General features: G+C 45.5%; 1 protein-coding gene across 5 annotated transcripts; it reads left to right on the top strand.

The window, feature by feature from the left end:
* Positions 1–18060: 18060 nt before the first annotated feature.
* On the top strand, positions 18061–108276 carry LOC132395827 (phosphorylase b kinase gamma catalytic chain, skeletal muscle/heart isoform-like). Of its 5 annotated transcripts, XM_059972921.1 has the most exons (11): positions 18065–18191; positions 19476–19533; positions 25004–25146; positions 26783–26958; positions 46903–46957; positions 65130–65195; positions 74110–74273; positions 75213–75303; positions 82655–82808; positions 94180–94305; positions 97169–108276. In XM_059972921.1, the coding sequence occupies exons 3-11, from the start codon at positions 25064–25066 to the stop codon at positions 97412–97414; spliced, it is 1161 nt and encodes a 386-aa protein (XP_059828904.1). In that variant the 5' UTR covers positions 18065–18191; positions 19476–19533; positions 25004–25063; the 3' UTR covers positions 97415–108276. The 5 variants fall into 5 exon arrangements, with proteins under 5 accessions (XP_059828905.1, XP_059828904.1, XP_059828907.1 ...); XM_059972922.1 differs by lacking the exon at positions 19476–19533 and having other exon boundaries at positions 18061–18191; XM_059972924.1 differs by lacking the exon at positions 19476–19533 and having other exon boundaries at positions 18191–18254.
* The last annotated feature ends 6800 nt before the right edge of the window (positions 108277–115076 follow it).

The following is a 115076-nucleotide window of genomic DNA, read 5'->3' as shown; positions in this document are numbered from 1 at the left end:
AACAAAGCTGGTTGTGGATTACAGGAGGAATGAAGATGGGCTAACCCCTATTGATATTAAGGATCTAGAGGGTAAACAGCTTTAAGCTGCTGGGCATGCACATTACCAAGAATCTCACGTGGTCTGTGCACACTAGCTGTGTGGTGAAAAAGGTACAACAGTGCCTCTTTCACCTCAGGCGGTTGAGAAAGTTTGGTATGGGGCCCAAATCCTAAGAATTTTCTAAAGGGGCACAATTGAGAGCATCCTAATTGGCTGTATCACTTCCTCGTATGGGAACTGTACCTCCCTCAATCGCAGGTCTCTGCAGAGAGTGGTGCAGACAGCCCAGCGCATCTGTAGTTGTGAACTTCCCATGATTCAGGGTATTTACACAGGTGTGTAAAAAAGAGCCCAAAGGATCATTGGGGACCCCAAGTCACCCCAGTCACAATCTATTCCAGCTGCTACCATCCAGGAAATGGTACCACAGCATAAAAGCCAGGACCGACAGGCTCCAGGACAGCTTCTTCCACCAGGCCATTAGACGGATTAACTCATGCTGATTTTAGTGTTTTTCTAGGTTACATTGACTGTTCTATTTATTATAAGTTACTATGATTGCACATTACACACTTAGACGGAGACATAACGTAAAGAGTTTTACTCATGTATGTGAAGGATGTAAGAAATAATTCAATTCAATTCAGGCTTTTAGTAGGGAGCACACGTCTGCCTTCACCAGGGGTTCTGGCTGAGCTGTGAGATGATCAGTCTTGAGGTACCAACCAACATCATCTACACGCTTACTGACATGGCCAGTGACAGATTAGGCATATTCCTTGAGATCTGTGTCTTCAGTTTGTGGCAGCCTCCTTGAACATCCGCCAATTAGTCCGTTCAAAATAGTCCTGGAGCATAGAAAATGCCTCATTAGGCCATACAATGATGGTCCTTTTGACTGGTTTCTCCATTTTCAGCAGCGGTCAGTAAACTGGGATTAACATTATGGAGGTGTGGTCAGAGACAAAGAAGAGGGTGTGGAGTGGATTTGGAAATACTGTCTATATAAACATATTTGTGCACCTGTTGGCCATTGTATTGTGTCAGTGGAATATGGGTAAAAGGTCCTGCGGTATAACACAATTGAATTCTCCTGCAATTATGAAGAGACCGGCTGGATGCTTCTTTCAGATTAGTCAATCAGCATTTAGATATTTTGGAAGTTACGTTTAGTCTTCTTGAACCCTGTAGCTCTTTGTAAGCTAGCATTTTGGGAACATTAGTAGGTCAGCAGGTAATGTGTTAGTCAGTGGAAGTTTTAATTGCATGAAAATACTGACTACCTGACAATAGTGGTCAAGTTACCCTGACTGAAAATAATTTGAAACAGTATTTAATTTAAAAGTTTAGTGTAACATGACTGAAAGCAGCTGATATTCCTCCTTTTAATCTGAAAGACGAGGCTAAATTTCCTCTGAGAAGTTAGTAAATGTGCCTTCATTCTAGTTAGCTCAGTAGGAGAAGGGAGGGCCTGGTATTTAAATAGGAAGGTTATGAAATTAGAGGTTAACTAAGCCAGAGCAACACACACAAAGCACTGGAGGAACTCAGCAGGCCAAGCAGCATCTATGGAAAAGAGTAAACAGTTGACGCTTTGGGCCGAGACCCTTCATCAGGACTGGAAAAGAAGGGGGAAGAAGCCAGAGTAAGAAAGTGGGGGAGGGGAGGAAGAAGTATAAGGTGGCGGGTGAAAGATGAAACCAGGACAATTGGAGGGAGGTGAAGTTAAGAGCTGTGAAATTGATTGGTGAAATGGATAAAGGGCTGGAGAAGGGGGAATCTGATAGGAGAGAACAGAAGACCATGCCCTGGCATATTCTAGTCCTCTCAAAATGAATGCTAACCTTGCATTTGCCTTCTTCACTACTGACTCAACTTACAAATTATTCTTTGTACCTCAGATTTTTGAATTTTCTCTCCATTTGGAAAATAGTCTGTTTTTATTCCTCCTATCAAAATGCATGACCAAACACTTCCTGACACTGTATTCCATTTGTCACATTCTCCTAATCTGTCTTTCTGTAGCCTCTCTGCTTCCTTAACACTACCTGTCTATCTTTGTATTGTCCACAAAGTCATCAATTCTTTCATGCAAGTCGTTGATGTACAATGCAGAAAGAAGCAGTCATAACACAAACCCCTGCAGAACACCAGTAGTCACTGGCAACCAATTAGGAAGGGCTCCCTTTATTCCCACTATTTGCCTCCTGCTTATCAGCCTATGCTCTATCTTTGCTAGTATCTTTCCTGTAATATGATGGGTTTTTATCAAGTAGCCTCATGTGCAGTACCTTGTCAAAGGCCTTTTGATTGTACAAGTAGACCAATTCTCTTTTATCCATCCTGCTTGTTATTTCCTCAACAAATTCTGACAGATTTGTCAGGCAAGATTTTCCCTTGCGGAAACCATGCTGACTTCCGCCTATTTTATCATGTTCCTCCAAGTATCCCGAAATCTCAATTGACTACAACATCTCAGAATGGCGGTGCAGGCTTGAAGGGCCGAATGGTCTACTTCTGCACCTATTGTCTATTGTCTTCCCAACCACTGAGACCAGGTTAACTGGCCTATAACTTTCTTTCTTCTGCCTCCCTCCCTTCTCGAAGAGTGGCATGACATTTGCAATTTTCCAGTCCTCCGGAGCCATTCTGGAATCTAGTGATTCTTGAAATATAATTATTAATGCCTCCGCAATCTCTTCACCAACCTTTCAGAACTCTGGGGTGTAGTCCATCTAATCCAGGTGACTTATCTACTTTTATACCTTTCAGTTTCCCAAGCACTCATTTCTGCCCCCGACACCCTCGAATTTCTGGCATAGAGCTAGTGTCTTCCACGGAAAAGATTGATACAAAATACTTAACAGTTTGTCTACCATTTCCTTGTCCCCCATTACTAGTGTCATTTTCTCATGGTCCAATATCTACTCTCGCCCCTCTTTTTCTTTTTATAATTCTGCAAAAAGTTCAATATCCTCTTTGATATCTTTAGCTAGCTTACCTTCCCCACTTTTCCCCACTTATGGCTTTTTAGTTGCCTTCTGTTGTTTTTTTTTAAAAAAGTTTCCCAGTCCTCCAACTCACCACTAATTTTTGCTCTCATATGCCCTCTCTTTGGCTTTTATGTTGGCTTTGACTTCCCTGGTCAGCCATGGTTACATCATCCTGCCTTTAGAATACTACTATCTATCTATCCTGTGCCTTCTGAATTGCTCCCAGAAACTCCAGTCATTGTTGCTCTGCTGTCATCCCTGCTAGTGTCCCCTTCCAATCAACTCTGGCCAGCTCCTCTCTCATTCTTTTGCAATTCCCTTTACTCCACTGTAGTATTAATACATCTACTTAACTTCTCCCTCTCAAATTGCAGGATAAGTTCTTTCACAATACGATCACTGCCTTCTAAGGGTTTACCTTAATCTCCCTAATCAAATCTAGTTCATTACAGAACGCCCATTCCAGAATAGCTGATCCCCTAGTGGGCTTAATCACAAACTGCTCTAAAAAGCCATCTTGTGGGCATTTTAAATTTTCTTTTGGGATCCAGCATCAGCCTACTTTTTAAAATCTACTTGCATACTGAAATCCCCCATGACAATCCTAACAGTGTCCATTTGACATGCCTTTTTATCTCACTCAAAAACTTACATAGTTGTACCGTGGAGAGCATTCTGACATTCTGCATCACTGTCTGGTATGTAGGGGCTACTGCACAGGACCGAAAGAAGCTGCAGAAGATTGTAAATCTAGTCAGCTCCATCTTGGGCACTAGCCTACAAAGTACCCAGGACATCTTTAGGGACAGGTGTCTGAAAAAGGCAGCGTCCATTATTAAGGATCTCCAGCACCAAGGCAGGCCATTTTCTCTCTGTTATCATTAGGTAGGAGATACAGAAGCCTGAAGGCACACACTCAGCGATTCAGGAACAGCTTCTTCCCCTCTGCCATCCAATTCCTAAATGGACATTGAAGCTTTGAACACTACCTCACTTCTTTTTAATATACAGTACTTCTGTTTTTGCACATTCTTTTAAATCTATTCAATATATGTAATTGATTTACTTGTTTATTTATTATTATGTTTTATTTAGTTTTTTTTCTCTCTCTGCTAGATTATGTATTGCATTGAACTGCTGCTGCTAAGTTAACAAATTTCATGTCACATGCCGGTGATAATAAACCTTATTCTAATTCTGATTCTGGTCATTTGTAGCCCACATCCTGACTACTGTTTGGAGGTCAGCATATAACTCCCGTCAGGGTCTTTTTACCTTTGCAGTTCCCTAACTCTACCCACAATGATTCGACATCTTCCAATCTTATGTCACCTCTATTCTAAGGATTTAATTTCTAGTTTTTTAACCAACAGAGCCATGCATTCCCCTCTGCCTATCTGTCTGTACTTTCGATACAATATGCATCCTCGGATGTTAAGCTCTCAATTATAAACATCTTTCAGCTGTAACTCAGTGATACCTGCAATCTCCAACTTCACTATAGGGTTATCTAATTTATTCTGTTTCCTGCATGCATTCAAATATAACACCCTCAGTTCTCTATCCACCACCCTTTGTGATTCTGTCGCTCTTTTGCACTGCAACTCATTCCACTGACTGCAATTTTGCCCTGTCATTTGCCTGTCTTTCCTGACAGTCTTACTACAAATTGCCTCTGCTTGTAAATCAACAGCTCTATCACTCTGGTGCCAATACCTTACCAAATTAGTTGAAACCCACTTCAACAGCTCTCGCAAACCTGCCTGCAAGGATATCGGTCCCCCTCGGGTTCAGGTGTAACCTGTCCCTTTTGTATAATCATTTAACAATTACAGCACAGAAACAGGCCATCTCGGCCCTTCTAGTCCATGTCGAATGCTTACTCTCACCTAGTCCCACTGACCTGCACTCAGCCCATAACCCTCCATTCCTTTCCTGTCCATATACCTATCCAATTTTACTTTAAATGACAATACCGAACCTGCCTCTACCACTTCTACTGGAAGCTCGTTCCACACAGCTCTCTGAGTAAAGAAATTCCCCCTTGTGTTACCCTTAAATTTTTGCCCCCTATCTTTCAACTCATATTCTCTTGTTTGAATCTCCCCTACTCTCAATGGAAAAGGCCTATCCATGTCAACTCTATCTATCCCCCTCATAATTTTAAATACCTCTATCAAGTCGTCCCTCAACCTTCTATGCTCCAAAGAATAAAGACCTAACTTTTTCAATCTTTCCCCGTACTTAGGTGCTGAAACCCAGGTAACATCCTAGTAAATCTTCTCTGTACTCTCTCTACTTTGTTGACACCTTTCCTATAATTCGGTGATCAGAACTGTACACGATACTCCAAGTTCGGCCTTACCAATGCCTTGTACAATTTTAACATTACATCCCAACTCCTATACTCAATGCTCTGATTTATAAAGGCCAACATACCAAAAGGTTTCTTCACCATCCTATCCACATGAGATTCCACCTTCAGGGAACTATGCACCATTATTCCTCGATCACTCTGTTCTACTGCATTCTTCAATGCCCTACCATTTACCATGTATTATTCCTACCAAAATGTAGCACCTCACACATTAAACTCCATCTGCCATCATTCAGCCCATTCTTCTAACTGGCCTAAATCTCTCTGCAAACTTTGAAAACCTACTTCATTATCCACAACGTCACCTACCTTAGTATCATCTGCATACTTACTAATCCAATTTATCACCCCACCATCCAGATCATTAATGTATATGACAAACAACAATGGACCCAGTACAGATCCCTGAGACACACCACTAGTCACCAGCCTCCAACCTGACAAACAGTTACCCACCACTACTCCCTGGCATCTCCCATCCAGCCACTGTTGAACCAATTTTACTACTTCAATATTAATACCTAATGATTGAACCTTCCTAACTAACCTTCTGTGTGGAACCTTGTCAAAGGCCTTACTAAAGTCCATATAGACAACATCCACTGCTTTACCCTTGTCAACTTTCCTCGTAACCTCTTCAAAAAATTCAATAAGATTTGTCAAACATGACCTTCCACACACAAATCCATGTTGACTGTTCCGAATCAGAACCTGTCTATCCAGAAAATTATATATACCATCTCTAAGAATACTTTCCATTAATTTACCCACCACTGACGTCAAACTGATAGGCCTATAATTGCTAGGTTTACTCTTAGAACCCTTTTTAAACAATGGAACCACATGAGCAATATGCCAATCCTCCGGCACCATCCCCGTTTCTAATGACGTTTGAAATATTTCTGTCAGAGCCCCTGCTATTTCTACACTAACCTCCCTCAAGGTCCTAGGGAATATCCTGTCAGGAACTGGAGATTTATGCACTTTTATATTCCTTAAAAGTGCCAGTACTTCCTCCTCTTCAATCATCATAGTTTCCATAACTTCCCTACTTGTTTCCCTTACCTTACACAATTCAATATCCTTCTCCTCAGTGAATACTGAAGAAAAGAAATTGTTCAAAATCTCCCCCATCTCTTTCCGCTCCACACATAACTGTCCACTCTGATTTTCTAAGAGGCCAATTTTATCCCTCACTATCCTTTTGCTATTAATATAACTCTAGAAACTCTTTGGATTTATTTTCACCTTACTTGCCAAAGTAACCTCGTATCTTCTTTTAGCTTTTCTAATTTCTATCTTAAGATTCTTTTTACATTCTTTATATTCCTCGAGCACCTCATTTACTCCATGCTGCCTATATTTATTGTAGATATCTCTCTTTTTCCTAACCAAGTTTCCAATATCCCTTGAAAACCATGGCTCTCTCAAACTTTTAACCTTTCCTTTCAACCTAACTGGAACAAAAAGATTCTGTACCCTCAAAATTTCACCTTTAAATGATCTCTATTACATCCTTCCCATAAAGTAAATTGTCCCAATCCACTCCTTCTAAATCCTTTCGCATCTCCTCAAAGTTAGCCTTTCTCCAATCAAAAATCTCAACCCTGGGTCCAGTCCTATCCTTCTCCAGAATTATATTGAAATTAATGGTATTGTGATCACTGGACCCAAAGTGCTCCCCAACACATACCTCTGTCACCTGACCTATTTCATTCCCTAACAGAAGATCCAACACTGCCCCTTCTCTAGTCGGTACCTCTATGTATTGCTGCAAAAAACTGTCCTGCACATATTTTACAAACTCCAAACCATCCATCCCTTTTACAGTATGGGCTTCCCAGTCTATGTGTGGAAAATTAAAATTTCCCACAATCACAACCCTGTGCTTACTACAAATATCTGCTATCTCCTTACAAATTTGCTCCTCCAATTCTCGCTCCCCATTAGGTGGTCTATAATACACCCCTATAAGTGTTACTACACCTTTCCCATTCCTCAATCCCACCCAAATAGACTCCCTAGACGAGCCCTCTAATCTATCCTGCCAGAGCACCACTGTAATATTTTCTCTGACAAGCAATGCAATACCTCCCCCTCTTGTCCCTCTGATTCCATCACACCTGAAGCAATGAAATCCCGGAATATTTAGTTGCCAATTACACCCCTCCTGCAACCATGTTTCACTAATAGCTACAACATCATATTTCCAGGTATCAGTCCATGCTCTAAGCTTTCTTACCTTTTTTACAATGCTCCTAGCATTAAAATAAATGCATTTAAGAAATTCTCCACCTCATCCTGTTTATCTCTAACAGTAAAAGAACTTTACTGTCTTCTTTTTCTTCCTTCTCCCATACATCTGTTCCTACACTCTGGTTTCCCCCCCCCCCCCCCCCGTATCTAGTTTAAATCCACTGGAGCCTCTCTAGCAAACCTACCTGCAAGAGTATTTGTCCCTCTCCAGTTCAGACCATCCTGTCGTAAACCGTCCCGTCGGAACAGGTCCCACCTTCCCTGGAAAACTGCCCAATTATCGACAAATCTGAAGCCCTCCCTCCTGCACCATGTCTTCAGCCACGTGTTGATCTGCACTATCTTACTATTTCTAAACCCACCTGCGCGTGGCACTGGTAGCAATCCTGAGATTGCTATCCTGGAGGTCCTGTCCTTTAACTTGGCACCTAGCTCCCTAAACTCACCTTTCAGGACCTCCTCACTCTTCCTACCCACGTCATTGGTCCCTACATGGACAACGACATCTGGCTGCTCAACCTCCTTGAGAATACTGAGAACTCGGTCCGAGATATCGTGGACCCTGGCACCAGGGAGGCAACAGACCATCCGGGATTCTCGATCTCTTCCACAGAACCTCCTATCTGACCCCTAGCTATTGAATCCCCTATCACTACTGCTCTCCTCTTTTCCCTCCTTCCCTTCTGAGCTGAGGCTTGAGTCTCGGTGCCAGAGACCCAACCACTGCAACTTGTCCCTGGTAGGTCGTCCCCACCAACAGTATCCAGAACGGTATACTTATTGTTGATGGGAACAGCCACAGGGGTGCTCTGCCCTTCCTGTCTATTCCCCTTCCCTCTCCTGACAGTCCCCAACCTACCTGTCTCCTGACTCCTAGGGGTGACTATCTCTCTGAAACTCCTGTCTATTTCTGCCTCTGCCTCCCGAATGATCTGAAGTTTATCCAGCTCGAGTTCCAGTTCCCTAACATGGTTTGTCAGGAGCTGCAGCTGGATGCACCTTTTGCGGGTGTAGTCATCAGGGACAACTGTGCTTGCCCTGACTTCCCACATACTGCATACAGAGCACTCAACTGCCCTAACTGCTGCCTCCATTACCTACTCCTAATCTAATTAGATTAATTAAAGGAGCTTACCTCACCTGGAGTGAAGCTCATACTCAGCCTCTGCTTGCTATTTAAATTCTCCCGCTGCCTCACGGGCCGATTTTCACGTGCTTGCGCAGTTGAGACCCATTCAAACCTCGCCTCCACCTGTTCTCGCCAAATCCTGATTGAGCCAGAGCCGACCCACTCTGCCTCAGTCCACTCTGATGATGGCCGCTGTATATGGCGGACTTTCTTTTTTAAACCTTTGGCGCGCTACGTCACGCGCCTGCGCAGTCTTGCCTCTTTGCCACGATCAGATAAAAAACACAGCTTCTCTCCAAGCTTCTTTTACCTCTTCCCTCTATGCCTCTTGCTTCGATTTACTGATAACTTTTCCAGAAGAGATCCTAATAATCCAAAAATCTGAAACTCTGCTCCTTTGTACCAGCTTTTCAGCCACACATTCATCTGTCAAATCATCCTATTCCTACCCTCACTGACTCAGTCCAAAAGGAAGTGATCTTGTGACTGCTCCTCTACTATAGGCTGCTATAGGCTTTACAATTTGCAATGAATTACTCATCATGTAAGGTTACCACTATAACATGGCTAATTTTGCATGAGGGGCTTGCCTGCCATCATCAGTGTATCCAAGTCATTGGTGGGCTTCTTGAATTGGTGCTTCCCACTTGTTTCTTATCTTTTTTAAGGGTGCCATACCTAACCTTACTTTCATCATTAGCTTCTTATTTGAACCATATTGAAAATCCTTTGGAATTGGATTCAGTAGTGTCAAAGAGAATTTTTAAAATATCACTCTGGTTATTTTTTATTTGTTGCTTTAACCTCTGGCCTCCCTTACTATGGGAAGGTCCATCATGACAACTTGTTTTACTTGTTTATTTCCTAACTTAAAAGGCCTGCAGTATGTTCTGGGATGTGTAACACTTGCACTAAAAGTCTGGTCAATAATAATTCATAAATGTTCTTCCACATGGACAAACATGAGAACAGTTTACCTCCATGTGTTCTCCATCTGGTAGCTGACCATATGGAAAGATCTCTACCATGGCAGTGCCTTGACATCCCTAGAAGTCTGTGAAAATTTGGCCTGACACCTAAAACTTTGACAAACTTCTATAGATCTGTGGTGACGAGTATCTTGACTGGCTGTATCACAGCCTAGTATGGAAACACCAAAGCCCTTGAATGAAAAATCTAACAAAAAGTAGTAGATACAGCCCAGTCCATCACAGGTAAAGCCCTCCTTACCAATGAAATGCTGTCACAGGAAGCAATACCCATCATCAGGGGCCCCGACCACCAGCTGCCAGACGTTCCTCCCACACTAACCCTTTCATTCCTGGAATCATTCTCGTGAATCTTCTCCAAATGCTCTCCAATGTTAGTATATCCTTTCTAAAATAAGGAGCCCAAAACTGCACACAATACTCTGTGTGGTCTCATGAGTGCCTTATAGAGCTTCAACATCACGTCCCTGCTCTTGTATTCTATGCCTCTAGAAATGAATGCTAACATTGCATTTGCCCTCTTCACCACCGGCTCAACTTGGAGGTTAACCTTTTGGGTATCCTGCACAAGGACTTCCAAGCCCCTTTGCATCTCTGCGTTTTGAATTCTCTCTCCATCTAAATAATAGTTTATTTCTTCCACCAAAGTAAATGACCATACAATTTCCAACATCATATTCATTTACCACTTTTTTGTCCATTCCCCTACACTATCAAAATCTCTCTGCAGGCTCTCTGTTTCCTCAATACTACCCACTCCTCCACCTATCTTTGTATCATCAGCAAATTTAACCACAGGTCACTGACATACATTGTCAAAAGCAGCAGTCCCATCACTGACCCCTGTGAAACTCCACTGGTAACCGGCAGCCAGCCAGAATAGGATCCCTTTAATCCCACTCTCTGCTTTCTGTTGATCAACCAATCAGCCACCCGTGCTTGTAACTCCCTTGTAATTCCACAGGCATTTATCTTGCTAAGCAGCTTGTCAAAGGCCTTCTGAAAATCTAAGTACACCACATCCACTGCATCTCCTTTGTCTAACCAGCTTATAATTTCCTAAAAAATTGCAGTAATTTAGTCAGGCAGGATTTTCCTTTTTAGGAAACCATGGCCTATCTTGTCATGTACCTCCAGGTACTCTGTAATTTCATCCTAACTATCGATTCCAACAATTTCCCAACCACTGATGTCAGAATAACAGGTCTACAGTTTCCTTTCTGCTGCCTCTCACCCTTCTTAAATAGCAGAGTAACATTTGCAATTTTCCAGTTATCCGGTACAATGTCAGAATCTATCGATTCTTGAAAGATCATTGTTAATGCCTCCGCAATCTCTCCAGCTACTTCCTTCAGAACCCAAGGGTGCATTCCATCAGGTCCAGGAGATTTATCCACCCTCAGACCATTAAGCTTCCTGAGCACCTTCTCAGTCGTAATTTTCACTGCACAAACTTCACTTCCCTGACACTCTTGAATGTCCAGTATACTGCAGATGTCTTCCACTGTGAAGACAGATGGAAAATATGCATTCAGTTCCTCTGCCATCTCTGCGTCCCTCATTATAATATCTCCAGCGTCATTTTCTATTGGTCCTGTATCTACCCTTCAACTCTCTTTTACCCTTTATATACTTAAAAAGCTTTTATTATCTTCTTTGATATTAGTCACCAGCTTCCGTTCACAATCCATCTTTTCCTTCCTAATGACTTTCTTAGTTTTCTTCTGCAAGTTTTTAATAGCTCCCCAATCCTCTATCTTGCCACTAGCTTTGTCTTCCTTGTATGCCATCTCTTTTGCTTTTACTTTGGCTCTGACTTCACTTGTCAGCCACAGTAGTGTCCTTCTTCCATTCAAAAATTTCTTCTTATTTGGAATATATCTGTCTTGCACTTCCCTCATTTTCTGCAGAAACTCCAGCCATTGCTGCTCTGCTATCCTTCCTGCTAGTGTCCATTTCCAGTCAACCTTGGCCAGTTCCTTTCTCATGTCATTGTAATTTCCTTTATTCCTCTGAAATACCGACACTTTGGAATTTAGTTTCTCCTTCTCAAATTTCAAAGTGAACTCAAATCATATTGTGATCACTGTTCCTTAACCTTAAGCTCGCTTATCACCTCCAGATCATCGCACAATATCCAATCCAGCATTGCCGATCCCCTAGTGGGATCAACAACAAGCTGTTCTAAAAAGTCATCCCTTAGACATTCTACAAATTCTCTCTGTTGAGGTCAGACTGGCCTGGTTTTCCCAATCCACTTTCATGTTAAAAACCCCAACGATTATAATGACATTGCCCTTCTGACACGCCTTTCTATCTCCTGCTGTAATTTATAATCCAGATCCCGGTTGCTGTTTGGAAGCCTGTATACAACTGCCATTAGGGTCCTTTTACCCTTGCCATTTCTTAATGCAACCCATAGAGACTCTACACTTTCCAATCCTATGTCATTCTTTTCTGATGATTTATTTCTTACACACAGAGCCACACCACCCCCTCTGTCTACCAACCTATCCTTCTGATACACTGTAGATCCTTGGCCGTTCAGTTCCAACGGCAGCCATCCTTTAGCCAAATTTCAGAGATGGCCACAATGTCATACTTGCCAATTTGTAGCTGAATTTCAAGATTGTCCATTTTATTTCCAATGCTGCATGCATTCAAATGTAACACTTTCAGTTCAACATTTGTTGCTTTCTGTTTTAACTGCACCATGCCTCTATTGGTCTGTAACTCATCCCACTGGCTGTGGTCCTACCTGTCCTTTCTATTATCTCTGTTGCATACTATCTGTGATTTATTTCTGTTCTCCCCTTCCTCAGCCCTATCACTCTGGTTCCCAACCCCCTGCCAAATTAGTTTAAACCCTCCCTAGCAGCTCTATTAAACCCACCTGCTAGGATTCTGGACCCCTTTGGGTTGAGATGCAACCGTCCTTTTTGTACAGGTCGTACCTCCCCCAGAAGAGGTCCCAATGATCCAGAACCCGCAGCCCTGCCCCCTTCACCAGTCTCTCAGCCACATATTAATATGCCTGATCATGCTGTTCTTGGGCTCGTTAGCACGTGGCACAGGCAGCAATCCTGAGATTACTACCCTGGAGGTCCTGCTTTTCAGCTTCCTACCCAACTCCCTGAATTCTCTCTTCAGGACCTCCTCCATTTCTCTACCTATGTTATTGGTACCAATGTGTACCAAAACTTCTGGCCTTTCACCCTCTCAGAACACTGTGCACCCGATCCAAGACATCCTGTACCCTGGTACCTGAGAGGTAACACACCATGCAGGTATTTCTATCAGGCTGACAGAACCTCCATTCTGTTCCCTCACTATGGAATCCCCTATGACTGCTGCATTCCTCATCTTCTTCTCTCCCTTCTGCACCATGGAACCAGGCTCAGTGCCAGAGACCTGATTGCCGTGGTCGTCCTTTGTCAGGTCACCCCCCCCTCAACCGCATCCAAAATGATTTAATGATTACCGAGGGAGATGGCCACAGGGCTGCTCTCTACTACCTGAGCTCTTCCCTTCCCTTCTGAGTCACCAATTTATATAACTCCTGCAGCCTTGGGTGACTAAATCCCTGTAGCTCCTCTCTGTCTCCTGCTCACTTTCCCTAATAAGCTGTGGATTATCCAGATCTCTAACCCGGTCTCTCAGGAGCTGCATCTCGGTGCATCTGGCGCAGATGTGGCCATCTGGACTGGAAAAATCCCAGGATTCCCACATCTGACACCCAGCGCAAAGTACTAATCCTACAGACATGCTCTCTATTCCGCCGAAAAAAAATTGCAAGGGGGAGAAAAAAACAAAATCCACCTACCCACCTACCTCACCGAAGCCTGAGTGAGCCAAAGCCCGACCACTTCATCGATGAGCGCTCTGCTAGGCAGTGAACCTTCTCTGTTCTCCAACTCACGATTGTTGCTCCGGTTATAGCACAGGTTATTTCATAATGAGTTAGTCACCATGACTTGGTATGTCACCAAAATCACTCGCAAATTTCTACAGATTTACTGTGGAGAACATTCTAGCAGGTTGCATCACCATCTGGTATGGAGGAGCCACTGCACAGAATCGGAAAAAGCTGCAGGAAGTTACAAACTCAGTCTGCTCTATTATGGGCACTGACCTCTCCAGCAAGCAGGAAGCCTTCAAGTGTGATACTCAAAAATGTCATCATTAAGGACCCCCATCACCCAGGACATTCCCACTTCTCTTTCTGCCATCGAGAAGGAAGTACAGGAGACTGAAGACACACAATCAACAATTCAGGAACAGCTTCTTCCTCTTTGCCATCAGATTTCTGAATGGACAATGAACCCTAAACAATTCCTCAGTATTTTCCCTCTCTTTTGCACTACTTATTTAATGTTTTTATACTTAAAGCAATTTATAAGTTTTATTACTATGTATTGCATTATACTGCTTCTACTAAACAACAAATTTCATTACATATGTTGGTGACATATATGGCGTCCATCATTAAGGATTCCAAGGACATGCTCTTTTCTCACTGTTACCATCAGGTAGGAGGTACAGAAGCCTGAAGGCACACACTCAGCAATTCAGGAACAGCTTCTTCCCCTCTCTATCCGATTTCTGAATGGAGAACGAATCCATGAACACTATCTCAATATAATTTTCCTCTCTTTTTGCATGACTTATTTAATTTAATTTATGTACTGTACATTTATTGTGATTGATTTTTTAATATTAATATGTATTGCAATGTCCAGCTACAACAAAACATTAAATTTCACAGCATCTGCCAGTGATGTTAAACCTGACTCAGATCCCATATTTCTGATATTTTATTAACACATTCACAATATCAACCAATGGACTGCTGGGAAAAAGGATGTTGACTATTTTATAGTACTAGGTGGAGGGCCATAGCTCTCTAAGTTAGACTACTGTTAAAAAATAATTCTTTCTAAATAATACTTTTGGTATAATGTAATCACGTTGGATGTCAATATGATGGTACTGGGGTTACTTGGTCATTGATATAATAAATGTTATCTATCTGGTCTGTTGACGTTTCGGGCCTGACGAAGGGTCTCGGCCCAAAACGTCGACAGTGCTTCTCCTTATAGATGCTGCCTGGCCTGCTGTGTTCCACCAGCATTTTGTGTGTGTTGTTTGAATTTCCAGCATCTGCAGATTTCCTCGTGTTTGATCTATCTGGTCTGTAAGCTTCCTTGAACTAAGCAAATTAGCAACTAAGCCCCAGTTCTTACGTCAATGCTGTTCATTGACTTTAGTTCAGCATTCAATACTGTGACCCCCTCCAAGCTGATTGCCAAACTTCGCCAGCTTGGTATCAGCTCATCCCTCTGCAATTGGATCTTGGACTTTCTGACTAACAGACCCCAATCTGTTAAGTTAGACTTCTCCTCCTCCACTCTCACCCTGAACACCGGCTTGCCTCAAGGCTGTGTACTGAGCCCTCTTCTGTACTCCCTTTTCACCTATGACTGCGTTCCTGTACATGGTTTTAACTCCATAATCAAGTTCGCAGATGACACCACGGTAATTGGGCTGATCAGAAGGGATGACGTGACAGCCTACAGGGACGAGGTCCAGCACCTGGCCACGTGTTGTGCCAACAACAACCTGGCCCTTCACAACCAAGATCATTGTGGACTTCAGGCATGCTAGGAGCCACACTCACGTCCCCATCTACATCAAAGGAGCTGTAGTGGAGCGTGTATCAAACTTCAAATTCCTTGGTATCCATATTTCTGAGGATCTCACCTGGTCCCTGAACTCCTCCATCCTGATCAAAACTTTATTTCCCGTGGAGCATCAAGAAAGCTCACCTGTGTCCCAGGATACTGACAGACTTTTACCACTGTACCATTGAGAGCATACTCACCAACTGCATCTCAGTGTTTTATGGCAATTGTCCTGTATTGGACCGCAAAGCATTCCAACACGTGGTGAAAACTGCCCAACAGATTATCGGCACCCAATTGCCCACCATTGAGAACACCTACCATTAATGCTGCCTGGTCAGGGCAAAAAGCATTATCAAGAATGCATCTCACCCTAACCATGGACTTTTTCCCATCCAGTCGGCGCTACAGGAACCTCCGCTCCCCCACCAGCAGGCACAGGAAGAGCTTCTTCCCTGAGGCTGTAACCCTGTTGAACCTCACATCAAAGCGCCAAGCAGTATTGCACCCATATTGTACTGTCTCAGTACTTTTATATTTGTGTGCTGTAATACTTACTTTTTATTCAGTTATTTTGTGAACACTATTCTTTGCATTTCTGGTTTGATGCTAACTGCATTTCATTGGCTTTGTATCTGTACTCAGCACAATGATAATAAAATTGAATCTAATCTAATCTTAAGTCAGCTTGCCTGTTTTGAAACAAGCCAAATTAAACAACCCATTGTCTTAGAACCATAGAACACTACAGCACAGTACAGGCCCTTCAGTCCTCCATGTTGTGCCAACCCATATAATCCATAAAAAAAAGTACTAAACCCACACTACCCCATAACCCTCCATTTTTCTTTCATCCATGTGCCTGTCCAAGAGGCTCTTAAATACCCTAATGTTTTAGCCTCCACCACCATCCCTGGCAAGTCATTCCAGGCACTCACAAACCTCTGTGTAAAAAACTTACCCCTGATGTCTCCCCCAAACTTCCCTCCCTTAATTTTGTACATGTGCCTTCTGGTGTCCACTATTGGTGCCCTGGGAAACAGGTACTGACTATCCACCCTATCTATGTCTCTCATAATCTTGTAGACCTCTATCAAATCCCCTCTCATTCTTCTACGCTCCAAAGAGAAAAGTCCCAGTTCTGCTTCATATGGCTTGTTATCCAATGAAGGCAACATCCTGGTAAATCTCTTCTGCACCCTCTCCATAGCTTCCACATCCTTCCTATGATGAGGTGACCAGAATTGAACACAATACTCTAAGTGTGGTCTCACCAGTGATTTGTAGAGTTGCAACATGACCTCTCTACTCTTGAACTCAATCCCCTTGTTAATGAAGCCTAGCATCCCATAGGCCTTCTTAACTACCCTATCAACCTGTGCAGCGACCTTGAGGGATGTATGGATTTGAACCCCAAGGTCCCTTTGTTCATCCACCCACACTCTTAAGTAATTGACCATTAATCCTGTACTCAGTCTTCTGGTTTGTCCTTCCAACATGCATCACCTCACACTTGTCTGGATTGAACTCCACCTGCCATTTTTCTGCCCAACTCTGCAGCCTGTCTATATCCTCTTGTAACCTTTGACCACCTACAGCTCCATCTTATACTGCATCTCTTTCAGCAGTTAAGGACTAACATTCAGTGGCTCCTTACAAAGCTTGATTGCAAAGCTGTGTTTTTAACTTCAAGCTTTCCATTTACTTGAGAACTGAAGACCTGGTTCCCATTTATAACCAAAAGTGAAACAGAGGTGTTAGTTAAAAGTTTACTTATATCTGATTGTGATCTTAGAGATGGCAGCTGCTGAATTTACAAAGCCAAGATTGGCAAACATGAGCAAGGGGCCCACTGGCCGAGAAGGGGGTATCCATCACAACACACCTCTGTCAAGTCCAAGTCACCTCTCATTCTCCTTTGCTCCAAAATATGAAAGTCCTAGCTTGCTCAATCTACCCTGATAAGACATACTCTCTAACCCAGGCAGCAACTTGGTAAATCCCTTCACCTTCTACAAAGTCTGTACATCCAAAGCTTCTCTTGATTTCAATCCTTGGATAAATGATGGCCAAATGCCTGATGCATTTGCTCTTTATCCAACCTGATTCAACACCATCCACAGATCCGCAGTGATTTCTCTTACTGATACCCACTATAACTTGGTGTTGCTGGATATTATTTGTTCCTTCCCCCCTCACAAACTTCACTGGAAAACATGTTGATGTTTTGATAGCCAACACGAGGAAATCTGCAGATGCTGGAAATTCAAACAACACACACAAAATGCTGGTGGGACACAGCAGGCCAGGCAGCATCTGTAGGGAGAAGCGCTGTCGACGTTTCGGGCAGAGATCCTTCAAAATGATGTTTTGATGGTCACCTCCTCCCTCCCCCATATCGCCCAAATCTACTTCAGCTCCAGCTCTCCATTGGGGAAGAGATGAACATTCAGTTCCCCAGAACGAACAAATAGAGGGCAATTCAGCCCCTCGGCTTCCTAGTGCCCCTGCAAGTTCACCGCCGACTTTTGAATGGGTGTCCAGGGGCCTCGGGGAGGCGATACCAGAAAGTTCCGGGCTGGGGGGCCGGCGCGCTGCAGGGATCGACGAGCCAGAGCCGGAGGAACGGCGGGCGGGGTCGAGCCTGCTGAGCTGGCGAATGAAACCCGGCACCGACTGGTGGCGGTCGCGCCTCCCTCGGGCTCCAGTCGGAGTGCGACAACGGTGAGTGCGAGGCAGCAGCAGGCCCAGCGGCGCGGACTCGGGCCTCGTCGGGAGGGCGGCCAGGTCTGGTTCGGAGTGGCGCGGGAGGAGAGTTCGTGGGGACGGGACGTCGATCGAGAGAAGGGGCAGGGGTGAGGTCGGGCGAGGGGGTAGCGGGAGAATACCACGTCCCAGGAACCGACGGCCGAGTGTAAGGTCACTGTCGAGTGTTTGCCCCGAGTGTGAATCCGGTGGTGTGGCTCTTGTCCCCGCTGCTTTGTCTCCTGCTACCCCGGAGAGATGCTTTCCCTCTCCCCTTGTGCTGACGTCCCTGGAACTGGCTCCTGCAGCCTCTGAGTCCGGGAGGGAGGTGACCACAGCTGGTCCCAGTACAGGCTCCACACAGTTTTGTTCCTCATGCTGTAGAGTCATATAAAAGTACAGCGCAGAAACAGGCCTTTCGGCCCATCTAATCCATGCCGAGCCTTTTAAACTGCCTACTCCCATCGACCTGCACCCGGACCACGGCCCTCCATGCCCCTATCATCTATGTACCAATCCAAACTTAGACATTGAAATCGAGCTCGCTTGCACCACTTGTGTTGGCAGCTTGTTCCCACACTCTCATGACCCTCTGAGAGACAAAGTTTCCCTCATGTTCCCTTTAAACTTTTCACCCTTCACCTTCCTCTAGTTGTAGTCCCATTCAACTTCAGTGGAAAATGTCTGCTTCCATTTACTCTATCTATGATCCTCGTAATTTTGTATACCTCTATCAAATCTTCCCTCAATCTTCTACATTCTCAAGAAGTAAATCCTAACATATTCAATCTTCCCTTATAAATCAGGTCCTCCAGACCCAGCATATCCTTGTAAATTTTTCCTGCAATCTCTCAGCCTTATTTGCAAATTTCCAGTATGTAGGTGACCAAAACTGCACACAGTACTCTGAATTAGATTCACCAACATCTCATACAACTTCAACATAACATCCCATCTCCTGTACTCAATACATTACTTTATGTAGGCAATTGTGCCAAAAGTTTCATTGCGACTCTTATCAACCTGTGACACCAATTTCAATGAATTAGGGACATGCTGGTAGAAGTTTTTTTTCCTTCCCCATAGTTTATTGTTTCTCTTTTTAAATATTTGCTCAGTTAGAATAATAGAGATGCCGGGAAGGATAGTTTGGTGGGATGTGGAGATGTGGATGTGGGATGTGGATGTGAAATGTCGACCGTACTTTGTTCCATAGATGTTTGGGGCCACAGATATTACAGTCTACTGTACTTTTTCCCACAGATACTGCTTGGCCTGCTGAGTTCCTCCAACATTTTGTGTGTGTAGCACATATAGAGAGGTAATTACACTTGAGGTGTGGAACACAGGAGACTGGGTGACAGTCAGGAAGGGGAAAAGTGTTAAACAGCTAGTGCAGAGGACCTCTTTAGCCATCCCCCTCAACAACAGGTATATCAATTTGAATACTGTCGTGGGGGTGATCTAGCAGAGGGAAGTCATAGCGGTCAGGTCTCTGGCACTAGGTTTGGCTCAGTGATCCAGAAGGGAAGTGGGGGGGAAGAGAAGAGGCAAGGTGTGGTGATAAGGGATTCCTTAGTTAGAGGAACAGAAAAAGAAGTTCTGTGGATGAGAACGAGATTCTGCATGATACGTTGCCTCCTGGGTGCCAGGGTCCAGGACATCTCAGTTCAAGTCCTCAGCAAACTTAAATGGGAGGGTAAGCAGCCCATGTAGGTACTAATGACATAGGATGAGTGACAACATTCTGCAAATTGACTTCAGGGAGTTAAGTGTAGTTTGTGATCTCAGGATTGCTACCTGTGCCATGTGCTTGTGAGGCCAGAAATAGGAAGATTATACAGTGTTAGTATGTGGCTAAGGAGTTGGTGTAGGAGGGAGTGCATAAGATTTTTGGATTATTGAGTGCTCTTCCAGGGAAGATGGGATATAGTGTGGATATAGAAGAGATGGTTTGCACCTAAACTGGAAGGGGTCCAATATCCTAGTGAGAAGGTTTGCCAGTACTGCATGGAGGGGGAGTTTAAACTCAAGTTGCAGAAGATGGGAACCAGAGTGCCAGAACAGTTAGTGGAGAGGTTGTGGAGACCGATATTGATAAGGCCTCAGACAAAAGTCAGGAATCAAAAGATTGAGCATGGTGCGACTAGTGTCCTGAGCTGTGTATAGTACAATGCAAGAAGTATCGTAGGAAAGGCAGATGGGCTCAGCGCATGAATCAACAATTGGAATATGATACTGTAGTCATTCATGGGACTTGGTTGCAGGAGGGTCAGGACTAACAGCTCAATATTCTGGGGTTCCATTGTTTTAGATGAGACAGAGCAGGAAGGATTAAGGGAGGAGGGGTGGCATTACTAGTCAGGGAAAGTGTCATGGCTGTGCTCAGGGACAGACTGTAGAACCATTCTAGTGTGGTGTTATAGGTGGAACTGAGTGCAGTAATAAGAAAGGTATGGCCACATTACAGACCACCCAACAGTCCCAGGGATTTAGAGGAAAGAATTAGATTTAGAGGAGAGAAATTGCAGACTGTTTCAAGAAACATAAGGTTGTTATAGTAGATGATTTTAACATTCCACATATTGAATGGGAATCCCATATTAAAGGACTAGATGGATAGAGTTTGTTAAATGTGTTCTGGAAAGTTTCCTTAAACAGTACTTAGAAGTCCTAATGGGAGAGTGTCTGATACTTCATCAGTATCAGTACCTGTCTTAGGAAATGAGACAGGGCAGGTGACAGATGTCTGTGTAGGGGAACACTTTGCATCTGGTGATCACAATCACATTAGTTTCAAAGTAAGTATGCAAAAAGATAGATTTGGTCCACAGGATGAGATACTAAGTTGGGGAAGACCAATTTTGATGGTATCAGAAAAGATCTGGCAAGTATGGATTGGGACAGGCTATTTTCTGACAAAGAAGTACTTGGTAAGTGGGGAGGCTTTCAAAAGAGAAATTTTGAGAGTGCAAAGCTTCTATGTGCCTGTCAGAATAAAAGATAAAGATAATAAATGGAGGGCACTTTGGTTTTCAAGAGATATTGAGGCCCTGATTAAGAGAAGAGAGGCACATTGCAGATATAGGCAGGTAGGAATAAATTAGTTGTTAATGGAGTATAAGAAATGCAAGAGTACACTAAAAAGAAGGCATGAAGTTACCTTAGCAGACAAGATGAAGGAGAATCTACAGTTATGTTAAAAGCAAAAGGATTGCTAGGGACAAAATTGTTCCACTGGAAGATCAGAATGGTAATCCATGTGATGGGGGAGATTTTAAGTTAATTTTTTACATCTGTATTTACTCAGGAGACAGACACAATGTGTATAGAACTGAGGCAAAACGGCATCAACCATGAACTTTCTACAGATTACAGAGGAAGATGTGTTTACTGTCTTAAGGCAAATTAGAGTAGATAAATCCCAGAGCCTGACAAGGTTTTCCCTTGGACACTATGGGAGGCAAGTGCAGAAATTATTGGGGCCCTGGCAGAGATATTTTCATCATCCTTATCAACAGGTGAGGTACCAGAGAACTGGAGGACAGTGAATGTCATTCCACTGTTTAAGAAAGGCTGTAAAAGTAAACCAGGGAATTACAGGCCTGTGAGCCTGACATCAGTTGTGGGAAAGTTATTGGAAGGTATTCTGAAGGACCAAATATATGAGTATTTGGATAGACATGGACTGATTATGAATAGTAAGCATGGCTAGTAGTCGTGGCTAAGCAATCTAATAGAGTTTTTCGGGGAAGTTACCAAGAAAGTTCATGAAAGCAAGACATTGAATGTTCTTTATGGATTTTAGCAAGGCATTTGAGAAGGTCCTGCATGGGAGGTTGGTCAAGAAGGTTCAGTTGCTTGGCATTCAAGATGAGGTAGTAAATTGGTTTAGACGTTGGCTTTATGGAAGAAGCCAGGGAGTGGTAGCAGATGGTTGCCTCTCTGACTGGAGGCCTGTGACTAGTGGTGAGCCTCAAGGATCGATGCTGGGTCCGTTGTTGTTTGTCATCTATAATAATGTGGTTAACTGGATCAGCAAATTTGCTATTAACACCAAGAATGGGGTTGTAATGTATAGTGTAGAAGGTTACCAAAGCTTGTAGTGGGATCTGAACCAGCTGGAAAAATGGCAGATGAAATTTAATGCAAACAAGTGTGAGGTGTTGCACTTTGGGAGGACCAACCAGGGTAGGTTTTGGTGACCAGTAGGTCATCAAGGAGTGCGGTGGAACAAAGCAGTGTGGGAATACAAGTCCACAATTCATTGAACATGGCGTCACACGTAGACAGGGTCATACATTGACTTTCATAAGTCAAATTATTGAGTACAGTATATGGGATGTTGAAGTTATATGAGAAATTGGTGAGGCCTAACTTGGAGCATTGTGTGCAGTTTTGGTCACCTACTACAGGAAAGATGTAACTAAGGTTGAAAAAGTACAGAGGAGGTTGCTGGGTCTGGCATCCCCTAGGCCTGTGCTGTACTCTTCTATGATTCTTTGACTCTATGCCCCTTCCTTTGAATCTCACAATCCCCCCCCCCCCACATTTTATGCACTAGTCTCTACATTCCTTTAAAACATTTATCTTCATACATACCTTTAGAAGTAGTCCCATTTAGCCTGTATTCTCATTCTTTCCATCAAACCTATCACTCTATACTTGGTAAACATATTATCACTACCCGTTTTGCTGATGTGTAGCTGCTTCAATAAATCTTAGAATACAATTGCAGGGAAAGCATGACAGCGTATCTGCTCCCTCAGGAGTCTGTGGAGGCTGGGCATGTCAATGACAACCTTGGCAAGCTTCAATAGTTGTGTGGTGGACAGTGTGCTGACTGGCTGCATTACGGCCTGGTATGGGAACACCAATGCCTTTGAGCGGAAAATCCGACAAAAGGTGGTGGATTCAGCTGAGTACATCACGGGCAAAGCGTCCCAACCACTGGACACATCTACATGAAATGTTGCCATAGAAAAGCAGCATCTATCATCAAAGGTCCTCACCACCCAGGCCGTGCTCTTTTCTCACTGCTGCAGAAGGTACAGGTACCTCAGACTTACAGTACCAGGTTCACAGTTACTACCCCTCAACCATCAGGCTCTTGAACAAAAGGGGATAAATACACTCATTTAAGTACTCTGTTAGATTGTTATTTAATGCTCGTTGTTTATTGCTACTTACTCATATCTGCATTTGCACAGTTTGTTTACAGTTACTGTTGTATAGATTTGCTAAATATGCCAGCAGAATAAGAATCTCAGGGCAGAATGTGGTGACATGTATGCACTCTGATAATAAATTTTACTTTGAATTTTTGAACTTTGAAATGACCCAAACCAAACTAGGGAATCAGGTTGTGGCTGAGCTCGCTATTGAAACAGTTTCAGAATTTCAATGTTGCATAGCTGAATGTGAACTGTAAGCACTTTGGCAGGGCACATAGGCAGAGTCGATGCTGAGTGCTCTGGGCAAATGGTATGGTAGCTTGACACTAAGAATACTGTGCTCAGTTCTGGTCACCTCACTACAGGAAGGACGTGGAAACCATAGAAAGGGTGCAGAGGAGATTTACAAGGATGTTGACTGGATTGGGGAGCATGTCTTATGAGAATAGGTTGAGTGAACTTGACTTTTTCTCCTTAGAGTGGCGGAGGATGAGAGGTGACCTGATAGAGGTGATGAGAGGCGTTGATCGTGTGGATAGTCAGAGGCTTTTTCCCAGGGCTGATGTGGCTAACATGAAAGGGCATAGGTTTAAGGTGCTTGGAAGTAGGTACAGAGGGGATGTTGGGTAAGTTTTTTTACGCAGAGAGTGGTGAGTACGTGGAATGGGCTGCTGGTGACTGTGGAGAGGTGGAAACGATAGGGTCTTTTAAGAGACTCCTGGATGGCTACATGGAGCTTAGAAAAGTAGAGAGTTATGGGTAAAGCCTAGGTAATTTCTGAAGTAGGTACATGTTTAGCACAGCATTGTGGGCCAAAGGGCTGTAGGTTTTCTATGTTTCTGTGTTTCTAAGATGCTGAGCATGATGAACATGGGCCATTATGGGGATCTGGCAATGGTTGCTTCATGTCCAGATGGACCTCCCAAATCATCCGGTCTCTCTGATCTCCCCTGATTGGAGATTTCTCCATGGTACCAAGCACAGCTGTGTCTTCAGACACATCCCTGTGTCATTTGTTGGATCCTCCTCTGCATTACCAACACTCCTTCAATGGAGGTAAGGTGGGCTGAGAGGACCTGCTTTTGATTGCGCCCCCCCCCCCCCACCATTCACCCCTCTCCATCAACTCCAGCTTGGTGTTCTCCACAAATTTACAAGTACTGATCTGAATTCCAGACTTTAAGTATGGAGACAGGGATGATAAAACCATGGAGGGTAGGGTTTAAAAACTTTAAACATTTTCAGATGGAGCATGTGCTCTGTTTTATCTGTTCCACTAGGACTTTAGTTCCTGTTCAGGTATGTTCTCAGGAAATGCAGACACAGCAGATGCTGGAATCCAGAGCAACAGCCAATCTGCTGGAGGAGCTCAGTGATCGAGCTGCCTCGATGGGGGAAAATGAATTTTCGAGTTTTGGGTTGAGAACCCTCATTAGGCTCCATCTCTGCCCCATTCCTCAGATTTCCTTGGCCCACCTATCACCTGCTGCCCCAGTCTCACCCTTCCTCCTCCTCCTCACTTCCCTTCCCTCTGCACTTTGCTCCTTGGTAAACTTGTGATAGATGCATGTTTTTACCTGTGTAGCTGGAGCCCTGTACTGTATTTTATTTTCCTAGTTAACTGGTGCTACAGTAACTCACATCACTGGAGGGTAGCTCAGCCACACACAGCCCATCATGACTCGTGAAGAAGAGATGCCAGACTGGGAAGGAGCCCAGGAGTTTTACAGCAAATACGATCCAAAGGAGGTCCTTGGCCGGTAAAGTTATAATTCAGATTTTTAGAACCTTGCAGTATATAAAAAGTATTTTATTCAAAGTACTCATGGCAAAAACCAGCTCCATGGTTCTTTCTGTTCTTTGTGTGCACCCACTCTGTGCTGAACTGTGATTAAACAGTTTATCTAAAAAAGCTACTCAAAATGGTAGACAAATAAAGCCAAAAATTAAACCTTTTACCAATAAATGAAATAGTAATTTAAATGCGACTTTGTATAAAGCTTTTCATCGTTTTGTTTAATCTGTTCAGTCGTGCTCTGGTGACATTTCTTATGGCCCAGAGATTACTGGAGGTAGTTCTTTCCCAGAACTTGGACTGATTACTCGGAAAGTCCATCCCATGCGAGGTGACTCTTGGCTTCCTTCTCCAGTATTGGAGTTTGATGTTATTGACAAGTCTCATGACAGGTCAGTCTCCTGAACTACCACATTTTATTCCAGTTTCCAACATATTAACAGAAGAGAATAAAACATGGGATTAAAAGAGATAGAGCAGTACAGCACATGAATAGGGCTTTGGGGTAGTATGAACCTAAGGGACAGAAAATAACAGGTATTGAGAAATGCCCCACATTCCCACCCCATCCACAAATTCACCATATTGGAAAATGCCTCACATTCCCACCAACTCCAACCCATCCACAAACTCATTGCATTGTAAAATATCCCACATTCCCACCCCATCCACAAACTCCACCACTCAGACAGTAGGGGCAAATTACAATGATCATTGACCTGCACACCTGGGGGAAACCCAGTGTGTTGCAGGAAGAGCCTGGAAACCCCACATAAGGAGTTGGGATCAAACCTGAGTCCCCAGAACAGCACTGTTGACTGCCATTTGATTTGTTGTATAAGTTTGGCCCAGTGACATGTGTGGATTGGCCTTGGAAAGCTCCTTTGGCAAATCAATTTCCCGTGTTAATGCCTGAGGTCAGTCTGGTTATTTTATTACTATACTTTCCTAGAACAGGTTAATGCAACCAAGTAGTTTGACAGGCAGATTCAAAAATGGTTAAGTGTCAGCTAACCATTTTTGAACGGTTTTCTGTTGGAATTGGGTTGCAGAAAGACCAGGCTGGTAGAAGAGATGACCACCCCAACAATTGCGATCCTGTTAGCTTAAGTAATACTTAATTCATCAGCAATTGAAATTTCCTTTCTGCTGGGGTAGGATTTGAACTTATTTCCCTGGATCATTGGCATCTACCATTAAGGACCCTTACCATTTTGGACATGCCCTCTTCTTGTTACTACCAACAAGCAGGAGGTAAAGACCCTCACTCAATCATTTAGGAGCAGCCTCTTCCTGTCCATCAACAGATTTCTGAACCCAGAAACACTGCCTCACTATTCCTCTTTTGCAGTGTTCATTTTTTTTTGTAGTATCTTTATGTTTTGCCCGGCACTGCTGCAACAAAGCCACAAATTTCATGAAAATGTCTGATAATAAACCTGATTCTGATTCTGGTATCCCGATTACCAGAATAGGGGACACTGATCTTGTTTTAGTCTGACTTCACTTGCAGATGTGGACAATTACTTGGAAAACCAATCTGCAGAGTTTAAAAACATTGTTTGAATGTATTTATGGACTGTTTCCTCCTGTTCTCCTAGGGGAGTCAGTAGTGTTGTCAGGCGCTGCATAGAGAGGAAGACAGATATACAGTACGCTGTCAAGATTATTGACATCACATCCGAGCACCTGACCCCAGAGGAACTGGAGGAGATTTGCACATCAACTACCCAAGAAATCAATATTCTCAAACAAGTGTCAGGACACCCGAATATAAGTAAGTAAAGATTGTCTGATTTGAATTAAGAAAGACAAATGAGTTCAGATAAATGAGTATGACCTGGATAAACAGTTGTCTCCTCACTACCAACAGCAAAATGGCTGACAGCTTCTCTAATCTCTGACTGAGCCCTGTCAGTTGATAGGGCAAACAGACCATGATAAGGTAACATTAGCCATGGGGAGGGGGGTAGGTGTTTAAAATATTCTGTAAAGTGAAGATGCTTTCAAAAATAATGAAGTGAAGAGTTTCAAAATATCAAAAGAGTTACTATAAAGAGCAGTAAACAGCAAAATGTAAATCAAATCAATACTTGGTGTGACCACCATTTGCCTTTCACTGTGGTGTAGTTTTATAAGAAAGTCGGCTGGTAGGTTGTTCCAAGCATCTTGCAGAATGTGCCTCATTTGTTCTGCAGACTTTGCCTGTCTCTCTTTCTCCAGGTAATCCTTGATAGTCTCAATATCCTTGAGATCAGGGCAATATGGAGGCCATACAATCTGAAACCGTATAAAAAAAATCTAGGATGCCTAAGACTTCTGCGCAGTACTGCATATGATCAGATTATACCTGAGCAAGAGTGATCTGCTTATTACTACTGACTGTATTCTCCTGTGATGAATTAGTATTGAACCTGAATTGGTAGAAGCATTACATGTTGCGTGAGGATCATTGGTATCGTGGGTGGGAACGTCAGTGGCCAGCAGCAGGAGCGGCTCTGTAGTAACACGTTAACTGAGATGGGCAAGTACCAATGGTTATGTTTGAGGAAGCTGCTGACAAAGCGTATGTGACTTTGACTCACCCAATCTACCTGTTGCAGATGTGTGTCAGTGTTGGCCAGAGTGAGGACCACACGTTGTGTTGGAAACCATGTTCCAGCTTCAGTTTGAGGACACTGTTGTGTGGCAGTATCACCTTGTTGAATGGGACAGATTCCGAATGAAGTGTCCATCGATGAGCTGCTGTCACACTGTGTTTGGCTACTGTCTGTAACCTTGTGCCTAGGATTGCCACCAACCCTGGTTCATCAGGAGTGCAGTGTCTGTAATAACTACAGTAATTCATGAAGATATTATCCCTATTTTCTTAAGGACAATAATTCCTGATCTTTGTGGCAGCACCTGTGTCTCAGGAATTGACTGAGAAACTCGTGTAGTGTTTTAATGGTAACCAGTCATATCGACTGAGCCCGGTCACCCACAGATGGCAGGTCAGATTAAAGCTCTCTGGCCTGATTTGAATGGTCACAGACGAATAAGGAGGAGGTGCTAGGGGTTAACATAAGCAGCTACATTTGGCCAGAGAGTGATGATTCCTGTCACTTTTCCTGAGTTCTCCACTGTCACAGAAACCTGTCTTAACTAGTTCACATGCCATGGAGTGCGCTGACAGAGGACTGAATCTGGGTGCAGAGGGACGACAAACTCCCATGTAGAGAAAGAAACAACAGTTTATTCATAGGAATTATAACAGAATATCGGTAGCTTCACTGAGCGATGCTGCAAAACGAATCATTCTCAAAACTCAAAGACCCTGTGATAAGTGATAATCAAAAGTCCACTTTAAATAATCATAGTATGCAGAAAACTTACGCCAGTCAAAATAAACTTGACAAGATTAAAGAGAAAGCACGAGCTTAACAACTCTAGATAAGACAATAATTAATCAGGTGCAGAGGCTGGCAGGGACCATGACATCATATTGTACTGTGGTTCAAAGTCCAGCCTTGAACAATGGGTATATTTGAGGGCCCCAGACCAGACGGTGCTGGAGATCTGGGTACCAAGTAAAGGACATTTCCCAGGTGCAGACTTCTTGCAAAAGGAAAAAATGCAGTTGTGGCTGCACCTGCCCTACCAGCAACACTTCCGCCATGAGAATCGTCAGCACCAGTGTCCCATGAAGCTGCATTCTTGCCTTGCTCCCTAAACAAGGCCAGATTCTGCTCTGGCTGGCATGGTAGTGTAGAGGTTAGTGCAATGCTTTATGGCAGCCAAGAGTAAGGTGGGGGTTTGATTCCTACCACTGTCTAAAAAGATTTTATATGTTCTCTTCATGACAGCTTGAGTTTCCTCCCACATTCCAAAGACGAGCAGTTAGGGTTACTGAGTTGTGGGCATGCTATATTGGTGCTGGAAGCACATCAGAACTTGTGGGCTGCCCAACACAAACTTTACTGATTTAATATGAATCAAAATAACACATTTCACTTTATGTTTTGATGTACGTATGACAAATAAAGCTAAAGCTTAATCTCTCTCTTCTTATAACTCCATCTATGTTTGCAGATGATACCACCATAGTGGGCTGCTTCTCAAACAGTGATGAGTCAGAGTGCAGCAAAAGAATAGAGAGCATAGTGGCATGGTGTTGTGATGACAACCTTTCCCTCAAAGTCAGCAAAACAAAAGAACTGGTAACAGACTTCAGGAAGGAGGCAGTGCATGTGCTCTGTTTTCCTCAACAGAGGGTTGAGAGGATTCCTAGGAGTGAACATCAGCAGTAGCTTGTCTTAGTCTAACCACAATGTCACAGCTATGGAAGCTCACCAATGCCTCTGCTTCCTCAGAGGCTAAACAAACATGGTGTGCCCCTTTCTCTTTAGCAATTATTTAGATGTTGCATAGGAAGCACACTATTTGACTGGATGCTTTACGTGGTACTTTAGAAACACTTAAACAAGTAGACGTGTTTCTGAGACTACACTTTAGAAGAATATGGACCAAGAGCTGGGAATTGGGATTAGCCTTGGGCCAAAGGACCTTTTTCTTTGTTGTATGACTCTTTCATTCTATAACAGAACTAGGAGAGCCAGAAGGATTCATGGAAAGTACTTAGTAAGTAGAATTTAAAGAGAGGTCAAAGGCATTCTATACATACTGTTAATGGTGATCAACCCAATGTAATGAAGCAAGTACCAGAGTTGATTCTTTTCCACCTTTATTAGTACCAAACTACGAGACAGAACCCTCCTTCTGCACTCACAGAGAATCAGACACGGAAGCCTCTCTCTCGCAGCACAGATACAGAGTTTGTTATACTATCTTTGTCACAAAAGTCTAGCTACAGTAATAGTCCGAGACAAAGGCAACTTAATCACCTAAAACAGAGGTAAACATGCTTGACAAAGAATACTTAATCACATCAGGCAGAGGTAAACATTTTGAGAACAGAATTTAATTAATTCTCACATCCTGCAAGTCCTTGTCTGGACACTCAGGCTATGTCCACACTACACCGGAAAAATCCGTTACCGAAGCTTTTTCTCTTCGTTTTTACCCTCCGTCTACACTGAAACGGCATTCTTGTCCCCCAAAACTGGAGATATTCAGAAACGCTTTCCAGGCTGTGTAATTTTGAAAACGCCACTTGGCCGGACCAGTGTGGGCAGGGTAACCAGAGATATCTAAAAATGCTGTCATGACGTGCCGGAACAGATTGTGGCGGCAGCATGGAATTTCATTGTTTTCTTGAACGCAACCTAACAATTTCAGAACAGACGGCAACGAGACTGAAGCCAGAAGAGTTAGAAATATACTCACCAAATACTTTGACCCAAAACTTACTGAATAAATAAGTATACTCACTTTGCCCTATTCTCTGTCCTTGCTCGTATGAAGGTGGCTTACCTATTTATGCAAGTATTTCTCTGACAAGACAGACAGACGTATGTTATTGATCCCGAGGGAAATTGGGTTTCGTTACAGCCGCAACAACCAAGAATAGTGAAGAAATATAGCAATATAAAACCCATAAATAATTAAATAATAAATTAATCATGCCAAGTAGAAATAAGTCCAGGACCAGCCTATTGGCTCAGGGTGTCTAACACTCTGAGGGAGGAGTTGTAAAGTTTGATGGCCACAGGTAGGAATGACTTCCTATGACGCTCAGTGTTACATCTCGGTGGAATGAGTCTCTGGCTGAATGTACTCCTGTGCCTAACCAGTACATTATGGAGTGGATGGGAGACATTGTCCAAGATGGCAGCAACTTGGACAGCATCCTCTTTTCAGATACCACCGTCAGAGAGTCCAGTTCCACCCCCACAACATCACTGGCCTTACGAATGAGTTTGTTGATTCTGTTGGTGTCTGCTACCCTCAGCCTGCTGCCCCAGCACACAACAGCAAACATGATAGCACTGGCCACCACAGACTCGTAGAACATCCTCAGCATCGTCCGGCAGATGTTAAAGGACCTCAGTCTCCTCAGGAAATAGAGACGACTCTGACCCTTCTTGTAGACAGCCTCAGTGTTCTTTGACCAGTCCAGTTTATTGTCCATTCATATCCCCAGGTATTTGTAATCCTCCACCATGTCCACACTGACCCCTTGGATGGAAACAGAGGTCACCGGTGCCTTAGCCCTCCTCAGATCCACCACCAGCTCCTTAGTCTTTTTCACATTAAGCTGCAGATGATTCTGCTCACACCATGTGACAAAGTTTCCCACCCTGTACTCAGCCCCAAAGTAGCCCTGTACTCAGCCTCATCTCCCTCACTGATGCATCCAACTATGGCAGTGTCATCAGAAAACTTCTGAAGATGGCAAGACTCTGTGCAGTAGTTAAAGTCCGAGGTGTAGATGGTGAAGAGAAAGGGAGACAGGACAGTCCCCTGTGGAGCCCCAGTGCTGCTGACCACTCTGTCTGACTCACAGTGTTGCAAACACACGAACTGTTGTCTACCAGTCAGGTAATCAATAATCCATGACACCAGGGAAGCATCCACCTGCATCACTGTCAGCTTCTCACCCAGCAGAGCAGGGCGGATGGTGTTGAACGCAATGGAGAAGTCAAAAAACATGACCCTCACAGTGCTCACCGGCTTGTCCAGGTGGGCGTAGACACAGTTCAGCAGGTAGACGATGGCATCCTCAACTCCTAGTCGAGGCTGACAGGTGAACTGGAGGGGGTCTAAGTGTGGCCTAACCATAGGACAAGTCTCTCCAGGGTCTTCATGATGTGGGAGGTCAATGCCACCGGTCTGTAGTCATTGGAGCCACTGGGGCGTGGCGTCTTCAGTACAGGGACAAGGCAGGACCGTCTTCCACATCACAGGAACCCTCTGGAGACTCAGGCTCAGGTTGAAGACATGATGAAATACTCCACATAGCTGGGGGCACAGGCTATGAGCACCCTGGGGCTGACACCATCTGGGCCTGCAGCCTTGCTTGGGTGGAGACGTTTCAGCTGTCTTCTCACCTGTTCAGCTGTGGTTTCAGGTGTGGGAGGGGTGTAGTCACGAGAGCAGGGTGGAGGGCTGTGAGGAGGGATAAGAGAAGAGAGTGGAGTATATGTTGATTGGGGGCCGACAACAGATGAATCATGTGGGGGATGTGTAACAGCCTAATGTAACATTGTATGGAAATACAAGATAACACAGATGTAAACAACAGCACACACAAAATGCTGGTGGAACACAGCAGGCCAGGTAGCATCTATAGGGAGAAGTGCTGTCGACGTTTCAGGCCGAGACCCTTTGTCAGGACTAACTGAAAGGAAAGTTAGTAAGAGATTTGAAAGTAGCAGGGGAGGGGAAGATGCAAAATGATAGGAGAAAACTGGAGGGGGTGGGGTGGAGCTGAGAGCCTCCTGGCGAAGGGTCTCAGCCCGAAACGTCGACAGCGCTTCTCCCTATAGATGCTGCCTGGCCAGCTGTGTTCCACCAACATTTTGTGTGTGTTGTTAGAATTTCCAGCATCTGCAGATTTCCTCGTGTTAACACTGATGTAGACATGTTTTATACATTTAACAAGGAAGGGGCTTTATTAATGCAACAGAGTTAGTCAGTTTTTCAATGTTCGTCATCAGCCGGGTCATACTGTCCGTGAACTCCCTGTCGGTTGCCTCCATACGCTCCAGTATTTGTGTTTTTTTACTTTTAAGTCTGCCTGCGTGAGAGCCAATAGCTGTCCGTCTTTTAAGTTTTTCTAGTCTGTAACTGAACAAACGCGTACTTTCACGGCAAGATTACTATCACTGGCTTATATACAGCCGGTATATAAGGTGTTGTACCGGCTGGGTAGCCTCCGTCCTGATGGCATGAACATTGATTTCTCTAACTTCTGTTAATGCCCCTCCTCCCCTTTTTACCCCATCCCTGATATATTTAGTTTTTTTTCTCTCTGCCTGTTCTCCATCTCCCTCTGGCGCTTCCCTCCCCCTTTCTTTCTCCCTAGGCCTCCCGTCCCATGATCCTTTCCCTTCTCCAGCTCTGCATCCATTTTTCCTATCATCTTTCCGGTTCTCAGTTTCACCCCACCCCCTCCGGGCTTCTCCTATCGTTTTGCATTTTCCCCTCCCCTGCTACTTTCAAATCTTTTACTATCTTTCCTTTCAGTTAGTCCTGACGAAGGGTCTCGGCCCGAAACATCGACAGTGCTTGTTATAGATGCTGCCTGGCCTGCTGTTTTCAAAATTATCTGGTCTAGAGTGGACGTAGCCTCAGCAATTACATGTTAGTAGGACAGATTGATCCTTTAACATTTCAGTACAAAAGAACAATCAGATCAAGGGATATTCCAGCTGCTCAAATAGAGCAGAATTTAATAATTTAGATAAGAGATGCTACTGAAATTAGGAAAGGAATGTAAGGAATGCTGTGCCTTCTCTCCAGCTTTTGTGGAAACCAAAAAGGTGTGAAAAGTCAGGAGACATCCTGGGTCTGTGTGAGCTCTTAGTCCTTCCTTATCTCAGGCTACATCCACACTAGACTGGATAATTTTGAAAACGCCGGTTTCACATAAAAATGATAGGCGCCCACACTATGTGATTTTAAAAATATCTGTGTCCACAATGAAACGGAGATTTCGGCGAATCTCCTCCTCCTGCGCATGCGCAGGACACATCTACCGAAAACAAACGACTTGTTTGGTGTTGAATCTCGCTGTGAAAGACGGTGCATGTTTGTTCAGTTACAGAATAGAAAAACTTAAAAGACGGACAGCTGTTGGCTCTCACACAGGAGGACCTAAAAGTAAAAAAAAACACAAATACTGGAGCGTATGGAGGCAACCGACAGGGAGTTCACGGACAGTACGACCCGGCTGATGACGAACATTGAAAAACTGACTAACTCTGTTACATTAATAAAGCACTGTGGCGGCTCATTTCCTAGCGTATGCGAACCGACTCACAATTAGATAGCCTACGGGGGTTTGCGAGCACAGAGCTTTGGAGCCTCTTCGCCATGGGGGGCCGGTTGACAGAGGCTTAAAAGTGAGGCTGAAGTTTTCGAATAAAGTTTTTCCTTCGACTGCAGTTACCGACTCCGTGTCGTAATTTTAGCGCTGTTTGTAGCACACCGCTACAATTGGTGACCCCGACGGTCCAAACGATTTTTGGACCAGAAATGACCGACGCCGCCTCTGTTCATGCGGTTTCGTTGACACTGCCGGGTTTCTGGACACAGCGCCCGGACCTATGGTTCCAGCAAGCCGAAGCCCAATTCCACGTTCGCCGGATCACCTCAGAAGACACCCGCTACTACTACGTGGTGGGCTCCCTCGACCAGGACACAGCTGCCCAGGTCGCGGAGTTCGTACAGTCGCCCCCGGCAGACGGCAAGTACACGGAATTCAAAGCCCTGCTCCTCAGGATTTTCGGACTCTCACGGCGCGAGCGGGCTGCCCGTTTACTGCACCTGGATGGCTTGGGCGACAGACCTCCATCGGCTTTAATGAATGAGATGTTGTCTCTGGCCGACGGGCACACCGGCCTCATGTTTGAGCAGGCATTCCTGGAGCAGCTGCCCGAGGACATACGCCTGCTGCTGTCCGACGCGGATTTCAGTGACCCCCGGAAGGTGGCAGCCCGGGCGGACTTGCTGTGGAATGCCAAAAAGGTGAGCGGGGCGTCCATCGCACAGATCTCCCAGCCACGCTCCCGGCAGCAAACCAGTCCAGGCCCGGCCGCAGAGCCCACTAACCCCCGGCCCAATGACCACTGGTGCTTCTACCACCAGCGGTGGGGCGCAGAAGCCCGCCGTTGCCGCCCGCCCTGCAAGTTCCCGGGAAACGCCAGGGCCAGCCGCCGCTGATGGCTACGGCGGCTGGCCATCGGGATAGCCTCCTGTATGTGTGGGATAGCAGGTCGGGACGCCGCTTTTTGGTCGATACTGGGGCTGAGGTCAGCGTTTTACCTCCGACAAGTTACGACACTCGCAGCAGGGCACCGGGTCCCCCCCTGAGGGCCGTGAATGGCAGCACAGTAAGGACCTATGGCACCCGTCAGGTGCAGCTACAGTTCGGCCCCAGCCAGTTCACGTGGGACTTCACACTGGCCGCCGTAGCCCAACCGCTTCTGGGTGCGGATTTTTTGCGAGCTCACAGCCTGCTGGTTGACCTGCCCAGGAAGAGACTGGTACACGCCGAGACCTTTCAGACGTTCTCCCTGGGCGCGGCCCAGTTGCCAGCCCCTCACCTCGGCTCCATCATGCTGTCCGACAACGACTTCACCAGGGTCCTGGCGGAGTTCCCATCGGTTCTGGCACCGCAGTTCACAGCAGCCATGCCCAGGCACGGCGTACAGCACCACATCCCGACACAGGGACCACCCCTCCATGCCCGTGCTCGGCGGCTTCCCCCGGACAAGCTCCGACTGGCGAAGGAGGAGTTCCAGAGAATGGAGGAATTGGGGATCATCCGGCGGTCCGACAGCCCCTGGGCTTCCCCCCTGCACATGGTGCCCAAAGCGACGGGGGGCTGGAGACCGTGCGGCGACTACCGCAGGCTGAACGAGGCTACCACACCGGACCGCTACCCTGTGCCGCACATTCAGGACTTTGCGGCAAACCTGCACGGCGCCCGGATCTTCTCCAAGGTCGACCTTGTCCGAGGGTACCATCAAATCCCGATGCATCCTGACGACGTCCCCAAGACGGCTCTCATCACCCCGTTTGGCCTCTTCGAGTTCCTCCGCATGCCGTTCGGCCTGAAGAATGCCGCACAGACGTTCCAGCGGTTAATGGACGCGGTGGGACGGGACCTGGACTTCGCGTTCATCTATTTGGATGACATCCTCATAGCCAGCGGCAGTCGTCAGGAGCATCTGTCCCACCTCCGTCAACTCTGCGCCCGACTGAGTGAGTATGGTCTTACAATCAACCCTGCCAAATGCCAGTTCGGACTTGATACCATTGACTTCCTGGGCCACAGGATTACTAAAGACGGGGCAACCCCTCTGCCCGCTAAGGTAGATGCGGTCCGCCACTTCCCCCGACCCACCACGGTCAAAGGCCTTCAGGAATTCGTAGGTATGGTCAATTTCTACCGCCGCTTCCTCCCTTCAGCTGCCCGGATCATGCGCCCCCTGTTCGCCCTGATGTCGGGTCCGAGCAAGGACATTACCTGGGACGAGGAGTCCGCCGCCGCTTTCGTTCAAACGAAGGAAGCTTTGGCTGACGCCGCAATGCTAGTACATCCCAGAATGGACACCCCTACCGCCCTCACAGTGGACGCATCAAACACGGCAGTCGGTGGGGTGCTGGAGCAGCTCATCGCAGGTCGCTGGCAACCCCTGGCGTTTTTCAGCAAACACCTGCGGCCACCCGAGCTCAAGTACAGTGCTTTTGACCGGGAACTGTTGGCGCTCTACCTGGCAATCCGGCATTTCAGGTACTTCCTAGAAGGTCGGCCCTTCACCGCGTTCACGGACCACAAACCGCTTACCTTTGCGTTTACGAAAGCATCCGACCCCTGGTCATCCCGCCAGCAACGCCACCTGTCCTACATCTCTGAATACACAACGGATGTCCGGCACGTCTCGGGTAAGGACAATGTCGTGGCGGATGCGCTCTCTCGCCCTACCGTTCATGCCCTTTCCCAAGGGGTAGACTTTGAGGCACTGGCAGAGGCACAGCAGGTAGATGAGGAGATTCCGAGTTACAGGACTGCAGTCTCTGGTTTGCAGCTCCAGGACCTCCCCGTGGGCCCAGGTGAGAGGACCCTACTCTGTGACGTCGCCACCAACCAGCCCCGTCCGGTCGTCCCCGCAGCCTGGCGGCGACGTGTTTTCGACTCCATTCATAACTTGGCGCATCCCTCCATCCGGACAACTGTCCGGATGGTTTCCAGCAGGTTCGTTTGGCACGGACTCCGCAAACAGGTCAGTGAATGGGCCAGGACGTGCATGCACTGCCAGACGGCCAAGGTTCAGCGGCACACCAAAGCCCCACCGCAGCAGTTCCATCCCACCCACCGGCGTTTCGACCACATTCATGTGGATATCGTGGGCCCCCTGCCAGTGTCGCGCGGAGCGCGTTACCTCCTGACTATCGTGGACCGGTTCACAAGATGGCCAGAGGCGGTCCCGCTCACTGACACCACCTCCGAATCTTGCGCCCGAGCCCTGATCGCCACCTGGATATCCCGCTTTGGTGTACCAGCCCACATTACCTCCGACAGAGGCGCCCAGTTCACCTCCAGCCTGTGGTCAGCTATGGCCAGCCTTTTGGGGACTCAGCTGCACCACACCACTGCCTACCACCCACAGTCGAACGGGCTAGTTGAGCGTTTCCACCGTCACCTGAAGTCGGCCCTCATGGCCCGCCTGCGAGGAGCCAACTGGGCGGACGAGCTTCCCTGGGTCCTTCTCGGCATCCGCACAGCGCCCAAGGACGACCTGCACGCCTCGTCGGCCGTGTTGGTATACGGCGCGCCCCTGGCCGTCCCCGGGGAGTTCCTACCAGCCCCGAGGGGGCAAGAGGAAGAACCCGCTGCAGTCCTGGGCAGACTTCGCGAGAAGCTCGGTAACCTGGCCCCCATACCCACTTCACAGCATGGGCGGCACCCGACCTGCGTACCCAAAGACCTACGGAACTGTAAGTTTGTGTTTGTACGAAGGGGCGGGCATCGGCCACCGCTGCAGCGGCCATACGAGGGGCCGTTTACGGTGCTCCGGAACAACGGGTCCACGTTCGTGCTGGACGTTGGGGGGAAGGAGGAGGTTTTCACGGTGGACCGCCTCAAGCCGGCCCATGTGGACCTGGCGCAACCGGCCGAGTTTCCGGCGCCTCGGCGCAGAGGCCGACCTCCCAAGCAGGTTCTGGCCCAGGCTGTGGACATTGGGGGGTGTATCGCCGGTTCTGGGGGGGGGTTATGTGGCGGCTCATTTCCTAGCGTATGCGAACCGACTCACAATTAGATAGCCTACGGGGGTTTGCGAGCACAGAGCTTTGGAGCCTCTTCGCCATGGGGGGCCGGTTGACAGAGGCTTAAAAGTGAGGCTGAAGTTTTCGAATAAAGTTTTTCCTTCGACTGCAGTTACCGACTCCGTGTCGTAATTTTAGCGCTGTTTGTAGCACACCGCTACAGCACCTTGTTAAATGTATAAAACATGTCTGCATCAGTGTTATCTTGTATTTCCATACAATGTTACATTAGGCTGTTACACATCTATCGTCAGAGAAGTACTTGCGTAAGTAGGTAAACCACCTTCATACAAGCAAGGACAGTAAACAGGGCAAAGTGAGTATACTTATTTATTCAGTAAGTTATGGGTCAAAGATTTTGTTGAGTACATCTCTAACTCTTCTGGCTTCAGTCTCATTGCCGTCTGTTTTGAAATCGTTAGTTTGCATTCAAGAAAACAATGAAATGGCGCACTGCCGTCACCATCTGTTACGGCATGTAATGACAAAGTTTTTAGATTTCTCTGGTTACCCCGTCCACACTACTCCGGCCAATCCGGCGTTTTCAAAATTACACACTCTGGAAAGCGTTTCTGAAAAGCTCCGGTTTCAGTGGACGAAAATGTCGTTTCAGTGTGGACGGAGGGTAAAAGTGAAGAGAAAAAGCTTCGGTTACAGCTTTATCTGATGTAGTGCGGACGTGGCCTCACTCAAAAGAAGCAGCTCCTCAGGCCAGAATACACAGGCACAGTTGGTATTCAACCTTAACCCATTATTTACAGGAATCTGAGAATCCCCCAATTCCCTTAAAATTTTATCAATACCATTGCACCATTGAAAACATTCTATCTGGACACATCATGGCTTGATATGAGTCATGATTCACTGAAGCCATCACTGAATTGTGGCTGAAGGATGGTTGTACTGGGAGCTGAATGTCCAAGGTTACATGTTGTATTGGAGGGATAGGAAGGTAGACGGAGGGTGTGTTGTGGCTCTACTGGTAAAGAATGGCATCAAATCGGTAGAAAGATGTGACATAGGATTGGATGATGTTGAATCCTTGTGGGTTGAGTTAAGAAACTGCAAGGGTAAAAGGACGTTGATGGCAGTTATATACAGGCCTCCCAACAGTGGCTGGGATGTGGACCACAGGTTACAACAGGAAATAGAAAAGGCGAGTCAAAAGGGCAATGTTATGGTAGTAATGGGAGATTTTAACATGCAGGTTGATTGGGAAAATCAGGTTGGTAATGGATCTCAAGAGAGTGAGTGTGTTGAATGCCTAAGGGATGACTTTTTAGTGCAGTTTGTTGTTGAGCCTACTAGGGGATCGGCTATACTGGATTGGGTGTATGTAATGAACCAGAGGCAATTAGGAAGCTTAAGGTAAAAGAACCCTTAAGAACCAGTGATCACAATATGCTTGAGTCTAACGTGAAATTTGATAGGAAGAAGGTGAAGTCTGATGTAACAGTTTTCAGTGGAGTACAAGAAATTAGAGTGGTATGAGAGAGGAGATGGCCAAAGTAAACTGGAAGTTGCTGCTGGCAGGGATGTCAGCAGAACAGCAATGGTATGCGTTTCTGGGAAAAATGAGGAAGGTGCAGGACATGTGTATTCCAAAAAAGAAGAAATATTCAAATGGTAAAATAGTACAACCGTGTCTGACAAGGGGAGTCAAAACTATTGTAAAAGCAAAGGAAAGAGCATACAACAAAGCAAGAAATAGTGGGAGGAAAGAGGATTGGGAGGTTTGTAAAAACCTGCAGAGAACAACTAAAAATAATTATAGGAGAAAAGATAATATCAAAGTGGATAGTAAAAGATTTTTCAAGTATGTTAAAAATAAAAGAGAACTGAGAGTGGATATAGGTCTGCTAGAAAATGAGGCAGGAGAAATAATAATGGGAGGGCTAAATTTGCTGAACTAAATGAGTATTTTGCATCAGTCTTCACTGTGAAAGACACTAGCAGTATGCCCAATGTTGTAGTGTGTGAAGAAAGAGAAGTGAGTGCAGTTACTGGTGCCAAAGGACTGGAAATTTGCAAATGTTACTCCACTCTTTAAGAAAGGAGGAAGGCAGCAGAAAGGAAATTATAGACCAGTTAGCCTGACCTCAGTGACTGGGAATATGTTAGAGTCAATTGTTAAGGATGAGGTAATGGAGTACTTGGTGACACACAGGACAAAATAGTATAAGGTCAGCATGGTTTCCTTAAGGAAAAATCCTGCCTGACAAACCTGTTGGAATTCTTTGAAGAGATTACAAGTAGGATGGATAAAGGGGATGCGGTGGATATTGTATATTTAGACTTTCAGAAGACCTTTGACAAGGTGCCACACATGAGGCTATTTACCAAGTTAAGAGCCTATGGAATTACAGGGAAGTTACTAACATGGTTAGAGCATTGGCTGATTGGTAGGAGGCAGCGAGTAGGAATAAAAGGATCATTTTCTGGTTGGCTGTCTGTGACTAGTGGTGTTCCACAGGGTTTGGTGGTTGGTATTGGGACTGCTTCTTTTTATGCTGTATATAAATGATTTAAATGATGACTAGATGACTTTGTTGCCAAGTTTGCAGATGATACGAAGATTGGTGGAGAGGCAGGTAGTGCTGAAGAAACAGATAGGATGCAGAAGGACTTAGATAGATTAGGAGAATGGGCAAGAAAGTGGCAAATGAAGTACAATGTTGGAAAATGCATGGTCATGAATTTTTGTAGTATAAATAGATCTTCAGACTATTTTCTAAACGGGGAGAAAATCCAGGAATCTGAGATGCAGAGGGACTTGGGAGACCTTGTGCAGAACATGCTGAAGGTTAATTTTCAGGTTGAGTCAGTGGTGAAGAAGGCAAATGGCATGTTAGCATTCATTTCAAGAGATCTAGAATATAAGAGCAAAGATTTGATGCTGAGGCTTTATAAGGCACTGGTGAGGCCTCACCTTGAGTATTGTGAACAGTTTTGGTTCCCTCAGCTTAGAAAAGATGTGCTGGCATTGGAGAGGGTCCAGAGGAGGTTCACAAGGATGATTCCAGGAATGTAAGGGTTATCATACAAGGAACATTTGATTGCTCTGAGTTACTTGCTGGAATTCAGAAGGATAAGGGGGAATCTCATTGAAATGTTTTGAATGTTGAAAGGCCCAGACAGAGTAGATGTGGAAAGGATGTTTCTCATGGTGGGAGAGTCTACAACAAGAGGGCACAGCCTCAAGATTAAAGGGCATCAAGATAGGTTCTTGATTGGACATGGCATTAAAGGTTACAGGGAGGAGGCCAGGAACTGGGGTTAAGGAGGAGATAGAAAAAAGGATCAGCCATGATTGAATGGCAGAGCAGACTCGATGGGCCAGATGGCCTAATTCTGCTTCTATGTATTATAGTCTTATGATATGGCAACTGCTCTGCACATAATTACAAGAAATGTTAAAGAATTGTAGACAGAAGTCAGTACTTCATGGAAACAAGCTCCCCCTTCATGGGGCTTGTTACTGCCTCAGTAAAGCAGTCAATGTAATCAAAGGTCTCATCCTTGCTGAAAGTTCTCTAAAACATACACACACACACACACACACACACACACTCACTCACACTCACACTCACACTCACACTCACACTCACACTCACACTCTCACACACACTCACACTCACACTCACACTCACACACGCACACGCGCGCGCACACACACATACACACACACCCCTTCCCCCCCCCCCCCCTTCATGTATACCTTCATATTTCATATATGGATCTTTCATAGGAACTGCCTTGGACCATCTACTTAATTTTTCCAGGTAATCGCCTGATGTAGGATATACTGACAGAGAGAAAGAGAAGCACCTATTAATAAAACTAAAGCTAGGTTAGCTCTGATTTGATATTTTTGTCATGCAGTTTCTTGTTCCTGATTTCCTGTTTAATTTTGCCTCTGGTGTTCAATAGTACTGAATTCTCTGTAACTGTCATAAGCTTTTTTAATTTATCACTTTTATTTTGTTCTTTGGCTTCCAGGAAATCTGACATGACACTCCCTTCTCACTATTGGGAATCTATTTGCTCTGAATTTTCCCCTTTCTCCTTTTGCAATGGCTCTGCTGCTCTGACACATAGGAAGCGGGTTTCAGTCCCATGTAATAGCTCTGCAAGGAGATGTAGACTGCACCTAATTTTGCTATGGAATGTCATGCTGTAGATGATTATAGTTCAGATGGACATCAAAGAGAAAATTAATGGATTTAACAGGCCAGAATTACAGAGAAAGATAGGACTTTATTTAAAACCAAAAGACATAGGAAAAGAATTAGGTTATTTAGCCCATTGAGTACATTCTGCCATTCCATCATGGCTGATTTACTTCCTGTCTCAATCACGTTCTTGTACCTTCTTTCCGTAATCTTTGACATCCTGAGTAAACAAGAACCTATTAAAATCTACTTTAAGTATACCCAATGAATTGGCCTCCAAATGAATTCAACAGATTTACTACCCACTGGCTAAAGAAATTCCTCCTCATCTCTGTTATAAACAGATATCCCTCTATTCTGAGGTTGTGCCCTCTGTTCCTAGATTCTCCCATTATAGGAAACATTCTTTTCACTTCCACTCTATCTAGACCTTTTATAATTCAATAGGTATTCTTCTAAATTCCAGCAAGTACAGGCCAAATCACATGCTCCTCATACATTAACCATTTAATTTGTGGAATCATTCTCGTGAACCTCCTCTGGACTCTGTTCAATGCTAACACATCTTTTCTTAGGTAAGGGACCCAAAACTGCACACAATACTCCCAAGTGCAGCCTGACCAATGTCTCAGCATTACATTCTTGCTTTTATATTCTAGTCCTCTTGAAATAAATGCCAACATTGCATTTGCCATCCTCGCCACTGACTCAACCTGCTAGGTTAAGCTTTAGGCACTCTCATGTTCCTTTGCAACTCAGATTTTTGAAATTTCTCACTGTTTAGAAAATAGTCTGCCCTACTGCATGGCCATAGACTTCCCAACACTATATTCCATTTATCACTGTTTTGTCCATTCTCCCAATCTGTCTCAGTCCTTCTGCAGATTCCCTGCTTCTTCAACACTACCTACCCCTCCAACTATTTTCGTAACTCGGTTTTCTTCTGCCTCCCTCCCTTTTTAAAGAGTGGAATGATGTTTGCAATTTTCCAGTCCTCTGGAATCATTCCATTATCCAGTGATTCTTGAAAGATTATCACAAATGCTTCACAATCTCTTCAGCTACCTCCTTCAGAACTTGGGGTGTAGCTTCATGTGCGGCACTTTATCAAAGGCTTTCTGAAAATCCAAGTAAGCAAAATCCACTGACTCTCCTTTGTCTTTTCTACCTGTTATTTTCTCGAAGAATTCCAGCAGATTTGTCAGGCAAGATTTTCTTTTAAGGAAACCATGCTGACTTTGGCCTGTAATGTGTCCCCAAGTGCCCTGAAATCCCATTCAGTGATTCTTGGAAGATCACTACTACTGCCTCTACAATCTCTTTCAGAACCCTGGGGTATAATCGATCTGGTACAGGTTATTTATTCAGACATCTCAGCTTCCCAAGCACGGTCTCCTTTGTATTGGCAACTATGTTCACTTCTCACTTCTGATTCTCTTGAATTCCTGGCATACCGCTGGTGTCTTCTGTAGTGAAGTCTGACACAAAGTACTTATTAAATTTGTCTGCCATTTATTTGTACCCCATTACTACCTCTCCAGCATCATTTTCCAGAGATCTGATATCTACTCTTGGCTCTCTCTTTACATCTGAAAAACTTCTGGTATCCTCCTTGATACTATTGGCTAGCTTACCGTCATATTTCATCTCTCCTCTCCTTGTGACTTTTTTTGGTTATCTTCTGTTGGTTTTTAAAAGCTTCCAAATCCTCTACCTTCCCACTAACTGTTGCTATATCCTGTGCTCTCTCTTTTGCTTTTGTGCTGTTTTTAACTTTCCCTGTCAGCCAAGGTTGCATCATTCTCCCTTTTAGAGTTCTTCATCTTTGGGATGTATCTAGCCTTCCAAATTAATCACAGAAACTCCAGCCATTGCTGTTCTGCCACCATCCTTTCTGGTGTCTCCTTCCAATCAACTTTGGCCAGCTCCTCTTTCATGCCCCTGAAATTCCCACAGGAGCAGAAATAGGCCATTTGACCTATCAGGTCTGCTCTGCCATTTCATCATTTCCCTCTCAGCTCCAATCTCCTGCCTCCTCCCCATAACCTTTCACGCTCTGACTAATCAAGAAGCTGTCAACCTTCGCCTTAAATACACCCAATGACCTGGCCTCCACAGTCCCCTGTGGCAATGCATTCCACAGATTTATCTCTCATTCTGCTTTTCCGTTTTCTACCTAATTCTCTAAGTTCTCTCTTCAGGACCTTTTCCCACCTATGCTGTTGCCACCTATATTTACCATGACTTCTGGCTGCACACCCTCCCTCTTTAGAATGTGTTGACCTGATCTGAGACATCTCTTATACTGGTACCTGGGAGGCTACATATTATCTGAGTGTCTTTTACACGTCCACCGAATCTCCTGTCTGCTCCTCTAACTATGGAATCACCTATCACTACTGCACTCCTTTTCTTCTTCCCCTTCTCTTTCAAGCCACAGTGCCAGAGACCCGGTCACTATAGCATCCCCCCCCCCCCCCCCCCCGTATGCTGTTCCTCTAACAGTATTCAAGCAGCCACAGGGGTACTCTGCACTGATTGCCTATTCCCTTTCCCTCTCCTAACAGTCACCCCTGTACCTGCCTCCTGTAACTTAGGGGTGACTACATCCTGTAGCACCTATCTGTTAGCTGCTTATTCTCCCGTATGAGCTGAAGGTCGTCCAGCTGCAAGTCCAGTTCTCGAACACGGTTTTTGAGGAGCTGCAGGTCAATGCACTTTGTGGAGATGTAGTTATCAGGGAGACTGAGTTCCCACATCTCACTCAAGGAACATGCCACTAACCTGGACCCATTCTCACCACACTAACAGACAAAGAAAGAGATTTTAAAAACCTACTAGAAACTTACTTAGAGTTTCCACCTGCTCTTGCCAAAGCTTGTTCTCGCAGAAGCCTGTTGAGTCAAAGCCTAATCACTCTAACACTGTCCACCCCAACAGTGGCCGCTCTGCTTATACATCACTTCTTTTTATTGCCCCTTGCTGAGTGCCTAAGAGGTGATTATGATAGCAGCCCAATGACCAGTGTCAAAATGCTCCAAGCTCTTTATAAGCTGTGTGCTGCCTCAGCCAAACAGGTGACTGCTTCTGATAATTACAGCCTGGCGAAGTCCCATTCCTTGCAATGTGGGAGACTGAATGGTGATGTATACAAGTGTATAAAATCATGAGTTAAATTTGAGTTTATTCTCATCTGCACAAGTACATGTACGGGCAGGTGCAATGAATAACTTACTTGAAGCAACGTCACAGGCACATAGCATCAGGTAAGAAATATTCACAAGAAAAACATAAACTAAACACAATTATACAGGGAAGAATACAACTAGAGCAAAAAATCTGTTTCAATGTAAAGCGATCAAGGAAACCATGCTAACAGTAGTGATTAGGATTTTGCCAATTGGTTCAAGAAGGGAATTAGCTGTGCTTAAGCCTGTGTATAGAAGCAAGAGACTTCTATACCTCCTGCCCATGGTAGCTGCAAGAAGAGAGCATGGCCCAAATTGTTGTTGTTGTTCGTCCTTCGGAATCGAAGACAACCTCGACTTCTGTCAGGTGGAGGGTTTGTGACTGTGGGTCCAGAGGTGACTGGTGAGGCCAATATGGGCCCTGAAAGCTCGCCTACATGTGGGACAAGAGGGTAAGTGCTGCAGTGGAAGTGGAGGTAGCTCGAGCCTCGCGCGCGGCGCGTTTCCTCTGAGGCTCTGCGGTGCGTCTGATTTCTGCTGCATACACTCCTTTAGTGGTCCTGCTCCACCAAGTTGGGCAGTCCAGAGCAAGCGATTCCCAGCTACTGGGATTGATGTTGAGGTCTTTGAGGGACACTTTGAAACGTTTCTTCTGCCCTCCAACTGAGCTCTTGCCCTGGCTCAGCTCTCCATACAGCAGCTGTTTTGGTAGTCGACTGTCAGACATCCTGACGACATGGCCAGCCCATCTGGCTTGGGCTTTCCGTAGGAGGGTGTAGACACTGTGGGTGCTGGCCTGCTCCAGGACCTCCGTGTCTGGGACTTTGTCCTGCCATCGTACATGGAGAAGTCTGCGGAGGCAGCTCAAGTGGAAGTGGTTGAGCTGTTTAGCGTGTCTGTTGTAGAAAGTTCAGGTCTCGCTGGCATAGAAGAGGGTGGTGAGAACCACTGCTCGGTAGACCTTCAGCTTGGTGGTAAGGTCATGACTCCAAATAGTGCATCTTTAATGGATGTTGTCTTCTTGATAGGGTGAATGCGTCTTTTTCACTTGAGAATGAGAGGGGTAGGTTTAAGGTGAGAGGGGAAAGAGGCCTGTGGGACATTGTCTTCAAGCAGGGGATGGTGTGTATACAGAGAAAGTGGTTGAGGCAGGTACAATAACAACATTTAAGCATGTGTATACAGGCCAAATGCAGGTAAGTGGGAGTAGTTTAGTTGGTGTGGGCGAGTTGGGCCAATGAACCTGTTTCTATGTTGCATTTGTCTATGACATTTAATAACAAAAGCTGCAAACTCCATTGAACAGAAGTTGTGAGGAAATTCCCCAACAAACAGCAGTGTGGAATGTCAGGGTGCCAGCTTCTGCAGTGATTTGGTTTTTAATAAGTTCCCTTTTTAGTTATACAGTTGTTTTCTTTATTACAGTTTCGCTCAATGACTGCTATGAATCTTCAAGCTTCTACTTCTTGGTGTTTGACCTGTAAGTATGGGAGCCATTAAAAGTGACAGATGTTTCAGAAGACAGTAGCAAAGTTCAACAAGAGGGAAATTAAGTGGTAGACTTCACGGGTGATTAAAAATTCAGAGGTTAAAATGAGACAGGAAAAAGCTGCTGATAATGTAGTAGATGCTAACAGAAGCTGAATATTGCTGAAACTTCAAATTGGAGCAAAAGAGGATTGGGAAATACAGATTATAGATATACAACCAATATAAAAGGGGATCCAAAAGCAATTAACATACTGTATGCTGTAAAAGAATAGTCAAAAGTGAGGATGGGGTCAGACAGGAAATTGCCCATTGGAAAGAGAAGGCACAGGTGTGATGCTAAATGAGTTGTTAGCTAAATCGAAAAGGTGGTGACAATATATCCAGGGTTAATGCAGAACAAATAATGGAAAGGGTGGATAGTTTGTCCATGACCTTTCAGTTCTGTTCAGGCTGGGGAGAGGTGGCTGTAAATGCTGGAAGAGAGGGGAAAACAGCACAAGTACAGGCTAGTCAGTATAAGATTCAGTGGCAGGAAGACTTTAGGTTCTCGAATCTGCCAAGATCAAAATCTAGGTTCAATAATGACTGCAAGCACTGAGAGTCCTGATAAAGTAATGGAGAAGGGTGACATTAGCAACACAGGCTGCAGTTCTTAAAGGTTTTTAAGTTTCAGTGTAGAGTGGTGATAAGATACAGTGATACTAGTTTGGGAATGTTATTCTGTTGATCTATTCTGCTAGAACATCTAACCCACCTCCCACCCCCTAACTCACCATCTTCCTCCGAGACGAATGAGAGGAATCCACAGTCCTCTGCAATCCCTTGGTGACCCTCTGAACTGCTGGAATACAGTCATCTCTGATGTCCCTTCTGACCTCTTGGACCATGGTGATCCCTGCCTCAGGCATGCGGTTCTCAACAGTGGGCTAGAGGTTATGTGTTGATCGTGGCAGTATTAACAATTGTCTCGAGTAAAGCTAGTTTATAAACTTCTGACATCTTACACCTGACAGAATTTTCTTTATACATAAAGGAAGTGAAAGGAGAGTGAAATATCTTGGATGGAGCACAGTAGGAAGCTGCTGACACTTTTGGAGAACTAGCTCAGCACAGATCACCTGTCGTCATTGCATACAGGACGAAAGGAACCAGTAATATCGAAGAAGGTGTAAGAAACCATGTCATGGACCTTTTAGCATTAGCTGTATTTAGTTGTAACAGTAGAATTAATTGCAGCAATAAGTAATAGCTTAATGTATTATATTAATGTTCCACTATATATTAAGTGTCTGCAGAAAGAAAAATACAATAGTTCTGACTAAGTATTAAGATGTATAGTTCTGTTTCAGCAGATTGGTTTCATACAGTCAAAATGTTTACAGATACACACTGGAGTAAGTGGAATATTTTAGCCAAGCTTCAACCTTAAACTTTATAAACACTGATTAGGTGAGTGATTTTAAAATTAGCTACAGTTCCTAGGAGGAGTTCTTATAATTGTGGACAGGTTGATATCTGTGCATGCAACATTCAATATAATGTAAAAATTTCACCCAAGATCAGGCTCTGTATGTATAAATTAAGCTGGATATCCATAAGGTATGCAGTCAGCAGGACAAAGAGATCTCAGCAGATTCGTATAAAAATGATGGAGTTGTGGGGAAGAATACTAGTCAGTGAGGGTTCAGTGCAGTGAAGGGTATCCCTGGCAGTACACTCTCTGCGGGCTTTATTTTGGGTCATGTATCACAACTGCATCATGGGATTGTGGTTGATGTGGAGGCTGATGGCATTGCCACTGAGGACTTGCAGTGGTGACATTTTTAGTTTAAAATAAATGACAAATGCAAGCAGCATTTGTGGGGAGAGAACATTTTTGGTTTGTGCCCTTCCTGTGCACCAGCCTTAATCAAATATCAAACTGAAATAACGGGAATATTATTAACTTCTGTATTTGAGACTTTCTGCACTTTCCCCCATGGTCCAAGCTGAGCCAGAGCTGCCCTTCTCCTCCAGCTTCATTTGCTCATAGCCTCCTGCCGTTGAGCAATGGAGAAACCAGATCTCGGTCTCACTGGTACAAAAGCTTCCTGGTTCCCAGTGGTCAGAGGCCAGTCAAAGGCTATGTCCAGTGGCTTGCAGCTCCACTGGTCTAGCCACCTGACAGCATTGGCAGTTCCAGCTGGCCACTGTGGATCAGCCAGTGAGACACTGGTGACCACGACAGGTTCATGGTTCATAGTTCTTATTCCATGTTAAATGCTGTGAATCGTGAGGAAGATGGCAAATGACTTGAGAGGACGTGGGATTTAAATTCAGCACTGATGGAGAGAGGTGTGAGGCAATGCTTCCAAATGGCAGGAGAAGGGACCAGGTAGGACAAGGCAGATTAACAATTTGGCATGGACTAGTTGGGTCCAAGGGCCTGTTTCTGTGCTGCCGTACACATGACTCTATAACCTGATACAGTTTTCCAGAAAAACTGTGGAGAGCCAAAGCTGAGGAGCAGAAAGACAAACCATTGAAGCTGGTGGAACATGTTGGGCGGGTTCTGTGCAGCAGAAGCATGCTCAGTACAACCTTCTAAAGGCAAAGGACAGAATGCCTTCTCACTAGGACTAGTACCCTAGCGAGAAGGTTTGCGATGGCTGCACGGGGGTGGGGGGTGGCATTTAAACTCGAGTTGCAGAAGGTGAGAACCAGGGCACTAGAACAGATAGTGAAAAAGTTGTGGAGGCAAACATTAGTAAGACCTCAGACAAATCCAGGAATCAAAAGGTTGCGATTAGTGTCCTGAGCTGCGTATATTTCAATGCAAGAAGTATCGTAGGAAAAGCTGATGAAGCTCAGGGAACAGATCAACACATGGTATTATGATGTTGTAGCCATTAGTGAGACTTGATTGCAGGAGGGGCAAGACTGGCTGCTCAATATTCTGGGACTCCATTGTTTTAGACACAACAGAGTGGCAGAGATTAAAGGAGGAGGGGTGGTGTTACCCTTGCAGTGTGAAAATGTCACAGCAGTGCTCTGTCAGGATAGACTGGAGAATTAATCTGGTGAGACATTATGAGTGGAACTGAGGAATAAGAAAGGTATGACCACATTAATGGGGCTATATTACAGACTACCTAACAGTCCGTGGGAATTAGAGGAACAAATCGGTACAGAGGTCGCAGACTGTTGCAAGAAACATAATGTTGTTATGGTAGGTGATTTCAACTTTCCACATATTGACTGGGACTCCCACTAGATGGGATAGTTTGTCAAATGTGTTCAGGAAAGTTTCCTTGATCAGTACGTAGAAGTAATACTTGAGGGAGTGTGCGATACTTGATCTGCTGTTAGGGAAATGAGACAGGGCAGGTGACAGAAGCTTATGTAGGGGAATACTTTGCATCTGGTGATCACAATGCTGTCCGATTCAAAGTAAATATGGTAAAAGAAAGGTCTGGTCCATGAGCTGAGGTTCTAAATTTTGAGAGCACAAAGCTTGTTTGTGTCTGTCAGAATAAAAGATAAAGATAACAGGTTTAGGGAACCTTGATTTTCAAGAAATTTTGAGGCCCTGGTTAAGAGAAAAAGGAGGTGCATAGCAAGTGTTGGTAGGTAGGAACAAATGACGTCCTTTGCAGTATAAAAAATTCCAGAGAACACCCAAGAAAGAAATCTGGAGAGCTAAGAGAAGGCATGAGGTTGCCCTCGCAGACAAGGTGAAGGAGAACCCTAAGACATCCTACAGATATGTTGAGAGCAAAAGGATTGCAAGGGGCACAATTGGTTTGGTCTTCTGGAAGATCAGAATGGCAATCTATGCATGAAGCCATAAAAGATGGGGGTATCTCAAAAAGGATTTTTTTGCATCTTTCGAAAGAGACAGGCAGTCTGTAGAAGTAAGGCAAAGCAGCATCAACTTCTTGGATCCTATACAGTTTGCAGAGGAGGAGGTCTTTGCTGTCTTGGGTCAAATCAGGGTGGATAAATCCCCAGGGCCTGACAAGGTGTTCCCTCAGACCCTGCGGGAGGCAAGTGCAGAAATTGTCTGGGCCTAGCAAGTACTTAAATCATCCTTTGTGACTGGTGAGATGTTGGAAGTTTGGAGGGTAGCCCAATGATGTTCCATTGTTTAAGAAAGACTCTAAAGATAAACCAGGAAATTATAGGCTGGTGAGCCTGATATCAGTAGCAGGAAAGTTATTGGAAGGTTTCTAAGGGCCCGGATTTATCAGTACTTGGATAGATGTGGGCTGATTAGAGATAATCAGCCTGGCTTTGTGCTTGGTAGTTCATATCTAACCAATCTTACAGAGTTTTTTGAGGAAGTTACTGGGCAAGTTGATGAAGGCAAGGCAGTGGATGTTGTCTTTGTGGACTTCAGCAAGGCATTTGAAAAGGTCCCTCATGTGAGGATGGTCAAGAAGATTCAGTCACTTGGCACTCAAGATGAGGTAGTAAGTTAGCTTTGGCTTTGTGGGAGAAGCCAAAGAGTGGTAGTAGATGTTGTCTCTCTGACTGGAGGCCTGTGACTGGTGGAGTGTGGCAGGGATTGGTGCTGGGTCCATTGTTGTTTATCATCTACATCAATGATCTGGATGATAATGTGGTAAACCGGAGCAGCCAATTTGCAGATAAAATTAGATTGTAGTGGACTGCGAGGAAGAGTATCAGAGCTTGCAGGGAGATCCAGACCAGCTGGAAAAATGGGCTGAAAAATGGCAGATGGGGTTTAATGCAGACAAGTGCGAGGTGTTACACTTTAGTAGGATCAGCAGAGTGAATGGTAGGGAGCTTGCAAAGGGATCTGGGAATATTGGTCCAAAATTCATTAAAAGTGATATTACAGGTAGATAGATTCATAAAGAAAGCTTTTGGCACACTGGTCTTCATAATTCAAAGCACTGAGTACAGGAGATGGGATGTCATGTTGAAGTTGTATAAGATATTGGTGAGGCCTAATTTGGAGTATTGTGTGCAGTTTTGGTTGTCTACCTGGAGGAAAGATGTGCATAAGTTTGAAAGGGTGAAAAGTGAAAAGTTTAAGGGGAAGATGAGGAAGAACTTCACCCAGAGGGTTGTGAGAGTGTGGAATGAGCTGCCGGTGCAAGTGGTGCATGCAAGTTTGATTTCAGTGTTTAAGAGAAGTTTGAATAGGTACATGGATGGCAGGGGTATGGAGGGCTGTGGTTCCAGTGCAAGTCATTGGGAGTAAGCAGTTTTAATGGTTTGGCTTAGACTAGATGGGCCTGTTTCTGTGCTGTACTATGACTCTAAGACTCAAATTATAAAATGAGGAAGTTGACCAAAACTTCTCCAAGCATGTGAAATATTGTGATCAACTACTGTTCCTGCTCTTCTAGAAAGGGGTCCTGAGAGGGTACTAAAGAACTCCATGTGAATGGGAAGAAGAGGCATTATAAATCTAGAGAAAGCAAGAGAAGTGGAGAGATTTAATTGAACTGGTCAAGAATATGACTGAGTAAAAATATTTTTTGATGAGTGGCAAAGAAATCAGACAGACTAAGAAGATTTTACTACTCATTCCTGTGTGTTTTCACAATCTGCTTTGAAACTGAGATGATATGAATGTATCCTATACCCAACAACTTGGTATTGGTATTGGTTTATTCCTATCACATGTACCAAGATGCAGTGAAAAGTTTGTCTTGCACACTGTTCATATAGATCAGATCATTCCACAGAGAACTGTAAACCGATAACAAAGCAGAAGAAAATTTAGAAGCTACAGAGAACGTGCAGTGCAGGTAAACAGACAAGATCATGACGAGGTGTATTGTGCAAACTTCTCCTTTAGAGAGCCTGCTTTTATTGTACAAGAGGTCCATTCAAGAGTCTGATAACAGCATCTTAGAAGCTGTCCTTGACCCTGGTGGTACATGTCTTCAGGCTTGTACCTTTTGTCTGATGAGGAAGGGAGAAGACAATGTCCTGGTGGGTGAGGCAATGAGTATAGAAAGAATCCATAGAGGGGAGGCTAGTTTCTGTGACGTGCTGAGCTGTGTTTACAGCTCTGTTTCTTATGGTCACATACAGAACAGTTGCTGTACCAAGCCATCGTGCATCGAGGTAGAGCGCTTTCTGTGGTGAGTTGATAAAAATGGGTAGGGGTCGATGGGAATGTGTCAGATTTCTTTAGCCTTCTGAGCAAGTAAAGGTGTTGGTGAGTTTTCTTGGTCATGACATGAAAGTGGTTGGACGAGCGCTCACTGTTGGTGATGTTCACAACCTCAAATCTGTAGCTCTCAATCCTCTCCACTTCACATTGTTGATGTAGACAGGTGCATGGGCATCACCCCCCTTTCTGAAGTCAATGACCAGCTCTGTTGTTTAATTGACATTAAAGGAAAGATTGTTGTCCTGTCACCATGTCACTAAGTTCTCTGTCCCCATCCTGGTCTTTGACTCATTATTTTAGGCACAGCTCACAATAGGAGTATCATCTGCAAGCTTGTAGATGGTTTTGGAGCAGAATCTGGGCACACAGTCATGAGTAGGGGGTTGAGGATGCAACCTTGTGGACCACCAGTAATCGTGACGGAGGTGTTTCTCCCTATCCTTACTAATAGTCATCTGTTGGACAGTAAGTTGAGGATCTAATTGCAAAGAGAAGCATTGACTCACAGTGTCCAGAGTTTTGTGATGAGTTTGCTTGGAATAGTATTGAGGGTGGAAGTATGGTCAATAAACAATAGTCTGATGTATGTTTCTTTATGGTCAAGATGAGTGTAGGGCCAAGGACGTGGTGTTCGTTGCAGACCTAATGCAGTGGGTTGAGGTTGTCTGGAAGGTTGGAGTTAATGCATGTCGTGACCAGCCTCTCCAAGAATTTCATAATGGCTAAAAACTATGGACCAGGTGCTGCAAGGCTACCCAGATGTTCGTGTTACCTAGATGACATCATTGTTACCGGTGAGGATAACAAGGATCAAAAGTGGGTATTTGGAAAGAATAAGGACAGAAATGGACCACTCTCCTACAGTGAAGATTGTGTCTATACCATCCAGAAATGACACATTGATCATTTGAGGAGAGCAGGGTTAATTGTTAGAGAGAAAGGTGTCCAGAGCTGTCAGAACCACTTCCTGCAGTCCCGGAGTCAAATCCTACAAACTTCATGGAGGAGGCAGGTTTCACAGCCACAAGTCTCACCTGACAAACAGTGATCCCCCCCCCACCTTGTCAGGAAAATATTATATAAGATGACCAGAGAGCAATGTGTTACATATTTGAGTTGAGATTCTATATTGAGTTGGAGTTTATAGCATGGAAGAATATTGTGTGTTTAATATTTCAGTAGGATTTAAGTAATATTGTAAATCTATTGTTTGATTAAGGATTCTTCATTTGTTATATATAAGAATGTGAATGGCATACGTCATTATGCCATCACATCATTGTGAGTGCCTCACTAAAAAAAGGAAAGGACAAGTATCCTGGACCTAGTGTTTTTTTCAATTTGTTTCTGGAGTTGCAAAGGACAATAGAGAAAAGGATAAAAACTGCAAGTGTTTTGAGTGAGAGGGGAAAACTGACTGGTGCTTTGATAACTGCACAAAGGTGTGATGAAGTGATAGCCACCTGAGTTCCTTAGTACATTCTGATCACTACACCTGTCAAGGCAAGTTGTGTCATAAGCTGTGCTGACATCTGGCTTGTTCTGTGGTTTGCCTCGTTTTGCACAGTAACAGGCTGTTCTGGCCCACAAGCCCATGATGCTTAAATACACCCATGTAATCAATTAACCTACTAACCCACACATCTTGGAACGTGGGAGGAAACCATGTGGTACCAGGGGTGGCTAGGGAGTGTGGGGAAGAACATACAAACTCCTTACAGACTGCAGTGGGATTTGAACCCAGATCACCCATGCTGTAATCGTGTTACACTAACTATTATGTTACTGTGCTGTTCCCACCAGACAGTGGAACTATCCATGCTTTTGTTGTTTTAAGACTGATTGTCTCAAAACGTGCCTGACAAAAGCCTGCCCTGAATCGGTGTATTTCCTGGTCCGATACTGGAGTCTGGTGTGCGAAGATTTCTCTTGTTCCATCACACACACTCACAAACTGCTGCCCGATCCATCTGTGAACCTGCCCTGATGAAATTACAGCCCTGCTGCGCTCCAGGTTATAAATAGTGCTCAACTTGGACTTGATGTTCACTGACCCACTTCACTGAACATTATTTTACCTGCCAATCAATTCTCTGTGTTTCCAACATAACTGTTTCTAACCTAACGTAACGAGATGATCCCTGGGCTCAGTCTGTAGTTTCTCCCATGATCACGACAGAACAATTAATAACAAGCTGGGGGCTCATTACCTTCTTGAGCTATTTAGTGATGTGAGTGTGACTTGCAAGCACAGTTGTGAAATTGTGATTACTTTCTGAAAGAGGTTTTGCAGTTAAAATTTACTTTCATGGTATTACTCAGAAGCCTGTCTGTGGCAGATGAGGTGGTCCTGCACCAGCAGGGGATTGGGTCCAGCACTTGGGTAGATGTTCCTGATGCACAGAGCCCTTCTAACGGAGTGCAAGGTTGGCAAGTGTGGTTGGTAGATAAAGGAGGGGGGGAGGAAGAGGAGAGAAAGAGCTAAGCTAAACAGAAACTAACAGTTATTTAATTGAATAAACTTATTGCAGCCTGGACAAGCATGTGCAGGAGGTGACATCAACTGGGAAAAAGCTCCAGATCTGAAATTTGGACCCCAAATACCAGGTTTAACATCTACACTAGGAGTGATGGTGCTCAGGGGAGCACACACAATTCATGGCAAAATGCTGTACTAAGTGTTTGGGAGGGGAACTACAGTAAAAGGAGATCTGATAGTAGGGTCAACACAGACACAATGCTGGAGGAACTCAGAAAGTTAGGCAGCATGTGTGGAAGGGAATAAACAGTCGACATTTTAGGGCAAGACCCTTCATCAGGACTGGAAAGGAAGGGAGCAGAAGCTGGAATAAGAAAGTGGAGGGAGGAAGGAGTACAAGTTGGCAGGTGAGAGGCGGTGGGATGGTGAAGTGGGGGGGTGTAAGAGACCAGGTGAGTGGTATGTAAGAATTTGGAAGGTGATAGGTGAAAGAAGTAAGGACTGAAGAAGGAATCTAATATGGACAGTGGACCATGGGAGAAACAGAAAGAGAAGGGGCATCAGAGAATGACGAGGAGAAGGGGTGAGAAGGAGTTCCAGTTCTGATCAAGGGTCTTGACCTGAAACATTGACTCTTGATTCCCCTCCATGTATGCTGCTTGATTTTCTGAGTTCCTCCAGCATTTTGTGTGTGTTGCTTAAGATTGCCTGCATCTGCAGAATCTCTTGTGTTTATGTTTCTGATAGATCGTCATGGCTTCAAGAGGATGTAATTACAGCATGTTGCCTGTAGGTGGCAAGAGTGAGGGTTACTGGAAAATACAAGACATTGTGGGTGGGAGTGGCTGGAAGTAATGGCCCGTACCAGTGACAATACATCTTCAACTCCTCAGCCAATGAAGCTGCTGACACCTGTGTGCAGCAGAACCCAGACAATGCTCAAGCCTGGGTTGGTTAATGGCGAGAAATATTCGTACCACAGGTGCCAGGCAGAGACCATCTCCAATACAGAATATGTAATTTCATGGCATTACCATTGCTGAGCATCCTTGGCATCACCAACCAAAGAACCTCAACTGAACCACTCTGTAAACGCAGTGGCTATAAGAGCACGTCCCACTCTGGGTGTTCTGCAACAAATAATTCACCAGTTGTCACCCCAAAGCTTTATTGCCATCTACAAATTGTAAAGCAGGAGCCCCAAGGCTACTTGCCACTTGACCACTTGCCTGGATGAATGCAACTCCATCAAACCGAAGCAGTTCTGAAAAGACAAAGCAGCTTTTTTACTTGGACTCCATCCACCACCCTGATCATTCATTCATTCACTTACAGTGGTCGCAGAGTGAGTCGCCCACATTGTCAGCAGTGACAGTCAAGGTGAAGACAGTGAAGACTCAAGATGACACTGGTAACTGGCGACTCTGCGTGTGCTCTCCCGAGCAAACTGCCCTCTACACTATCCTATACCCAAGAAACCCTCCTCAACCTCCAATTTGCTACATCTACCAAGATCAACGACACCCTGGTGAAGTTACTGATCCACTGGAGATCATTGACGTACCAGGATTGCTTCAACTCCAGACCGTACCTGGACCCGATCGTTGAGGCCGGGTCTGAGGTCCACCACATTCCCGGAGACCCGCGGCCTGCTACCTGGAGAAACGGCCCATTCTGACTCTCTGAAGCAGACGACTACACAGAAGTGATGTCGGAGACCTCAAGATCCCCCAGACACTTCCCCGGAGCGACCACTATAGATCCTCGTTGTTGGCTATCCACAGCTGCCGGTAGTGAAGCCTCCGCCGCCTACCTCGGAAATCGAGCCCGGGGCTCGGATGGAGCGAAGGCCTCCGTAACCGTGACTCAGTTCAGGGACTTGTTTCAGCCGGCAGTCCGACCCTCAGGGATTAAGTGTAGGCTTCGAGGCCCGACCCGATCGACAGCCCGGGCCCCCGGCAGTTGGAAGTGGCAGCGGAGCCTCCCCCATCACTCGGCCCGACTTGGAGCGCCCGACGATGCGACCCGCCGATCGATCCCCGCGGGACACATCCACCAACCTCAAAGAGCTGCCAACAACACACGGCATCGATGGAAACCTGGAAAGATGCACTATTTACCGAGGAAGCGTGGGAAAAGAGCTGGGCTGCTGGTCAGATTGAAGCGGAGGAGCTTTAGGGTCCCTCTGCCCACCATCCTAATAGCTAATGTGCAGCCATAGAGAACAAGGTGGATGATATTAAAGGGAGACTCACCTACTGCAGAGAGATGCAGAACTGCTGTGTATTCTGTTTCAGAGACCTGGCTCTCCCCTGCCACCCCCGACTGTGCTATCCGACCCGAGGGTTTTTCCATCCATCGGATGGACCGCACGGCGTCTTCGGGCAAGACAAAGGGAGGTGGAGTCTGCCTACTGATCAACACTGCACTGTGTCGGACACAGTGGCACTGAAAAGCTCCTACAGTCCGGACCTGGAACATCTGTTGGTGAAGTGTCGTCCACGGGAATTCACCTCGGTAATACTGACAGCGGTCTACATTCACCCCCAGGCGGACGTGGAGTGTGCTGTGAATACACCGTATGCCAACATCAGTGAACTTGAGACCAGGTATCCGGAGGCTTTGCTCATTACAGCCGGGGACTTTAACCAGGCCAACCTCAGAAAAGCCCTGCCAAAATTATACCAGCATGTCTCCTGCTCCACTAGAGGCCAGAATATACTTGACCACTGCTACACAGCAGTCAAGGATGCCTACCGTTCCATTCCACGACCTCACTTTGGAAAATCGGACCATCAGGCCGTACACATCCCCCTGGCTTACAAACAGAAACTGAAGCGGGAGGTCATGGTGTCAAAAGTGGTGTCGCGTTGGACAGAGGAAACGGATGAGGTCCTCCGTGACTGCTTTGAATCGGTGGGCTGATCAGTATTCAAGGACTCAGCAGCTAACCTCCATGAGTATGCCTCAGCTGTCCCGGACTTTATCTGGAAATGTACAGAGGACTGTGTGTCTCGCAAGATGATCCGGGTATTCACTAACCAGAAACCTTGGAAGAATTATGAGGACCAGCCCCTTTTGAAGGCTAGAGCTGCAGCTTTTAGGTCCGGGGATACAAGTTGCTACACGGAATCCAGGCGTGAACTCTGGAAAGCCATTAAGGGCGCCAAGAGGCAATATCGAGCCAAGTTCGAAGCCCAGGCTAACCAGAGGGACGCCAGTAGACTATGGCAGGGTCTAAATCAGATCACTGGGCGCACAGAAAAGGCTGGGAATATCAATAACTGTAGTGCTTCTCTTCCTGACGGACTTAACGTATTCTACGTAAGATTCGAACAGAAGAGGAGTGTCCCGCCCCCTCTGGATGAACCGGACCTGGTGGCATAGAGACTCATTGTCACCGAGGAAGATGAAGATAAATCCAAAGAAGGCGACGGGCCCAGATGGCATCCCGGGACGGGTTTTCCGGGCCTGTGCAAGGGAGCTAGCTGAGGTGTTTGCTGACATCTTCAACTGCTCCCTGCTTCAGTCTAAGATCCCCTCGTGTTTTAAGAAGGCAACGATAATCCTGGTGCCGAAAGAAAGCAAGATGGCATGCCTGAATGACTATCGACCTGTGGCTCTGACATCAATTGCTATGAAGTGCTTCGAGCGATTGGTTATGGCACACATCAACTATAACCTACCGGTCAACCTCGACGCTTTGCAATTCACCTACAGGAGGAACAGGTCAACGGCAGATGCCATCTCTCTGGAACTACTTTCCTCCTTAGAACACCTGGAGAATAAAGATGCATATGTAAGGCTCCTTTTCATTGACTACAGCTCTGCCTTTAATACCATCATTCCAAATAAACTGACTCCTAAGCTCCAGAACCTGGGTCTTAGCACCCAGATCTGCAGTTGGATCTTCAACTTCCTCACAGACAGGACCCAGGCTGTAAAAATAGGGGACAAGCTCTCCTCTACAATCACTCTGAGCACCGGTGCCCCACAAGGCTGTGTACTCAGCCCCCTGCTGTACTCACTGTACACCCGTGATTGTGTATCCAAGTTTCCGTCAAACTTAATATATAAGTTTGCTGATGACACCACAATTGTAGGCTTGGGTAATGATGAGTCTGAGTACAGAGAAGAAATTAAGAATCTGGTGACATGGTGCGAAGACAATAACCTATCCCTCAACGTCAGCAAGACGAAGGAATTGGTTGTTGACTTCAGAAGGAGTAGTGGACCGCACAACCCCATCTACATCGGTGGTGCGCAGGTGGAACAGGTCAAAAGCTTTAAGTTCCTTGGGGTGAATATCACAAATGACCTGACTTGGTCTAACCAAGCAGAGTCCACTGCCAAGAAGGCCCACCAGCACCTTTACTTCCTGAGAAAGCTGAAGAAATTTGGCCTGTCCCCTAAAACCCTCACTAATTTTTATAGGTGCACTGTAGAAAGCACTCTTCGAGGGTGCATCACAACCTGGTTTGGAAGTTGTCCTGTCCAAGACTGGAAGAAGCTGCAGAAGATCGTGAACATAGCCCAGCACATCACACAAACCAATCTTCCATCCTTGGACTCACTTTACACAGTACGCTGTCGGAGCAGTGCTGCCAGGATAATCAAGGACACGACCCACCCAACCAATGCACTTTTTGTCCCTCTTCCCTCCGGGAGAAGGTTCAGGAGCTTGAAGACTCGTACGGCCAGATTTGGGAACGGCTTCTTTCCAACTGTGATAAGACTGCTGAACGGATCCTGACCCGGATCTGGGCCGTACCTTCCAAATATCCGGACCTGACTTGCATTACCTTACTTTCCCTTTTCTATTTTCTAATTATGATTTATCATTTAAATTTTTTATTATATTTATTTTTATTTGTACTTCTGAGAGCACGAAGCGCAGAAACAAATATCACTGTGATATGATTGTACACTCTAGTATCAATTGTTTGGTGACAAAGTAAAAGTAAAAAGTTACAAAGGCAGCAGGCAAATGCCAACATTAAGCTATCTTTCGGATCCATCCATCCATTCTGATTAGGAAGCGTATCGCTGCCACTGGTCAAAATGCTGGAATGCCCAACCCCAGCACCTTGCAGCAGAGGGAGGAGGCTTTGTCCACCACCTCTTGCCCAAAGGCAATCATGGATGGCTATCGGTGACTTGTCAGCAGGTTCACTCCGCAGGTATGTCTCGCTTCCAGGTAACATCAGTCCTATCACCTTTCCCACCATCTATCTGAGATAACCTCAAGGGTCTCTGAATCTTTTACACACAGTGCTGGGTGAGGAGACAAATGCTCATGGAAAATCTGATGATCAGCACAAGACCACAGAATAGATGTGGTGTAGGAGCCCCTGTTGCTGTCAAAATTAGCTGCTTCCTCATGCCACTCCCTTCTTTATTGAATGCCCTAACTGGCTCAGATTCTGCCAGCCCTAGACCCTATCCATTCTGCACAAAACATGTTTTCCCTGGTACCACATATCCTTCCCCACCGTTCAAACTGGTCCCAGTCATCACCTCCATCAAATCTGCTTTCAACTTATTTGTTTCAGAGAGTACAACTTCAGCTTCTCCAGCCTATTTTTGGGCCGTTTCTGTACCTCGCATGGTGTATGACCAGCGTTTCTTCAGTTATGTAACTGTAATGAGATCCTTGCTGTGACCTGCAACACACACAACATGGGGGAACTCAGCAAGACAGGCAACATCTCTGGAGAGGAATAAATGGTCACTGTTTCTGGCCAAGGCTCTTCACTTCCTGCCACTTTTAAGGTGACGCACACATTCACCCATTGTCACCAATCAAAACAGCATAATGTAATCAGTGTTATTTCTTCTCCAACTTTTTGGCAAAATGTTTAACATCCCATTTTTCTGTTGAATTTTATCTGGCCTGGCAATTGCCAACTGGCCTTTTGCGCTTTATTGTTTCCCTTCTGAAAATCAAACCTCAATTTCAGACCTAAATACTGCTGCTATTGGGAAGTATGAAAAGTTAGCACCATATTGAGCACTATTTATAACAGCAGGGCTGTAATTTCATCTGGGTAGATTCAGAGATGGATCGGACAGCACTTTGTGAGTGTGTGTGATGGAGCAAGTGAAACCTTCCCACAGTTTGGATTCCAATATTAGACACGGGGAACAGATTCAGGGTTGGGTTTACACTGGGAAATCTTGAAGTTCATCAGTTTCATGTAGGACTGAAAGAAGTTGTGCTTGCTTGCAGTGACTATTAGACATCGAGTAGTATTGGGTTACATGAATTGGATGACTTTTTGTCATGAAGTAATCATGGGATGTTACTCTCTAGTTGTCATAAATTAGATTTGTATTTCTGAATTATGTTTTTGCAGTTATGAAGAGAATTATTCAATTATCTCTACTTTCTATAAATCCTCCCAGTTGTTTTTAATTCTTCAAGTATCTATCCAATCCCTTACTGCAAACTTTATATGATAAATGCATTACAAGTTGTGAAACCTTATAACTTTTAGAAATCATAGCAAAGGGGCAAATACATTGGGATTCAAAACTCAGAGATTCACGTACTGTCCTTTTTGGAGGACATCAGACCTTATCCAGTCACTTCTTCCTCACAGGAAACTTATAACCACCCTACGAAACAAACTCTCACAAGGTGTAACATGAAAACACAACTACAAAATGGGAGGACAACTTGCCAGTAACCTAGACACTGGATTCAGACTGCATTCACTCAGAGAGTGGCGTGAGTGGAACAAGCTGCCAGTGGAAGTGGTAGATGCAGGTTCATTTGTACCATTTCAGAGTGGCTTCCCTTCTGCCGTCATCAATGATGCCCTCACCCACATCTCCTCCATTTACCACACTTTGGCCCTCACCCCATCCTCCTGTCCCCACAACAGTGACCGTGTTCCCCTTGTCCTCACCTATCACCCCACCAGCCTCCGAATCCAGCATATTATCCTCCACAACTTTTTTTTAAAAAAAAAATTTTTATATCCTCCGCAATTTCTGCCACCTTCAATAGGACCCCACCACTAAGCACATCTTTCCCTCTCTACCCCTCTCTGCTTTTCGCAGGGATCGTTTCCTCCGTGACTGCCTGGTCCACACGTCCCTCCCCACAGATCTCCCACCTGGTACTTATCCCTGCAAGCGTAAGTGCTACACCTGTCCCTACACCTCCTCCCTTACCACCATTCAGGGCCCCAAACAGTCCTTCCAGATGAGGCAACACTTCACTTGTGAGTCTGTTGGGGTCATCTATTGCATCCGGTGCTCCTGGTGCAGCCTCCTCTACATCGGCGAGACCCGACGCAGATTGGGGGACAGCTTCATCGAGCACCTCCGCTCTGTCCACCACAACAGACAAGATCTCCCGGTTGCCACTCACTTCAACTCTCCTTCACATTCCCATTCAGATATGTTCATACACGGCCTCCTCTACTGCCATGATGAGGCCAAACTCAGGTTGGAGGAGCAACATCTCATATACCGTCTGGGTAGTCTCCAGCCCCTTGGTATGAACATTGAATTCTTAAACTTCCGGTAATTCCCTCCCTCTCCCTTCCCCCATCCCACCTTCACTCTGTCACCTCCTCCAGCTGTCTATCACCTCTCTCATGACTCTGCCTTCTTCTACTACCCATAGTGCTTTCCCCTTACGTTCCTTCTTCACCTCTCCTGCCTATCCCCTCCCTGCTTCTCCTCCCTCACCCCTTGATCTTTCCTCTGATTGGTTTTTCACCTGGCACCTACCAGCACCCCCTCCTCCTTCAGTGCTGACAAAGGGTCTCGGCCCGAAACGTTGACTGCTCATTTCCATGGATACTGGATGTCGATAATAAATACTGCCTTTAGAATGGGGGATTCGACAACTCTCTGGGAAGCAGGAACTCTGCTTTCCTGCTCAATCAGGTCAGCAAAATGGAAGCATTCTCAGAGAATTTATAGCCACTTTTGTGATACCAGAGACATGAGGCGCATGTGTCAGGGAATTCAGAGGATTACAGACTACAAGTCTACCCTGCGTGTCAGTGATCAGGATGTTTCACTCCCTGAGAGGCTGGATGTCTTCTACGCCTGGTTTGATGCGCAGAACAAAGTGCTGGCAAGGAAGGCACCCCTCCCCCAGGGGAGCAGACACTCCGTCTGGCTGAAGCTGAGGTGAGGAAGACCTGATGATATACCAGATCAGGTTCTGAAAGACTGCGCAGCCCAGCTGACGGATATATTCAACAATCCATTGTCCCCTCGGTTTTCATCGTTCAGTGCCAAAGAAAGTGACTGTTCTCACCCACTGTTCCTGGATAGCACTGCTGTGTTGTCTAACTTTTCACCACTTCAGTACAAGCTCCCTAATCAACAGAATAAAATAATGAGAAGACAGTGGTGTTTTCCTTTTCAAGCAACAGCAGGAGAAACCCATTTCTCAACCAATCGCTGAGAAAGGAAATTGAAACCAATTCCTCATCACCCACAATCTCTTTCACTAAAGAGCAAGGATTACAGATGGCAAACCATGTGAATTAAACCACAAAGGTGCCCTATAGACCATTGGAGCTGCTGGTAATCTTGATAATCAATGGCCCTGATAATGGGTTTGAAACATCATGGTTTCTCTCCATCATTGTGGACCTAATTACCAATTTGTGCCATGCTTGAGTGACTTCTTACATTAATAATTTGTAATATATTCTTCCTGATGATGGTGTCTTTTGGATAGGGTTACCAAGCGTCACAGTTATGTGTGTAATATTGCCTTAATACAGAGAGGATAATGAGGAACTTAATGCTTTGTGATTGAACACTTTAATGAGGACCCCCAAGCTGTCCTTTACTCCTGTCTTTTGGAGTCTTGCAGAGGCAGGTGAGGACACAGATACTGATGATGCACTGCAGATTTTGATGGGCAGAATCTGTGACAGACAGGAAAAAGTAGAGCAAAGAACCAACATGGCAACTGTGTCCTGGTGTGTCTGAATACTGTTGCAGGTTTACAGTCTTGACTTTGTTTCCAAGCCCCTTCTTGGGTTTGACCCTCTACACCTTTGCAGTCATCAGATCTACAAACTCAGCACTGGTCTCTACGCCATCACCACGTTTAACCATTCTACCACAAGGCATCAGTTGTCAAAGTTCCAAATTTCTAAAATGCATCTTTTTCAACTACTTTGCCTATTCTTTAAGACTTTAACCAATAGTTGTTTGTATTTAACTAAGCTTTGGTTACCTGCAACAACACATCTTGATAAGACTTGATGTCCCTGTGAAACAGCTTGGGTGTTTTCCTATGTGGAAATGTTTAATTTATATTCATTTGAGGGTGTGGGCTTCACAGGCTGAGCTAACATTTAATTGTCCATCCGTAATAGATCCCGAGAAGGTGGTGGTGAGCTGTAGCGTACCTACGTTGACGTTGGGGACAGAATCCTGGGATTTTTGACCTTCCTGATGGTGGCGTCCAATAAACATATGTTTGATTTGGGGTGAATTTGGGGTAACTGTGTTAAGACAATGTTTAACTGGTAAAGTGACATCTTCAAAATGTTCTTGTGCTAACAGGATGAAGAAAGGAGAGCTGTTTGACTACCTGACTGAAAAAGTGACTTTGAGTGAGAAGGAGACCAGGTGCGTAAACAGGTCACACAAAAAGGGACTGGTCTGAGAAACAGAACGAAGTTCAGTGTTGAACTTCTGTCATTAGCGTCTAACCAATGATGATGGTGGTGCTTTTGTCATTCAATATCACAATATTTCTGTCAATTGTGACTTCTTAGTTGGTGAATTGGTTTATTATTGTCATGTGTACAATCAAAAACTTGTTGAACCTATCATTCATACAGATCAATTTAAAACAGTGTGCTGTAAAACAGTAACAGAGTGCAGAATGGAGTGTTGCCACTAAGAGAAAGTGCAGTGCAGATAAGGTGCAAGGTCATAGCGAGATGGATATAGGTCATGGGTCCCTATTAATTTTACTAGGGAACTGTTCAGTAATCTTGTAACAGGATAGAAGCTGTCCTTGAGTCTGCTAGTGTGTAGGATACATAGAGTATAGAGGTTATAAACTAGCAGTATATTTCAGCCTTTTATATCTTCTGCCTGATGGGTGGGGGAGAAGAGAGAATGTTTGGGGCGGGTGGGGTCTTTGATTATGCTGGCCGCTTTACTGAAGTATTAAGAAGTGTAGATTGAGTGTATGGAGGGGATGCTGGTTTCTGTGATGTGCCATGCTGTGTCCACAGCTCTGCGGTTTCTAGTGGCCACATGCAGATCATTTGCTGTACCAAGCCATGGTGTATTCAAATAGGATGCTTTATATAGTGACTATTTATAGAATGACTTGGAAGCATCCTTAATCCTATTTGCTGAGAACTTTTCATGACCACCCCCTCTCCAAATTACCTTACAGAGTCAAAGAGTCATGGAGAACTGAAAGGGGCCCTTTGCCCATATGTGTCCCTACCAAGCAAGATGTACATTCAAGCTATTTCCCAGCATTTGCCACACACCCCTTGAAACTTTTATCATCCACATACTTACTAAACATGTCTATAATACCTGCCTTGACCACTAGCTTTTTTAGCTGGTTCCATATATCTACCACTTGGTGTGTTTATGAAAAAAAAAGTTGCCCTTCACCTCTTATTAAACTTCTCACCTCTAACTTTAAAGCCACGTTCTCTGCTGTTTGATTCCCTAACTCAAAGGATTCCAAGTACTGTACATATTATTATGCAGTTTGCAGAGTACAGCCGACAGACAGCCACAAAACAAAGAAAGCTGTGCAACATGTTCAAAGGCAAAGGAAAGAAAACATCAAACAGCCCCCCTCGCAAAAAAACAAACTGTGCAAACGGCAAGAACAGCTCTCACGCAAAAAAACCAAATTGTGCAAATGACAAGAATGACAAACTGAACACAACATTCCCAAGTGTGGCTTCACCAATGACTTGTACAATCTCAATATAACTTCTACAAGAGTAGCCCCCACCTGTTCTAGAGGAGTACCTCTGCACTCACCCTGTTCTAGAGGAGTAACCCCACTCCCTCTCTTGTTCTAGAGGAGTACCCCTGGGCCTCCCTATTCTGTTCTAGAGGAGTACCCCCCTCATAATTTTGTACACCTCTATCAAATGTTCCCTCAATCTTATATGTCCCAAGGAATAAAGTCCTAGCTTATTCAATTCTTCCATATACCATATAAACCATATAACCATATAACAATCATAGCACGGAAACAGGCCATCTCGGCCCTCCTAGTCCATGCCGAACTCTTAATCTCACCTAGTCCCACCTACCCGCACTCAGCCCATAACCCTCCACTCCTTTCCTGTCCATATACCTATCCAATTTTACCTTAAATGACACAACTGAACTGGCCTCTACTACTTCTACAGGAAGCTCATTCCACACAGCTATCACTCTCTGAGTAAAGAAATGCCCCTTCGTGTTTCCCTTAAACTTCTGCCCCCTAACTCTCAAATCATGTCCTCTCGTTTGAATCTCCCCTACTCTCAATGGAAACAGCCTATTCACGTCAACTCTATCTATCCCTCTCAAAATTTTAAATACCTCGATCAAATCCCCCCTCAACCTTCTACGCTCCAATGAATAGAGACCTAACTTGTTCAACCTTTCTCTGTAACTTAAGTGCTGAAACCCAGGTAACATCCTAGTAAATCATCTCTGCACTCTCTCTTATTTATTGATATCTTTCCTATAATTCGGTGACCAGAACTGCACACAATATTCTAAATTTGGCCTTACCAATGCCTTGTACAATTTTAACATTACATCCCAACTTCTGTACTCAATGCTTTGATTTATAAAGGCCAGCGTTCCAAAAGCCTTCTTCACCACCCTATCTACATGAGACTCCACCTTCAGGGAACTATGCACTGTTATTCCTAGATCTCTCTGTTCCTCTGCATTCCTCAATGCCCTACCATTTACCCTGTACTATTTGGATTATTCCTGCCAAAATGTAGAACCTCACACTTCTCAGCATTAAACTCCATCTGCCAACGTTCAGCCCATTCTTCTAACCGGCATAAATCTCCCTGCAAGCTTTGAAAACCCACCTCATTATCCACAACACCTCCTACCTTAGTATCATCAGCATACTTACTAATCCAATTTACCAGCCCATCATCCAGATCATTTATGTATATTACAAACAACATTGAGCCCAAAACAGATCCCTGAGGCACCCCGCTAGTCACCGGCCTCCATCCCGATAAACAATTATCCACCACTACTCTCTGGCATCTCCCATCTAGCCACTGTTGAATCCATTTTATTACTCCAGCATTAATACCTAACGACTGAACCTTCTTAACTAACCTTCCATGTGGAACTTTGACAAAGGCTTTGCTGAAGTCCATATAGACAACATCCACTGCTTTACCTTCGTCAACTTTCCTCGTAACTTCTTCAAAAAATTCAATAAGGTTTGTTAAACATGACCTTCCACGCACAAATCCATGCTGGCTACTCCTAATCAGATCCTGTCTATCCAGATAATTATTAATACTATCTCTAAGAATACTTTCCATTAATTTACCCACCACTGATGTCAAACTGACAGGTCTATAATTGCTAGGCTTACTTCTAGAACCCTTTTTAAACAGCAGAACCACATGAGCAATACGCCAATCCTCCGGCACAATCCCCGTTTCTAATGACATCTTAAAGATCTCCGTCAGAGCTCCTGCTATCTCTACACAAACTTCCCTCAAGGTCCTGGGGAATATCCTGTCAGGATCCGGAGATTTATCCACTTTTAAATTTCTTAAAAGCGCCAGTACTTCCACCTCTTTAATTGTCAAAGGTTCCATAACTTCCTTACTTGTTTCCCACACCTTACACAATTCAATATCCTTCTCCTTAGTGAATACCGAAGAGAAGAAATCGTTCAAAATCTCTCCCATCTCCCTCGGCTCCACACATAGCTCACCACTCTGATTCTCTAAGGGGCCAATTTTATCCCTCACTATCCTCTTGCTTTTAAAATAACTGTAGAAACCTTTCAGATTTACTTTCACCTTATTTGCCAAACCAACCTCGTATCTTCTTTTAGCTTTTCTAATCTCTTCCTTAAGATTCCTTTTACATTCCTTATATTCCTCGAGCAATTCCTTTACTCCATGCTGCCTATATCTATTGTAGACATCCCTCTTTTACCGAACCAAATTTCTAATATCCCTTGAAAACCATGGTGCTTTCAAACCTTTAATCTTTCCTTTCAACCTAACAGGAACATAAAGATTCTGTACCCTCATAATTTCACCCTTAAATGACCTCCATTTCTCTATTACATCCTTCCCATAAAACAACTTGACCCAATCCACTCTCTCTAAATCCCTTCGCATCTCCTCAAAGTTAGCCTTTCTCCAATCAAAAATCTCAACTCTAGGTCCTGTCCTGTCCTTCTCCATAATTATATTGAAGCTAATGCTATTGTGATCACTGGACCCGAAGTGCTCCCCAACACATACATCTGTCAGCTGACCTATTGCATTCCCTAACAGGAGATCCAACACTGCCCCATCTCTAGTCGGTACTTCTATGTATTGTTGCAAAAAACTATCCTGCACACATTTCACAAACTCTAAACCATCCAGCCCTTTTACAGAATGAGCTTCCCAGTCTACATATGGAAAATTAAAATCTCCCACAATCACCACCTTGTGTTTACTACAAATATCTGCTATCTCCTTACACATTTGCTCTTCCAACTCACGCTGCCCATTAGGTGGCCTATAATACACTCCTATCAGTGCTACTACACCTTTCCTATTCCTCAATTCCACCCAAATAGCCTCCCTAGAGGAGCTCTCTAATCTATCCTTACAAAGCACTGCCATAAGATTTTCTCGGACAAGCAATGCAACACCTCCTCCTCTGGCCCCTCCTACTCTATCACACCTGAAGCAACTAAATCCAGGAATATTTAGTTGCCAATCACACCCTTCCTGCAACCATGTTTCACTAATAGCTACAACATCATAATTCCAGGTATCAATCCACGCTTTAAGCTCATCCACCTTTCTTACAATGCTCCTAGCATTAAAATAGATACATTTAAGATTCTCTCCATCTCCTCCTCTCTTTCCATCCCTAACAATGCATTCAAATTTATTATCCTTTTCTTTCTTCTCCCCTACATCTTCATCCTCCATCTAATTCTATTCCTACTCTCACTGTCGCGTGGCACAGGCAGTAATCCCGAGATTACTACCTTTGTGGTCCTTCTTCTTAACTGCCTTCCTAACTCCCTATACTCTCGTTTCAGGACCTCTTCCCTTTTCCTACCTATGTCATTGGTACCTACATGTACCACGACCTCTGGCTCCTCACCCTCCCACTTCAGGATATCTTGGACGCGATCAGTAACATCCCGAACCCTGGCACCAGGGAGGCAAATTACCATCCGGGACTCCCGATCACCTCCACAGAACCGCCTGTCTGAACCCCTGACTATCGAGTCCCCTATTACTATGGTCCTCTTTCTTCTATCCCTACCCTTCTGAGCTACAGGGCTGTCGTCTGTGCCGGAGGCCCGGCCACTGTCACTTCCACCAGGTAGGCTGTCCCCCCCAACAGTACTCAAACATGAGTACTTATTGTCAAGGGGTACAGCCGCTGGGGTACTCTCTAGTACCTGCCTCTTCCCTTTCCTGACCATGACCCACCTATCTGCCCCCTGTGGCCCCGGAGTGACCACCTGCCTGTAACTCCTCTCAATCACCTCCTCACTCTCCCTGACCAGGCAAAGGTCATCGAGCTGCAGCTCCAGTTCCCTAACTCGGTCCTTCAGGAGCTGCAGTTCAGCGCACCTGGCGCAGATGTGGACGTCAGGGAGGCTCGGAGACTCCAGGACCTCCCACATCCGACACCGAGAACAACAAGCTGCCCTCACACTCATACTTCCCAAATAACTGAAAATAACAAGAACTAAAAGATAAGCCGACTGTGCCCTCTTCTGCCTAAGCCCTCTGAGCCCAAGCCCTACACTCTGCTCCTGGCGCACTCCGCTGCCCGCAAACGAAGCTGCCCGCTTCTTAAGGCTGCATTCTTTTTATATCTTCCCTCCTTCCCAGGCCTCCTTCACGCGCCTGCGCAGTCCCGCCTCTCAGAACTCCGATCTGAGACGCAATTGGACAATTTGAAAATGGCCGCCGCCGCACTTCCTCTCAAAGCCTCGCTGTCCTCTTCCAAAAGAGTACCTATTAAAAGTATTCAACCCCCCTGGAAGTTTTCATGTTTTATTGTTTTACAACATTGAATCACAGTGGATTTAATTTGACTTTTTTGACACTAATGAACAGAAAGGACTCTTTCATGTCAAAGTGAAAACCGATTTCTACAAAATAGTCTAAATTTATTATAATTATTAAAACAATATAATTGATGGCATAATTACTCACCCTCTTCAAGTCAGTGGATGTACCTTTGCCAACAATTACAACCTTGACCCTGTGTGTATAAGTCTGTATCAACTTTTCACATCTGGACACTGCAATTTTTCCCCCATTCTTTACAAAACTGCTCAAGCTCTGTCAGATTACATGGGGATCATGAGTGAACAGCCCTTTTCAAGACCTTAGTTGGATTGAGGTGTGAACTCTGACTTGGCCACTTCAGGACATTAACTTTATTGTTTTTAAGCCATTCCTGTGTAGCTTTGGCTTTATGCTTGGGGTCATTGCCTTGCTGGAGAACAAATCTTCTCCTCAGTTGCAGTTCTCTTGCAGACTGCATCAGATTTTTCTCCAGGATTTCCCTGTATTTTGCTGTATTAATTTTACCCTCTACCTTCAGAAGCTTTCCAGGGCCTGCTGCAGTGAAGCATCCCCACAGCACGATGCAGCCACCACCACGCTTCACGGTAGGGATGGTGTGTTTTTGATGATGTCTGGTGTTTGGCCTATGCCAAACACGTGTTTAATTTGATGACCAAAAAGCTCAATTTTGGTTTCATCAGACCGTAGAACCTTCTTCCAGTTGACCTCATAGTCTCCCACATACCTTCTGCAAACTAACCAAGATTTCTTGAGTTTTTTCCAACAGTGGCTTTCTCGTTGCCACCCTCTCATAAAGCTGCATCTGGTGAAACACCCAGGCAACAGTTGTTGTATGTGCAGACTCTCCCATCTCAGCCACTGAAGCTTGTAACTCCTCCAGAGTTGTCATAGGTCTCTTGGTGGCCTCTCTCACTCGTCCCCTTGCATGGTCACTCAGTTTTTGAGGACAGCCCGTTCTAGGCAGATTTACGACTGCGCTATATTCTTTTCATTTCTTGATGATTGACAGCTGTACTCCCAGGGATATTCAGTGACTTGTATCCATCTCCTGAAATAACAGTTTTTGGTGGAATTAATTGGAGTGTTCTTTTGTCTTCATGGTGTATTTTTGCCAGGATACTGACTCACTAGCAGTTGGACCTTCCAGATACCAGTTTATTTTTACTACAATCAATTACAACACCTTGACTGCACACAGATCTCTAAGAACAGATATTCATTTAACTAATTCTGTGACTTCTAAAACCAACTGCCTGCACCAGTGATGATTTGATGTGTTATATTAAAGGGGGTGAACACTTATGCAATCGATTATTTTGTGTGTTATATTTGTAATTAATTTAGATAACTTTGTAGGGATCTGTTTTCACTTTGACATGGAGTCTTTTTCTGCTGATCAATGTTATAAAAAAGGCCAAATTAAATCCACCGTGATTCAATGCTGTAAAAGAATAAAACATGTAAACTTCTAAGGGAAGTGAATACTTTTTTTGGCATTGTAACTCAGGTCCTCCAGACCTGTCAACATCCTTGTAAATATTCTCTGTACTCTTTCAAACTTATTTACTCTTTTCCAGTAGGTAGATGACCAAAACTGTGCACAATACTCCAGATTAGGCCTCACCAATGTCTTATACAACTTGGGACTCTCTAAATACTGCCTGAGCAAACTTTACTGAACACACTGAATGCAATCCATACCATCCAATCCCACCCAGGGTTTGGAAATTTAAAATCTCCTCTGATGACAATCCTATTATTCTTGCAGCTCTTCCCAGTCTCCCTGAAGGCCTGTAATACGATCCCAACAGGTAGTTACCGCTTTTTTTATTGCTCAGTTCCTCCCGATAATCCCTCCTGAGTTCTTTTCTGGCTTCTTTACAATTCTCAATGACCTTTGATTTTAGTTTTCTCTATCTTACATAGGTTTCTTTTTCCTTCTTGATGGAACTCATGACCTCCATTGTCTTCCTCAGTGGAACATACCTGATCCATATTCTGTGAAATTGGTCTTTAAAAGCACACTCTACCTGTTAGATATGGGCTTGTCCCAAAACAGTAGTTGCCAATTAACTTTTCCTAGTTTCACCTATTACATATAACATTGTTACTCAGTCTGACCCGTACGTAATCCAGATCTGGTAATGGGATTGCCTTTTAATTGCTCTCTGAAATGGCCCAGAATGCCTCTCAGTTCATGAGCAAATAGGCTGGTTTTACCAATGGCAGTGATCCCAAGCCCCAAGAAAATCAACTGACTCACCCAGCCAGTGTCGGGGTGTGGAACTCTTTGCTTGGGCAAGTGCTAGAGTTGAAATCCTCTGCACGTTGCTGGAAGAACAGTTGTAGGGCTGTAACTCCACACTTGGCCTGTGTAGAAACAGTGATTCCTTTACCCTCCCTCCTCCAAATTCCATGTGACCAATGTCCCTGTCCCCGGAACAATATGCAGAGGCACCTCCCTCTTTTGTTGGCCTGGCTGTACATGAAAGATAGAACAGCACAACGTAGGAACACAATGGTTGTGCCAAACACGACGACATGGTCCATTCCCTGTACGTTCATGTGTCTGACTAAAAGCGTCTCAAACACTTCGATTGTATCTGCCTCCACCACACTCCATCCATTACATCCCTCCACCCTGTGTGCACCTCACATCTCCTTTCAACTTGCCCCCTCTCACATTAAATGCATGGCCTCCAGTATTTGAGTTGGAATTAAAAGCCTGCCTTTGGCCTGTTTTCTTGTGCCCGATTTCTCACTCGATGTTAGGGATTTGCTGGCCCTTCATTGCTGTACGAAGGCAAGTGTCTTCATGTTGTGTTTCTTAGGCAAGGTGATCAGTACTCTTTGGTTCCTCAGTTTTACCCACTTGGGCCCATTGCCCTATTGATCCACTCTTCCCATCGTTGCAGTTATTTCCTTGACTGTCCTCAGCATCCTGTACCGGGTACTTGTAGCTGCTGCTGCTCCTCTTTAAACCATGTTTTACAACTGGCAGTGTGCTCCGCCCTTGGCCATGTCTCGTACTTGTAGACCAGAACCCGCTGTGGTGCTTACTACTGAGGGACTGGAGCCTGGGATTGGTCTCGGTGGCAGAGGACAGTGCAGACGTCTCTGATTCTGTAGAGCAGATTGTTGAGATTCCCTGGCCAGTCAGGATCAGAGACTGCGGGAGGGTTGGGTAAGGTGGAACACATTGACGTAATAAAGAGTACTCCTCCTCCTTCTAGAAGCATCATGCGAGCATTGCTGGAGGTCGTTCAGTTCCTCCACACCAAGAACATCGTGCACCGTGATCTGAAACCTGAAAATATCCTTCTGGACGATGACATGAACGTAAAGCTGTCAGACTTTGGGTTTGCCCTACAACTGTCCCAGGGGGAGAAGCTGCGAGGTGAGATGTCTCTGTGTATGCCGCAGCCTGATATCCCCACCTTGACCCAGCTCTGCTCATTTGGTGAACCGAGACGCAATCATTTAGTAACCTTCCAGAAAGAGAGGTTAGAGGGAAAGAGATCATGGGCTGTGAGGGTAAGAGAGGAGTGGAAGAATGGCGGTGCTGTGAGATGATGAGGCCAGCTGAGAGTGGGGGCTGAAGGATCGAGTGATCGGTGAAATGGGCACCTCATGTTGTGTAAGATGTGTATGTGCACCAAACCCTCAGAACCTTTGTGTAACCCTCAGACCCTCCCAAGTCATGGTGTAACCTCAGCTGGCACAGCAGGCCCTGCCTGTATGAGCATTGGCTCTGGCTTCTGACCGCTCAAACTGTGAATAGTAACCTTTCGGGGCTGGAGGCCCAGAGATGGCCTTCCCTGGGGTAGGAGCCCTGCCTGCCCGGATGTGAGAGTTGCAGGGAAAGGGGGTTACTTTGCTGTTGCCTTGATTTGTTTCTTGCTGCTGGTGTGAATGCTGCAAGAATGTGCTGGGCAATCTGCAAGTGTCGATACACACTCTGGCACCAACATAACATTCCCACAGTATTCCACAGAGCAACAAAACAAATCTTACACAACATGAGATGCCATTTCACTGCCTATGAGTAACTCCTATAATGTTGTCTATAAGATTGAGCAGATTACAGTGTGGCAGTAGATTAGTGTCATAGTCATGGAGCATGCAACCAGGCCGTTCAGTCCACTATGGGCATGCCAATCAATGGGCTCCTACCCCTCTTAATCTCACCTCCCTGTACTTGGCTCACAACTTGAATGGTCTAGACACTTGGGTGCGCCGGTTGTTAATGCAAATATCCCTGTTCAGTGTATGTTTCCATGTATCATACCTGTGATAAATAAATGAATCTGAATCTTTCTGTTTTTGTTTCATGCAGAATTATGTGGGACTCCAGGCTACCTGGCTCCAGAAATCATCATGTGCTCTATGGATGAAACGCACACAGGTTATGGCAAAGAAGTGGATTTGTAAGTTAAAGTTCAAGTTTATTGTCATCTGACTGTTCATATATACAACCGAACAAAACAATGTTCCCCTGGACTACGGTGCGCCCATACTACATATATCACACGCAGCACATAAAACTGAATATTGTCACAAATAAGTTAATAAAATCTAATTCAAAAATGCATGTGATGTATGCAGCACAGGGAAGCAGTCAGGTAAGCACCAAACAGCTCATTGTCCTAGTGACATTATGTCGCTGGTCTCAGTTTGAGGGAAGAAGCTGCTACGTTGCCTGGCAGACCTAGACCCGATGCTCCTGTATTTCCTTCCTGACTGTAGTGGGTCAAAGACATTATGGAATGGATGGTAGGGGTCCTCATCAATGCTTTGGGGTCTTCATACACAAGCTCCCAGTAAATGTCACAAAAAGGGAGAGGAAGACCACAAAGTTTTTACTCTCCTCTGTCGGGTATTGTGGTCTGATGCCTTGCAGCTTCTGTACCACACACTGAGGCAGGACACTCTCAGTGGTGCTCCTGTAGAAAGTTGTTAGAATGGGAGTCTTGCATGCCTCAATCTCCTCAAAGTTTTGACGTTGCTGTGCCTTCTTGACTAATGAAGAGGTGTGGTGGGCACACAAGGAAACTTAGTGTTCTTCAGTCCCTCCACAGCAGAGCCATTGTTGTGCCGTGGAGTGTGGTCAGCCTGTGCCTCCCTGAAGTCCACAGTCATTTCCTTTGATCTGCCATTTTGAGACTCAAACTGTGTTCTCACAGCATTTGACAAGCCTGTACGCCAACTCAAGCACAGTTGGATCATCAGTGAATTTAACGAAGCGGTTTGAGCTGGCCCGGACAGTGCAGCTGTGAGTCACCAGTGGGAGCAGCAATCGGCTGAACCAGTACTCAGTGTGCTGGAACTTGAGATGTTGCTGCCAAGTTTGAAAGACCCCAGCCAGTCCAAGTTCAAAGTACGTATATGTCACCATACACACCCTGAGATTTGTTTTCTTATGGGCATTCATAATAAATAGAAGAAACACAATAGGATCAATGAAAGACCAAACCCAACAGGGCAGACAACAGCCAACGTGCAGAAAACAACAAAAGCAAATGCAAAAATAAATAATAGTAAAAATAAATACATAAAAACAAAAATAAATAAATAAGCAAGCAAACAATAAATATCGAGAATATGTAACAGTTTCTTACCCCAAGCCATCAGAACCTGGACTGACACCAACTTACTGCCCTCTACTGTGCCTATTGTCTTGTTCATTATTTATTATTGCACTGTTTTGTGCACTTTATGCAGTCCTGGGTAGGTCTGTAGTCTAGTGTAGTTTTTTTTCCTGTGTTGTTTTTACGTAGTTCAGTGTAGTTTTTGTACTGTTTCATGTAGCACCATGGTCCTGAAAAACATCGTCTCATTTTTACCAGCAGTTATGGTTGAATTGACAATAAAAAGTGACTTGACCTGATGCAATGAAGAGTTCTTGAAAGTGAATTCTTAGGGTGTGCAAATAAGTGAAGCTAAGTGAAATTATCCTCTCTAGTTCAAGAGCCTGATGGTTGAAGGGTGATCTGGCAGTGTGAGTCCTGAAGCTCCTGTACCTTCATCCTGATGGTAGTGAGAAGAGAGCATGGTCTGGGTGGAGGGTGTCCCTGATGATGGATGCTGCTTTCGTGCAAAAATGCTCCATGTAGATGTGCTAAATGGTGGGAGGACTTTATCACTGACGGACCACTACTTTTTGTAGGATTTTCCATTCTGGGGCATTGGTATTTCTGTAATAGAACCTCTCAATATACTCTCCACCACGCATCTATAGAAGTTTGTCAAAGTTTTAAATGACATGCCAAGTCTTTGCAAACTTCTAAGAAAGTAGAGGTGCTGCTGTGCACCTGCATTCTGGGCGTAGGACAAATCCTCTGATGTTTAAAGTTGCTGACCCTCTCCACCTCTGATGGAGTTTAAAGTTACTGACCCTCTCCACCTCTGATGGAGTTTAAAGTTGCTGACCCTCTCCACCTCTGATGGAGTTTAAAGTTACTGACCCTCTCCACCTCTGATGAAGGACAAATCCTCTGATGTTTAAAGTTGCTGACCCTCTCCACCTCTGATGTTTAAAGTTGCTGACCCTCTCCACCTCTGATGGACAAATCCTCTGATGGAGTTTAAAGTTGCTGACCCTCTCCACCTCTGATGGAGTTTAAAGTTACTGACCCTCTCCACCTCTGATGTTTAAAGTTACTGACCCTCTCCACCTCTGATGGAGTTTAAAGTTGCTGACCCTCTCCACCTCTGATGTTTAAAGTTGCTGACCCTCTCCACCTCTGATGGAGTTTAAAGTTGCTGACCCTCTCCACCTCTGATGTTTAAAGTTGCTGACCCTCTCCACCTCTGATGTTTAAAGTTGCTGACCCTCTCCACCTCTGATGGAGTTTAAAGTTGCTGACCCTCTCCACCTCTGATGGAGTTTAAAGTTGCTGACCCTCTCCACCTCTGATGTTTAAAGTTGCTGACCCTCTCCACCTCTGATGGAGTTTAAAGTTGCTGACCCTCTCCACCTCTGATGTTTAAAGTTGCTGACCCTCTCCACCTCTGATGGAGTTTAAAGTTGCTGACCCTCTCCACCTCTGATGTTTAAAGTTGCTGACCCTCTCCACCTCTGATGTTTAAAGTTGCTGACCCTCTCCACCTCTGATGGAGTTTAAAGTTGCTGACCCTCTCCACCTCTGATGTTTAAAGTTGCTGACCCTCTCCACCTCTGATGTTTAAAGTTGCTGACCCTCTCCACCTCTGATGGAGTTTAAAGTTGCTGACCCTCTCCACCTCTGATGTTTAAAGTTGCTGACCCTCTCCACCTCTGATGGAGTTTAAAGTTGCTGACCCTCTCCACCTCTGATGTTTAAAGTTGCTGACCCTCTCCACCTCTGATGTTTAAAGTTGCTGACCCTCTCCACCTCTGATGTTTAAAGTTGCTGACCCTCTCCACCTCTGATGGAGTTTAAAGTTGCTGACCCTCTCCACCTCTGATGTTTAAAGTTGCTGACCCTCTCCACCTCTGATGGAGTTTAAAGTTGCTGACCCTCTCCACCTCTGATGTTTAAAGTTGCTGACCCTCTCCACCTCTGATGTTTAAAGTTGCTGACCCTCTCCACCTCTGATGTTTAAAGTTGCTGACCCTCTCCACCTCTGATGGAGAATGGTTCGTGCATCCCTGGTTTCCTTCTCCTGAAGTCAATAATCACCTCCTTGGTCTTGCTGACATTGTGTTATGACACCAATCAGCAGATTTTCAATCTCCCTTTTACATGCTGATTCGTCACCACCTTTGATGTGACCAACAACAGTGGTGTCGTCAGCAAACTTAAATATGGCATTGGAGCTGTGCTTAACCTCACCGTCATAAGTGTAAAGTGAGTAGAGCAGGGGACTAAACACACAGCCCTGTGGTACACCTGCGCTGATGAAGATTGTGGAGGAGACGTTGTTGCCAATCTGAACTAACTATGGTCTCCAAATGAGGAAATTGAGGATCCAATTGCACAAGGAAGTATTAAGGCCAAGGTCTTGAAGCTTATTGATTAATTTTGAAGGGGTTGATGGTATTGAACGCTGAGCTGTAGTTAATAAAGAGCCTCCTGATGGGTGTTGAGTCCCAATGAGGACAGTTTACCCAGCAGCCTCATGTTAAACACCAAGCTGAAGTTGACAAACAACATCCTGGTGTATGAGGCATTGTTTTCTAGGGATGGATGGCCAAGGCTATGGCATCATCGTATGTTTATACTCAACACACAATGAGATATTAAAATCGGGTTACTTGCTTTGCGTACTCCCTATGGAAATGCTACCCACACGTCTGACATTGATGTTACAGGGACAGATATACTCTTGCCTTTGACTTTCCTACTAATCAGCAGCACAGCTCTGTAAGTCATTCAGACATCTGCATCAGCTGTTTTCAGTGCTCAGAAATTTCCAATTAGGTTTTGAATAAAATATATTAGGTTGATTCAATAAATATCTTGTGTCTTTTATCGATCATGTTTGAGTGTTTACTTGAAGTCTTTGCCACAGTAATTAGGGAGATGAGAGAGATTGTAGATCCTACACCTGGCACTGAGTTTGTTCTTGAGTTTAACCTGGCCTGTGCAGTCTGCACAGGAACAGAAAACATCCTATAGGTGCTGGAAGCCTTGAGCAAATGCTGGAGGAACTCAGCAAGTCAGGCAGCTTCTGTGGAGGGGAGTCAGCAGTTGATGTTTTGGGCTGAGACCCTTCATCTGGAAATGAAGGTGTTAGAAACCAGAATAAGAAGGTGGGGAGAAGGGGGGAATGAAGTAGGAGGCTGGGATGTGATAGGTGGAAGAAGAGGGAATCTTACAGGAGAGATCAGTGGACCATGGAAGAAAGGGAAGAGGAGAGGAACCAGAGCAAGCTGATGGGCAGGTGATGAGAGAGTGAGAGAACCAGGATGGGGAATGAAAAAAGAGAGGAGAGGGAGTGGGCAGACATATCAGAAGTTAGAGTTATCGATGTTCATGCCATCAGCTGGAGACTATCCAGATGATGATATGAGGAGTTGCTCCTTCAATTTGAATATGGCCTCATCTCGGTTAGAGGAGACCATGTCAAAATGGGAAGTCAAACTGAAATGGCTCTGTGCTGTCAGCTCTTCTGATGGGGTGTTTGCTGCAGAAAAGTCCTTCACGTTTTATTTGTTAAAATTATTTGAAGAAATGTAAGAGTTTTATTCATATAGACTGGTTATTTTTTTTAAGCTGATCTATGAAACTATCAAACTATTGAGAAAGCAGAGCTGTCAACACCAAGAATCAAAGGATGTTACTCGCCACCACCAAACCTACACTACCCTGTCACACCCACTCCTCAGCTCATGCCCACAGCCCAGCATGTTCCCCTTTAGGGGTGCTGAGAACTGTTTCCTACAGGCAGTGAGTCCCACACCAACCCCACACTGCAGATAAAACCCTCGTTGACGTTCCCTGAAACTCAAGCCAATCTGAATTTGTGCTCCCGTTCCTCAAACCCTCCATTCATGGCAACCATTTCCTTCAGTTACCCTAATTGAACCAGTTAATAATTCCTATCCACCCCTGCTGGATTTCTTCTCAATTTTCTCTGCCTAAAGGAGGATAACCCCAACTACTCCGATCTAACTGTGGCTAGAAACTCTTCACCTTTCGAACCACTCTGGTATTTCCACCCTGTTGCAGTCGTTCATGTTCTTCCTGAAGTGAACGGGTTTAGGCTACAAATGCCACTATTTTTATTACCTCCCTCTTCCTGTATTTTATGATCCCAGAATCCCATAAATGCTTCATTAAGCAATCTCTCAACCATATTCAATTATTATTGCATGTATACACCCTGATCTTTCTGTTTAGAAATTTATTCATGTTTTATAGATCAGAGAGCATTTGGAAAAATTAAGTGAGCTAGCGCTTTTCCTTTTGGAGCAAAGGAGGGTGAGAGATGACATGATAATAGTGTAAAAGAGACATTGATAGAGTGCGTAGCCAGCAGTATTTCCGAGGGTTAAATGCTCTTATGGGCTTTGAATTTGTGTTTCTGGACTGTTTGTCTACCGCCACCTTCACCTCTGTGTTGTGTTCTCTTTGCCCCTTCCACCAGACACAGACTCTGAGTCTGCCTGCAATCTATGATCTCCCAGTGCTCCGCAGTTTATCTCCACTCCACCATCAATGTCATCTATAGGTTTTGAAATTGTCCCTAAACCCCCAAGTCATTAATATGTAGCTAGCTCTGATCCTGACCCTGACCCCAAGGAGCACCAGTCTGCCATCACCACTTTTACTCACTTCGTCCCTGATGATTTAATTTCACTGATCTCAACTTCTTCACCCTAGTTTTCTGAGGGATTTCAAAACTCTATTAGGACCACAACCGTGGCCTTGCTCTAATGAATCTCTATGTAGTCTCTTCAAATAATCCAACCGGGAGAGTCAAACCTGATTTGTCTTTAACTAATCCTTACTGGCTCTGCTTAGTTAACTCAAAACTCCCAGCACTGAGGTTGTAGTTGCTTGATCTATTTCTCCTGCCCCTTTTGAACAAAGCAATCATATTTGCCATTCTTCGTCCCCTAGACCACTCCTGCACCCAGGCTAGATTATAAAGCTACGGCAAGCTCTCCTGCAATGTCTGCACCTCCTCCCCTCCTCCAGAGATACTCTGACCAGCTTAGAACCACGTCCTCCTTCCTCCACTGACAATGGGTTATAAGTAGCTTTGACTTCTTTAGTAAAGACCGATGAATGTTTGGCCACCCTCTCTGTCTATCAGAGGGTTAATCTTGCTCCATAGTAAATCTTATTCAACCTTTCCCTATCCACTTTATTTGATCTGGAAGCTTTGTATGATAACAAGTTTTCTGTGTCTGCTTTACTTGCTTATTCACCTTCTCTGGCAGCTTTTTAATGTTTTGTCGGATTATACCTTGAGTTATTCACATAGTTTGTAAACAAACTTGCTTTGTTTCATTCCATTCCTTATCACTGCTGATCAGGAAGCTCTCTCGTGGCTTCCTTTATCTCCTCCCCTTGGAGGACACACACAGCCTGTGCCAAAATCATAGCTCAAACCTTCCGAAAGATGACTTCAGTGGAACCTGAGCCCAAGCCCGTCCTTTGTGGAACTCACTTTCTATGGAAATGGCTCTCCATCAGAATTCTCCTTCACACAGCTGGGGCTGATTCTCTCTCAGCATTGCTGAACACTCAGTATCTGAAATGTTAACTCCCTCTGCCTGATTCCAGCATTTTCTGCTTCAGATTTCCAGCTGCATTGTTTGGATCTTGCCTTCTATCACACCTCCCTGTACTGGTGCCAACTAACACTTGCTCTTTCTAAAATCTAGTTGCACTCGATGCTTTAGTTCCCTTGACACATGTCTGGTCATCTCTGCTCACTGTAAGCTCGAGATGATCCAGAACTCAGCTCCCATTTAATACAAGGCAGTTAACCTGAGTCTGCATCACTGGTTTCCAATGTCTACACAGCTTCACCTCTCACCTTTGCTGGAACTTCCTTAAACATAATCCTTCTAGTTACCGAAGATTAACCCTTGCTGTTTTCTCTAGAATTCTCTCCCTAAACCTCTCCTCTTTTCTCTTTAATCTCCCTTTACTGCAACCTTTGATCATTTTTGCTAATATCTCCTGACGTGGAAAGGTGGTACTTTAGTATAATATAGTTAAGGCAGCATGTTTTGGCTGTGGTTGGGGACTTAGCTTAGTATTGTACAGTGTAACTTTGGATCCGTGCACAGAAATCCAGGCTCATTGCTGAGACAGACTTGTGTTGTTTTTCTGTGTGCAGGTGGAGCTGTGGGGTGATTATGTACACGTTGCTGAGCGGCTCCCCACCGTTCTGGCACAGGAAGCAGATGCTGATGCTCAGAATGATCATGGAGGGAAATTACAATTTCAGTTCCCTGGAATGGCAAGACCGGTCAGACACTGTCAAGGACTTGGTACGTATTTTGGGTATCAAACTACGAAACTGCATCAGGAGCACGAAGTGATGAACGAACATTCCAACGGGCCTTTTATTAGCGGCACGAGATTGTTCCAAGTATTCACAAATGCATTGAGACATTGAGCTGGTCTCTCCCCTGACAGTGTAACAAATATTGTGCAAGATACAAAGGCACAACACTGTGATAACTTGGTTAAAGAACCCTTTGAGATGTGCAGTGAGTTAGGTAAAATAAAAATGATAAATATTGCAGGGATTTATAATCTTGCAGAAATAGCAGTCGGCCTGATGATTGGAAGGACTTTAGAATTCCCCAAAAGAGGTCCATGAAATTGATAAAGAAATACAAGGTAGGATATGAGAGAAAAAATAGACAGCTAGGGTTATAGGTGTGCAAAAGAAAATAGCAGCATGCTGTGTAGGCACCAGACGGACAGAGATGGATATTTTCTAAGACACAGGAGCAGAATCAGCCCATTCAGTCTGCTGCACCATTTGATCATGGCTGATGCATTTCCCTCCCAACTCCATGGTCTTCTTCCCATAACCTTTCACATCCTGGGTAACCAAGAACCTATCAAACACCTTAAATACACCTGGCCTCCACAGTCACCTGTAGCAACGAGTTTCACAGGTTCAGCACAGCGTAAAAGAAGTCCCTCTGTCCAGAGGTTGTGCCTTCTGGTCCAAGACTCCCCCACCATAGGAGCTATCCTTTGCGCACGCACTCTATCCAGGTTTTCCGACGTTGAGTAGGTTTCAATGAGATCCCCACCACCTCACCCTACTGAATTCCAATGAGCCAGAGCCATTCACGCTCCTCATATGATGAGCCTTTTATTCTCGGAATCATTTCCCTGAACTTCCTTTAAATCCTGACCTTAGTGAAACCACGGTGAGAATATAGTGGATAGTTTTGGTCTCCCTACCAAAGGATGCACTTACCATAAGGAAACTGCAACAAAGATTCAGAACTGGCTCCAGAGATCAGAGATGACAATCGCATTAGATGAGAACTCGAGTTGACAGGGACTGCATTCTCTGGCATTAGGTGATGAGAGGAAATCTAGTCTAACCATACAAAGTTCTTAAAAGGATGACTGCGGGGAGGATGGTTCCTGTGACTGAGGAGTCTGGGACTGGGCACAGTTTGAAATCCAGAGTGGAGGAGAGGAGAAATGTCTTCACTCAGAGGATGGTGACCACCAGTAGGAAACAGTGTGGGAATAAAGGTGGTAGATGCTGGGTTTGCATATGCCTGGGTACATGAATGAGCAGACAATTTACTTTAGAATCTGAGGAGTTGGGATGTAGAAGATGGAAAGGGACTTCAAGGCAACTTGGGCAGGTGGAGGAAGTAGAAAAGCATGGCAGACGTGGACAGATGTTGAGGAGTAAAGCAGAAAGGCAGTGTATTAACTAAATGGTGCTAGATTGGGAAGTATTCCTGTATTCCCGTCATCAACAGAAGGTGAGGCAATCAATGCAGAAGGCAGGAGGGTGAGTACAGGGGGTAGGGGTGTCTCTCTCCAGGGCAAAGTGAGGCCACACCTGGAGGCAGGAGGGTGAGTACAGGGGGTAGGGGTGTCTCTCTCCAGGGCATAGTGAGGCCACACCTGGAGGCAGGAGGGTGAGTACAGGGGGTAGGGGTGTCTCTCTCCAGGGCATAGTGAGGCCACACCTGGAGGCAGGAGGGTGAGTACAGGGGGTAGTGGTGTCTCTCTCCAGGGCATAGTGAGGCCACACCTGGAGGCAGGAGGGTGAGTACAGGGGGTAGGGGTGTCTCTCTCCGGGGCATAGTGAGGCCACACCTGGAGGCAGGAGGGTGAGTACAGGGGGTAGGGGTGTCTCTCTCCGGGGCATAGTGAGGCCACACCTGGAGGCAGGAGGGTGAGTACAGGGGGTAGGGGTGTCTCTCTCCGGGGCAGAGAGAGGCTACACCTGGAGGATTGGTCGCAGTTTTAAAATACAAGAGATTCTGCAGATTCTGGAAATCCAGAACAACAGACAGAAAATACTGGAGGAAGTCAGCACGTCTGGCAGCATCTATGGAAGCGAATAAACAGTCGACGTTTTAGGCCGAGACCCTTCATCAGGACTGGGAAGGAAGAGGAAAGTAGCTGAATAAGAAGGTGGGGTGGGGAAGGAGTAGAAGACTGGAGGTGATAGGTGAAGGGGAAGGTGGGGGGGATGAGGTGAGAAGCTGGGAGGTGATGGGTGGAAAATAGAAAGGGCTGAAGAAGAAGGAATCTGATAGGAGAGGTCAGAGGAGCATGGGAAAAAGGAAAGGAGGAGGAACACCGTAGGGAGGGGTGATAGCCAGTTGAGGAGAAACGAAGGAGCAAGATTGGGGCTGGAATAGAGAAAGTGAGGGGGGAGGGGAGAAGTTGGAGAAATCAGTGTTCATGCCATTAAGTTGACTATCCAGATGGAGTATGAGGTGTTGCTTAAACAACCTGAGAGTGGCCTCATTGTTGCAGTAAAGGAGACCATGGATCGACGGTTCGGAATGGGAATGGGGACTGGAATTACAATGGCTGGCCAGCAGGAAATCCTCCCTGTTGTGGACTGAGCGAAGGAGCTCAATAAAGCGAATGTATGTATGTTGGGTGTCACCGATGTGGAGGAGGCTGCACCAGGAGTACTCGGTACAGTAGGTGCAGTCTTGCAGGTGCAGTGTAGCCTCCCTGGAGGTATTGTTGAGGGCTGAATGAGAATGAGGGAGGAGGTGAATGGGCAAGATGGTGGAAGTTGCGGAGAATGATGTGCTGGATATGAAGTCTCGTGGGGTGGGAGGTAAGAATAAGAGAAACTATAGAAGGGCAGATGTCCAGGAAATAGAGATGTAGGTGAGGGGAGCACCAGTGGTAGAGAAAGGGAAACCCTGTCTTTGAAGAATGAGGGAATCACCAATGTTTTTAGAAAGGAAAGCCTCATCCTGACTAGATTGCACTCTGTCTGGACTACGATCCATGGCCTGTAATTTCCCTTTGGGAGTCGTGCTTTTGAGCCATCTTTACCATTTGGCGTTTTTGCAGTATTCTGAAATAAATTTGAGAATGGAGAACCAGCTGCAGTAGCCATTGGTGCAGACTTGGAGCTGGATCAAACCAGTGGGGCCCGGGCGTTAGGCTCCAAAGTGAAAAATGAGCCAATGTTTGGCAATTGCGGGACTGGACTTTGGGCTGGATCGAAGCGGTGGGATCGAGACACGAGAGCAGAAAGGTGAACCAATGTTTGACTAAGTTAAGTGCCAAACCAGATTAAAAAGATCAAGGCAAAGGATAAAACAGTGTTCAGCTCATTTCTCTGTGAAGTTTACTTGCCTCAGCACTGAACTGAGTCTCCATGGTTGCGGCCTACAGGCATCACACTGGTCTCAGTGAACAGTCTCCTGGCTGTGGCCTACAGGCATCACACTGGTCTCAGTGAACAGTCTCCATGGCTGTGGCCTACAGGCATCACACTGGTCTCAGTGAACAGTCTCCTGGCTGTGGCCTACAGGCATCACACTGGTCTCAGTGAACAGTCTCCTGGCTGTGGCCTACAGGCATCACACTGGTCTCAGTGAACAGTCTCCATGGCTGTGGCCTACAGGCATCACACTGGTCTCAGTGAACAGTCTCCATGGCTGTGGCCTACAGGCATCACACTGGTCTCAGTGAACAGTCTCCGTGGCTGTGGCCTACAGGCATCACACTGGTCTCAGTGAACAGTCTCCATGGCTGTGGCCTACAGGCATCACACTGGTCTCAGTGAACAGTCTCCTGGCTGTGGCCTACAGGCATCACACTGGTCTCAGTGAACAGTCTCCTGGCTGTGGCCTACAGGCATCACACTGGTCTCAGTGAACAGTCTCCTGGCTGTGGCCTACAGGCATCACACTGGTCTCAGTGAACAGTCTCCTGGCTGTGGCCTACAGGCATCACACTGGTCTCAGTGAACAGTCTCCTGGCTGTGGCCTACAGGCATCACACTGGTCTCAGTGAACAGTCTCCTGGCTGTGGCCTACAGGCATCACACTGGTCTCGGTTCTCAGTGAACAGTCTCCATGAGCCATCGGGCTCCTGACTGGGTGCAGTGCCTAACGGACTCTTGTGATGACAGGATAAGTTGAGGGTGAATTGGATACACTGTGATGTGCAGGACAGGATGAGGGGTGATTGGATACACTGATGTGCAGGACAGGATGAGAGGTGATTGGATACACTGTGATGTGCAGGACAGGATGAGAGGTGATTGGATACACTGTGATGTTCAGGACAGGATGAGGGGTGATTGGATACACTGTGATGTGCAGAACAGGATGAGGGGTGATTGGATACACTGTGATGTGCAGGACAGGATGAGGGGTGATTGGATACACTGTGATGTGCAGGACAGGATGAGAGGTGATTGGATACACTGTGATGTTCAGGACAGGATGAGGGGTGATTGGATACACTGTGATGTGCAGAACAGGATGAGGGGTGATTGGATACACTGTGATGTGCAGGACAGGATGAGGGGTGATTGGATACACTGTGATGTGCAGGACAGGATGTCGGGTGATTGGATACACTGATGTGCAGGACAGGATGAGGGGTGATTGGATACACTGATGTGCAGGACAGGGTGACGGGTGATTGGATACACTGTGATGTGCAGGACAGGATGAGGGGTGATTGGATACACTGTGATGTGCAGGACAGGGTGACGGGTGATTGGATACACTGTGATGTGCAGGACAGGGTGAGGGGTGATTGGATACACTGTGATGTGCAGGACAGGATGAGGGGTGATTGGATACACTGTGATGTGCAGGACAGGATGAGGGGTGATTGGATACACTGTGATGTGCAGGACAGGGTGACGGGTGATTGGATACACTGTGATGTGCAGGACAGGGTGAGGGGTGATTGGATACACTGTGATGTGCAGGACAGGATGAGGGGTGATTGGATACACTGTGATGTGCAGGACAGGATGAGGGGTGATTGGATACACTGTGATGTGCAGGACAGGGTGACGGGTGATTGGATACACTGTGATGTGCAGGACAGGGTGACGGGTGATTGGATACACTGTGATGTGCAGGACAGGATGAGGGGTGATTGGATACACTGTGATGTGCAGGACAGGGTGACGGGTGATTGGATACACTGTGATGTGCAGGACAGGGTGACGGGTGATTGGATACACTGTGATGTGCAGGACAGGATGAGGGGTGATTGGATACACTGTGATGTGCAGGACAGGATGAGGGGTGATTGGATACACTGTGATGTGCAGGACAGGGTGACGGGTGATTGGATACACTGTGATGTGCAGGACAGGATGAGGGGTGATTGGATACACTGTGATGTGCAGGACAGGGTGACGGGTGATTGGATACACTGTGATGTGCAGGACAGGGTGACGGGTGATTGGATACACTGTGATGTGCAGGACAGGATGAGAGGTGATTGGATACACTGATGTGCAGGACAGGATGATGGGTGATTGGATACACTGTGATGTGCAGGACAGGGTGACGGGTGATTGGATACACTGTGATGTGCAGGACAGGGTGACGGGTGATTGGATACACTGTGATGTGCAGGACAGGATGAGGGGTGATTGGATACACTGTGATGTGCAGGACAGGATGATGGGTGATTGGATACACTGATGTGCAGGACAGGATGATGGGTGATTGGATACACTGTGATGTGCAGGACAGGGTGACGGGTGATTGGATACACTGTGATGTGCAGGACAGGGTGACGGGTGATTGGATACACTGTGATGTGCAGGACAGGATGAGGGGTGATTGGATACACTGTGATGTGCAGGACAGGGTGAGGGGTGATTGGATACACTGTGATGTGCAGGACAGGATGAGGGGTGATTGGATACACTGTGATGTGCAGGACAGGATGACGGGTGATTGGATACACTGTGATGTGCAGGACAGGGTGACGGGTGATTGGATACACTGTGATGTGCAGGACAGGAAGAGGGGTGATTGGATACACTGTGATGTGCAGGACAGGGTGAGGGGTGATTGGATACACTGTGATGTGCAGGACAGGATGAGGGGTGATTGGATACACTGTGATGTGCAGGACAGGGTGAGGGGTGATTGGATACACTGTGATGTGCAGGACAGGATGAGGGGTGATTGGATACACTGATGTGCAGGACAGGATGAGGGGTGATTGGATACACTGATGTGCAGGACAGGATGAGGGGTGATTGGATACACTGTGATGTGCAGGACAGGATGAGGGGTGATTGGATACACTGTGATGTGCAGGACAGGGTGACGGGTGATTGGATACACTGTGATGTGCAGGACAGGATGAGGGGTGATTGGATACACTGTGATGTGCAGGACAGGATGAGGGGTGATTGGATACACTGTGATGTGCAGGACAGGATGAGGGGTGATTGGATACACTGTGATGTGCAGGACAGGATGAGGGGTGATTGGATACACTGTGATGTGCAGGACAGGATGAGGGGTGATTGGATACACTGTGATGTGCAGTACAGGGTGACGGGTGATTGGATACACTGTGATGTGCAGGACAGGGTGACGGGTGATTGGATACACTGTGATGTGCAGGACAGGGTGACGGGTGATTGGATACACTGTGATGTGCAGGACAGGATGACGGGTGATTGGATACACTGTGATGTGCAGGACAGGATGAGGGGTGATTGGATACACTGTGATGTGCAGGACAGGATGAGGGGTGATTGGATACACTGTGATGTGCAGGACAGGGTGAGGGGTGATTGGATACACTGTGATGTGCAGGACAGGATGAGGGGTGATTGGATACACTGTGATGTGCAGGACAGGATGAGGGGTGATTGGATACACTGATGTGCAGGACAGGATGAGGGGTGATTGGATACACTGTGATGTGCAGGACAGGATGAGGGGTGATTGGATACACTGTGATGTGCAGGACAGGGTGAGGGGTGATTGGATACACTGTGATGTGCAGGACAGGATGAGGGGTGATTGGATACACTGTGATGTGCAGGACAGGATGAGGGGTGATTGGATACACTGTGATGTGCAGGACAGGATGAGGGGTGATTGGATACACTGTGATGTGCAGGACAGGATGAGGGGTGATTGGATACACTGTGGTGTGCAGGACAGGATGAGGGGTGATTGGATACACTGATGTGCAGGACAGGATGAGGGGTGATTGGATACACTGTGATGTGCAGGACAGGATGAGGGGTGATTGGATACACTGTGATGTGCAGGACAGGATGAGGGCTGATTGGATACACTGTGATGTGCAGGACAGGATGAGGGGTGATTGGATACACTGTGATGTGCAGGACAGGATGAGGGGTGATTGGATACACTGTGATGTGCAGGACAGGGTGAGGGGTGATTGGATACACTGTGATGTGCAGGACAGGATGAGGGGTGATTGGATACACTGTGATGTGCAGGACAGGGTGAGGGGTGATTGGATACACTGTGATGTGCAGGACAGGATGAGGGGTGATTGGATACACTGTGATGTGCAGGACAGGGTGAGGGGTGATTGGATACACTGTGATGTGCAGGACAGGATGAGGGGTGATTGGATACACTGTGATGTGCAGGACAGGATGAGGGGTGATTGGATACACTGTGATGTGCAGGACAGGGTGAGGGGTGATTGGATACACTGTGATGTGCAGGACAGGGTGACGGGTGATTGGATACACTGTGATGTGCAGGACAGGATGAGGGGTGATTGGATACACTGTGATGTGCAGGACAGGATGAGGGGTGATTGGATACACTGTGATGTGCAGGACAGGATGAGGGGTGATTGGATACACTGTGATGTGCAGGACAGGATGAGGGGTGATTGGATACACTGTGATGTGCAGGACAGGATGAGGGGTGATTGGATACACTGTGATGTGCAGGACAGGATGAGGGGTGATTGGATACACTGTGATGTGCAGGACAGGATGTCGGGTGATTGGATACACTGTGATGTGCAGGACAGGATGAGGGGTGATTGGATACACTGTGATGTGCAGGACAGGGTGACGGGTGATTGGATACACTGTGATGTGCAGGACAGGATGAGGGGTGATTGGATACACTGTGATGTGCAGGACAGGATGAGGGGTGATTGGATACACTGTGATGTGCAGGACAGGGTGAGGGGTGATTGGATACACTGTGATGTGCAGGACAGGGTGAGGGGTGATTGGATACACTGTGATGTGCAGGACAGGGTGACGGGTGATTGGATACACTGTGATGTGCAGGACAGGATGAGGGGTGATTGGATACACTGATGTGCAGGACAGGATGAGGGGTGATTGGATACACTGTGATGTGCAGGACAGGGTGACGGGTGATTGGATACACTGTGATGTGCAGGACAGGGTGACGGGTGATTGGATACACTGTGATGTGCAGGACAGGATGAGGGGTGATTGGATACACTGATGTGCAGGACAGGATGAGGGGTGATTGGATACACTGTGATGTGCAGGACAGGATGAGGGGTGATTGGATACACTGTGATGTGCAGGACAGGATGAGGGGTGATTGGATACACTGATGTGCAGGACAGGATGAGGGGTGATTGGATACACTGTCATGTACAGGACCAGGTGAGAAGAGGAAGGATTGTATACATTGTGATGTAGAGGACAAGGTGAGGGAGGTTTCAGATTGGATACACTGTGATATATAGGTCAAGGTGCAGGGGTGGTGGTGATTGGATACATTGTGATATAACCATATAACAATTACAGCATGGAACCAGGCCATCTCAGCCCTTCTAGTCTGTGCTAAACGGTTACTCTTACCTAGTCCCACTGGCCCGCACTCAGCCCATAAACCTCCATTCCTTTCCTGTCCATATACCTATCCAATTTTACTTTAAATGACAATATCGAACCTGCTCCTACCACTTCTACTGGAATATACAGGACAAGGTGAGGCAGTTTTGGGTACATTGTTATATATAGGACAAGATGAAGGGGGATTTGACACATTGTAATGTGCAGGACAAGGTGACTGGAGTTTGGATAAATTGTTAGGTGCAGGACAAGGTGGGGGGATGATTGGATGCACTGATGTACAGGAGAGGGTGAGGCAGGATTGGGTACATTGTAATGTAATGGACAAGGTGAGGCTGTGATTGGGTACAGTGTGATATATAGGGCAACGTGAGTTGGGGGTTTGGATAGATTGTGATGTATAGGACAAGGTGAGGGAGGGGTTCACAAGGGACAGGGAGAAAACGATGTACAGGTAAGAATGGACATTTAACAGTGGGGGGGGGGATAGTTAGAGAACATCATGAAGGAGCTTCTGTGACGATAGTTTAGGTCACCCTGCTGGATTGGTGGTTTAAACCTCAGTATGCCTGATGGCTATGCAGTGCCTCTGAAATGTCACCAGGGTTGTCCTTTGAAAGGACACTGGTCAGAAGCTGTGGGGTTCTTTGATAAAAGTTTGAAAGCCAGTAGGCAAAGCAAAGGACACATGAGTGTAAGAACCAGAGGGAGAAGCAGGAAGGAGGTTAATGGGAGGATGAGCAGAGCATTTCTGAGGGTCTAACTGAAAGGAGGCAAAGGATGTGAGACAGTGTGTGAATGGGAAAGGTATGAGTGGGAGGCAAGGATGTAGAGCAGAGGACTACTCTGCACAGAGAGGTCATGAGAGAGGTTACCTTGAAAGCATTGGTTTGGCAACAGCTGGTGCAGCTTTAGACCGGATACAAATGATGGAAGATTAGCATTATTTGTCATATGTTCATCAAAATATACAGTGAAGCATGTCATTAGTGTCAAATCAAATTAGCGAAGATTGTTCAGGACAGCCCCAAGTTTCCCCGCTCTCTGGCATTAACACAGCATGCTCAGAACACGCACCCATACATCTTTCGAATGTGAGAGGGATCTGGATCACCCGGAGGAAACCCATAGGGTCACAGGAAAACATACATCAGTGCCAGCAACATCCGACAGACAGTTCACAAAACTACTTTTCCTCCTTTGAAATATTACTAATTACTAATCTGTGTTTGATTGCATCCCGTCATTTACATTTTTAAAAACCTCAGTATTGCATACATACTTTGATAATAAACGTACTTTGAATTCATACCGCGGTAAACCCCAGTCTGTGATTGCTGGTGCTGTAACAGTGTTCATACCGCGGTAAACCTCAGTCTGTGATTGCTGGTGCTGTAGCAGTGTTTAGCCGACTGCGCTGCCTGTGTGTGGAGTGTGTGCTGAGGCTTGGCACATTAGTCCTAGGATGGTGTATGTCAGTTGTTGCATTAGGAACATTTGGAAGGAGATTGATAAAGTTGGATTTATGCAGTATACAAATATACTCTTTGCTTGATTGTCGAAATTTCTAGGCATCTATACGAATCCCATTTACCTGCATTTGGTCTGTAACCACAAAGCCTATTTAAGTACCCGTTTACACCTTCTCTGGCAGCAAGTTCCAGGTATTAACCTCTTCCTGTGTGGGAAAAAAAACTGCCCCTCAGATTTCCTTCACAATCCCTTCCTTTCATCATAAACGGCTTGGTTTTGGTTCCTCTATCATGGGACTATCCACCGTCTTCCAATTTTATACACCTCTATCAGGTCTCTCCACAGCCACGTTTGGTCTGGAGAATTTAAACCCAGCTTATCCAATCCCTCTCATAATTAAAGTCCTCCAACCTGGCCACGTTTGAATTCACCAAGCCAACTTAGAATGCAATTAACCAGCTCATTGTGGATCTTCTCTGTTGTTTTAACCTTCTGGACCAGCCTATCATTCAGGTCTTTGGATTCTTGCAGTTACCAGCTTTATTCATGCTGCTCTTCTTAAAGGAACAACATTAGCTGCCCTATTTTCTGATACCTTACTCGTAGCTAATGACATTGTATAAGGCCTCAACTATCTCATCTCTTGTTTCCCATAGCAAACTGGATTAGATCTCATCTGGCCTTGAGATTTATCAACCCTTACCCGTCCCATTCCATCTAACATCACTTTGCCCTGACCTGCACCAACCTTGAGTCTTCATGAATGTATCCTTGGTGAATACAGATGGAAAGTATTCAGCCAGGATTTCAACCTCTCCCATACACAGATGACCTCTCGCCCTGAGAGGCCCAAATCTTTCCCTCCATCGGGTCTAATATGATTGCAAAACTGTGATGGATCCTGATTGGGTGAAGCAGAAGCCTGTTCCCCTTAGCCTTTGATCCAAGGATTTACAGTGAAGGGCACCAGGTAGAGGGGAGACAGGAAAACCTCCTGTACAGAGTCCCAGGGCTGTTCTGGGACAAGCTGGTGCTGCTGTGCTAGAGTGTGGGCATACTGACGTTTTGGTTCTTTGTGCATGGATCAGATCTCCCAGATGCTGGTGGTTAAGCCGGAGGAGCGTTACACGGCAGACCAGGCCCTGGCTCACCCCTTCTTCCAGCAGTACCTAGTGGAGGAGGTTCGTTACTTCAGTCCCTACAGGAAATTTAAGGTAGGCAACCACTCTGCAGTTCGTGCTGTTAGGAGGTGGGTGGTGGTGTTATTAGGTCACAGCAGCCACCTTGCCGTGGTTGTGTGTCTGTGGGAGGGGGTCAGTGCAGCCCCAGCACATGGCTGATTCTGAAAAGCCCTGACCAGTCACTCTCAGGTCCCAGTGCAATTATGTTGAAACAGCAAATATAAAGCCCAGGTAAAAGGGTTAGTCACAGCAGAATCAGCTGCACCCTGGAAAACCCAGTGTGACTGTGGCCTCACCACTTACACTCTGTGCCAGGTGCTGTATCAGGTGAACCAGAACTGCACTTTGGGACCGCACATCTTCTCAGCTGTCAGTGAGTCTAGCGGGAAGGGGTCCAGTCAATAACCCTACTCCCCACTCCCAATCACAGTCCGACTCTGAGCTCCAGGAGCCCACATCTTCTCAGCTGTCAGTGAGTCTAGCGGGAAGGGGTCCAGTCAGTAACCCTACTCCCCACTCCCAATCACAGTCCGACTCTGAGCTCCAGGAGCCCTACCTCAAATAACTGATCTGAAAATAGAAATCTACAGCTCTTTGGCCCACAGTGTTATGCCGACCATGTAACGTACTTTAGAGACTGCCTAGAATTTCCCTGTCATATAGCCTCTGTTTTACTAAGCTCAATGTACCTACCTAAGGCACTTAAAAGACCTGATAGTATCCGCCTCTACCACCATCGCTGGCAGCCCATTCCACGCACTCACCACTCTCTGTGTGAAAAACCTACCTCTGACATCCCCTCTGTACCTACTTCCAAGCACCTTAAAACTATGCCCACTCATGTCAGCCATTTCGGCCCTGGGAAAAAGCCTCTGACTATCCACACGATCAATGCCTCTCATCATCTCATACACCTCCATCAGGTTACCTCTCGTCCTCCGTCACTCCAAGGAGAAAAGGCCGAGTTCACTCAACCTATTCTCATAAGTCATGCTCCCCAATCCAAGCAACATCCTTGTAGATCCCCTCTACACCCTCTCCTGTGGGCTGGAGCACTGGGCAGTGCTCCAGTGAAGGGAACAGGGCTGCAAAGTGGAACAGACCCTTCAGCCCCTAATGACTACTCCACATTCAGCAAAGTCACACAATGTTGTTTACCTCAGCACCGCCATCCCGCACGAAACTCAGACCTTCAGCAGTGTGCTCAGTCTGAGTGTCGGTCACCGGCACCACCACAGACCCCTGAGAATCCTGGAGTGACCGCACACACTAAAGAAACCTCCCCCGTCTGTGTGAACCCGCTACCTCTCACCCTGAGACTGCTGTCCCCCATCTGGACATCCCAGCTGGGAACCAACTCCAGCTGATCGCGACACAGGGCATTCAACTCTCCTCTGGTCCAATTCAAATCATCGAGGAAGATAACAGTGTAGAGGGAAGGACAGATGGGGGTGTCAGAGTGTGGGGAATGGGGAAACAGAGTGCGGAGGGACGGGAGGAGTGTGGGGAATGGGGAGACAGAGTGCGGAGGGACGGGAGGAGTGTGGGGAATGGGGAGACAGTGCGGAGGGACGGGAGGAGTGTGGGGAATGGGGAGACAGTGCGGAGGGACGGGAGGAGTGTGGGAGGGGGAGACAGAGTGCGGAGGGACGGGAGGAGTGTGGGGAATGGGGAGACAGTGCGGAGGGACGGGAGGAGTGTGGGAGGGGGAGACAGAGTGCAGAGGGATGGGAGGAGTGTGGGGAATGGGGAGACAGTGCGGAGGGACGGGAGGAGTGTGGGGAATGGGGAGACAGTGCGGAGGGACGGGAGGAGTGTGGGGAATGGGGAGACAGAGTGCAGAGGGACGGGAGGAGTGTGGGAGGGGGAGACAGTGCAGAGGGACGGGAGGAGTGTGGGGAATGGGGAGACAGAGTGCGGAGGGACGGGAGGAGTGTGGGAGGGGGAGAGAGTGCGGAGGGACGGGAGGAGTGTGGGAGGGGGAGAGAGTGCGGAGGGACGGGAGGAGTGTGGGGAATGGGGAGACAGAGTGCGGAGGGACGGGAGGAGTGTGGGAGGGGGAGACAGTGCGGAGGGACGGGAGGAGTGTGGGAGGGGGAGACAGTGCGGAGGGACGGGAGGAGTGTGGGGAATGGGGAGACAGAGTGCAGAGGGACGGGTGGAGTGTGGGGAATGGGGAGACAGTGCGGAGGGACGGGAGGAGTGTGGGGAATGGGGAGACAGTGCGGAGGGACGGGAGGAGTGTGGGGAATGGGGAGACAGTGCGGAGGGACGGGAGGAGTGTGGGGAATGGGGAGACAGTGCGGAGGGACGGGAGGAGTGTGGGGAATGGGGAGACAGTGCGGAGGGACGGGAGGAGTGTGGGGAATGGGGAGACAGTGCGGAGGGACGGGAGGAGTGTGGGGAATGGGGAGACAGTGCGGAGGGACGGGAGGAGTGTGGGGAATGGGGAGACAGAGTGCAGAGGGACGGGTGGAGTGTGGGGAATGGGGAGACAGTGCGGAGGGACGGGAGGAGTGTGGGGAATGGGGAGACAGTGCGGAGGGACGGGAGGAGTGTGGGGAATGGGGAGACAGAGTGCAGAGGGACGGGAGGAGTGTGGGGAATGGGGAGAGAGTGCGGAGGGACGGGAGGAGTGTGGGAGTGTGGAGGGGTGGGGTGGGGGATGGGGAGGTGAAGTGCGGAGGGGTGGGGTGTGGGGAATGGGGAGGTGAAGTGTGGAGGGGTGGGGTGGGGAATAGGGAGGTGGAGTGCGGAGGGTTGGGTGGGGAATGGGGAGGTGGAGTGCGGAGGGGCCGAGGTTGGTTGTAGAGATTGGGGAGCTGCTGGTACTGGGGTGGTGGTGTTTCACAGTCCTTTGCTCATGACTAACCCCGATTCTGTTCCTGCTCTGCAGACCATCATCTGGACAGTTCTGGCCTCAGTTCGTATTTACTACAAGTATCGGCGAGCGAAGCCTCTCAACAAACACGTGCTCATGCGTGATCCCTACGCTTTTAAAGGAATTCGTAAAATCATCGATGGCTGTGCTTTCAAGGTGTACGGACACTGGGTGAAGAAAGGTTTGCAACAGAACCGAGCCGCTTTGTTTGAGAATTCCCCCAAAGCCTTCCTGTTCTCCCTCAGTGAAGCCACAGCATAGCTGAGACGAGTCGTCACTCTCCGGTCATTAGCCACGCTCGTGTGGTGTGTGTTCACTGGCAGTGATCCCGACACTGCTGTCTGCTTCCATCCTCTATGTTCAAGATGCGTGGTGAAGATGTCACTTTACAAATGTGAATTGCTAATTTAAAACTCTGCAAAGCCACTGCTCGTTCAGATCCCAATCATTCTGCAGTTTTGTGGAAGTTGACGATGTCTGGTGCACAGTGTCTGAACCCCTGTGATCCCCACCCTGTTCATTCTCGTTGGCTTCAGGATGAACACCTTTTCTGTGAACAGACCTACTCATTCAGCCTGACCTCTCACTCTCATTTGAACCCCGACCCTGACTAATCACCTGGACGCCCACCCTTACCCTCACATTGACCCATCACCCCCACCCCCACTGTGACTCCTTACACTGGCCCCCAACCCTTACCCTGATCTCCAGCGACCTCTGGTTCTGGGCCCTTATGTATTTGCATCATTGCACGGGAATGGAGCCAATGGAGATGGGAAAACCTTTGTTTATAGAGAAGGGAATGTTCCCTTCACATCTACACTGGCTGATGCACTGCAGTCTGATCAAACTCCACTTATCAGTGTTTTCTCCACAGCCTCAAGGTTTCAACAGGGTTTGTTTCCTATCCTCACCAACAGAGGTCCAGTACCAGCACAGTTCTCTTTCCTTCTTCAACACATCACCTTAAATCCATGTTCCCTGCATAGACCTCCCATCCAAAGGAGATTCTATCCACACCCCTCACAGTCGTGCACTCCAGAGTCTCCCCTCCACCTCCTTAGCTGCAGGGGAACCAATGTAGCCCATCCAGAGAAGGTTCTGCTTTCTTTAAGTGAGAGATGTGAACAGATTAGTCTGAAGCCAGGTGTGAATGATGAAGGATTATGAAATAGCTAACAGGAGGAGGAGGCTCCAAAAACGTCCTCTCCTTCAACAAGAGAACGGTGAAGAAAAGGCTGAAGTGTTGTCACCAAGTTCCATGTAAGCATTCCATACTGGCTTCCTGCACACACCCCAGACTCCAGGCAAATTCTGCTCAGCTGACTGTTGTAGAAGGCTATGGGGCTAATGTTCCTCCTGTTGTACTGAAGATGGTGATCCACGAGTATGTGCTGTAGACAGGTGGTTCCATTACAGCTACAACACTCCCATCTACCTGACAATGTGGGAAATAAGACAGTGCTGTCCTCTCATCGAAGGATAAATCCTTTCCACTGCCAATCAGTCGGCATTTTGGATTGTGTCATCAATAGTGTGATTCATTGGCACTTCACCTCAGATGCCATTCCCATCCGGAACCCATCCTAGCCTCAGTCCAAAAATGGTCCAAGTGCATTTTTCCAAGATGCACTGGTAAACTGAGGTTAATTGGCATCAGAGATCGGAGTGTAGAGAAAGGTACTTGTGGTTTTTAGCGGGCAATCATCTCAGCTGCAGAATATCGCTGCAGAAGATGGTTGGTGCCCAGCCTTCTTCAGCTGTTTGCCTGTGTCATTCATAGAAACACACACAAAACGCTGGAGGAACTCAGCAGGCCAGGCAGCATCTATGGAAAAGAGTAAAGAGTCAATGTTTTGGAACAATACCCTTCCTTGGGACCGGAAAAAGAGATGAGGTCAGAGTAAGAAGGGGAGGGGAGGTAGTAGGTGATAGGTGAAGCCAGGACGGAGGAGGTGTGAAGTAAGGAGCAGAGAAGTTGATTGGTGAAAGAGGTAAAGGGCAATCTAATGGGAGAGGACAGAAGGCCATGGAAGAAAGGGAAGGGGGAAGAGCACCAGATGGAGGTGATGGGCAGGGAAGGAGATGAGGTAAGAGAGGGAAATGGGAATGGGGAATAGTGAAGGGGAGGTAAATACCAGAAATTTGAGAAACCGATATTCTTGCCATCAGGAAGCATGGCAAACCATGCTGGCTGTCATTAATTAAGCCCTGGTTTTTCCAAATGCTCACAAATCCTATCCCTAAGAACTCTCTCCAGTAACTTTCCTACCACTGGCGTGAGGCTCATCAGTCTATAGCTTGCAGGGTTATCCCTGGTTCCTTTCTTGAGTAGCTAACAACATTAGCTACTCCCTAGACCTCAGGACCTCACCTGTAGCTAGAGAAGACACGAAGATGTTGTCCAAGGCCCCAGCAAACTCTTCAGTTGCCCCTCTCAATAACCTGGGGATATGTCATCAGGCCCTGGGGTTGTATCCACATTAATGCCCTTTAAGAGACCCAGCACTACCTCCTCCTTTACTTTGAAATGCCCCAGCATATTAATGCATGTGGCACTCAACTCCCTATCATCCACATCCTTCTCCTTGGTAAATACTGATGTAAAGTACTCATTAAGGACCTCACCCACATCTCTGCATTCAGGCAAATGTTCCCCCTTTATCCTTGAGTGGTCCTACCCTCTCCCTGGTTACCCTCCTGCTCTTGGTGTTTGTATAGAATGCCTTGGGATTCACCTCAATCCTACTTGCCAAGGACTTCCATGGCCCCTTCTCGCTTTCCTAATTTCCTTCCTTAGTTTCTTTTCTGGCTTCTTTATATTCATCATGTGCTTCGTCTGACTTCCAAAGCTTTTCATTCTTATCCTTTTTCTTTACAAAATTCATCCAAGGTTCTCTTACCTTGCTGTCCTTGTCCTTCCTTCTGCCTGGAATATACCTGTCCTATACTCTGTGCCGTTGGTCTTTAAAAGCCCTCCATATGTCAGATGTGGACTTGCCCAAAACAGCTGCTTCCAAATAACTTTCACTAATGCTCTCTCTCCTGCCTATTGCTCCAATTTAATACTCTCCTGCAAGACTCAATACCAGGTCCAGCTCTTCTTACTAGACTATCTCCATATTGATTTAAGAAACCCTCCTGGATGCACCTAACAAATTCTGCCCCATCTAAACCCCTTGTAGTCTGAGGGTCCCAGTTTATATTAGGAAGGTTGAAATCCCTTATGACAACAACCCTCTAACTCTATTGTTTTTACACCTTTCCTTAATCTGCCTGCATATTTGGTCCTCAATGTCCCAGAGGTTACGGGGGGGTGGGGGCGGGGGCTATAGTACAACCCCATGAGTGGTTGTTCCACTCCTATTCCTAACTTCTACCTAAACAGACTCAGTGTCTGAACCCTTCATTATGTCTCCTCTGAGTACAGCTGTAATATTGTCTCTGATTAGTAGTGCAATTCCCTCCTCTTTTAATTCCCTCTGTATCTTTTCTAAAACATTGAAACCTTGGGACATTAATCACCCATTCCTGTCCCTCTCTCATCAAGTCCCTGTGATGGCCACATCATCATGGTTCCATGTTCTGTTCATCACGTTTACCCATAACACTCGTAGCATTAAAATATACACACTTCAGACTGTCTGTCCCATTGTGTCTGTTACTTTGCTCCTGCCTGTTTATACTGGCCCTGACATCTATCTTCCTCTCCATCCCTCTGCTTTCTGACCTGATACTCTGGTTCCCTTCCCCCTGCCAAACTAGTTTACACCCTCCCGAGTAACACCAGCGAACCTCCCGGCCAGGATATTGGTTCCCCTTCGGTTTAGGTGCAATTCCTCCCTCTTGTACAGGTCACCTTTGTCCCAGAAAAGGTTCCAATGATCCAAGAACCTGAAACCCTGCCTCCTACTCTACTTCCTCAGTCACCTATTCATCTGTACTATCATCTGACTAGCATCTCTCCAGAGATTACTCCCAGTACCTCGGAGGTCTTGTTCTTCAGCCTCTTTCCTAACTCCCTCTACTGTGCAAGACCTCTTCCCCTTTCTACCTCAGCAACACACACAAAATGCTGGAGGAACTGAGCAGGCTGGGCAGCATCTATGGAAGAAAGTACAGTCAGTGTTTTGGGCCGAGACCCTTTGGCAGGAGCCTTTCTACCTACGTCATTGGTGCTCGTGAGCACCACAACCTCCGGCTGCTCACCCTCCCCCATGAGAATATTCTGCAGCTGCTTAGAGATATCCTGGACTTTAGCACCTGCAAGGCAACACACCATCTTGACATCTCTTTCACAACCACAGAATCTACTGTCCACTCCCCTATTAAGTCTGCTGTTAATATCCTTTGCCTGACTTTACCCTTCCCTGCTGAGCCTAAGAGAGGGCCACAGTGCCACTGGACTGGCTGCTGCTGCTGTGCCCTGCTATGTCAGCAGTTTCAAAAGGGGTATTCTTGTTGCTCAGGGAACCCTGCCTGCACTGTGTGCTTACCTCTGCTGGTCAGCCATCTAGGTATGACCACCTCCGTAAAAGTTTCATCTCTGAGGTATGTCCCGAGTGCGTCCAGCTGCAGCTCCAGCTCCTTGACCTGGTCAGTCAGGAGATGAAGTTGGATGAACCTGCAGATGTAGTTATCAGTGAAATAGTTGGGTATTAATCCCACATTTTACAGGAGGAGCATTCCACTGCTTTACCATCCTGCTTACCCTTGTTATACCATTGTCTCTTAACTTCTCAAGCTTAAATTCTACAATCAAATAAATGACTCCAAAAAAAAACACAGCAACTTTGGCCTCTGCCTATTCTTACTGAAGCCTATTGAGAAAGCCTGACCACTCTAACACTGCCCCACTCCAACAATGGCTGCTCTGCCTAAACCTGATTTCTTATGGGCCCTTGCTAACTTACTAGTAACCCAAGCAATCTCTCCCTCTGACAGACACCACTGCCTTTTTAAAATTGGTGCATAAACTCCGCAAGGAACTGTCTTCAACACTTTCTGTGATCTCCAACTCCGCAAGTAAGTCCCCTGCCATAAGGAAAAGATTATTCATACCCTGACCATGAGGAAAAGATTATTACTCTCTGCTCTATCTAGACCTCGTATAATTATATACTCTTCTATCAGGTCATCCCTCAGTTCCCTTCAGTCTGTGTAGAACAAGCCCAGCCTATCTGATCTCTCCCCATGACTAAAGTCCTCCAATTCCTGCAACATCCTGACAAATCTCTGCTTTCTCTCCAACACAATCACATTCTTCCTGTCATGCTGTGACCAGGGCTGCACTTAACACTTACTTCAAGTACAAACTGAGCTGGGTTTTGAAGAAACTGCACACAATATCCCAACTCTTATATTCTGTGAAGACAAGTATGCCGTAACCCTTTTTCATGACCCTATCTGCCTGTGTTACATAGAAAACCTACAGCACAATACAGGCTCTTCGGTCCACAAAGTTGTGCCAAACAGGTCCCTACCTTAGAAATTACTGGGCTTGCCTATAGCCCTCAATTTTACTAAGCTCCATGTATCTATCTAAAAGCCTCTTTTTTTCTTTTTACAATATTTTTATTCAGAAGGAAAAAAAACAAGATTTATAGAGTGCAACACATAGATACATCTCAACATAACTTGTGTACATTCATATATTGTAATAAAATTGATCAAAATGTTATAGCATATCACATAAAGGTATACCACTCTGTAATCAAAAATTTAAATATAAGTCATACATCATAAAAGAAAGTTTTTATATAAAAAGAAGTCAACCCCCTACCAACTACCAAAGACAAAAGCTGATGGATGACAATGGATAATTAGAAAAAAAACATATTCACTTAAGAAGAGAAGATAAAAATATACATGAAAGTCTGTGCACTGTTAAACTTTATAAATTGGAAAAGTAATTTAGGAAAGGTCCCCAGATATCATAAAAAGATTGTTTCGAATTTAAGACTGAGCACCAGATCTTTTCTAAATTTAAATAAGACATAATATCACATAGCCATTGAAGATGTGTCGGAGGGGTAGACTCCTTCCATTTAAGCAAGATTGCTCTTCTTGCTAAAAGAAAGGTAAAAACTAAAACCTGTAGGTTAGGAGTATTTAAAGTTATATCTTCATCTGCAATAATACCAAACAAGGCAGTAAGGGGATTGTCAAATAAATTTGCACTCCCAAAAACACATTTTTACAGATACCTTCAAATTAGAGATTTCCTACATTTCCAATTAACTACTTTTCCTATAGGTCCTGATAAAAATTTACTGGATGATCTTTTAAATTTAAAACCTTTTGTTAATGGTTCTGTTACTGGTATCTATAACTTGTTGATTGATTCTAGACAAGACTTTTTAGATAAAATAAAAAAAGCTTGGCAGGATGACCTAAATTGTCAGATTTCTGGTGATAGATGGAATAAAATTCTTAAACGGGTTAATAAATCATCTTTCTGTGCTCATCATTCTCTTCTACAATTTAAAGGTGTTCATAGAGCTTACATTTCTAAACAGAAGCTGTCCAGTTTTTACTCGAATGTTTCTCCACTTTGTAATAAATGCAACTCTGCTGATGCCTCTTTAATTCATATGTTTTGGTTTTGCCCTAAAATTGGGAAGTTTTGGCGGGAAGTATTTCATACCTTCTCACAACTTTTTAGGGTCCAATTTGACCCAATTCCCCTTACTGCCTTGCTTGTAAAAGCCTCTTAAAAGACCCTATCGTATCCGTCTCCACCACTGTTGCTGGCAGCCCATTCCACACACACCGCTCTCTGAGTAAAAAAACTTACCCTTGACATCTCTTCTGTATGTGCTCACCAGCATCTTAAACCTGGGTTCTGTTGTGCCAACCATTTCAGCCCTAGGAAAAAGCCTCTGACTATCCTCATGATCAATGCCTCTCATCATCTTATACACCTCTGTCAGGTCACCTCTCATCCTCCGTCGCTCCAAGGAGAAAAGGCCGAGTTCACTCAACCTATTCTCATAAGGCATGCTCCCCAATCCAGGCAACATCCTTGTAAATCTCCTCTGCACCCTTTCTATGGCTTCCACATCTTTCCTGTAGTGAGGCAACCAGAACTGAGCACAGTTACCTTTGTGAAATGTGAACTTGGTCCTGGTCTTCATCAAAATTCTTCAGTGCCCAACTATTTACTCCATACCCCAATCTAACTCTCAGAATTAGATTTCATTCCATCTGATCTGCATCCTTCTGTAGTCTCGGACAATTTTCCTTGTTCTGCATTATACCAGTACTGTGTCATCTGCTGACTAATTGTGATTTCTATATTCACACTCAGCTCTTTAATATGTGACAAATAGCTGAGGTCTCAGCACCAATCCCTTCATACACCACTAGTTACAACCCTAATGTCTACTAACACCCAGCCAATTTTGGATCCAGTTAGCCAGCTCCCACAGTCCTTAACCTTTGAACCAGCCTACCATATGGGATCTTGTCAAATACCTTATTAAAGTCCATAACAACATCATCAACCTCCCTACTTACATAATCTTCTCAGTTACCTCTTCAAAAAACTCAAATTAGTGAGATTAGATTTTCCCCTCACTAAGCCAAGCTGAGCATCCCTCTACAGTCCGTTTATCCAGATCCTGTCCTTTATGATTTTCTCCTCTCACTTCCCTACCACTGGCCTGCAGTTACCCGTCTTACCCCTGCTGCTCTTCTGGAATAAAGGAACAACATTAGTTGTCCTTCTGTCTTCTGGAAGCTTGTCTTTAGCTAATGAAGTTGCAGAGCTTGCAGTGAAGTGGCCTGTTCTGTAGCTGGAGGACAGGCCTGTCTGTGAGTGGGTGGGAGGGCAGGTATGGGTGTGAGTGGGTGGGAGGGCAGGTATGGGTGTGAGTGGGTGGGAGGGCAGGTATGGGTGTGAGTGGGTGGATGGGTGTATGTCTGGATCTGGGTCTATGGATGGGGGTGCGGGAAAGGGATTGTTTTCCTGTTGAAGCCACTTGTGTTATTCTGCTAAACACTGGGCTTGCTATATCAGCACTGGAATGTGAGATGACTCTTGTGAGCTGCCCCCAGCCCATCCTTAGATTGACACAAACAACACATTTCACTGTGTGTTTCAATGTACATGTGATAAATAATCTGAATCTGAATTCTTTGTCAACACCCCAGCTATCTCATTTCTTGTTTCCTGTAGCAAACTAGATTAGATCTAGTATGGCCCTGGGGATTTATCAATCCTTCTACATCCCATGACACTAGCATCTTCTCCACAATCTCCTGTGGATCCCTGCATCCTTCCTGAACCGTTCAGCAGAACCCTTTGATCCCGGCTTTGCATCCAGTGAGCCACTTCCTCGTGAATTATGTTGGTGTTTAGCAGGAGGCAAGGAGTCAGAATAATGGGTCCTGTTCTGGTTGGTTGCCAGAAACGACTGGTGTTCCACAGGGGTCAGTATTGAGACTGCTCCCATTCATGGTATATGTCAATGATTTGGATGACAGAATTGATGGCTTTGTAGCCAAGTTTGCAGACAATACAAAGATAGGTGGAGGGGCAGGTTATGTTGAGAAAGCACTTGGGAGTCCTTGTGCGGGATTCCCTAAAGGTTAATTTGCAGGTTGAGTGGTTTGTGAGGGCAACAAATACAATGTTAGCCTATCACAAACAAGAGAAAATTGAAAGATGCTGGAAATCCAATCACAAATAAGGGAAAATCGAAAGATGCTGGAGATCCAATCACAATCAAGAGAAAATCTGCAGAAGCTGCATTCATTTCTGAGAGAACTAGAATATAAAAGCAACTGAGGCTTTGGTCAGACCACACGGAGTGTTGTGATCAGTTTTTGGTCCCTTATCAAAGAAAAGATGTGTTACCATTGGAGAAGGTCCGGAGGTTCATGAGAATGATTCTGGGAATGAAATGGTTAATGCATGGAGAGCATTTGATGGTTCTGGATCTGTACTCACTGGAGTTTAGAAGAATGGGGGAGGGGGATCTATTGAAGCTTATCTAATACTGGAAGGCCTAGACACAGTGGTTGTGGAGAGGACACAGCCTCGGAATCGAGGTATGTCCATTGCTATGGACAGCTGTAGAGGCCAAGTCTTTGGGTATATTTAGAGTAGAGGTTGATTAGTCAGGGTGACAAAGGTTGTGGAGAGTGGGGTTGAGAGGGATTATGGATCAGCCATGCACAGCAGACTCAATAGACAGAGAGATCTTATTCTTCTCCAGTCTTTCACTTGATGGCCAGTTTGCCACCTGGGACCTTGTCTTTACTAAAGCCAATGAAGAGATCAGATGCTGCAGCTTCATCAACCACTCCCCCACTTCAACGTACATGTTGCAATCACACGATCATTTCTACTGTAACGGTCATTTGACCTCTGCCAGTGTCGGGCTGAGTGTTGACAGTTACTCAGGCTTACGACCCCCATCTGTGGCCAGAGGTGCTTAATGTCCCTGCTGTGCCACTTTGCTTTCATTTCCTAGGATGTGCTTTACTTGGGGATGATGGATTTTCTAAATTTGAGGTTGCTAAATTGTATGTTTCCACTGTTATATTTATTCCATCATCATTTCACACCAGTCTTCACCAAGTTGTTTTTATTGTTCTCCCTCTAGTGAAGAGACACTTGTACACTTCCAGATTCCTGGTGGTTCTGCCCTCTTCCTGCTCTTGGTAATCTCACACAAAGCTCCAGACTGACAACAGGCAGGTAGCACCTTGGCAGTGAAATTCTCACCCTTGGTTTCAAACCTCACCCTAATCTCAGCCCTTCTGCCCAACAGCACTGCCTGTCATCCTCCCCGACAAATTCATCGATGACAGCCAGGACCCTGAGCGATGGAACATCCCTCCTCATGACAGATGCCCATGACACTGAGAGGCAGTGAGCTACTGAATTTTATTTGGTCTACAGTCCATCCATTTCACACACTACCCCTCCAGGGTGGGCTGTTCTACCAGGGAGCCTGCGTGTATTCAATGTCAAGGTCTGTCTTTGACTAGCCTATAGGATAATTTTAATCCAGATACACGTTCAGATGTTCAAGAGGAGATCTTTGTATTTTCAGCTTTTCTAACTCAAGAACTTGAGTTATTCAGACGTTCAGTGTATCTTGTTGGAGGTTTGATGCAGCTTTAGTAGTCTGAAAGAGTTGAGTCGGGTATGCACTTTAAAGGGGCACAGGAGTAGATCATGGGTGCAAGATGGAAAGTGGGAGGACAGCTGAGGAGTCACAGTGAAGCTCTACACTGCCTGTGCCATTCATTAAGGAAGATGTGGTTTTGAAGAGGGTGCAGAGGGGATTCCACAAAAGGATTTTGATTCAGATTCTGATTTATTTGTCATATGTACATCAAAATGCAGTGAAATGTGTTGACGACAAAATTGTTGGGGGCAGCTCACAAAGGTCGCCACACATTCCAACACCAACAATCACAACAGAGAACACACCAGAACAGAACTTACCAAGCAACAACAGTCAAACAAGCCCTTTCCTCCCCTCCTTACTCACTCCCACATCACCTTCAGTTCCTCAGAAATTCACAGACCTGCGGCTCCAACTATTGTGCCTCAATCAGCCTTTTGAGCTTTGAATCAGACATACAATCAACTTTCGAGCTTCAATCCAGACCTCTGGGGAAGAGAGACGTCAGTTCTGTAGACAAACTAGAGAAACTGGGGTTGTTTGCCTTGGACCGGAGGAGGTTGTGAGGAAATCTGAAATAATGTAACATATAGACAGTACAGGGTTTATTTGAAGCAGCCACTGGGTCTAGAATGCACCAACTGGAGCGGCATGTGGAGGCAGGTTTATGCCATTCAATAGGGAGCTGGCAGGAGGAAGTGCAGGGTGATGGGGCGAGGACAGGCAGTGGAACTAGCTCCTTGTGTCCAGCCTGTGAAGCTGGACAGAACAATGGCCATTCTGTGTGCTGTTACAAAGTGAAAAACTGAGGGACTGTCGTGATTTAAACTGATTCAGCAACACCTCTCAGAGGACTGATACATCTGTCCTTCACTAAACTTCACTGCATGCATTCTGAGGCTGACTGTTTCAAATGAAGTGCTGCATGTTCTTGTTCAGTCCGACTTAAAGAAAACATTAAATTATTTTTGTGGCTGTGGACGTCTATTCTTTTTTCTCATGAGAGCAAAATATTTGACTCGGGATGTGTGTCTGTGTTTCTGCATCAGAGTAAGGTCAGTTTTACAAAGTTGCATTTCAGCAAAAGTGAACTGGAAGCTGAGGTGAAGGGAAATCCATGGTGGAGCTGAACAAGTTGTTCATTAAGTTCCTACTGAAAACAGAAGAGTTGGGACGGGGCTGGGTGGAGAAGTATGGAGAGGGCAGGGGAGAGGAAAGGACCACTAAGGTTGAATGGCAAGTTGAGGGAAGGGGCAAAGAGTGAGTGGAGAAGTCAGAGGAAGGGTATCCTATGTAACCTGCAGTATATTGGATGGTGAAAGTCAAAGCCTGTGGACGCAGAGGGTGGTGGTGATGGAGACATGAAATACTGCAGTTGCTGGAATCTGAAACAAAATGGGCTGATGAAGAAACTCAAGTCAGCACCCACACACATACACAGACCTGTAACCCCAGGTTGAGACCCACCATCTGGACAGAGTATAAAGGGGAAGGGTGTAGCCAATTTTAAATAAGGGAGAGGCAATACAGGGGCCGGTAGGCAGAAGGGGCCAGATGGGGGTGAGCAGATTGGAGTTAGATGCTGGGAAGTGATTGATGGAGACAATGAAGGAGTGCAGATGGTGGGATCTGACAGGAGAGGACAGGGATGAGAGAAATCAAATAGGGCAGGAGAGTACACACCTAAGCCAGGTAGGGGAGGGAAAGTACGCACCTGAGCCAGGTAGGGGAGGGGAGGTACACAGCTGAGCCAGGTAGGAGAGGGAACAGATACACAGCTAAGCCAGGTAGGGGAGGGAAGGTACGCACCTGAGCCAGGTAGCGAGGGAGAGTATGCACCTGAGCCAGGTAGGGGAGGGAAGGTACACAGCTGAGCCAGGTAGGGGAGAGAACAGGTACACACCTGAGCCAGGTAGGGGAGAGGGTGTACACAGTTGAGCCAGGGAAGGGAGGGTACACAGTTACAAGGATTTGGGATAATCCTAGAAACTATTAAGTTCAAGTAAACATAAGAAAATCTGCAGATGCTGGAAATTCAAACAACACACACAAAATGCTGGTGGAATGCAGCAGGCCAGGCAGCATCTATAGGGAGAAGTACAGTTGAAGCTTCGGCCAAGACCCTTCGTCAGGCAGAAATTGTAACCAGCCATTGCTCAGCTTTTAGCACCAGTCATGACTAAGTAATAAACAGCACTATCTACTCCTGGAGTAACAGGTAGATGCGAGTGGCTATTTTCCTTCCTCAGGAAGTCATGTAACACAGACAAGTCTCCCCAGGATCATGTCAATGGGTAGTTTCTTCAGCACCCACTGAGTGGTCATCCAGCTCAGTAGTCAGTTCTGCCATTGGACACATTGGATAAGTGGTGACTGGAGTCAACACCAAAGGCAGAGGCACAACTTTTCTTAATAAATGACAGTGAGCTGCCAAAAACTAAAAGAACTTTAACAGGTTTTCCATTGACTTTGACTGTTATAAACATGGGCTCTTCTCACATTCTGCTTGTTTTCCATGACCATACTCACACTTTCATCATACAGTCATTATCATCATCATCACATTCCCCCTCTCTTGGGACCAAGCACATACTTATTTAGCCCTCTTGAAAGGACACACACAGAGGACTAATGACCTGGCTACTGACGATGGTAGCAAATAAAAGATTTGGAAGAAACTACCAAAGGTTCTTTGCCATCATTGCTCCCACTCCCCAATTCCGCAGTTACCCTGAAGCGTTAGTCTCTGTTGCTTCAGAATGATGACTGTGATGGTGCCCCTCGAGTGCATTGAGGTACTGCAGGGCAAGAGACAGGCCATCTGCTGGCTAATGCTCTTGGACCCACGTTCTGGTGTCTGAAGAAAGAACCCACAGCAGCAGCTCCAGAACAATGGCCTCACCAATCTCCTCCTTGAACTTCTCGTCGAATCCATGGCGGTGGAGACTCCTCAGGTGATGATACGTCTCAGTAGGTGGCAGAGCACTGGAATGGAAGTGTGGGTGATAGGTTTCTGCTGAGATATCAAATTTAGCCAGCAGCGCCTCCTTCAGCTCAGGATAATAGTTAGAACTCTCTTCATCCATTGCAGTGCAGGCTTCGAGAGCTTTACCTGTCAGTGGTGGCACGAGCTGGCAGGCCCAGTCCTCCTCTGGCCATCCTCTTCAACCTGAGGAGACACACCCAATCCAGCACAGCCCATCCCCTTGTTGGCTCAGCAACAAGTGGTTCTAAAAAGCCATCCCTTAGACATTCTACAAATTCTTTCTCTTGAAATCCAGTACCAACCTAGTTTTCCCAATCCACTTTCATATAAAAATCCCCAACTATTCTCATTACATTGCCTTTCTGACACACCTTTTCTATTTCCTGTTGTAATTTGTAATCCACATCCTACCTGCTGTTTGGAGGCCTGTGTGCAACTGTCATAGGATCCTTTTATCCTTGCCATTTCTTTCTTTTTCCAATCTTTTTATTGATTTAAAAAAAGTGTGTATACAAGCAGAAGGAGAATATCTCTGGGATATATGTCAATGGCAGAAAATAAACAATACCAGAATCACACATAGTGTTGATCCACAAAGTATAGATTTGATATATAATATAAAATTCTCCTCTTATCAATTTATGAAGAAAGGAAGAACTATTAGAAACTTTTATACAAAAGAAAAGAAAAACACTAAACAGAAAAAAGGACTGTGCAGTCCATCCTGAGAGAAAAACCAAGAGAAAAGAGACTCCCTGATCAAATCCAAGGTTCTGAAAAAACAGCTGGAAGAGAATCAGTACAAAAATCAGATCACATGAAAATATTGAATAAAAGGTCGCCAGATTTCTTCAAATTTAAAGGATGTATCCAATGTCCGACTTCTTATTTTCTCTAGACTTAAATAGGACGTGATAGAGGAAAGCCAATAAAAGGCGGTAGGAGGATCAGGGTCCTTCCATTTAAGTAAAATGGCTCTCCCAGCCAATAAGGCTGAGTATATCCTGCTTCCGAAGGAATAATCCCAAAAATAGCTGTAAATAAGTTTGGTTGTAAATCCAGATCCAGCACTTTTGATAAGGTTTTAAAAACATCTTTCCAAATATTCTCCAACATTATGCGTAATGTCGTGACGAAGGGTCTCGACCCGAAACGTTGACTGCTCATTTCAACGGATGCTGCCCGACCTGCTGAGTTCATCCAGCTTGTTTGTACGTCTTGATCTGACCACAGCATCTGCAGTGTACTTTGTGTGAAAAATTTTACTCCATTGATTATCTGAAAGTAACTCTTGAAGTTAAATTCCCAGGCAGCTTTAATTTTATTGTTAGATATCATTCGTAAATTCAGTAACCATTTATAAATTGTAGCTATTGATCCTTTTTGGAGTGGTTTAACCTGGTAGAGGGTATCTATTATATTAGATGGATAAACGGAGGGATAATTTGGAAGCAGAGTATGTAATATTTCCTAATTTGTAAATATCTAAAAAAGCGTACATTGGATAAATCACATTTATCCGCTAGCTGAGTAAAGGACATTAAACAATCCCCTATAAACAAATCCAAAAAAGCTTTCCATCAGTATGAGCAATTACCTTTTAGTATTGCTAAAAATCAATTTACTTATCTTGGTATTAAAGTTACTAAGAATTTTAAAGATCTGTATAAATATAATTTTCTCCCATTAACTGATTATACCCAACAAACACTTTCTAAATGGTCTCCTATAACGCTATCATTAATTGGTTGAATTAATGCTATTAAAATGATAGTTCTACCGAAATTCTTATACATATTTCAAGCAGTTCCTTCATTTGTTCCTAAACAGTTTTATTGACATTTTATTGAAACTCTATCCTATATTTGGAACAATAAAAATCCTGGATTGAGTAAACCTTTATTGCAGAAATTAAAAAAGGATGGTGGTATATGGCTTTGCCAAATCTTAAGACTGTACTACTGGGCAATTATTATTCGATATATTACCTGTTGGATTCATTATTCAGACATATATGACTGTCCTTTATGGGTGGAATTGGAGAAAAACTTGGTGAAAGGGTACTCCTTGGCCTCTTTACTGGGAGTTCCTCTTCCTTTCCTGCTCTCTAAATTTGGTAGACAAGACCTTAATCCTATTATTAAACATACATTAAGAAATTGGTTTCAGTTACGCAGATTTTTTGAATTAAATTGTTTTGTCCTTTCTAGTAAAATATATCGTAACTATTTTTTTCAAACCATCAATTTTAGATCAGGCTTTTTTAAAAAAAAACCTTGCCACTTCTTAACTCAACACCTTTTAATCCTATGTCATCTCTTTCTAATGATTTAATATTATTTCTTATACACAGGGCCATACCACCCTCTCTGTCCACTAATCTATCTTTCTGATACACTGTATATCCTTGGACGTTCAGTTCCCAATGACAGCCATCCTTTAGCCAAGTTCCAGAGATGGCCACAACGTTTTATTTGCCAATCTGTAGCTGAATTTCAAGATCATCCATTTTATTCCTTATGCTGCATGCATTCAAACATAACATTTTCAGTCCAGTATTTGCTGCTTTTTGTTTTAACTGCACCACACCTCTTTTGCCCTGTAACTCATGTCCTGCTTGTTCTATCTATAATCTCTGTTACATGCTATTTTATTTATTTCTGTTTATCCCTTAGGCTCCCACCCCCCCCCCCCGGCAAATTAGTTTAAACCCTACCTAACAACTCTAGTAAATGTGCCCGCTAGGATATTGGACCCCTTTGGGTTCAGGTGTAACCCGTCCTTTTTGTACAGGTTGTGCCTCCCCCACAGGTTATTTTTAGTTCAGTTATGCTGTTGGGCATTTTATTTTCTGCAGATCTCCTTAAAATGCAAAGCAATACAAAATGTGTTCCTTTACCTAATTATATAAACATATTTAATTTTTGCTCTTTAAAATAAAATGTTGTTTAAACTTGTTGAATTAGCCAGTAGGATTTGTCTCGTTAACATTTTGGCCAATAAGATGCCCACGAAAAGAACATGTAGCTATTTTATACAGAAAGCGCAGGTAGGAAGGCGTTTCAAGAAAGAATGGAGATGGATAACAAACATGGCTGAGGAACATGGTGAAACACTCACAGAAACAAACCGATAGAGATGTCGGACAATCCTCATGCAGACTATGGTCTCATGAAGAATTGGCTGTTACGCCTGTGCCCAACTCTGAGGGGCCGAAGGGTACAAAGTAGCCCCCTCCTTTTTGAGAATCGCAAGATCGCTATTAATTCAGGTCAGGAGACCCAGGAAATGAGAGAAGACACGCAGAATCCACAAGGGGTTTGGAATGTCCTGGCCCCTCAGCGACACAAAGCCACGGGAAATGGCCATTGTCTCTTGGAGACGGAATTGTGTATTGAGGACTGTACTATTTATTTGAAGCCCTCAGGGGAATGACCAAAGTGGGCTGGGTTGAGGGATGGCACCATCCCAACCTGATTGACATCTGAGACCCCGTGAGTAAGGATAAAAGAGGGTCTGGGGAACAACCCCTTTAGACGCACTAGGAGAAACGCTAGAAATCCCATGACAGCGTTTAATAGCGACAGCCGGTGGAGACTCGTATGTGTGTCCATCCTTGCCCGGATGACGTGTTTTCCACGGAACGGCTTAGCTAAAAGGTCCGACTACAAAAACGGAACTCTCGAAGGAGCGACATCATAAAAAGGAAAAGCCGGCAAGTTTAAAACATCTGTCTCTTCGACTCCAACCAAAGGCTGCAGCCTGAATGAACTAAAGTGACTTTTATATTTCCATCGGACAATACATTATCCCCTAGACAACGATAGAGCTATTTCTTATTATTATTATACCCGCGCTTTTAGATTTAGTATTGATGACGTAGATTATCTGTATGTTTGCATTGATATTATTTTTGTGTATTTTTATCAATAAATACTGTTAAAAATAGTACCATCAGACTTCTCTATCTTTGCTGGTAAGTGACCCAGTTATGGGGTACGTAACACTGCGGAGAACTTTCAGCCAGCCAGCACACAACGGTAAAAGCTTGATGCCTTTTTCCTTTGATGTGTGGAAGTTTATTTATTTTGGTTTTTGCTTGGACCAGTCCTTCAGTGCAGAACTGCCTCAGTACCATGAGTAAACAAAGTGACACAAACGGGAACAATTATGTGCATGATATAGAGATATATATAAATAAAATGATGGGCCTTTTTCTTTATTTTGTTATAGTTTTAAATATTTTGTCAATATGATTTCAATCTATTTATAATGATGTGAGCTAAATTATTGCTTTCTGGAGAACACTAAATTTACACAGGGATGTTAGGATTCATACAGTTAGTTATCTTATTTTCCCTTGGAAGAAACACTCGAACTTTTATGATTTCTAGTGTTTACCCAAATAATATCTATCCTAGACCCGATTATTTACTGGAAATGGCCTTTTCATTGTTGTTCCTCATGCATTGTAGAGTAATGCTGCTGCTAGTTTGCATTCACAGTGATAGCTAACTCATTACAAGCCTATGGTGAGAGGGTTACAGGTGTAAATTCAAAGGAGATATGCAGGGCAAGTTTTGTTTTACTCAGAGTGATGGGTGCCTAGAATGCACTATGTTTAGGTGGAAGAGATTAGTTTATTTAGATATCGTTAATTTAGTTTGCATGACACCCAAGGGCCAGAGGGGCACTGTCCAGGGGTATATATGAGGTGGTGTCCAAGAGTTGCCATCTGGCCGTTTCTCTGACTGAAAATCTGTAACAAGTGGCTCACTACAGCAATCAGTGCTGG

Source organism: Hypanus sabinus, chromosome 6 (assembly GCF_030144855.1).
Source record: "Hypanus sabinus isolate sHypSab1 chromosome 6, sHypSab1.hap1, whole genome shotgun sequence".
Taxonomy (NCBI): domain Eukaryota; kingdom Metazoa; phylum Chordata; class Chondrichthyes; order Myliobatiformes; family Dasyatidae; genus Hypanus; species Hypanus sabinus.
The sequence above is the reverse complement of the archived record's forward strand: the minus strand, read 5'-3'. Positions and strand labels throughout refer to the sequence as shown.

Coding starts and splice junctions, on each gene's coding strand:
- LOC132395827 (XM_059972922.1), top strand. CDS start 25,064: ATGACTCGTGAAGAAGAGATGCCAGACTGGGAAGGAGCCCAGGAGTTT. Junction 25,147..26,782: donor CCAAAGGAGGTCCTTGGCCG/GTAAAGTTATAA, acceptor CTGTTCTCCTAG/GGGAGTCAGTAGTGTTGTCA. Junction 75,304..82,654: donor TATGGCAAAGAAGTGGATTT/GTAAGTTAAAGT, acceptor TTCTGTGTGCAG/GTGGAGCTGTGGGGTGATTA.